This window comes from Taurulus bubalis (assembly GCF_910589615.1).
Source record: "Taurulus bubalis genome assembly, chromosome: 17".
NCBI classification, from domain to species: domain Eukaryota; kingdom Metazoa; phylum Chordata; class Actinopteri; order Perciformes; family Cottidae; genus Taurulus; species Taurulus bubalis.
In genome coordinates, this window is record NC_136605.1 from 13,222,971 (window position 1) to 13,367,149 (window position 144,179).

Here is a 144,179-nt window from a genome sequence, read left to right on the forward strand (position 1 = left end):
ATCACCACGGCAACTGCTCTTTTTTGTTTTTCATTTCCATCAAGCACGTGATGTGACGCAGCCTGACACCATCACATGAGCATGTGAAACTTGTGACAAGTTCATTTGCAAACTTGTTGTCTTCCATCACATATCATCACTGTTGCCTCTGAAGGTATTTCCATGTGCGGCCCAGAGAATGCGTTGCATACATGTGTGGGTTTAGTAGGTGGGTGTATACTCCAGAGACCGCTTGTCCTAATCTGTATTTATGTACTCATGGTCAAATTAATACAGCACAGATTACTATAATCATATCTGGCTGTGAAATGACATTTCCGGCCAGCTCTCTTTCATATATCTCGGCCAACCCATTCCTCTTCAACTTCCTTTTAAATCTGGTCCAGATTGTTCCGGGCCTATCCAGGGAGGGAGCACACCTTGATTCAGGAGACTTTACCCCGGAGGGGAGAATCAGCCTTTAATAAGTATGTAAGGGAAAAGACTCACCCTGCCAAAATGGCAGCCCCCCTTATACTGTTCAGCTGGCAAACCAACCGCCAGAGAAGGAGGGATGGGATTGGAATCCAAGCAAAAGTAAGAGTGATTTTTCTCCCAGACCTCCTGTTGCAGAGAGACAGCATGTAAGAATGTGAGGAGAGGAGTGTGAAGAGGCTCCGCTCAACCATCACTTCTTTCTCATCGGTATCCTCCTCTGATGCATTGTACTTTGCGATTTCAAAATAATTATTTCTCTTCATTTATATTGGAAAGAAGCCAGCTAGAGACAGTTTAAATCCTCTATACTAGTGGTTCTCAAATGGGGGTACTTGAAGGCACCCCAGAAGGTACTTGAAATTTAAATATATATAAATATATATATTTAAAACTAGCATAAATTAAAAAATATTTACTAAATATTCAATAATATAAGTGTAAGTTCTTAAACTGAATTGTATATATTATATATTAAATCAGACATTGATGGCACAGTGCTGTATATTACATTGTTTTTTCAACCAAAAATGCTTTGCGCTGGTTAGAGGGTACTTCCATAAAATTCCACTAAAAAAAGATTATATATATAGACTTATTTCTCACTACGCCGGCCTTGTCCTCGAAGCGCTTTACACGGTGTGAGCAGTTGTATGTTTTGCTGTAAGCTGAGTCTTGAGTCTGAGCAGAGCGAAGCTTGGAAGGGAGGAGGCTCCCAGCATGTTGGAAACCACAGCACCACCGGCGCCAACTCCAACGAGACATGAGTTATAGCTCTGGCTTCCCCGAAATCAAATAAATAATCTCCCCCGTATTTATTTACTTAGCTCTCATTATGATTTGCAGCCTCCCAATTATTCTATCAAGGGAAAAGGACTAGCTTGCTCTCTTGTCACACACATGTCACTGCTGATTTTCAGACACACACCTGTCACCTGTTTTTCCATTTCGGTAGGAATCATAGCAGGGCTATAATCGTGTAAAGTCATTGTCAGAACATTTATGCTGCGGCAGGGTCCGCCATTCCTGCTCACTAGCACAGACAGAAGCAAAAACATTCAACTAGGCTCCCTATAAACACACACACACACACGCTTGAAATGAGCCCTTGGTAGCAACAGTGTTACAGCTATCAGAGCCTCTTGGCCGAGTGTTGAGAGCAATAATGGTAACGGCAACGACAGGCTCAGCCCATACTCTCAATTAGGGTCCCAGAGTGCTCGGTGTGGAAAGGTGTCTGGCAGCGCGCCTGACCACAGTAGTCAAAGAGCACTTTGTCTGCGCACCTCACACCCACCGTACCTGCTCATGTTGTGGAAACAACCCTACGTTGTCACACAGTTGATTTAATAAAATTGGATCCCCAAAATGAGACTTCTTGCGTTTCAAGGGTGCAACAGTCGTAATGGAAATGCATGTACTCCGCTTCCCGAGCCTTCCCTTTGGCTTTACAGGCATCCATCCAGAGTCAGAATGAGTGGAGGAGACCAGGGGTAAACGGATCCTTCCCCACTGTGAGCCCAGTCGTCTGGGTACGGCGAGAGTAACCCCACGTCCATCAGACGCTCATATCTAGCCACAAGCCTGGCTGTTGCTGCAGCTTACCGACTTGTTAAATGATGATTGAGAAAACAGAAAAAGTTTAAAAGGAAAATAAAGGTAGCGCCGGTGTTGCTGCGGTTTGTACGTTGGTTTTATTCTCCTGTAGCTCAGACTAGTGCGTGATTTATCAAGACACGTGTTTATAGGAGTGACATTTAATAATCAGCTCAATAACAAGCTGGACGTTCTGGACTTTCATGGATGCAAGGGAGTTAATTGAGGGGGCTCAGTTATTACAGTGTTGGTTGGTCAACCAGTGATTATTAGGAATGCAGAAGGATGATCATATTGCCAGGGTTGGCAGTATTGGAGGGCTTGGAAACCATGGAGGTGGTAGCACAGCTTAAAAACAAATGGGCATTGATGACGTGTTCTTAAAGGCCCAAAAGTGTGAAGCATGAAGCATGAAGTTAGAAATGGCAGCTAAAGTCCCTGCAGCCGCAGAGCATCTTCATTCACCGCCCCTAGAGATGCTTCCTGGTTGTGCTTTTTGAGCACAGAGCCACATCATACATTATTTTTATTCAAACAACTTTGAGGGTGAAGTCACATTTGGCTGAATGTTCAAACTTTAACCAAACAAATCCAGAACTTTGAATCACTGCCCACACCTCCAATCTGAGCAGACCATGCAGTCACATTATTCATGATTACCATCCTACATTCATCTGTGCAATCTCTGAACGTGAATAATAATAATTATAATATACTGTAGCAATATTGTGAACGTGTGCGTCTGTGCATTCTGTCTTTTTATAGCTTTGGTCTATAACTCACAACACGTTATGTCTTCGTGCATTATGCCATTTGCAGACTCGGTGTATATACAATAGTATATTAACTCATATACTGGTAGGTATTATTGTTTATTCTGCATATATATATATATATATATATATATATATATATATATATATATATATATATATATATATATATATATATATATATTAATAATATTTTCATTCATCCACTCTGTTTTAATTCATTTTTACTATTTGAATATATTATTATGCTTTTTTTTCTTTTTCAAAATGACTAATTTCAGTATAGAGATGGAAAAAGCTTTCAGCTGTGAAGCAATGAACTCAGATAGCTCTCATGGGACGGGTGTAAGGTACTGACAGTGGGTAAACTGCTAAACGCCCTAGTGTCACGTGCGTTTGTTGACACACCAGTGTATGTTGACGCATTGATATTACCAGGGGACATACAGGAAGGTGCTAAGGCCCCTTCAAGAGTACACATTGTGGTGAGCAACTGGGTGTGACGGAGGCTATTAATATGAAGAAAATGACCCTTAACTGCTGGCAAAGCTTTCATTGATAACTACAGGAGATTTAGGAGAGATTGCATCATGTTTTTATCTTTACGTCCCAAAAACAACATAATTTCTAGATCAGTTAAATTAAAACGGTTGTGTTACTCAGATGATATTCACAGATCCATTCCAGATACTGAAATTAGAGGCGGATGAAGACTTTGATCACATGAATGAGATGAGAAAGATCAGCATGAGTTGGAACGTCCATTTACGCAAACATGATTATAATGTGATTGCGAGGTTCAGGTATGCTTGTTCCATAAATGGCTTTAGGCTCGCAGCACAATTTTAAAACGCTATCTTTAACATGTACTCTTTATGCACTCAGTTTTGGCTAGTGTGTGTACGTGCACTCATGTCCATACATCAGTCAGCTATCTCCAGTCTCTTCTCCAAAAGGATTTAGACAGGTTCGCGAGGTTAAATCTCGCGCCTGCGACATGGAGATTTGCTTCCATAATTACGCTCTGCAGGGTTATTCGTGTACTTTATGAGTCTGAACTTGTGACCTTAGATGCATCGTGGAACAATTTATGATTTCTTTTTTCTTCCCTCTTGTACATGATAAACATCTGCAAACCTCCCCGGAGCCGACACGCTGACAACTTACAGCGGAGGAGTCTCAAAAAATGAAACAGCAGAAATCTCCCCTTTCCTCTCTTCCTCCCTCAACCCTTCCCTGTCCTCTTATCCCTCTCTTCTTCTTCTTCACTCCCATATGTTTCTCTAGTCCTTGGAGGTAGAGAGGAGAGACAAAGAGGGGGGAGAGAGATCCTGCTGCACATCTGAGGTTTATTTGGCCTCTCCCCGGGGAGTGTGGTGAAGCGCTGCATCTCAAGGAAATTGCCAGCGCTCTCTGGTCGGCTTGGCACACTCTCAAACACACTCGTACATTTACAAACACACACACACACACACACACACACACACACACACACACACACACACACACACACACACACACACACAAATGCATTCTCCTCAGCTGGCTCAAGTCTTCCTTCTCCTTGTCAAAGTGGCAAAGTTTGTCCACTTTTCTAGCCCTCAGTGCCACAATCCCTTGTCGCATGTGTCCATATAGTGCACATTATTTCGATGTAGTCCCTTTGTCTCGGCGTCAACAAATGCACTCCCACTCTGGAAACCCCCGTAATGCATCCTGAGGCATTATTGAATGATAATTGCATTACTGAGCAGGCCTTAACTTGTTGAGGAAAACATTTCTTCCATGGAGTCTATGCTAGAAAACGCTGTCAACTTTCAAAAATCCAACTTTGAAGAAGTCTGAAGACTGCATGAGATCTAAATCTCATTAAAAAAGAGCAGATGGATGCCACCGAAATGCCAAGCTGTTTATACTCTAATATACAAATACTGTACAGCCACATATTAGCACACACACACACACACACACACACACACACACACACACACACACACACACACACACACACACACACACACACACACACACACACACAAATTGCAGAAGGACTGATTTGTCTTTGTTTAAATGAGCAGCATGATGAGTTAAGATACCGTTTTTCCCTTTTTGTCAGATGGAGAAGTTATATTGTTGCCAGTCTTTGTACCTTACCCCAGACTCATTCGTCTACTTCAGATTCAGGACTCCCAGCTGGTGAAGGAAGGAGAGAGAATGATGCCACCTCACCCCTCAGGCCTTGACTCGCTCCTGCTGCTGCTCCCATCCCCCTCTCCCTGCATCTATTCCCCACCTGGCTGCCATTGAGTTTAACGTTGGGGGGGGGGTTAAACGCAGGATCACAGACAGGTGGCTCTTCTTGTGACCCGGATGTACTTATCCTCTGATCCCCAGCAGCCCTGACAGGAAGTGAATCGCTGGCCAAGTGACCTCCCCTGGTGGGCCTTCCTGTCCCCATGTTGCCTCTCAGGAGGAAGGAAGGATGCGGTCTGTTGTCCTCAGGCGCCGCTCATTCACTCTCCCCTCCTCAGCCTGACTAGAAAATACAGATTATTGATTCCAGGCTCGTCTCGACTCATGCTTTCTTTCTTTTTTATTCTCCTTTTTGTCTCTCTCATTTCCCTTGTTCAGCACCAACTCTTCCTCATGTTGACCCCGTTCCTTTCGTCTTTCATTGTCTTTTCCCGTGTCCTTAAGTAAACACTGCGGACATTGGCAAACCGCAACTTCCCCAATTACACTCTGGGGGCCAACAACATTCTTGATTTATAATCTTAATTTCATTTATTTCTGGGGCTGACTTGTTTATTTGTGTTATTGTTGTTTTATTGGCCATTTATTTACATTAAACGTCATTCATTTTATGTGGCAGAGAAATCCCAATGTCAAGCTTCTGGGTTAAGTCTGCTCTCAAATGATGTGCATGCACATTGTGAATTACAGGACACCATTTGGTGGTAGTTAGGAAAAGAGAGAAGGGGACTTCCAGACAGACAAAGAAAGAAACCTCTCTAACAACATCAAACGCTGTTTGTGTTCTGGCTGCAGATTAAGAACAGGAACTCAAAGCAAAAAAGGTGAGAAGGTCATGGAGAACCTTAACTGCTCAGCCGCACTGATAGCAGCGGCGTGCATGAGCAAAGAGACTTTACCTCCTGTGAGGCTTCAGTGCTTATCCATGTTTTCTGTCTTGGTAAATAATGCATACAGCATCATGAACACATGGTCACACTATTCATTGGATCTGATGATGAAGGCTGAGCAGGTGGCTCAGCGGTCCGTGTCAATGTTGCAGCCACATAATGATGACATTATCAGCCACATTTTGATCTGTTTTCTCTGTATTTGTGTCACTCACCTTCAGGTGCTAGACAGCGCCGCCATGTTTACATAATGCAGCATAATGCAATGATAGCAATTTAAAGACACATATGTAAAACTAAAATATCTTCATATTCCTGTTCTTTTGTAAACATGCTGATGAAATTCATATGAGATGAAAATATGAATCTTTTAAGTTTACATACACACCATAAATAACATCCAAAACAAAGCAAACGGGATGTGAGCACTCCTCTATCAGGTTAAGTTCTGTAATTGTATTAGGCCATATGTCTACACATTGATTTTTTTCTTATAAATAATAATAATAATAAAATAATAAATAAACAATCCTTTGAGAGGACTTGGCCTAATTGTGTATTTTAAATTAAATGAAAGAGATCAGACTCAGAAAAAGCATTTGAATAGGATTCAAATTAGAGTAGTCTGTGATATCCTCTCTATTTATAACAATTAGTTATTCATTTTAAAAGATTCACATATATAGATAAACTCCAATGCAGCAGTTCAATGGGAACTAGTTGTCCTCGAAAATCATCAAATAAAACAAAATGTTAACATAATGACAAAGGATTTGTGATCTCTTAAACAGCAGAATACAATAATTGTTTTTATTTTACCTACAGGTTTTGCAAATTAAATCAACAAATAAAATTTCAAGTTTGTATTTGTAATAATTCCCCCGGAGTCTTCAACAGAGAAATCAAATGGTTTCTCCTTATTAAAAGTGAATCCTATTCATTGTTTAGGAAATGGAAATATAACACGTTCCAAGAGACTTGGGACACACGAGAGAACAGCAGGGAGAGAGCGTGAAGTGAGATGTTGTGATCCCACAGGTGTTTCTCTCCCTCTGTGGAGGGAGTCTGCAACTGCATTGCCACCTAGTGGAAGAGGAGGATTACTCTCCTCCGACTGGTGCGAATTAAATGAGTGTTTATTCAGTAAACAGAGGTAATGTGCACTTGAGAAGCTCCGGCAGCGTATCTGAGAAAAAGGAATACATAACTGAAAGGCGTCTGCCACCATCATCCCTTTGTTCATCGGTTATTTCAGGTCAAGTTTTCCAGCTGAGTGAATCCATCCATTCCTCCTAAAAAACATCAGAACCAAACATCGAGCCAATGAGTTCACATCTGGAGCTTATGTGGGAGATAGACATCAATATGTCAGCCCTGAAAGCCGTAACAGAGCATCCATACAGTTGTGAGGAATCAAGAACGCTCATAATATATAAATCACTTATCGCTAGAGGCCAATGACACTGAAAAACGTTGTCTCTGTCAGCCACAAAAGGAGAGAGAGAAGAAGGAAGGATGGAGGGAGGGAGGGTAAAAAGAGAGAGCACGTTGTAAAGGCAAGCGGTGGGTTTGTTTGGCCACGTTTTGCTAATTGGTCTCAATGGTGCAGCTAATGGTTTTAAGTTTACGTCTAAACTCCTGTGAAAAATATGTGGGAACCAATGAAATGCTAGCTGCTGTGTTTTATGCATTTTCTTCAATTTGCAAGCTAAGGAGGGGAATTTAAAGTGCAGAAAATTGAAAATGGAGACTGAAATCACCTAATTAAGAGCCACACATAGCACATCCTGTTAGTCCTTCATGTTTTAAACAGATGTTGGGCGAAGTGAATTTGGAACTGGTTCATCCATTACAAGCTATTTTAGGTTTTCACACCCCAAATGTCCAGCTCACATTCGAAGATCATGGAAAAACGTCCATCCACTTTGATATCTTCCATGTCTGTCCGTGTCCTTCAACGCTATCAGGTTGTGAGTGGTTCTTCTCCTGATCCTCTCCAGTACAGTTTGTCCATCTCTCATCGACTGTAGCTCAGGCATGTGGCAACAAAGCTCTGCTGTGGTCAGATGGCATCTGTCCCTTCAATAATCCTGGCGTTATCGCTACACATCAAAGAGTTAAAGGCTTGCATAATTGAGTTAACGAGTGTGTTCGGTGCGTAATCTGATCCTTTATTCCCCGTGAGGAGTGCGGTCACAGTGTGTGACCACAGACAGGGGCGAGGAGAGAGCGGGACGGAGTAAGAGGGCCTTAAAGCCCTGCAACAACTGTGGGTTCACGCTGTGGGCCTGGCCAAACGCACCCTGGGCCAGTACCAAGCTAATGAAAAAACAACAGAGGGGTAATACTGGTGCTGAGCTGGGACCGTAGCACCGTGCCCACTGCACAACTGCCCCAGTGAGCACTCGCACTGGCCGCAGAGCCAGTTGTCACGGCCTTAATCCTGCCTGCTGAATGACCTCATCATTCTCCGCTCGCCTCCCTGCAGCTGCTGCCATGGCTCGTTACTGCAGAAGCACCGGGGTGACCTCACCTACACAACACGCACAATGCCATGCAAAGCGAGCAGATACACTGGTGCAGTGCCCAAAACATGCAAAACCGAAAAGAATACAATCACCTAAATTGCAAGAAGACATTTGTCTACTGATGGCATCTGGCCCTGCAGAAATACAAACCTTATATTCTTTAACGGCAATGAGTTTTTCCAGTCCCGTTTACCCTGGAAAATTCACAGTCCTGGCTGTGGGCAGTTTTGATTGGAAATAATTTAAATTAAATAAATTGCCCCAGAGAAAACTGTCCACAGAGAGGCCTGTGGATTGTCCAGATTAACCAGGGCATTGTTTCAGGGGAGACACGTTGCTATTGAATTTTTAAATGCTTTGATGATCAAAATGACATTAACCTCCATTGTATTTGTGGGCCTAGGGGTAGTTGCAGAGGTGGATATCTCAAAAACAGCACAGTGTCCTATAATTCTACATCCAAAGCCAGTGTTCAGTCCCGAAGCAGTACTCAATATGTAGAGAACTGAAAAGGGGTTGTGAAGGATGCGGTGGTGGTGGATGTGCGTCTGATTTGTTCATGACAGACCTGCAAATAATAACCCAAACCGTGATCTTTACCAAACACAGTTCAATTTTTGTCTTTTTCTTTTTTTCTTTGTTGCCTATTCCTAACCATACCTTCGTCATAATGCATTTGCTGGAACCATAATCTTTCCATCCAACTCACTGTAGTTGAAATATGCAGATATTGTATTTTAAAAGTGCTGGCATGTAATCTGACTGTTGACCCTTTAACTGCACAAGCCACGGCAATTAAAACAAAACATGGAAGTATCCTGTGAACATGAGGCTAATTTACATACTGTATGCATTTGTATGACGGTTCCATATTGCACTCATATCAAACAAGATCAGACCGTTCTGTACATACAGCCCAAGTTAACAGTCACAAACACAGATGTACATAGTGTTCATGAACATATATCCACACACAGACACACACACTTGTGTGTGATGAAAATAAAGAGACACTTGCTCTGTTGGCACCTCCTCCAATCACACGCGCCGCCTCCACTCCTTCATCCCAGCTGTCACAACTGCAAAAACTCTACAAATACACACGCACGCTCTCGCATATTCACACACACCCACACACACCACTTTTCCTGCTCACACCTTTTCCCGCTCACCATGGCTCTCTCCAGTTGGTGCTTGTGTGCCCACTCTCTGCCGCATCTTGCATGTAATGTGTGTGTGTTTGTGTGTGTCTGTGTGTGTATGTGCGTGTGTCATCGCCCTTTTATTGCCGTGGTTCCAGCTGAGCTCAGACATGTAGAGGCCACCTCTGGTCCTGCATTATGAGAGGCAAAGTGGACAGTGAGTCATGTTTTATTTTGGCCTCCTCTAAACTGTGAAGAAAAAAAATTACGGACACCTAAAACTCAATCTGTTCTGCGTCTGAGTGCGGAGAGAGGATTGAAGTGGCAGTGGGAAATTTAGGCACGCATTTTAGTGAAGCTCTGCTTTTTCTCAGCTTTACGCCCCTTTACTCTTTGCCTATAGCTCGATCCAACTTAATGTTCGGCCATTGAATTTCATGATCAGTGTGTGAAATCACTCCTGTGCTTACTCTGCATGTTTTGATGCCGGTGCACTTAACGCCAAATGTTTCCTGTTTGACAGCAACGCCATGTGTGAGGTCATAAATCTGATCACCACAGAAACAGAATACAGGGACACTCACGCTTGCAGGAAGCACCCTGGATTAGCAAAGATTTATGGTTGGGCTTTTGGGTAACGCGCCCATCCCTTGTGAATGCATCCAGTACCTTCTTTCTCAAAGTGACAGGCATCTTTGCAAGTGAAAACAAAAGGTTCTTGCACCTTAAATCAATCCGTAGGAACGCAGAGCAGATTCAAATTAGATTTCATTTAAAGGGCTTGTATCCAAATAAATAAGGGGACTGCAATAAGGAGCAGATATTGGGGGAAATTGGGCCTCTGGTAGCGATTATTATGCTTATAGAGTTTTTCCACTCTGGTACCCTGGCTCAGACTCTTATGTCTGGATCTTTTAAAGGGTCCGGGGAGGGTTGGGCAGGTATTATTTTCAACACTTCAGATAAAACCCTGCAATGGCTCTCTGAGGCCTTACTAATACAGACCCCCTGCTGGGTTACAGCGAAATTAAAAAAAATGGAGAAAAAAAGAGCAGTGACTGTGAAAACAGTATTAAACAGAGGTGGAAATTGCAAATGTGACACTGAGATGCTGTGATGACGTCTTTGGAAAGGTAATAATTAACGCAGTCACCTTTTTTACGACGTAGAGGAAAGAGAATTAAAGAAATTTGTAGGATGACCAATTTGAAGTGAGGGCTTGGCTTCATTGGTTTAGCACATTAAAATATGGCAAGTTAGAGCGAAATGATCATGCCAAGGCAATTTCAAGCCACCAGAACACATTGTTGTTGTTGCAAAGGCTCATTTCTCTCCATTTTCTCCCATACTCGTGTAAGTTACAGTATAAAGTACATACAGTGAGGGCATTAGAAATCTTACTTTGATAATCAATGTATTAACGTTTGTCTCTCAAGATGGGATTCAGAAGTAGAAAAAGTAAACAAATTATTGAATCAAATAAAAATTAAAACCTGAGGTCAATGAGACAAATAAATATTTAATGTATAGGCGCGGGGTTACAAGAAAAAAAGGTTGTGAACCTTGCTGCAATAAACCACATTCATTGTTTAATGTAATTAATGGTCCAATGAGAATTATTCTGATTTGTTTTGCATAGTCAACATTTAATTATGTGTCCCTCATTAAGAGACTTGATATGCATCATATTGTTCATTACTATGTGATAATGGTGGTGTCAGAAGTTTTGAATCATCAAGATTATGGGATGAACGTGGAAGTTTACAGATACATCAAATTGGATAACTATAGTTATATAGTTATTGTATATATATTGTTATTGTATAGTGCTATCAACTTTAAACTTTAATTTTAATCAACAAGTTGTTTAGTACTACCAAGAAGCCATTTTAAGTTTGACAAACCTAAATCCTAGTTGAGACAACAAAGAATGACTAGTATAAAAGATCAGTACTTTAGGTCAAGATAAAGACATTGCAAGTTATATTCTAAAAATACACTTGAAGATTTTTTTATCAATTAAAACAAGCAGCACTAATGCTTCTCCTTTTCCTCTCCCTCACGCACACACTTTGTCTCTCCCATTAAAGATGCCTCGGGGAGCGAATAAGTGCCAGGCAGTACCAGTCCACTGGTGGCTGCACTCGCCAAGGCCTGATAAACACGGACGCCGGCTGGCAGGATGCCCCCTGCCCCTCCTCACGGCACTCGGCCCGCAGGCAGCTGAGAGAAAGAGCAGCCAACGGATCAACAGTTGCCGTGACTTTGGTTGAGCGACTGGCCGGGCTGCTGCACGCCACCCAGCCCACATTCAGGGCACCTGACCCTGGGTAAACTGACAAATGCCTGGCCTTCGGGTCGCCTGCAGATTGATGTGACCCTGAAGTTGTTTATGACCTCGCTGCACCGGGAACACACACATCCACACACTCATGCATGTTCCCAGTCGCAATGTTTTTTCAAGCACCTGACGAAGTGCACTCGCTCTTTTCGGACTGTTTGACTTATTGTCATGGAGATGGAGCCGCTCTAAGGAGGCTTGCACCCAGTAAAGAGGGCTGCAATTTGGTCCTAATTAAACAGTTGAAATGATATAATTTAATGTATCCTTCACAGTTGAACCACACAGTTGATTTACAGTGCATGTCGAAGGAAAAAAAAACAAGCTTTAATTAGATCGCTGCCTTGTTAGCTTAAGCAAACAGCTTGATTAGATCTACAAACCGCCTCCACAATCATAAATGGTACACATTATAGTCTCGCAATGTGCCGTATGCATGAGGCGTATTTAACTCATCTTGACAAGGCTGTTAATTTCTCTGAAACCAGGAGAGGATTCCAACGGCTCTCTCTATCCACGTCCCCTCTTCCCTCCAAAATGCCCAGCTGTTGTCACAGTAGACAGCTGCTTTAGTGGTGGAACAAATCTCAGCTGTTGAGGGGAGTTGCAGGAGGGGGTGTCAGTGGATTTTGGGGGTTTGTATTCCCTCAAGCCAATGACACTCCACTCCCTACTCTGAGCCGAGTTGGAAAAATGCTGACAGATAGCAGATTTAGGGACATAAACCAGAGGCTATACGGCTGTCTATGTGTTTACAACCAGAACTGCTCAGAAACTCTGAACCTGGGAGCTCTGGGGTCAAATAAGTGACGTCCCCAAAAAGTAATTACTTTGGCAGTTTTAAAATAAAAGAGGAAGAGCATGTGCTTGTTGCTTTGATGTTAGATGAAGCTTAAATATTATTAAATCAAAAGTGTAATATGAATATTTACCACATAAGGCCAAATCCAGTAAAAGGAACATAATGTCAAATCTCATTCCATAAACTCCCATAAACATGACTCAAAAGCTATTGATTGTTTCTTTCTGGATTAGCTTTCAATCTGTTTAATTTATACAATGAATGGAGCTGCCTCTTCAAGCCTGGTATTATTCACGCCACACATTGTAAAGGTCAGAGGCACAAGCTCACTAAACTCTTCCGTTGTGAGGAGCACACATGGGTCTCCGGGCTCTGATCTTCGAGCATAGTCTAATGGTCCCGGACAGCATGGCATTTGATCAGAAAGGCAGTTGAATTATACTAAAAAGTCATATTGCATAACAAACAAATGTTAAATGGGGGTGGGGGGACAACAGCATTGTGTTACTCTCCACAGAGGATCGGGATCTAACCAGAATATGCTGCTGTTCTTTGTTGCAAATGTAAACAATGTGTGGACCATGCTAAAGAGTGACATCCTCCCATAGAGAGACGTTTGAATTGTGTTGTGAATTATTGCGGGTGTGGGTACGAGTCACTGGGAGGCCAGTGGCTGTCGTCTTGGCTGTTCTGCTCTGATCACAACCAGCTTGTTGATTGAGGCTGAATGAAGCTGCCTGTGTAGATGCTTGTAAAACAGCGGTTCTCAAATGGGGGTACCTGAAGGCACTCCAGGGGGTACGTCAGAGTTTTATATATTTTTCAAAATTAGCATCCTTTCAAAAATCCTTTATAAATCGTTAGTTAATAAATATTCAATACAATATAAGTGCAATTTCTTAAACAGAAATGTATATATTCTATATTGAATCAGACACTGATGGCACAGCGCTGTGTATTACATATTTTTACATCAAGATAAAGACTGACTGATATATAAATAAAATCAATTAAATTGTGTGATTTGCTACAGATACATGTGAAATGGTTTCCCTCAGGACTTCATCTATCCTCCACCATACTCGGCATAGTTTCTTTTATGTCTAAAACAATGACTTAATTTCTGATTTAGCTTTATTAATTTGACAATAATCTGTGTTATCAATGTAAGGGACGCAGATGTTCAACACCGAGACGAACTTGAACTTTAGCCTGGAGATCTGCCGTGTTTGATCTGTGGCTTTCTATCTTATATTCCTATATCGCCCTCTTGTGGTGTATTATTGAAATCACATCTCCAGCACGTTCCACAGGTTGTTTCCATTTCCACACATTTTTCTCCACATTATATAAACAAAGTTCATGCTATTAGAAACATATTACTTTGATGGCTTAAATTAACCACGTATTTGGCATAAACGTAAGTGGAAGGTACCACATATCATATATAAAGTTTACTTTCTGATTATTAATAAGTGAAAGCCATTAAATGAGTTGGAGAAAGTAAATAGTTTGTGTAATGAATGTGCAAATGTAGCGATTATTAGTGATAATTATATAAAATGTAAATACCAATGTGGATTTAAATATCCACATTGCCACTCTAACATAATATAGCTACATTAGAAAGTAGGAAATCGGTCGAAATATATCATAAGTGCCTTATTTTGAATATTTAGAACACACTGGTTTACTTCCATAAGCCAACTTATTGCAAGAAAATATCCATGGAAAAAAATTTGAGAAACAAATTAACTTGACCAGTGTCAGATATGGATATTATAATGCATCTGTTTTGCAGCACCACGAACATTGTCCATAGTCCCGCAGTGTATGCTAGCATACATATATACTGTAGGTCATACATGTTCCTTGTCACAGATAACGTTAAGGCATGTGGTGAAAGTTGCCACAGTCTCTACAATTGACCCGGATATTCGTCATTGAGGACTACAGTGAGTTTCTAATGTGAGGATGACGCACAGGGAGACGTTTGCCTTCAGGGCTTTCTCCCAGAAAGGGTTAATTTGAACCCAAATCATGATATTTGCCTTAACCTAAATATCTAAGTAGGTTTGTTGCCGCAACCTAATTCCAAGGCAAACTTGTCCCATGTGCGAAGATGGAGAGCCGAAGCACTTCCTCCTCTCCAGCGCCCCTGCGGTCTGATTGCTGTGCGCTCAAGGTGGAGTTCTCTGTTCTCTGCTTCATCACATCTAATTGGTGTCGCCTCAACGCGCACTGATCGAAGCTGTTGTTCTGCAAGGAGCAAGCTGCCAACCGCAGGAACCGGCTGAAACAAACCGAAGCGAGCGCGGAGTTTTTATTTTTTGGGGGGGTGTTCCATTTCGGGACAATTTCCCTCTGACTTTGAGTAGAGAAGGTGTCGGTCATGCGTTCAACGCGCAGGTGAAACCAGATCTCCTATTTCAAGTTCTTCGCCGCAGCAACTTTTACGCCCTCTGAATATTTTCTTTAGTTTGCTTTAGTTAAGATTGCTACATTTAGTTTTGAAATATTGAGAAATGTCCCGCAAGAAGGCTGGCAAAGGCAAAGCCGCGTCCAGCAGCCCGTCTGCAGGCGGCAGCCCCTCCGGGAAAGGGACCGGGAGAGCTGCGAGGAGCAGCCCGGCCATCGTGCAGATGAACGGCGTGGTCCATCCCAGCAGACCCTCCGTCAGCAGCAGCAGCGAGTTCTATGACATCGCTTTCAAGGTAGGACCTTCATTTCTAGAATTGTACCCCCCAAATATCTGAGAAATAACGAAGGCAAGGTACACATTGATATAAATGATATGTCACAGAGGTCACTCAAATTATTAGCAGAGTGGTACTAACGTTACATTATCAGATGGACAGTTTTTGGGGCTTTTGTTTACCTTTTTTAGGAGGAGAGGATGGAATAAATACACATAGGCTAAATTAATCTGTTGGTGGTCTTATTCTCTGCAAGTGGTGCAATCTGCTCGGCTTTCACTGGCTTTCGCTTTACGACCACCTTTGTATTCATTATTAATCAGCAGCGAGCTCCTGACACCAGCCGTGTCCGTAACGATCGATCCTCGAAAGCGCGCACACATACGGCCGCGCGCCGTGCAACTGGTTGAATGCGCGTGCGTCCCTGCAGCACGTGCACATCACTGGGTTTTGCGTTAACGGTGCTTCGCCTATAACCAGAGCACAGGGAACCGTCACATCAACACAACACGAACACACATTCACACCCGCTGAGTGTCTGTGTGTTCTCCAGCTTCAAGGGACTCGTGCCACCTCCTACGTGTTTTTGAAGCAGCTGTTTGATGTCTTTGCGATGCTCCTTTTGTGAACTGTAGATATTCTTATTTGATAGATATTTGTGAGGTGCACCTACCATGTCGACAGTACACAACATCTTTGCAGTCAATAGTCACTTCCTTCAGTTTGAGCCTGGACTGAAGCCACATTATTACATTTGGTTATGTGATCTACATCGACATCTGATAATAATCCAATCACATTATTTGCAGATCTAGTTGTTATGTTTAGTTTGCATGACTAGATGAAAGATATCTGCAGCTTGTAGGGTACCTTAGGTCCATCCCTCTTTCTGGTTTCATTGTGCCATTGTTTACTGTTCCCAATGAGTGCTACTCCACTTTGATTCAGTGAGACAATTTATTGCAGTTTATTTATAAAACCCAAGTGCAGGGAGAGAGCAGGTGCCTCCTCTTGCACATAGCAGACATTTAGCCTATGTAGAGCTGTTTCATGAAGAAGGCATGAGAGAAAAGAAGAAAAACAGACAGATTATAAAAAACAAAGTTGAAACAGGGAGCATAAGGAAACAGAGGGTGAGATCTTCATACATACGACCTATTTCTACATGTTATATCTGACCCAGTCACAACCCTTCAGTCTTCTTCCTCCGTCTTTCTTCTCCTCTCTGCTTCATCTGTGTAATCACATCTAACCTTTAACTTCATCGCAGCTCGCATTAAGAAGAGAAGCAGCAAAGATCAAGTATGCCCTATACTCGCCCTAATGTGCAGTCACATACTCATTCACATACACCCTCTTCACTGCCCATGTATCGATATACCAGGACACATTTAGCTGAATGATTCATATGTCCTGTTTTTTATTTCCAGAGGACAAACAATTAGACACTGATACCAAACTGAACATACGAGCAAAAGCTCTTGGTGCTCCACATGTTTTATTTGCTAGTTATTTCAGTTGTGTCTGACTTTCGCCTTATCGACCATAGCAGACAGTCCCAAGTTTGTTTTGCCCTCACAGCTCTGATTTTTTGTGCTTCTAAGTTTAGCCCTCCAGTCATTCCTGTCTGATGTGTTCTCTCTTGTGTTCCTGTGCAGGTAATGCTGGTTGGAGATTCTGGTGTGGGGAAAACATGCCTACTGGTTCGTTTTAAAGATGGAGCTTTCCTGGCTGGCAGCTTCATCTCCACTGTGGGCATTGACTTCAGGGTGAGTTCAAATCAATGCAACTAAAAACAAACAAATCATTCACATGCATGCAAACACACTGTCAGGTTTAGTACCTTTTGTGAAACAAGGCCATATAGGATATTGATTTCTTAAATTAGTTTGACATGCTTTAGTTTTCTAGTCTTCCTGGATGATCATCGAGTCTCTCGTGTACCAGTTTGTGTGCTCCCATGTGGGTCGACAGGAAATAACGTGTCCATCTTCTCTAATGATCACACTCAGGTGTCCAATAGACAGTTAAACTCACGGGGCAGGGGTCTGATCCGGGCAGCAAAAAATAGACAGTTGCCTCCCTCCGGCTCGATAGTGACCTCTTTCACAGGGTCATGTCAGCTACAGGAACTTCTCCTTTCCATCAATCACTTGGCTTTTTCTGTGCAATTTTCTGTTGGAGCTAATTTATTTTTCTCTTTCATTGTCTTTTCTAACAGATCTAAATAAGTTAAAGGCCTTACACTGACTGGCCTGCAGAAAACCTTACTTTTATAATATGTATTATATTCTTTATTTTGTTGGCAGGGTGTCGGAGAGGTGTTCAAAGCACTACTGATTTAGCTTTGTACTCCTATATCATTGTGATTCTCTTAACGGACAGTTTGTAAATCGAAATCGATGCAGCAGAACCAGAGATATTGTTGTAAAATCCTTCCCATTGCCTCAAATGACATCACTTGAGGCAATGCTACAGACAGGCTACTACCTTATAGGAGCCACACAAGGCTTTATACAACTTGTTTCACTCATGCAGCAGTGCTCCCCAATACCTGTAACATACTTTGGTGTGGAAAAGCAAAACAATTACTCTTTAATTAACCTCTCTTGTAATTATTTAGTGCCACATTTTTGTGGAGTAGTTGGTGTTAAACTAACATGAGCATTTAACTGCACCTCCTGACCTGGTTAGTACTCTTACCTCAACCCATCTCCTCCACCTTTGATGGTAAAGTAACGTATTTTGAAATGCTATTTAAAGGTTCCAAAGTTAACACCATTTACATAAAGTGCAACATTAGATCCTTTATACTCTTGGGAGGCATATGAGTGTGTTTGTGTGTGTGTGCTAAAGTAACCAACCATTATATAGCTCTGTGAGTGGGTTGGATGAGCTTGTGGGTGGATGAGCAGTTGATTTATTTACTTATGTAACGTCTCTTATAACACTGTCTGTGGTCCCGATGTACATTTGGGTCCATCTCAGCAAAGCAGAAGCGTTCATCAGCTATCTTTGCCGGCTGCATTTCCTGCTAATGGAGGACGAAGTACGAAACTCATAAGGTTTGGTGCTTAGTCGGCTCTTTTGTCATACTGACTTATTATTTAATTGCAGTGTGGCGCAGAGCTGCATGACATAAATAATTTCATTATCGTCTCGTTCTCTTCTGCATGGCTTCTTGTTCAATGGTTCAGTTTTTCAGTGCAAGTGAAGTCCTCGACTCAAGAGGCTCCTTTCTGAGACAAACAAGGGGATATTTGTATTTAACATACATCCACAATGTTCATAAGTCATGATTACACATATTTACACATGTAATCAATGCAAACATGTTAATTTTTTGCACAAATCCTCTAAACAATTGAGTAAAGCATGAAGATCCTCTGTGTTTGTCTTATACATGGAGACAGGAAGTGCTTGTTTTGATCCCTTCAGTTGGTGGGAAAGACAGGCAATTTGCTTCATTTGGGGATTTGATCCAGTTCCCACTTCAAAGCAGCAAGATGCTGTTTCCCTCCCCTCCTTCCTTGTTTATTGTAGTCTCATCTCGTTTAAGCCTCAGCATGTTCTCAGGATTACAGAGCTGCACTTGTGCCTTGCGAGGCTTAAAATACAGTCATAAGAAGAAAAAATAAATCCACAAAAATTGCATTTATTAATTATGAATGCCATAAATTCATAGACAAAGAGTGAAAAACAAGACATTACCTAATCATATTAATTCCATTCAGATCTCCCCTGTTTGATGGTGTCATTCTGATTTATAATTATTGCTGAACACTAATGGGAAAGACGACTGCTTCTATATGGCCCTGCGGCACATTTACGGCAATGACCTATCGACTAAATCAGGTTTACTGGATGTAATTTCACCTCTATAGCTCCCTCAAGAAGCGTCGCTTATACTACAATTATTTTTATCACACAGATTGTGTGGTCTTAACATTATATTGAATCCCACTCTGTTGTATGTGTAAAGGATTATTGGAACCTGCAGGTAAAATGTAAACCTTTTATATAAGTTTAGGTCATTTTTCACAGAGATTTTTCTTTTCTTTTTTGAAACTGCTCAATAACAAAGAAATGCCTGATTTGGAGTGGTGATGGAGTAGTAAAAGTCCTCATGTTCAGGTTTTTGCTCAGAGCACATTTTGCAGAATACACACTTGCAACCTACATTGCTGCATGTCCAGGTCATCAGTTGCCATGGTAATAACCGATGGGCAGGGTAAAGGGCAGAGCTCATCTCTGCTTCATTGTGTGGTTTCTTTTCTTCTTCAATCAGGAGGTCTTAATCGGGCTGTGGAAGCTGTCAGGTGACTATAAAGGACTTAACATGTTGTTCCTAATGCTCTAGCTTGCTGATTTATAAAACATCAAAATCACACTTCAACGTCCTGAGGACTTTTCAAAATGTATTTTTGCATTATAACACATGTAATTACCATAGCCACTTTTAGGCTCAATCTCTGAAGTCTCTTTTATGAATTTGATCAAAAGCAGCAGGACTTTATAACCAATTATCTATTAAAAGTCTCCTTGTCTGGCTCTGCAGGGCTGCGATGAACAGAATAATCTTTCTGGCAAGGATGAAAAGACACCACTTAGAAACAAACTGCACATGTATTGGTTGACAGGATTTGTGTGTTTGTTATTACACTTAGTTATTACATTTATTTTAGTAGCTAATTAGATATTAGAGATGTTTGAACTCATTGAATTACAAAAAAGAAGAACTGCATTTTACATTTATATGTACAAAGTTATCAAAATAAGGGAAGTGAAACTTTCCAATCTGAAAGATAAAGAGAGAGAGAGAGAGAGAGAGAGAGAAACACTAAACAGCTGGCTAGTGATGACATGAGTTTTCTCATCCAATTGTTGTACATAATATTAGGCCTAAACATTTTGTTGGCATCTCACAGTATTTAAAAACAGTCATTTTAAATCCATAGTACTGTTTTTTTTTTTCTTTTGAAAAGAAGAATCATTATAAAGACGTTCATCAATATTAAATATTTCCTACTTAAAAAATTCCTGTGAAAAGACTAAAACAAACAATGTATCAATCATTTTCTGAATACTTTCCAACTTCCACCTGCCTTTGCCTGTATCACTCAGCTCTATTTATATATTTCTTCTCTAGTACAGAAAAGAAAGATTTGGCTACATAGAGAACTATTCTTAATTGGATCAATTCATTGCTGGGTTTGATTATTTTATGGGATTTGTTGACAACATTAGAACCAGACCCACTCCTTACCATGTACTGTGTGTACTACTCATTTCTATAGTTTTTTTTTTTAGGGTAATGCATTTCCATAAAAACTAATAGGCAAGGAACTACAGTCTACGGGTGGAACTGTCAGACTGGAGTTCTCTCTCTATATATATATATATATATATATATATATATATATATATATATATATATATATATATATATATATATATATATATATATATATATAATAGCGTCTGTGACCAAACACTTGACATATTTTATGTCAGCCAGCCATCTTAAACTGAGCAATATGATTTTCACACACTGAGGGAAGAATATAAACGTTCCAAGTTGTAAATGTACATCCATCATACGTTCAGTTTCCTTTATCTTTCTCCCCAGCACACTATATTTGGTATTTTGCTAAAAACAAACAAACATGTCCAATGTGTTGTTTATTCATTTAAAAGTTATAGCCTGAAGCCTTTTTTTCTTCTTCTAAATCTCACAGTTAAAAAGAGCGGTAGGGCAGTCAATTAATTTGTCTAAGCTGTAAACACAATGAGTCCCAAATGTTATTTACTGAAAAGCATTATTGGTAACTTCCCAGAGGATTCTTTCTCCATTAAAGTAGTTCAAATGTATAAACAAAGCTACAAGAGAAATTTCTTTAAAGAGTCAAACAGAGGACCATTAAGAGAAAAAAATGCAAAATAAGGAAATTATAGCAGAAATGAACGATGTTCAGAGGGTTAATATTAACAGTATTGCTCCAACCAGCCATGCTCTCATTTCCGATGAGGTGGAAAAACAACCTTTCTTTCTCTCTTCATCTTCAAAACCTATCTTGCCTCATAACACCCGAGAGAAGTAATCTTTCAATCCCTCAGCTAATGTGAATGCAATGGTGGGGAGAAGAGCAGCACTTCTCACCTCTACTGAGAGACCCGGGAGCTGCTGTCAGTTACGTCTACTGCTCCCCGAGTGACTGACCTCTTATGCAACCACAGATTCACCACTCTGCGCCTTCTACAAAAACATGGCTGGTTTGACTCGGGAAGTCAGTTTGAATGATGCCTGAAGATAGATCATCACACTTTGGGCTTTTCAGCCTCTTTGGGGGGACAATTTCAGTCTGTTGGTTTGGTCCAATCCTTTGTGCTCCAGATTGAAATATTTCAACAACTATAAGTTGGAACACCATCATTTTTTACTCAGACATTTATGGCCCCAGAAGATGAATCTTTGGACTCCCGCTCTAGTACCACCAGCAAGGCTCTGTTGTCGCTTATCCTGGGAAATATTTCCACATCTACAATATGGATTGGCAAAACGTTCACAGATGATGCTTCGTGATGACTTTGGTGACTTTTCCTCGAGGGACATCGTAATGCCTCAGTTATATTTTTTCAGTGGTAAGTTTCAGAGCTGAGTTGGAATCATGACAAGGAAACGTTTGGATCTTCTATATGCACAGAAAACATTCTCAAAGCTCATTAAAGTTCTCCATTTCCTCCACCCAGCCGACTAGTTCGAAAAGAAATGTATGTGTCCGGCAGGAGAGAACCTGCTGCACGGAACCCCACAAAGGACCGCGGTTGATGGTGCTGCATCACTCATGTGGACACGTCCGGACTTATGCGGACACGTTGGCAGCATGAATTGGATATTTGTGGTTTTGAGCGAGTTGTCTCTTTGGTAAACTAATTTCAAGCATCAAAACAGTTCATCCACATGAGTAAAGGTATGTTTTCGCAAGAGATTTGAAGAATTTCAAAAATCAAGCTTAAATTTTTCAGTTTTAGGGCCATATTTTCTCTTTACACTTGTGCCTTAAGACAAAGGTGCCTCATTATATAGAGAGCTGAGATTGTTCTGCACATTTTGATAAAAGTGCCTTTTTAAAAGGTGAATTTAAGAAATGATATAAAGTCGAGAAAATGACCTTAGACCTCAGGGAGTTAAAAAGGCTCTCATCTTCTGCCCTTGTTTGCATCTTGTTTGGTTCATTTGTGTAACACTCTGGTTCATCTTCAAAATAGTTTCCATCCTCTCAGCTACGACCCAAGGTTTTCATAAGTCCTTAATTGTACCTGTGTCTCAGGTAATATATATTATTCAGCCTTCTTAGTATTGTCAGTTCAAGCAGAAAAACAGCTTTTCTTTTCTCTCTCTTCATCGTTCTGGAGCTTAAGTGCTTGGACCGTGTTTGTGAATGTATGACACGCTCTCTGAATAAGATGCATGAGCACCGTTGACCTCAGTGACAGTCCCCTCCCTGGTCCAGCATTATTTGTAAACAAAACGTGCAATAACTCAAATTGGCATGTGATGCGCACCACAATATTCAAATGTCTCCAACAAATTAATCACATATATTTTTTTATATATCTGACGTTCTGGAAATGTAGTCGGGTATCACAGACCACACTCTGCAGCACAAGAAATATAAAACAGCACAACCCTCTCTTCTTCAATGATTTAGATCATGCACTCTATCTAGGACCTCTTCATAAAATGTCCCTGACGGGTTTAAGAGACATGGATCCCATCTGGCATACTAATTCATTCCACCCTGTTTGTAGTCTGTATTTCCCACAAGACCTTTTATGAGTGATCTGAGAGCAAATGTGCTTCACATGTCAAATTATGGCTGTGGTGAGGATTGTTGTTTTTAGCCATGCTAGTGGCTCGAGGGATGACGATGTCAGACGATCAGTCGGTGCGTTCCATTGGTTCAGACTCGAATATCTCAAGAACTGAGAGATGGATTGCCATCAGATTTTCCACAGACAATCGTGTTCTCCAGAGGAGAATCTGTACTGATTTTGGTGATCCTTTGACTTTTCCTCTAGCGACACCATGAGGTTGGCATTTGTGATCTTCCTTTTCTTTTCTCATCTTACTCGTCAATCGACAACCTGTATACATAAACATATCAATACGTGTAATATCTTGAAAAACCTATTCCCTCTCTGCTTCCCCAAAGGTCGCCTCTCAGGTTCACATTTACACTCACGACACACTCTGACCGCTGTGTGCCACAAGTCGGACCAGACGTTTCACACCTTGGAGTTGAAGCCTGTAGAATCAAGTTTCCCTTTTTAAGCACAGCAGGAGAGTTTCACACGTAACTGACAGCCCCATTGATTCAGATTTTCACTTTCCTGTGATGTTATTTTTGGGTGTAATTAGTATGTATGTGGGGGTGGGGGCTATGAATCAGGCAACTGCAAAATGTTCTTAGAAAGCTTGAAGTGAGGATACATTTGGGAACTAAAAGAGGCATTTAAAATACATTTAGAAATATTTGACCTTGAGCCTCCGATACCCTGAGCATGACAACATGCCCGCTCTCATCCTAATTAACCAGGATCAAAGCCAAGTCACTCTGATAGAAGGATTTGTTTTCTTAAAGAGGGCGCTTGGTCTGAATTCACTTGTTCTGTATTTTTCTACATGAATGAAGCATAAAGCTGATACAGCAGCTTCTGAAGCTTTGTAGTGGCTCATTTGTCCAGTGACCTTCATTGTCTTTGGTGAACTGACCAGTCTGGTTTGTTGCCATCAGCAATGACTAATTTATTAGTTAACTATTTATTAACAGAATGGATTGTTGAATAATTTAAATATGTCTTGTCTTATTATCGAGGCAATGCTCACGATTATGTGTGCATGTCTACAGCAGTGAGGATGTGTGTGTGTTCCAGCGCAGACAGAAAGGAGATGAGACGGTGCACATATCGTCCTATAATGATGAACTCAGTCACCTTTTAAAAGATATGTTGATATACATAGAAGATGGTAGCAGGATTTTTCTATGTATCTCATTTACATGATATTTTAATTTAGCCTTTAGTTTGCTTGGATCCATCGAGATGGGAGGGATATATACTTAGACTAGTGAATTCTCTACACTCTCCATGAATTTCTCATATTTTAGCTCATTGGTGACAGACTGTTCTAATTAAGAAATTGCATTTAATGTTCATAATACAGACTTACCAACACCTCCCACTTCTAAGTTCCTGTTTCATATAGCTCTGAATTTTACTTTTTTAAAGGCTGCACATTTCTTTTAGACTAAACATGCCAATATAGCGCAGGGAATTGCCAGGTTGGCAAAGCTCATTCCAAAACGAGTGAATCTGGGGTTGGTTAAACGCATGTTCAATTTAAAAGCAACAAATCAACTAATTTTGCCTTGAATTAAGCAATATTGTAGGGGGTGTTTGTGATGTTGTTGATAGAAATGTCCCCCTCAATATGTTTCTCGTTCACAAGTCTTTAATAACAACATTTAGGGAATCTTTTTTAAAAAAGTATTTGTATTTTGTGTTTAAATGTTTTAGTGTTGTGATAACAGTACAGATGTTGTGTGTATGGTACGGCTTTGACACAGTCCATGAACACTAAGACAGTTTCCTTTCCCTCTGTTCTTCTAACAATAAAATCTATAAAGGATGGGATAAATTTATTATAGAAGAAGGCAACAAATGTCTGTGTTTGAAAGCTGTAACTTCACGGTGCACCAAGATTACTGAAGTTCCTTTTTAAACCACCTGAAATTGAACCTGTAAACATTGATTTCTTGCCAGACCGCTGACCCCATAATGCTTAGCCAATCATCCCATCTAGACATGCGATTCATCACAGAGGTTGTTTTACCTTTGGTTCGGTCAGCCTCTGGTGAACAGGGGGTCGTGGTTGCGCTGGAAGACCTTGTTGTGTGGACAATAGCATTGATAACAGCTTAGTGGCTAAACAGGCTGAAAAGGTGTTAGAAAGTCGATTCACTGATCACAGCTGAGCTGGGAAGATTATCTCATTTTGATTACCGCCAGCGAGATTACAAAGTAATTGACTGCGGCCCCACATACTGTGTGAGTATGAAAGTATATTTGCTCGGTAAAGACTATCAATAGATTATTGATGGCAAATGGCCATCTGTCTCACAGTCACTTCAGGAAGTGAGACACTGGTGTGGTTTCCGTTTAATTCCATTCAGTCACAAGCATAGCGGCACATTATGTGGCTGTCAATGACACAAACAGACATATGCACACACAATATACAAACCCACAATGATAACAATGCTCAACGGATATGGCAACTGTTAATGAACCAGTGGAGATCCAAGCTGGTACATCTGTCTCTCTCTTCTTCTAGCCAGATATTGTCAGTGGCCTCTCTTACATTACTGCCAATAATGTTTGTAAAAACTGGCACGGTCTGCTGAATAGTCACCATGTTTTGGGATGCAGGCGACCTGTTCGAATGCCGGCAGTTTCTGTGGAAAGCTCAAATATTATGTGCTCCAATGCGTGCAGTGTTAAAAAAAAAAAGGCTTCAAAGATAAGCTGGCAAGGAGAAACAGGCAGATAACGAGCACCTATGGTGGTGTGTTCATGTGTGGAATGGAACTGCAACTATTGTCGACTAAGGATTAATGGTTTAGCCATTCTTTGAGCAAAAATTTTGCAATTGGTTATAGGCTTTCAAATGTGAGGATTTGCATATATTATTTGTCTTGCATTATAGTAAATTACATTGGTGGAAACTAACTAAGTACATAAGTAAGTGCATTAGTACACTTCCCCGCCGCAGTTCCATTTTATTATTGTACTTTCACTCCCATCACATTTATCTGTTTTTCACCGAAATTAAATGTTTAAAAACAATTGGCCGTTGTAACATAGAAGTCAAACACCCACATGCACATACAGGCACACACTCACGCAGGCTGAGTGAGCCGTCATCCTTTGCACCATTGACTCATGAGCATGAGAATCTGAAATAGATTAAATTAGGACGAGCGTGATATGAATCACATTCTCTTTACTTTCATTTCTGACTGGAAAAGAGAGTGTGTGTGTGTGTGTGCGTGTGTGTGTGTGTGTGCGTGTGCGTGTGTGTTGCTTTTTGCATCGTAGCTGACGTGTTGTTGAGATTTTTTAGAATACATTAATATACAATGCATTTTGAAGTGTTTGTTTAGTGGCTGAAAGTGTCTTTGTTCAGATAAACACAAGGTCATCATTTCCAAACAGCTTGTTTTGAGAGAGTTACTCATGCAAAAAGTGGATGTTAGTCATCGCATAAGTACTGCTCCTCAGTTGGAAAAATTAGATGCACTTTGTCAAAAGTGTATTTACATACTTTTTTATTTTAATCACCCAGTCGTTGATTTTCTACCTGTACAAATATAAAGTTGATTTTGCAGGTCAGGTTGAGGTTGCTGCTTTGATAAGTTGAAGGATGCTGATGGAGTTGTGTGTAATCGTCCCTTCAACAATTGACAAAAGGCTGATTTATATTATAGATGAGTATTTCTGACACGAAAGAGTGTGATGGAACGTTTCTGTGTTTGCCTCCAGATATTGTGCCTGTAGTCTTTCTGTAAATTGTGTGACTTCAAAGAACTGTAAGTCTTAAATACCACAAGTTATCCACGACTTACATGCATGTTGAGTCTTTAAATGTGGTTCTAGAGAGAAGTTACGGATGCCACCATATGAGTCTGAAAGTGTCTTTGACGCACATTTTAGAGAGCGAGTATTGAAAAGAGAAGGAAAATAAGACAGCAGGGAGAGAGGCAGCTCTGGCATGTGAGGGGACGATAAAGGACCCATTATAGAAATCAGGCTCTGACTCGATGATTGCCTCTTCTTCTTCTGAAAGCTACCGCTCCTCTTTGAAACTTCCTCTTTCATTGTGCATGTCACTGACAGAGCATCGCCACTCGTTCTCAGCGTCTATACATTTCATATATTATAAATAGTTATAGTCTGTGGAGTAAATGGTTGACTGAGTTCTCCATTATCCACTCTCTCCCACCTGCCAGCCTGCTTTCTCTGAGTGGGTGCAATTAAAGTGCCAAGCTTCATCATGCCATCAAGTGGCAGTTATGTTTTTTTCCTGCTTAAAAATCAAATTGAATTAAGAGGAAGTTGGAGCTACAATGTGAGCCTGAGGCACAGTTGGACACACACAAAAACAGGCAATACTTGTGTGTGTATAAGTCACCTTAACTTTGAGCCATTTTGCTGGATTGTAAGTATAATTGCTGTTGTGTGTTTAATTATATAATGGCTTAATTCTATGAGGCTTTTCTGCCTCAGCCATTACTAAAAGTTGTCAAGCATTCAGTTCCGTCCAAGTGAGTGTAAATGTGTGTACATGCATGTGTAAAATTGTGAGTGTTTGTATGTATTGGATGGGGTTCACTTCTTCTGCCTAGGGAGATGCTTGTAATTAATGAAAAGCAGCTTTGCCACCTGCTGCCATAATGTCACTGAGACCTATGGAGGCGAGCCCTGAGGAGCTCCATGAATATTTAACCACGGCATGAAAGGGAAGTGACTAGTTCTACTAGTAGTAGAATGTGGAGCGTGGCTGGATGAAGCTCATGAAAGGTAGAAATGGTAAAATATGTTGATCAACAGACATACCTTTACTGAGAAAGATGGGGAGTATAACAGGGTGAAAAAGTAAACAATTTGGACACACGACACGATCCTGTTAGTTGATCTTTTGAAACGGCTAATGACTGCAATTTACAATTTGCTGCAGTGAATTTCATTTTGGATCTATGTCATCTAATATGTCGTCTCACAAACTCATTTTACAGCTGAAACTGTGAAAGGAAATTATAATAATAATATTAAATAAATTATAAACAATACTAATGGTGCATAATTAACAAGCAGATGTAAACAAGGAAGTTAAGGAACCATTATAATGCATTTTATAATGTATAAAGAAAAACTCTCAAATCATTTATTCAGCTAATAAAAAGACACATTTCCTTAAACCACCACAGTTACATACATAAATACAGCATAATGACAATAATTACTTCATCATTACTTACAGTGACATCTATCCAGGGATGTATTGGCTTGCTGCCAGAACTAATGTCACATGTGATACTTAATATTTGAGTTATTTATGTTATTCTGAATAGATAAATACAGATTATACTAATTCCAGATTTTTTGTGTTCGATCAATGTTACCATTATTAGTGTCTGGTCTGTGTATTTTATGTTTTTTGTGTGCCATCTAAAAACATTTGATTTAGATGAAAGGAAATATGCTTTTGGATGGAGTGTATGCTATTGCCAAGTATGTTTTTTCTCTTCTTTTGATTTGTTCTGATTTGCTTTATAATTCGGGGTCACGATTTCAAGAAACGTGTCTCAGCAGTTGAGAAACATCATAATAAATCTGAGTAACACATGCATGCCAGATATTCTTTAGAGAAGTCTGCGATTATTCTGGACCAACGTAAACAAATAAAAGTGCTCCGCAGAAAGAGAATGAGGCTCTCCTGCTCTCCCAGTGCTGGGGTATCATAGAAATAATGAGAACGTCTGTGTCTGTGGCACCCTGCAATTGTCGCTTTAAAAGGACCCTAAGGCCCTCTGCTACTACAAATAGTCTCTTTTTTTTTCCAACTTCACCAAGTCACCCAAGTGAAAAAGTCAATAACAGGAAGGTTCCAGCTATTGCACACACAGCACAGTCTGAGGTGTTTTGGGGAAACAGACTTTGCTTTTTAAGTCAAAGTTGTGACTGATGAACACAAAACCTTCCTTCTTAACCCAGCATTTATCAATTTATATTTAAATATAGTAGTAGTATAATGTACAAACAAATCAAAGTAACAATACAAGTAAAAACATGACACCAAAAAGTATTTTCCTGAATTTATTTTGATCATTTCCAACAAATTGAGCGTACAGGCAATTATCCCCATTTGAAACCATTGTTGCCACATAGCCCAGACTGAATGAATCCCTTAGCGTCTACAGATGGCAATATGTATCTTGTGTAATGGGACTTATTGTGCTGCCTCTGTCCCCAGGAGGAATACCCAGAGCATCTTAATTGAAAGTATTTGAGAAGAAAAAGTGTGTTATGTTTTTAAAATGCTGACTATGCTATCGCCTGGACCAAGAGAGGAGAGAAGAGGAAGAGAGGAGAGGAGAGGAAGACAGGAGAGGAGAGGAAGAGAAGAGAGGAGAGGAGAGGAGAGGAGGCGGGGGAGGCCATATTTAAACAATGATGTATCACAGGAGGTCTAAGTAACAATTACTATAGAAAAGGAAATGTCTCTAATCAACCTAAATTACAGACGTGAAAGTGTCCTTTACTTACCTGCTTTCATCAAATCAAAAATATTCTATTTCTCACATTGTGTCTGACTGTACTAATAATAACTTCATATTACAACATAAGGATGGCCATACGCTTCATAAATGCAGGCCATGTGAGCTACTGTTGGTTCAGTAAATACGGTGATAGGATCTTTTAGGCCTCATTTAATTTTCCTGACATTAAATGATATTTCCACCGTATACAGTTGAAGGCTAATTATGATCTGAATCTGGGCTAAAGATCCCGTATGGCTCTGTGTTTGGAAAGACATGCTCGTTTCTTTGAAGAAAACGGCAAAATAATTGCACAAGATTATAAGATTGTGTGGAAGGAAAAAGGAAGCTGGAGAACAAGGGAATGAAAAGAGATGAGGAGGATTGGCAATGCTTTATAATTGGTGTGAAATATGTTTGACCATGAATACTGTGAGTCAGCAGGATGTGGGCTTTACAGGATTGTTGTAGATGTGAAGACGGATCTTAATTTATAGGTTTTTAATAAAAAAATGTAACATATAAAATGGCATAGACCATAAAGTTTGTCTGATAAGATCAGCGCCCTCATGCAGAAAGAGGTTGAATGTCTTAGTGGATACAGAAGTGTATGTATACGTCTGTGTCAGCGTTCGACAGCTGGGAGTTGGGTTGACTGCAGAGTCGAGCCCTCAGTTCCTAACTTAGTTCCCCCATTGCTTTGATTTCTGACGTGTGTTGAGGCCAGGCATCCTTCTGCTGCATTGAGCTCTCGGAATGAAATAAAAGACCTCGAGGAACGGCGACATATAGCCTCTCGCTCCCTCTCTCTCCTTCTCATTCTTTTTTATCAGGACAGTGAATTTGTCTCATACCGTTTTGAGCCATCATGCTCTTCTTCTTTGCCTCACACTGCTGCCATTAATGTTTTACTGGCTCACACTTCACGGACCCTCTGGAAGCTCCTTGTGCATTTGTAATTTATGATCCCTGTGAAGGGCTGTTAGAGTCATTCTGTCGGCCTATTGACGATACCTTCTCCCTCATGTTCCTTTTAGGGGGAAAGATTACAAAGCTTAAAATCCAGTGTCTCGCTGCTAAGTAGAGCAGTTTGTGTTTGAAGATGTGTTCTGTTTGAAGGGTGCTTGGCGATTTTGCTCGGGAAATGAAATTGACCTGAACGCGGTGCGAGCTTCTCGGCTGTGAATTGTAACTACGCAGAGCCGAGTGTCGGCTTGTAAGATGTTGAAGCTTGAAGAAGTTATAAAAGTAAAGGGGAGACGGCGTTGCTGGAAGTGTGATTGACGGTTTGTAATCTACAACACCTTAATTCCCCGTCTTTCCACAGTAGACTTAGACATATAAGCTGCTCGGATACTTTTTTTTATCCTGCTCAGTCCACACTCTCGGTGAAATCCGTCTTATTATGTCCCAGTTCTGGCTGATTTCAAGTAATTCCTCTTAAATTCAACATAATTATCAGTGTAATCAAGTCAGACTAACCACCCACAATTCTCACGGTGCTATCATGAGGCTCTTTTCCTGGATCGCTAAATATTTATGAAGCCTCCGAGCACATTGTGAGGGTTGTTTTTAGCGACAACAACAACAACTGGGAGGAAGTCTTTTGAGACTCTGATTCCTATCAGAGCACACGTACAAACTGCAGCTTGACTTGTTCGTGAATATGTATGAGATTCCTCCTTTGGAGGTAAATCCACCAAACACGTCAACAAAGACCGTATCTATTTAGAAGTGCTCCGCTGGCAGATTAGCAGCATGTTGCCGGGGGTTGAATATCTTTTCTTTCTCCTCGGGGCTTGACGAATTAGAAGGTCTGCAGCGGCTCTCAGGACCAACTTGAAGTGGATGATGATGGTCGGGGAATACCAGGTGCCGTTATCCGCATCGCCGTGTCTGAAGGCCTATATGTGGGTCACTGAAGAACATCTTGACCTCCTTACTTTCTACAGCAGTCACCTGCTCATGGAAAATGGGAATGCATTTATTTGAGGATTTTATGAGCATTTCCTCTCGAACTCAAACGATTAGTTAATTCGTCCTTTAACAGAAATGACCATAAGTGGTCGTATGATAGTGAAATGAACATATTTGGGATTTGGACCCACGTTTGGATAAAAGGAGGGAATTTGAAGACACCACATTAGGCTCAGGGACATTTTAATCTCTGATATTCTAAAAACAAATTAATGAAATGATCTGCATTTCAATTGATGAAAATAATCAATAATCGCATCGTTAATGTCCTCCACACACAGAAAGCTGTGGAAGTGTTGCAATGGCCTGACAGTGTAGATTAGCCGGATGTAGTGTCCTCTGGTGGTTTGACCAGCAGTGACGTTGCTCAATGAGGTGAAGGGCACAGAGCACAGGGCAGGTTCAGACCTCAGAGCGGATTCAATCCTTTGAGTCGCTTCTTTTTTTAGGCCAGGTAGACTACAGGGACACGTACTGCAATATTTGGTGCAAAGCAATGATTTTAATTCAGACTGAATTTAATTTGATGGCAGGTTGTTTAACCTTTTATGCATCTTGCTCTCTGACCCGGGGAAATGCACGTCCATTTGGCTGAGCCTCACTCTGCTGTGTGGTAGAGCAGCTTGAAGCCGAGATCAGAGGAATGTCTTCCAGAGGGCTTAATCCTCTGGAGGAAAGAGGCGAGGCCTCATCAAAAGGGGCCAAAGTCATGTGGAGACATGCAATATTAATAGAGAGAGGAGAGTATGTCTAGTTGATGAGGAAGAGCGGGTTCATCCAGGTGTCTGACCACAAATTGATGCAGACCCACACCTGTGGTTGTTTTTTTTCTACACCCTGAAGGACTTGTTTCTCGTTGGAAGACGTGTTTAAATTTAGGCACTGTCACTTATGATTTATTGCTTTCATTTCCAGAATAAAGTCCTGAATATTGATGGAGTCAAGGTGAAGCTCCAGGTAAGAACTTCATCTTCATTTATCGTGGCAATCATCAACAATGCTCCTTTACTGTTTCTATAAGAGAAAGGTGTTTGCCAAATAAGAATCAGGCTTTAACCCATGTGGCATTGTAGCCACCTGTCAGATCCTGTTTGTCCCTGAGATAAAACCCATTTTAGCGTTTGGCTTTTGTTTCTTGAGGAAATCAATGATCTTGATGCAAAAAGCCTCTAAAAGCACATTAGGATTCATTAATGTATTCATAGAACAACTCAGCATTGTTTTGTTTTATTTTTTTCTCACAGAGCCAGTAATTGTGTGAATCATCCCTAATGATCTGAATTAGGGGTTGATGGAGGCTGGTGGAGCAGGCCTTTGCTCTGTAATGTATTCATTTGGGTTTAATTGGCTCAAAGTCAGTTTGCAGAACACCAGGCAGCCTACAAATAGATATTTCTCTTCCAGTAATTGGCGTCCTTCATTAGTGCAACTTGGATCCAGGGGGTGGTTGCCCTGGGGGGTAATCTGGAGGCAGAACCAGCATGAAAGCTGACACGTCTCAGAGAGAGAAAGATGAAGAGAAGGTCCAGAAAGAGAATGCAGCAAAAACAAGTAATATCTGCAGTCAACCTGCACAGGTCTGCTAGGGAGTAAAGAACATGTAATTTACTATAGGAGCCAAATTTTGAAGAGCGACTGTTCTGCCTGATGAAAAAGACGGATTTATTAGCCTTTGAGAGGAATGGCACCAACCACAGCTGATTACTATTCAATATAATGAGATTAGGTATATTGGGAAAAAATAAATACCAATATGTGCTAACCTTAAATTTGAACTAATGAATGTGTTATACTGTATTACCAATTAATCACATTACTGTGCGCTATGTAAAAAGGATTGTTTATAGGAATAAATCACCTGTTCTTGGAGAGTATTTGAGCATCTCTTAGCTGATTGTTTTGAGTTTACAGCCTTTGACTTTAGTCTTTGTGTTCACTCTAATTTACCTTGTTTTCAGCCACAAAAAAGAGTTGATGAACCTAATGTATGCTACCTTTCCAGCACCAAATGGAAGTAACATTTTCGACTTGCATTAACCAGGTGGATGTAAACATGACTCCTATTTAATGCTAATTTTGGTCACAATTTGCTATTATTTATGGTTACCTTTTTTTTTACGGTTGATGTCAATGTTGTGTTTACAGCTTACTGCGCTGCCCTGAAGTGGCCAGAAAAAGTACAGCTCTTTTTCAATGCTGAATTCATAAAACAATGGACTATTCAATAGTCCTGCATATCTCATTTCCATATTCCAGAGTGTAATCGAATAGAGGGTTTCACAATGAGCTCCAGCGAGATGGCTGAGCAAACAGAAGGCTTATTAAAAAGATAAGAAACTTCTTCCTCTTTTCAGTGATTACCTTTCCTCTCTTATTCTCTGCAGATTTGGGACACAGCTGGACAGGAGCGGTTCCGCAGTGTCACTCATGCCTACTACCGTGACGCCCACGGTGAGACGCTCACACACATATACACACTTATATACGTTTTATTATTTCTTTACAATAGAGGATTTACTTTTGAGTTATCAAAATGTTCTGTTACACTTCAGATGCTTGACATGCACCCTAATGTGCAGTTTCACATGCGACATTTTGAGTGCACATATGCACATATACTAACACAATACATACACTCGTATACATTGTATACTCTTCCTGTGCACATCGAGGTACAATAAAAGTGAGTTTTTGGAGAATTCTGGTTTAGACTTGCTGTATTGCCATGATGATATATTTTATATACCAGTTACAATTCCCGGCCGTGGAAGTGTTCTCCTTCCACTGTGCAGTATTATCAAGCGCTGAGGTTTTATAACTCTTCTCCTGGTCGAAGAACAACACATTCCAGATGCGTGGGATTGTTTGATGATCTGTAATCAGTAATCACAGATGAGCGTGCGTCTTCATGTGTCTATGAGTACTTTTTATTCATCATGATGTTATTGTTATTCGCCATGTAAGTTCATTTAGAAAGCTCTTAGTGGAGACACTCCATTGGTTTCTCACAAAGCTGGAAATCAAGGCAGAGCTGCTTTTAGTAAATTGGGCATAAACCGGAAGTGTTTCATTGAATAACAGCTTGAAATTAGATGACATGTTCCTGGAAGAACTAAATGATTTCACATTTACACAGAGAATAGCTGCAGGACTGGCTTTTCTCTTAGGGGGACTCTGCTCCTTTTTTTGCTACTTGATATTCACACAATTTTGTATGCGTTTGTCATTTTATGTATGGAGAATGGTTTGGTATTTTAATCTCCGGGCAGTTTGGGTTCTCTATGTGATCAAAAGGACGTTCTCTGCATCTGTGTGTCCGTATAATCTATTTAGGTTTATGTGTGTACATGATTTATAAATCAGACTCAGCCCTTCACGGGAGTGAAAACCTTTTTGCCTGCCTGTCCACATCCAACGTAATTAACTTTGTTCCATAACACTGTAAAGAGTACTCCTCATTATTTAAACACACATGGAGATATTACAACTTTATCTAACCTGAACAAACTCCTGTTTCAGCACCCGACTGTCGGTGACGTTTGGAAGTCTCTGAAGTGCTTTATGCTACTTTGGTTTCCCCAGCCTTCAATACTTTGTTCAAACAAAAGCACTGCAGTGTGATCTGCCTTCTTACCTTCACAACGTGTGTAAAGTCGACTGCCAGTCTCTCTGTGCTTCCCAAAAACTCTGAAAACAAACTCAAGTTTCTTTCTGCAAAGTCTACTTTTGTCCTTCATTCTATCCCCACTGGAAACTATTCATGTAACAAAAACAGTTGTTGCAGGTTGAGGGGAAGCCACAATAACTTTTGACTTTTTATAAACTAATGACATTGGCATTATGACACACTGAAGGATTTACAGATTGCACAGTTTAAAGAAGCCTGGCGGGAATTCTTTTGTGACCTTAAACCCATTTTAACATCAAATGTATGACATGCAAACACGCACACCATTAAGTCAAGGAGAGATATTCTGAATGGAGCTGATAAAGCTCTAATGGTGAACATGTTAACAGCTGAACAGATAATACAATTGGCAATGGTGTAATGGGTCATTCTAAATGGTTTATTTGATAAGGGAACAGTGCACATTTAATACAAATATTTCTGTCTGAGTTAGCCAAGAAGCTATTTTAGGCAGATCTTACAAAACAAACCTAAAAACAGAAATAAGATTAAATATACAAGGTTATTAAATGACGCTTTTACAATGTGTGCACAAACAATGTAGGAGGGAGAATATTAAAATACATACTATCCTCATTCAGGAGACATTGTCAAGTACTAGCAAGACAACACAGAGGCTCACCAATTCAACACACACAAAGCAAATAAAATGAGGGATAACTATGTTAAAATAGAATGGACTAAAGACAAGATAGACACAAAAAACATCCAACAATTAACTGTTTAATGTTTTACATGGAACGAAATGATTGTTTTTAATTTACTAAATAGCACTTTTGTATTTAATTAAGGCTGACTTACAAGAAAAACTATTGCTTGCGTTTCCGGAAACCTTTTCTTAATTTCAATGTGATGTTTGGTGATGTGCTGATCCTGTAGTTACATTCTGCTTCATAACTTTAATTTAATAAACAGCAATGAAGCGCAAACTGAACATTTTAAAAGATTCATATAACCCACGATGCACCAGGGAAAATGAAAATATGAACAAATTAAAGCTTTTCAAATGATGTCAATGAAATCACACGTAGTGTGATTGAAAATGAAGTGTGAATGTGAAAAAGAGACGCACACGCTCATCATAAGGTCTTTAATTCCCATTGCTGTTCTTCCATCATCGTTTTCACATGTAAAGTGTCTCACCAATTAAGCTTTATTCATTCCAGCTTCTGTTTCTCCTCTTCTCATCAAATATTTCTCTATTGTGTCTTCACAATATATGTTCATTCTGTCCTTCAAACTTCAATGTCACTGTTCCATTTGCCAGTAAATCTTACGGAAGAGACATCTTGATTAAATCTGTTGTGTCCAGCACTCGAAGGAAAACAGAAGTTCGGTATATTTTGCACAACATATACAGAAAGGATCCGATTTGGTTAACACATTTTTTTACAAATAACATTTGTGGCTGACCTTTACAGTTAAAGGAGATTTGATAATAGAAAACACCTTTAGGGAACTAATGTTTAATACAGCTGGCAGAAAGGCACACATGAAAACACACACACACACACACACACACACACACACACACACACACACACACACACACACGCCTTATGATTTTCAGTGTCCTGGCTTCAACTATGAAGTTATAGCTGAAAGCAAAACGGTGAGAAACAGCTCCAGGGCAAGAACTCTGCTTTATTACTTAGCTGTCAGTCTTCATCGTGTCCGTCTCTCCTGGATTGCCTCCTTTCCAAGATGCAGTCCCTCGCTGCCTCCCAAATACCTGCACACCCTGGGCGCACTGCTCCGTAGACAGATGAGGAGACATGTACCGAGGCATCTTTCCAGTATAAAAGTTCTCTTTTACACTCATATTTTCTCATTTGTGTCATTCGTGTGAAGTTGAATGCTTGTAAAAGTTACATATAAACTATTAGATATATGTATTTGTTTTTAAAAGATCTTTACATCGAGGGCATGCGGAATAACTGTCACAAAAATGCTAAATACTCACCTGCGAATATTTCGCATCAAAACTAAATGTAAAACAAATGCAAAAACAGTTTAAGGTTTGTATAGATTTGGTCAGGCAGACATTTGAGTTCCCTCTGGTTAACGATTATGCAGTGTTTATGTTGAGGGCTTTTATTGTGAACAGGAGTGGATCTGGTATGCGCTTCCTTTGTCCCGTTGCAAAATCAACCGTGTTGCAAAAATAAATGCAACACATGTTTGCCTCATAATATCCACATTTTGTGTGAAATTATATATTGATGTGATGAGTTAATAAGGCCTTAAACATGTTCAAATAAGATAATGTGTAAGTAACTCAATTTGTTTTTGGACGTTAGAGACATTTGTCAATCAATTTTATTGTTTTGTTGCATGTTTTTTGTCTGTCTTAAGCAACATTTATCTGGTTTCCTGTTTTGAGATGCGGTGCTTTTATTTTGAAGGGGGCAAACGGCATTAAAAAGGAAGCCGCAGTGTGCGCAGTTTAATGGCTAATGCTACGGTCTTTACGGTCAATTTTTAATGGAGAAAGAAACGATATTAGCACTCCCCCAAAGAGGCACAAGCTCTAACGTTGATTTGGGAATTTATAAATAAACTTGAAATCATCAGTCTAAGTGCAGGACCATTATTCGGAGGGGTACGCGACACAACGTCAAACTGTGTAATTCTCAAAGCAAACCTAGGTTAAATGATGTTGCAGTCATTTTTCACCACCGAAAGGCTTAACTCTGGTCTGTCTGATTGTGATGCAGGACTTGGTCAGGGCCAAGAAAAATAGCTCAATTGAATCGGCCTAGGGCACAAAGAAAATTAACTTTTTCATAATTCAATTTTATAGGAAGTTCAGACATCAAGGAATATGAAATGGAATATTGAATTAATCACTTTATTTTACTTAACAATATGAAATGATTTGCAGTCAATTCATTTTGAAACGATACACTGAAACCTTTCTCTCTTTTTTTTAGCTTTGCTTCTGCTGTATGACGTCACGAACAAAACATCCTTTGACAACATACAGGTAGGTAACATTTATTGATCTTAGTTTTTTCTATTAAATAATTGTAATATTGTTATAACTACTTTGAAATATCCTAAATGTTTGTGTCAGATCCAGAAACCTGTCAATTGTATTCTTACCTACAAGAACAGATATTGATATTTTTTCGGGCAGGTGGTTCTGGACCAAGGGGGAGAAACAAATATCCGAACAAATGAGAACAAGAGGAATGAGTGTGTCCTTATGGACCACAGGGACTAATCAATGGTCCTCCAGCATTTATATCCCTCTCCATCTCTATCATACTATCTAGTAGACCAGTACATTTTATTTCAAATGCAATGTGCCAAAAATACCACAATGTCCTCCTGCTTCCAGTCACATTTGATGCACTGCAGCTGATATATGAGCAAGAGATTCAAAGTTCATGGTGCGATGTTATGTCCCAATTAAATGCATACTGTACTCTTACTTTGTAACCATAACTGCAGTATGAACTGAAAGGAAAAGATACAAAAAATGGTGCCTTCATATGGTGAACATAAATGAACATGGCTGCTCTTCCTCTTAGAATCAAAAACTGGAAGTCAGAGCCATGTTTGATTTTGTAGTGTTCAGTTTTAGCATGAATCTAGAAATCCAAGACGGTGACCAAAGAGAGGTGATGTGTTATGTCTGCCCTCTCTGTAACTGTACCTCCTCTGCTCTTGTTTTTCCTAATTTATCTAGCCTCCAAGTGTATTAGAGAGGAATGGCTTTTATTAAGCACTTGAGTTTAGTTGTATTTTATTAGTCACTGCTGGGTCATTTGTCGTCTGCATTTTGAAGCATCCAACTATTATGGAACAGTGTGGAGCCACACTGCAGCTAGAAGAGACCAGCTCCGGTCCTGAGGAAGGTGTCCCGGTCTATATCAGTAAGATGAGTGAGGGAGGAAACCATCATGCATACTAGCACAGAAAGGTTCCAGTCAGACCAGTGGGGTCCACTCTGAGCTGACCTGTCCTGCTGGTTGGCTCAGACTATTACATGTTGTGGCTTCATTCACTCCGACAACAGGAACACTGACAACAGAGTTGATGATGAAGGATGAAACTGATGAGAATCATGCAAAGGAAATTTTCATTCAATTCATGACCACACAGGATAGGATTGCATTTCCTTCATGACCAGATACACAGCTTCAGTTTACTAAAAGTCAACGTGCTTGTATAAAAATTGTGCCTTATGAGCATAAAGCTTTATTTATTAAAGTTGATTGATGCCGTCTGTCCTGCAAAACACAGCAGCTTACCTATCAAATCACAATATAGTCTCAGCCACCCAGACATACTCCATTTATTGATTCAGCTAATTAAAAGAAATTAAAATGCAATACAAGAGGGCAGATGGCCAAATTGACACAATAAATGTCATCCATTGTATGTGGGTCATATAGTACCGTAGTTATGTGCATGTAGAGAGCAAAACGGCATTACAGTTTGCTGCTAAAATAATATATAATACTGGCAAGAAAGGATATTTACAATGCTGTTGTATTGAAAGGAAAGGAATCATCTTTTTATTTGGGGGGGTGGGGAACTAAACGAGTATACTGTAAAAACATCACCAATTTTCCACCTGTAAAAGTCGATAGCAGCGAGGACACAAAATGACAGCTTCCCAGAAGCATCGCCTCCATTACCTTCATGGTGTCACTATGTCATCACACCTGCTGGTTCCCGCTGTGTAGTGATGCACCGTGCAACAGGAGGGGTGGCAGTTTAACCGCTTTTAATTGTCACTCGCCATCAGAAATAAAATCATCGTTCTCTCATAGCAGCAAAGGGCTGTGAAGGGACGTGTACATGATGAGCTCTAGAGGGAGGACCGAAAGGACACTGATATGTTGGGCAGGCAGTAACGGAAGAGAAGCACGAGTCAAAAATGTTTCATCAGTGTGTGTATAATCTGTTGAATACAATCCAGTGAAGAGCTGCAACTAACAGTTATTGTCATTGTTAATTATTATATAAGCATGATATCTATGCAATCTATATATTGTAAAAAAAATGGCAAAATGTCACCACTTTTTCTCAGAGCCTAAGATGACATATTTTGTTATGCCAGACCAAAGATTTCCAATTAGTAATTATACACAGCAGAGAAAAGTGTCTGTGTTTTTGTTGGTATCAAATTAGTTGGTTGCTGGAATAACTGAGTAATCAACGTTATTATGACAGCACTAATCCTCTTCCTCGAATCTGTTTTAGTCCTGAGATTCTTTATAGTTTATGTTTACATGTTATAAGTGTTGGACTGTGTTTGAAATGTTTCTGCACTAGTCAATCTTCCAGCTAACATACCCAAAAGTTGAGACCCTGGCCCTTTGTATTGCAAGTTTCTCTGGAGGATATTCCTCTTTATCCTTCGTGAGTTTGTTCGCTTTTCAACTCTACACCCTAATATAAAAAGACATATAATTTATTCTAACTTACAATCTTCTTTATTGGCTGTAACTTACTTTTTATTGCTGTATTTAACTGTAGTGTTGCCTCAGACTGAAGTTTGGTTATTTGAAACCGTTTCTAGTAGGGCTGCCACCCTCTTAGTTGTTTTGGTATAAATTGACTGAGATTTCTTAAGATGTCTTTTTTTTTATTTCCCAGAAACTAATGAGCACATCTGGGAAACACCAGATGTGTTGCTTTTGTGCAATTCTTTGTGTAGAGACTCAGTTATACAGATCTGACGATTAAATCAACTGATTCTTGAACGTTAGTTGACTGAGTGTTTTGTCTAAGGACAGCCCTTGTTTTAAGTCTCCCAGAGAAATCTCTCTTCACACGCCATGTTCAACTCCCCCTAACCCTGCTTAGCCTTCCCTGCTCTTTTTCTTTTTCAACTCCACACTCAGTCGATGTGTCTTACAGCGAGGAGAAATGCTGGTGGCGAGCTACAGATGCCTGCCGGCACGCCGCTGCCTAACGGGCACTAACTCGTGTTAATGAACGCTAATGGTGATGAATGCCGCTGATGAAGGAGAGGGAGAAGCAAGAAGGGGCAAATAATTCACTCAGAGCGGCTTCCCTCTGCAGTGCATTATTGTTTCACTTGCTAGGAGACATTTAGATTAATGTCATAGGAGCTGTCCGTCATTACCGTGAGAAAGACTCGACACTTAAAGTGACAAAATGATGCATCTTATGCTCTGACTTGCTACATCTGAATTATAAACTGCTGTCATTATGGATAGTTTAATTGTGGTGGTTTAAAGATTACAATGTAATTTCCTTGACTCTGCAGATCAGTGTGAGTTTTCTTTCATTTGTGAGCATTCATTTCAAGCTTCATCTTACATCAGAGGCTGTTGGTAACCCTCATATGAATCACTTTGTAAAGTTGTTTTTAAAGGCGGTGACAAACAACATATTTTGCTGCTTACTTGTATAGAACTTGCTGAACTGCTGACGTGTCTTTGAGCCAAGAAACCAGCGCCCGCCGTGCTGTTTTTGTAGCTCAGCCTTTTGAAATCCCCACAGCGATTTTCATAACATTTCAATTTATCAGCATTAAGTCGCCGATCCAAGTGAAGCAGTCTTGTAAGACCCAAACTCTCTGTTTCACATTGACTGTTAACAGATCAATAGCTCTGACCTGAATACATTCTCTATGAATACAATGATATGATTCCGATTGAACAGTCTGGCTTTGATGCTGATTGTTAAATTATCTATTACTTTACAGCTGCAGTTGCTCTTACATCTGTGTGTGTCTGTGTGTCTGCCCGTGCTGATGCCTGAATGCTTGATCATGCGTGTGTAATAAAGCACTTAAGATAAATTTCCACCACAAAGAGAAAAATAAATCTACTCCTTTTTTTCATCCTTGTTGCACTTTTCTATGGCCTCTTTGTTGTAGGGGGTATAGAAAAAGGAAGGTCATCATCTTGCCGCTCTTTGTTACACAACACATAATTTCTGCCTGCTCACCAAAAAAAGTGCCTTTTTCTGTGTGTTGCAACTATGTAGAAGGAAGCTCTTTACAGAGTTCAGACAAAGGTCAAAGCCATTCGACGTCTCTCAGAAAGACACTGTTGGCAAATCATCTTTCCGTTCTATCTTTTCTTTCACCGTCAAAAAGCACCTTGAACTATTTAGAGAAAAAAAAGATAGCTTTTCAGAAAATGAAGGTACCCAACCGACTGTATACTACTTTAATAGTGTCATGAAAATGTATTTGCACCTTCCTAGATATTTTTTATTTATAATCCTTAATTAATCTCAAAGTGGGGATTTTATTTAAATTGTTTTATTTTGTCTTGCTCAAGGAACTATGGGGAGACCAGGGATCAAACCGCCTACCTTGTGGTTTCAGGACGACCACTCTCCCCATGAGCGACAGTTATATTATAGATTTGGAGTTAATTGTTTTATACCTTCAAAATAATGAATATAAGACAAAGACAACCTGAGTAAAGATACAATACAGTAACGCCAACTGGCACTTTGGTAAAAGTAATAGTTACTCATTCAACCAATGAACCAAATTGAATTCATAATTAGTTTCAATTTGACGATACACAGCTGCCAGATTCCTGCTAGCCCTGTTGAATCTAAACATAAGAGCAAGTCCACCTTGTATAACCTTTTTCCCTTCTATACATTAAATAATCATTTTAAAACTGTATTTTGTATTTTTTCAGGTTGTCTTTGACTTGTATTTAATTTAATTTGAAGATCTGAAAGAACTACCTGGGACAAATATGCAAAAATAAAAGAAATCACAAAGAGGCCAAATACTTTTTCACAGCACCGTATTTCAAAGATTGTCCAAGAGGGAAAGGCATCTGGTAGTTATTGTTATACACACTTTACTGAACTGATGGTGTTAGTGGTGTCTGAAAAGAAGAAATATTCAGGGCTAGACAATTTGGAATTTTTTTGTTTTGGGATTGCCTTGGGGACAGAGTTCTGGATCTATAAAGGAATATTCTGCAGAAAGAGAGTATTTTCTGCTACAGGAAAAAAAACATTTGCAATGCAAGTTTAAACTTTTTTCCCCCATAACTGTATATACAAAGTAAATTTTACATTGTCATTTTCCCCAAAACCCTTTTTAATGTGAACCAGATTTGTCAGATAATCTGGGAGCCAGAGGTCCTGCACTGTGTCTTCATCCAACCATCGTGTTGTTTGTTTTTCTTTCATCTTTCCAGTTCATCGCAGCAACTATTGAAACTGCAGTTTCAGGGGAAATATGGGATCCCTTTAAAGCCGAGTTCTGTAAACCTTCTTGCTTCCTTTTTTCCCCGTTGTACTGAGATATGTTTGTTTTCTTCTCTTTGACAAAAAATATTAATAGTTACACTTTCACTGAAATACAACATCCAGCACGATTACAAAAGCTCAATGTTTTTTTCCTGTCACTCTATCTCGTGTCTTTGCAGAGTGTTTTATCTCTAACTGGCATTAACAAATGCAGAGGCGTCATCATGTTTGTCTTGTGGTTACTCTGCTTTTTATCACATTCCTTCAATCCTGTCATCATGCAGATAGACAGATCTTATAGCTTTTGTTTGAAATGAAAGGGGTGTGAAAATGGACCTTTTTATGTTCTCTTAAATACTAAATGCCATTGAATGCACTTGATATGAACATAATGTTTTTATCCGCTATGCAGTGAAGCTTCTTTCAACCAAAAAAGCATATTTTAAAGAGGGTTTGTGTACAAGGACTGATGAGATCTGGGTTTGATTGACAGAAGCCCCACACCAACCTCTGACACTCAATGTCTCTGGAAACGATTGGGGCAGATGCCACCGATCATATCATGATAATGAGGAGTGTGTATGTGCACACACACTCAGAAACTGGCACACGCCTAACACACTAGCACATTCCTGCCTTGAGGTGAGATGGTTTGTGGATCTATTTATTTTCATGAAAATGTGGCAAAGTGACATATTTGCAGGTTAATGACTTCTGTTGTTTTTAGCTGCAGCTTTGAGACCTTTAAGCCCGCTCACACTGAATCTCCATTTTGCTAGCACTTGACATTTTACCCACTCCATTCTTTTCCCTCTGCAAAATACTGAAAAACTTAAATTATTGATTTATGTTTTATATTCCAAAATCAATAGTTTAAAGAAATATAAATCCATTCATAAGGTTAAGTGCTTGCTGGCACTGACAGGGTTTGTGAACTGATTTTGCAATTTGCAATTGACTTGCCACAAATGAAACACACAATTGGTCTTCCACCTCTGCTTTTCTCAGTGTCATCCATGTTGTTTAGACACACAAGAGGTCCACGGAAATGTCGCAAAGTAGGTAAAGATTTTCAAAATCAAAGGCAAATCATGCTAAATGTACATATGTAATGAAGTAAGCACATTGCAGAACACAATCGAAGTTTCAGTCGTTTTTTTTATATCCCACAGACACAGTGACAAAGTAGACTCCTCAACAGCTATACTAACAGAAATAGAAAATGCAGCTGTGCAGCACAGAAAATCTGTTAAATTTGTGCACAAATACTGTCACTAAAAGGAAAGAAAACCAATATTTTCTAAAATACCAAGTATATTCGTACCAGTCTTCATAGGAATAAATGCTTACATGAGTGTATTGCTATGAAATACTTAAACTTTATCTTAAAGAAATAAGAAACTGGAGGGGGAAAAATATTTTTTGCATGAAAAATATTCTCTTTTTCCATGCATTTCCAAAAACCTGTAATATACACCTGAATATAATATAATGTATTCAGCGAAAGCTAAATCACTCATGGACTATACATGTTAAGCAAAATGACAGAAACATGGTGGTGTAGCTGCTAAAACTATGAAAACACAATTAGGGTATTCTCCACAAAGCTATTCCTTCTTACAGTATATTATTTGAATAAAACAAAAATATTTGTCATGTATGCACATGGAGATCCCTATAGCCTTAACCTTTTCACCTGAACCAGCATGTTCATATGCTTACATGTGCTGTAGTTTTAGAACTTGGAAACCCAGAAATTTTGGTGAAAATACTAACATTTGACATTGAGTTCATGTTTAGAAATGTAGTCTTTACTACAAGCATGTAGCAAAGATGCTTTAAACTGAAATCGCTCTTAATGGAAAATGAACGTAGGTAATGTCTCGGATTAGACGCCATCAGAAAGAGTCAACGGTGTGTCTCCTTTGCCTCGTCCGATCTTATGAAACTGCAATTTAAAAGGTTTCTAATTGAATTTTGAATGAGGAAAAAAGTTGACCTTAATACTTCAGTATACTTCAAACTAAGAGTAGAATTTAAAAAAAAACTTCTATACAATTACAATCCTACGGATTATGATGGGAAGGGGAGACCAGAGCAATATGTTATGACATGTTCAGCCATTATTACTCTGTCTGGAAATGATTACATTATTAAAGGTTTATTTTCTCAGGACGGTGTAAACTGCTCGCTGACTGCAAAAGGCACAGGTTTAAGGTCAGTGCTCGTGTTTAGCTTACAGCACAAAACCAAACTGCAGCGCATCGAGAGACGAGAGGCTCTGTACCGTCTCACTCTCACCCGATCAAAGGCACATCAGTCATCCAGACATGTCTCACTCCCATGTTTTCTCTGCAGATAGACGCGTCAGCTGCTCTGTTATCAACATAAAAGCCCTCCTCTTCCCTGTCACAGAAACAGCTTTCAGGATGTTTTTTTGTATAATTATATATTTATAATTATAACGCAAGAGGGACTTCATGTCTGATGTGTTTTATTTAGAGATATTGTGTCTCCCTGTAAAATAAGCAGGAAAAAAAACACTCAAAGTACTTCCACAAATGTCAAAAAGCTGATTTGAAAATGCCAACATCATAAACCCGTTTGGAATAAATAAAATATTGATTTGTTTGTGTATCTGCATTAATGTGGAGACACGCAGCCCAGAGGGTGACAGGATGTCTCTGTGTCTTCCCCGTGTGTCAGGCGGTGACACTGTATCACTCCGTTTAGCTCAGCTGCCTCCTTGAGCTTATACCTCCTCTCAGGGGATAAGTCCTACTTTCTCCCCATGCGCCTCTCGGTTGGCGCAGTCTGACTCTGCCAGTTATTGGGAGCAGACTTGACTGTCGGTGTAATACTCTGATCAAAGCTGGACAAGAATAGCATTGTCACCCACAGCAAATCTGCACTGACTAAAGTGCAATGGAGGGAAAGTTGGGTCATGTGGAAAGACACTCCGAGGCTCCCTGAGGATTTTTAGTATCATTCATGATTATCCTCAGCAAAGTATGACCTGAGTTTTAATAGGATGCAAATATATTGATACTGTAAACTGTGTATTCTGGTAATGTTTGAGATATTTGTAATTGTTTTGAGGGATATACGGCAAAAAAAGTGCCGTTATCACTGGATATCATTAACCCTAGAACACTAACGTGAGGTGATTTTTACCCGACGTTAGTGATAGAGGGTGAAACAATTTCGGTTGACATTACCATTAAAGGGAGACTGTTTCTTCACCGGACAAGGCTCACATGTCCCAGGAACGAGTGGACCAAAAAACAAATTTGTAATCATGTTTTATTGACGATTCCCTAATTTTTCACCCAATTTTTTTAGCCATTTTTCATGATACCTGTTTTTCGTTTTAGAAGAAGAAGAGTACTTCAATTTGCCTCGTATTGTTGAATTTTAATATATTCTTAATGAGAAGTCTTTTTTATCAGGTAAAGTATACCCGACGTTAGGGATGGTGTTACTATTTGTAACGTTGGTGTTCAAGGGGTTAATACAAGTAAACAATAACTCCTAACAAGGCTAGACAATACAACTCAGGCTCGGTATTTTTTTTATTTCAGTTGTATTTAGTTACCGATACCTTACTTTGCGAAACAGAAATGTATTTTGATACAACACTAGAAGCCAAGAGAAGCCAAAGTTACTATCTGTTCATTGACGAATGCAACATTTAGGTTCAAACGTATCCAATCAAAGAGTAATAAATAAGCGAGACTACAGATTTAAGAGCACATGGTTTGTTATAGTAACAAGAGTAAATATAACTCGTAAGTCCACCTCTGCCTGTTATACAATTCAAAACAGTCTTTGGAGGAAGAAAATATGTAAATGTAGAACACAGCTCTGCTTTTTCATCTCAGTGACAACACAAGGAAAACAGACACCTCCAGAAGAAAGTCACATCGGTCTCTGCCGGTGACAACTTGTCTCACCAATATCACATCGCAGCTGCCGGCAGGTGTCTGCCTGGGCTTTTATCTTCCTTCCTCTCAGATACAGATCTTTTGCTCTTTGTCTTGTCTCTCGCCGTCACTGTCTGTCTCTCCATCTTGCTGCCTTTTGGCACCCTCTCTGTCTCTTTGTCACATCTCTGGCTTTGTCTCTCGCTCGGTCACGTCGTTGCTATCATCTCTTGCTTCTACAGTTGGGCGGGCAGCTCGAGTTTCAGTCCAACCTTTTGCATTTTGACTTTGTGAAATATCATATTTTAGAGCAAATGGGTACTAATTCCTTCTCTCTTTTTGTTAATATTGACTAGGTTACGTGGGTACTTTGTAAAAACGTTCAAATTGACATTATAATGCATCCGAGTGCGAGACCATTGAGAACAGAAACCACAGGTGGATCATAAAAAAGTGTTTTATGCCCTGACAAACAAACTTCCAGCTGCATCATATTAGCCACACTATTTGGGGACCTGCCATTGCCAGGGCAATGAGCAGAGAAATGGACCTGCTCTTCCATCGTCCCACATTGTCACCATTTGTTCAGCCTTTCACAGAGATGTACAGTAATAGCTCTCTAATGGGCTGTTCATCATGGTATCTTTATGTGTGTGATGTCAATTATCGCTTTCTCAAAAGAGGAGTTTCTAATTGTTTCGTTTCCAGTTGCACTCGTTTTGTGGAGGGGTGTGCTGGAGGAGACATGGCCATTACGAGTCCCCCTCCAATTACAAACCGTATCAATGCGCTAATATATCCTTTCATTCAAAAAAGAATATGTAAATTACATTTACTGCACTGATCTCAGAGGCAAGCTGTCAAACTTTATTTGGGAGCATAAAAGTGAACAATATTACAAAGGCCAAACATACATACATATTTGAATAATACCTCCATGTAAATGATGGGAAACCTTGACAAAAAGTTTAATTATTCATAAAGCAGGTAATTATTCACATGCACAATGATGAAAAGCACTGGTGATGCAGATTCAAAACAAACCAACCTAATCTTGCATCAGCTATCTCATAAAAGCAGAGGGCTTGGCCTCTTGACATCTTAAAATGTCGGCCCTCCTCTCCTCACTGGTGACGCCCTTTTTAAAGAACCTCAGGGCGACCGCCCGGTCTCCCAATCCACCAAACCTCTCCAACCTCATTAAATCTGAAGAGCATTCAATTGCAAAGGTGGTTCAGCAATGAGCAACACACGATAAACTAGATGATTGGTTAGAGGACAAAATGCAGAATAGTATGAAAATTACTCTATTATTAATATAATTAGAATTAGTTAAAAAGGTATGCTCAGTTTATATAACCTAGATTAAAGGCCAGAATTAAGAAACAAAACTATCAAGTCTTATTTAGTTTTTTCCCTTATGACCCTTTTTGAAGGTGAGTGACTTATTACCAGATTTCAATGACCTTTCATCTAAAAGTCTGTGTGAGCGATGGCAATGCTCATCATGTGACCTGTAGAGGACTATGCATCATTCTGTTGGATTTTGAGTTGACTGGTAGACAGCTTGGAGCGCCAGAGTTTGGCTGTGGGACGGTTTGACTAGATGAAAACTAGAATAAGGGAGAATGTTTGAAAGATGGCATGGATAAGAGGGAGGGAGAGAGAGATAGATAGATAGATACTTTATTTATCCCCAGGGGAAATGTGTTTGTGGCAGAAGCATGCAAAGTTAGATAGGAGACATACAAATATTAAGTATTGAAAATACTCAATATATAAAATAAAATGGCAGAGCAGAACATATTAAATTTAAGAAATTAATTAATAAAGAAAACGGCAATTATATACAGTGTATATAAAGTATATACAGTGAAGTAGAAGTATATACAGTGACTAACTAAACGACAAAAGCGGTGCTAAGGTTATTGATGATTCAATTGAAGGAGGATCTGGTCAGAGGTGATTTATTATAAAGTCTAATTTATTATTTATTCTATTAATTCTGAATCGCTTTGTGAGAAATGCTGCAGACAGCAGACTGAGAGCACATGTATATACATTTTGAAGCACTACCCTCTGTTTATGATAAATATTCCAATTGACTCATGCATAGTCTTCCTTAACCACTCTGATAGTCACAGGCAGCAGTGACAACACAATCCCTGTCTCATCTCCTGTTCTTTAACATGACATTTGGCTTTGACGTGATCCCGGTGAAGTGTCTTTGCACACAGCTACCAGAATTACGGAGAAGAATACGGAGGAGGATAAACGGCTTTGGAGGAGGACGACTGAAGGAAAAGCGGATTGATCACCTGCCAGTTAGAAATGCAATGTGGAGTAGTTAACTGTCGGAACAATTAAGCTCTGTGCTGAGATGAGGGATATTATTTCAGCAGGAGAGGTTAGCAGGTGTCTGTCTGAGCTGATTAAATGCTCACTAACTGTGAATAAACGGTTCAGGTGCTGTCGTAGCTCATACAGTCAAGTGTGTGTTTGCCTGTAAAGCTATATCTTTCTCCTGTGTGCTTACTGTAGTTAAGGCAGGATGGAGCAGACGGTGTTGATTTATACTGATACATTTTTTACACTTACTCTTCCTCTCTCAGTATTTCTCTTTCTCACATACTTTTGTCCCTCTATCTCTTCGTCCTTGCCTCAGTTTCTCTGTCTCAGTTCTTATTATATGTTGTGTCCTTGACAAGTCCCAGATGAGATGTTCTCTTCTCGAAGCCCTTTTTTTGTGTACTACATATGTATTGTCTCTTTTCTAAGGTTGTTCCTTTTTTTTGGTGTTCCCACTCATAATGTCCTTCTACTTGTCTAACAGCTACACTTCTCTTTTCTCTTTGTCCCGTGTTGTTACCAGGCATGGCTGACTGAGATCCATGAGTACGCCCAACAGGATGTGGTGCTCATGCTGCTTGGAAACAAGGCAAGGCATTGTGTGAAATAAACACAAAATATACTTAAGCTTAGAGGTCGAGCGATAGTGGGGTTTTAAAGGCCCATATAACGGCGGTAGAGTGGAGCAAGAAAAAGCCAATAGCCGATTAATTAGCTGGCGTGACATGCTTTTCTTCTGTTGACTACTTTTGCAGACGCCATTTTTAATTTCACAATTTTTCACTCCGAATTAAATAAGTTCAATTAACAGTTGCATTATGTATTGTCCTCATATACTATTGAAGTTTAGCTTCCTGTATTATCTTTTAAAAATTCAAATGTTCTAGCTCTAACAAACTAACACTATACAGCTCTAATGCACACATGCACAACACCAAGTGCTGTATATGTTCAAGCACAACTTATAATTTACCAAACCAACTTGAAGCTCAGTCAGTTAATTATTGGTCACTTTCTGCCTGATAATGTTTAATTTAAGGACAATTATTCCTGTTGTTCTTTAAGCCCACAAACATCTGACAATTTCTCAACCTGCTAATTTGCAAATATCAATGTTACACATTCACATCCCTCCTTCTGAACAGAGAACAGATGTCTCTGCCTTGGAGCTCTGTCTTGTTTCAGTCCCTCACACTCCCTATCAGCGCTTAATTAGCATCCTGAGAGTCAATCTTGACTCATTAGCTGCCATCGGACCTGAACACCAGGGAAGGCTTGTTTGAAACTGTGGACAAATAGCAAGCAGATCTGCAAACCGCATTGGTGGATGTTTTGGTTTAAGCAGCGATGTGCGTGTGTGACCTTGTTGTTCCTGTCTCGCCAGGCTGATGCCACTCATGAGAGGGTGGTGAAGAGAGAAGATGGGGAGAGGCTCGCAAAGGTGATTTATTGAAAATTTACAAAAATAAGGGCACGACTTTCAATGTCCAGATGCTAGAGCTGCGAACCTACATCGTGCATGACCAACACGTTTTCAACGCATCTTTTAATTCTTGTGTGATCAAGGCAGTGATTTTTTTCCTTTCATATTATTATATAGTATTTGTATGGCTAAGTGAATTTCTTGGACAGATGAGTATTACTGAAAGGTGGGATTATCTTAAGATTTATTTCTGCAATGTACAATGTATCACCTGCAAACCAAAAAGACAGATAAGACACAGAAAGGCCAGACAGCTCAGATGTGCATCCCTCCTGAATCAATTCACATTATACAATGAAGATGTATTGCATAGATTCCTGCCTTCCGTGTCATCATGTATACAAGTTGTATGACCTTCTGCAGAACATTTATTCAGTTTCATAGTCCTAAAGGCTACAAATACAACCACAAAGCACTGAAACCAGGAGCGGAAGTGTCTCTTTATCCATTTCCCTGACAGTTGTTTCTTTTCAGCATTGCACGTCAAACAAATGTCAGACAGCCAAATGGTTCTCCTCAGAAGTGGGAGCACTAAACTGCCACTAAGTAACTTAAGACTAAAATAGCACATAATTTATCATCACTGGGGCTGAGACAAATTCCCCTCCAGAGGAAAAGCTGGGAGGCAATTTCATCACATCTGTGCTGGATTTAGCCAAAATAAACTAGCTCACTATTGTGCTATAAAGTTCCTTTGTAAATGTCTATAACACTAGTCAACTGCCTTCATTTCTTTCAGTTTTTGTTGCATATCTGGGAGGAAAGTGTTAATGTGTGTTCGACGCATGTCCTCTGGGCGAAAGATAATCTCCAATAACTATCATAACTTTGACTCTGCAGGAGTATGGAGTTCCCTTCATGGAGACCAGCGCCAGGTCCGGTCTCAATGTAGAACTGGCTTTCACCGCTGTGGCTAAGTGAGTATTGCTCTCTCTGCAAGTGTTGTGGATCACTCTGATTTTTTTTCTAATAAATATTGGAATTATTTAACCATGAAAAAGATTATGTGACAGCACTTTACTGCCATTATGGAACAAATAATTTTTAAGATGTGAAAGTTTATTTTTGAACGTGTGGATAGTTTAACCAAAACATCCCAACTCAAGGTGAACTTGCTAGCTGTTCCCCACATACAAATACCAAGGAATAATAATGTGTCTTATAGATTGTTTTTCTATCTACTGCTTTTCTCTTTCTCCGTCATTGGAAAATCCAGAATCTATGATATTATTTTAATTTTAAAAGTGTTAGTATGAACACAAGATGTCTCTTACTTCAATGTAAAGTAAATTATCAGTTCACGTGTATGTACTTTCATCTAAAAAACAATACATGATAGAGATGTTTTGAGCATCTTAAGAAAAACGGATAATTTCTAGTGTTTATGGCGTTTAACCTCATCTTACCTTCGTCTCAGGGAGCTGAAGCACCGGTCAATGAAGGATCCCAGTGAGAAGTTTACGCTCCATGAGTACGTAAACAAGGAGATGAAGAGCATGAGCTGCTGCAGGTCTTAGAGCCTGCCCTTGTCATTGTCTGGATCTGACTGAGCGTGTGTATTTATGTGTGTGAGTGTGTGTGTGTGTGTGTGGGGATAACTCATGTTCATACCTGGCGAGATAAAAAATGAGGAGTCTGTTCCAGCGAGGTATAAATCTGTTTGCCCTTTTGTTTCTCCCCTCCCAAACCTCCCTGTCTCAGCCCACAGCCTCCATCAACTCATCTCACTGCCCCGCTCTATTTCATAAGTCCTGCTCGTCCTCATCCAACTCCTCCTGCAGCTGTGAATGTAGCCCCAGATTATGATTTGCAAAAGACAGCTAGACGCTCCACACCGAGTCATTAACCTATTAATGGATTAATTAATTCCTTCCATTACTGTATCTGCATGATATTTTAAACCCCAGCATTGAATCGTTATTGTGACGGGATGTTCTCACACCAGAATTTATGGTTTCACATCAATTTAAAATGTCAGTGACTGTCAACATTTTGGTTGAACGTTGTCCTCCTGGTCAGTGTGTGGATGGATGTTCATAATAGATGTAGTGTGTAGTAATGCTCGTTCTGTCCATGGTTCAGTGTTCATGTCAGTAATTCGACCAGCTCTTTGGAGCCAATTTAGCTCACCAGCATAAACTCAATCCAAGCATTTCCATTATTCAGATGTGGATATTTCGGGACATGTCTCACTTGGAATATGTCTTGCAATTGATGTTGCTATTTTGTATACAACCATATGAAGTACAGAATAGCATCATGAGCTACAATTATTCTTTCATTACATTTTAATTCATGCTAGATGATAAATCAAAGTAGACAGTAGTTTACACAAACCGTCAGGAACATGGCAGTGCATGTGTCATAGAACCTTAAACATGTTGGGGATTATTTCAATATTAGAGGATCGATGAATAGCAACCTCTCTTTCTTTTTTTATAGTCTTTAGTTTTAAAATGATTTGAAACACAATTTGACAAATGTAAAACAAGTTTTGATTGGGAAGATTAGCACTTTAGATGGTAAATAAGAGTGTGGATAAGGTTTTAGGGGTTTTTTGGGGGAATAAAGACCCACAGTATGTTGACAATGGTACCCAAAGTATTGTATACAACACACAGATGTGTATATCGTTTGATTTGTAGTCAAATGTGCAAACATCAGTAGGCTGCTTTAATTTTGTATTCATGAATATATAAATGGAGTATATAGTGCCATGTTTTCTTAAAAACATTTGGACCAGTGCATTTCTTATAATCTGTGAACAATATTTAACCTGTTCTTAATAAAAGAAGCACAGGCTTCTTTTCTATATGGCTGTTGCTTTGGTAGATTTAATGTCAATGTTAGCCATAGAAAATGTCCTTTTTCATGTTTTTCCTATCTCGATGTTCACAGTAATGTATTGATTTTAGGCTTTACTACTTTTCAATGTGCAACTCATTTCTTGTATCTGAAAGATAACTACAATAAAAAGAAAAAGAAATGTGGCTTTAACCCTTTTAATAGTGACGGCATTTCAGTTTCACAGTCATGTCGAGTTTAAATCCTCCTCTGTCTCCATCTGCTGGTTAAAGTATACCACATGAAAGTAAATGCTGAAGTGGATCACTGTTTTCCTACAGTTTTACAAAAACGAGAGACAAAGGAATGCAAGCCAATCCTTAAATGTGATTATAAACATTTCACAAACCAGTGAACATTCAGCAAAAAAAAAAAAAAACGTAATATACCCTCTTGGCAATCTAGCATCACAAGCTGCATATTAGCAAATTTGACAGTTAAAAAAATAAATACATTGAGATAAATACTATTGTTCTCATACATGGAATATGTGTGAGCATCTGCATACTGTATATTACTGAAAAGAGAGAAAAACATCTTTTGACATCTGAGCAGCAAACATTCAGGTCAGGAGGCCAGACCTCTTTACGTGAGTCAGGCCAACATTCATGAGTTTAGGAGTGATTCGGACTCCCTAAGTCACGGGTCTGTCATATGAGGAGGTTGAGCGGGTGGTAGATGGAGTAGAGAAGTCACTATGGGAATGGGAACTATCTCACCTGAAGGTATTCTCCTCTGACACACTTAAGTCTTCATAAAAACGTCCATTATGAGATGTCAAGTACGTATCTCAGGTCCTTCTCTTTGTCCAGCTTCGAGCACCAAGACCGTCATGGTTTGTGCTTAAAATAGGCCTCTACTGCAGAGAGAATGGAAACGACAAATATCAGACTCATAAATTGAGACGAACAGAGCTAAATAACGAAGAGCTTCGGTGTTCGGTTTACCTGCATACTCCTGAGGCAGCATCGGTCTGTCGATAACAGTCTGAAATGCTGCGATCCAGTCTTGCTGATCCTCGTCAGTCTCGCATGCAAATAGAAACTTCCGGTCTGGGGTCACGATGGTAATTCCAAACTGCCAATGGTAGCCTTGAGTGTTTGGGGGGAGGCCGGGAAGCACAGTGTAGCTGTTCTCCCTGCAGCCAATGAACACCTCGCCTCGTGCATAAGCATCCTGGCAGCAGAGGGAGAGACGCATAGTTTAAACATCTTGAATCAAACTGCAACGCAGTGTTGTTGAATGAAACATAAACACTGATGTATAGTTTTCATTTAAAGAAGCATCTAGAAATAAATAGAAGCATCTAGAATGGAATAACTATTTGTCTAAAAACTTATTTCACACTGAGTTTTTAAACGCACTGTCCCTCAAAGAATAGACGGAGATAATAAGTGTTAATACCAGTGGATCTTTGAAATACATGAGCCTCCTGTCATCCATTGTGAACCATCTCTTCTTGAAGCCCTCTGTGTGCTGTGGGACAGAAATGAAAAGTCAAAGTCAAAGTGAGTTTTATTGTCACTTCCTCCATTCGTGCAAACATACAGAGGACCTGAAATTATGTTTCTCTACTGTCTGACATAAAGTGAATAGTGCAAAAGCAACAGGAACATTCTTAATTATTGTGACAAATGTGGCAGGAATGATTAGTTAGTCCTCCATTTACCAAATGTCAAAGAAACAGCTTTGCTGTCATGCTCAGCCAGACACTGTTATATGCATTGCATAGCTCCCTAACAACATATCAATCACATTGTGGGAAAAGTAATACATCATTAAAATGTTGCAGAAAAACAAAATGCCTTACTTTTGGACCAGTCTTCTCCATGAAACCCTCCTTTATGTAGTTCCTGGTGAGCTTTGGCAACAACTGGACAAAAAAAGAGCAATATATTTAGTCATTGATGAACTGTGTGTGTGTATTATATTTGTTTCTCCTCCAACATGTAGCTCTTAATGATATTTCAAAGCCTCCACATTGGATATAATTCTGGTGTGTCTTTAAAACGTAAAAGCTAAGACATAAAGGTAATCAAGTTCAAATATACTGAATCAGACAGTTAAATAACCATAACTTGTGTTTTTTAAATTTGAGAAAGTAATGTCCCACAAAGACACATGTTTTTGTATGTGCATGCATGTGTGTGTTCATGTACTCACATCAGCGGTGGATGCTCCAGGAAAAGCCACCTGAAGGTAGTGGAACCTGGCTGCTCTGATGGCATTGAACCAGTCCACCATTTCCTTCAAGACAGGGCATCAGGGAGTTCAGTGACAGACTACTTTACTGAAATACCTTTTCCTCACACATCATCAGCCCTGATACTCCATAATAACCTCCAATGGCAAAGACAACATGTCTTTTCAAAGCTCTAAACCCAAAGGAGATGTGCTCCATCTTGAAGTAGCATATTCTTAAAATATTATTTTGTATGCTGTATGACTTTTATGAAGCTTTATTATGGATTATAAATGTAAACGTATCTGACTTGTAATAGCAGACTACGTCCACCAGAGGGACATGCATACCTTTTCCTGAATCCTTAGACACTTCCTACTCTTTTTTTTTTATTTCTCTACTTAAAGCATAGAACAGAAAGGCACTGCTCCTCACCTTTCCATCCTCGTGGTAAACAAAGATATTCCGAGTGCTGTTGTCCTTCAAATAGGTTATCTGCAGGCCCTGGGCAGTGCCGATTTTAGTTGGCTGGAAAGTGGCATTCACAGTATTGATCTTCATTATTGCTTTGGCCTCTCTGGCCTGCAGAAAAGAAGGATATTTTTTAGAAGATGGATAGTGAATGTTTTGTCTTGGCTCTCCTTCCATCTTCCTTAAAAATGCTCTACATAGAATAGAACATGATGCAGATGTTTACCATACATCTATTAACAGTGTGATGTGTTTCACTGTGATTTTAAAATGAGAGATAACCATGTTCTTGTACGTATAAGCACAGTACTTAGAAACATTTTGAAATCTGAGTTGAATGGGTACTCCCGATTCCACCAGAAAAACCAGGACATTTCTAGAGAGGGGGACTTTGTAGGTAGTTTGAACACATCAAATTCAGATTTAAAAAATAAAAAAGTTAGAAAAAAGTGGGAGGGAACACTCACATCGTGCTTGTTGAAGTACTTCAAAACACCTTCCCGTTCGGACAGAATAAAATTTCGGCTGAGGTACTGTCCGTTGTCCCTACCTCGTTTCCATAGAAACCCCTCTCTGTAGCCTGGAGGAGAGACAGGCATTTTTACAACATACACACAGAGGAGAGAAATTCACAACTGTCACGATAGGGAATATCAAGTTATGGTAAACTTAATTATTGTGAACACAAATTGTTTAAAGCTGATTTGGTTAACCTGTTAGCAAGTGCCCATTTACACATTCAGTAGACAGAACAACTTCAGCGTATTTGTGTTTCTGGCCACCCAAAGACTATACATCCAATAACCATTCGTCTTTCTTTAGTTGCTAAATAATCTGCTATGGTAGTTGATACCTTTGACTGTAATTTTCCGAGTTTGCTAGACTGCTAAAACTCTCCAATGCTCTATAGAGCTGCAAGGACACAAAGCCTTTAGATCCATTATGTAAAAATATCCATTACGGAAGCTTTAGGCTCGTAGTCATTCAATTCAATTACACTTGTTTTGGTTTTGGTTAGATGTCTTTAAGTATTGGTCGTCATAAAACCCATTAAAATTGTGCCTATTCATCCACCACATTGAGAGTGCACTAACACAGTAAGTTTGCATCACTTTATGCAACAGTGGTCATTCAAGAGTGAGACTGTTACACAGGACACTGATCCAGAAACAATGACCACTGAAAGTCGTATTAGTCTTATTAGAAGCAGCTGTAATTGTGTGTGTGTGTGTGTGTGTGTGTGTGTGTGTGTGTGTGTGTGTGTGTGTGTGTGTGTGTGTGTGTGTGTGTGTGTGTGTGTGTGTGCTTTTAGCCACTATACAGCAGTGATGGGAGGAAGCACTTTTTACTGCACATACATAATTCAGCTATAACTGATGGCTTCCTCTCCAGGCCTGTAGACACACAGAACTAACAATCAGATCAGTGTCAGTGTAGGAATCAGCCTATGTATGTATATATATATATATATATATATATATATATATATATATATATATATATATATATATATATATATATATATATATATATATGCATGTCATTGCCCTATGCACATCCAAACAACACACACACACACACACACACACACACACACACACACACACACACACACACACACACACACACACACACTTACTTAACTTGCACAAATCAGCAATATAACAATATTCAACAGAAAAAGAAAAAAAATCTCCAATGACCTAGGAACAGGTTTCATCCAATAATAAACATGATCTTTATTCAGTGTTGGCAAGTAAAAACATGTACTGGTACTGTTTTTATAAATATGTAATGTACCACAGCTGTAAGATGCTGTAAGATGTTTGTAAATGTACCTTGAACTTTCTTGAAAAGTGCTTGAATTTGGAAAAGGTTCAGGAACCCTAAATATAATAGCAATAATCCCCTGTGACGTCAAATCTCAGCCTCACATAAATAGCACATAACTGTTTTCTTCTGACTACATGGAAATCTCTAAATAGCAGACTGCATTAGAAAAAACAGATAAACCACTTCCCCTCCGAAGAACGGGACAAGAAAAGCATTTCCATTTAAAGTAAAGTGCTGATACGGTATGAGCTAAAGTGTAATGGAAAGGAAAATGTGCCAGAAAATGTCCACTTTCCTCAGGGAAATGAAGCTGGAATGAACACTTTAATGTTTCATCTGGTCCACTGGCACCACCCTATCTCTTTCATCCATTCCTTTGTCCCTCCGCTTGTTTCTTTTTACAGTAATAAAGTCGTCATCGACTGGTCTGGGCTGCAGTTAACTTCTGGTTGTGCAATAGCTTCATCAATTATTCATGATTCTGAAGTTTTTGTTAAATGTCAAATATTTGCAAACACTTGGGAGACCAAAGCAAGTTTTTGACCACAGTGTCTCGCTGCTAAATTCTCCTGGCATAAAATAGGAGCAATGTTACATGGAATGTTATATAGAGGATACAAAAGAGGCTATTCTTCCTCCGTGGCAGAGACACAGAGACACATGCTCCGAAACCTCTGCACAGCACAACACAAGAGGCCTTTGACCGAGAGGGAAAGACACAGAGGCACAGAGTGGAAGGGTTTGACAGTCATGAGACTCGGATAGTAGTGCTTTATCTTTATACCTTGAAGTGGAGATTAACCTTTCAGTGAGATTGTTCTACAAAATTATGTTTTAACTGCAAGCCTGCTCAATGTTTAACCCTGCTAGAACTTAGCATGGCGCTGTTTAAAGTGGAACTGTGTTGTGAACTTGAAACTTTTGTGTGAACTTGACACTGTGGTTCTAGAAATGACATCACTCTACGATAAGTTTGAAGAGAAAGTCCTGCCCATATCTTCTGCAGGGAAGTAACACAGTAATCGTCCTAAAGACAGCCACAAACCATGACTATTGTTGCACGACTTTCCGTTTCTGGCACAAAAGTCACAAAGGAAAAAACAGTCAATAGAACCTGTTAGAAAGTGTCTTGATCAGGAGAAGATAGAGAACGTACAGTCAGGGCCATGAGTATTTGTATCTGTGACACAATTTCTCAAAATGTTGCCTCTTTGAGCAACTCCAAATGATTTGAACTCCTACAACCATAGTCATCACCAACCGCTCAGTTTCCTCCTTTGAGATGCTTTGCCATGCCTTTACTGCAGCAGCCTCCTGTTGCTGCGTGTTTGTGGGTCTTTCTGCCTTCAGTTTTATCTGAAGTCAATGAAAAGCATATTCAATTGGGTTGAGATCAGGTGACTGACTTGGCCATTGCAGAACATTCCATGTATTTGCCTTTGAAAAGCTCTGTTTTCACAGTATGTTTTGGGTCATTATCCATCTGTACTGAGAAGCACCATCCAATCAGTTGTGTAGCATTAGGCTGAATCTGAGCAGATAATAAAGCCCTCTACACCTCAAAGCTCATCATTCTATCAGCTGTGACATCATCAATGAACACCAGTGACTCAGTTTCATTGGCAGCCATACAAGCCCATGCCCCAGCACTGCCTCCACCATGTTAACCAGAGGATGTGGTTTGCTTTGGAGACGTTCTTCTCTTTCTCTACACTTTTGTCTTCCCATCATTCTGGTAAAAGTAAACCTTGGTTTTATCTTCCAAAGAACCTTCATCTAAAACTGATCAGGCTGATTCAGATGTTTTCTGCCAAAGTCTAATCTGGCCTTCCTGTTCCTCAGTGTTACCAGTGGTTTGCACCTTGCTGTAAACCTTCTGTATTCAGATTCATGAAGGCATCTCTTGATTGTAGACTTGGACAAAGACACGCTCATCTCCTCCAGAGTATTCTTGACTTAGAGATGTTATGAAGGTGTTTTTCACCAAGGAAAGAATACTACTTTAGATATCTTCCGTGGTCTTCCGGGCCTTTTGGTGTTGGTGAGTTGCCAGTACGTTATTTCTTTTTAAGAATGTACCAAACTGCTGATTAAGCCAATTCTAATGTTTCTACTATCTGCTATCTATACGGTTGTAATATAAAAATACATATTCATAGGTTATTGTGGACATATACTGTACAATTATAAACACTTAAAATGTCCTAATATCTTGTTGTTTGTTATACACCATTTATTACATGTAAATGTATATGCTGCTTTTGAATAGGGGTGAAGTGAAGTGTTGCCAATTGTTCATAATGTTTAGTAGTCTATGGTATATCCTGTTTTAAACTGGTGGTCTAAATACTGGAGGGGGGAAAGAGTAAAAAAGACTGAAGGTGAAAGAGTAATTGTTTCTGTCAGCTGAGTAATATTTCAACTACTTTAACTTGCTTTACTTGGCTTGTAGTCAAAGGTCAATCTCTTGCCTTCACCACGGAAACAGTGCTAGGATTACAGAACATTAAAGATCGTAATGGCCCAATCTTAGCATCCGCACACCCGTTGCCAGTTACTTTGCGGGAGCCCCCATTATTGATTAGCTGAGTCTCATTAGCAGGTTGGTGCCACTCTTTCTCTTTTAATGAGGCGTCACCAGGCAATTAGCCAAGAGACATGTATCATTTGTGACTCACACAGTCACGTGATTCAGCCCAAGAGACAGAGATGAGGGTTATGCAATATACATTTAGTGGGGAACTGAGCTTAGGCCAATGACAACATTATTTGAACCATGAGAAAAGGGTGAAACATATTGTGGCGAGGGGGAAACAGAAGTGGGTGTGGATAAGAAATAAACAGGAAGGTAGAGTAGAGGGGAGAAAAAACGTAGTACACATGAGGAGCTGAAGTTGTCTTCCCCTGATGACCAACCCTCATTGTGTCTGCAACATAAGCCATGCTGACACAACATCTATCCATCAAACGAGCACTCAGTCTAACTGGCAAGCTAATTGGGCTGGGCCATGTAAAGGAGCAGTGGGTAATGGTGCCTACTGAGCCATGAGGTATTCATTATTACTCCCTTTGCCTGTGTAATGCCATAGCACTGCCACACACACCCCAACAGATAACGTTTCTCATAAGATCACCATCACAAGAGTGAGTGCTTTCCTTCGGATTTCTTCAGCGGTTTCACCCAAGAATGTTGGTAATGATAAAGGATGATGCTGTTTCCCTGCCGAGTATTCATCATTCAATGCTGAATAGTTGGTGCCGTGTGAGACACAGACAATTGTTTGTTTTTCCTGAGTAAGCAAGAAGTATAATATGTTTGTGTTTGTCATAACTGGGCAGAGGTGCATGTTATTCTTACCTGCTGAGTAAGGTTCCTGCCTCTCCTCATGCTGGAACTCCTTCCTCTCGTACTTGGCTCGGATCCATTGTTCTCGCAGGAGCCTGCAGACCAGTTAGCGTTAAACACTCAGCTCTGCCTGGGTTTGACGTTTACTTCATGCTGATGCTAATTTCTTGGAAACATCTCAATAACTTACATGGAGGTCGAGGCTCGGAACCCGATTGCCTTCAAACTCTGAACAAAAGCAGTGAAACATTACATGGCTCACTTGTGTCTACCTTGCCATTCATAGATGATATTGTCTCCCATATCCATCTTTATTACATTAATTTGGCTGAACTCTTTCTGTTCCCTTGATAATTATCTTTCACATTCTCAAAGCATCATGCATAAACAAACGCCTTGCATGTGTATGCATAATCAGTTTGCTTCTCAGCCAATCATTTCACCATGCTTAATCTGTAATGTAATATTCATCACAATATCTTATGTAATAGTTTTCTTTCATGAAGGCTCGAAGCACTTGGTGGATAATGGATTTGCCTTTTTCTCTCATCTGTGTTTAATTATCCCTTCCTTTGTTCAAAGAATCCTCATCCATAAACCCGTTGGAAGTCAACTCTAAAATAAACTTTACAGCTTTTTTATTTATTTTTAACACTGGACGGTAAAGAAGAAACCCTTGAACTGAACTGTTGCTTCCTGTTCACTGGAACTTGGCATTCTTATCACTGAGTTTCAGCAGTCAGCCTGGCTACCAAAACCACTTCTTCCCCTCAGTAACTGAATGCATCCATCTGAACAATAACTGCCGTCTTACTGATACAGTCAGTAATATGTTTCTGTCTCTTTGCTCAAAACAACCACAATATATATCAGCAAAGATGTGCAATGTTGTTGATAAGTTATCTCACCCACTCAGAAGGCCACTTTAGAGTGACAACAACCTTAACATTTGAACAAATCTGCTGAACTACCTTTCAATGAAGATTTGCCACATATTACGGATGTCCACATGTGGTAAATTGAAGCAATACATTCTTGCTTTGTTGAGCAAGAAAGCCGAGTTCTCTTGCCAGCGGAGCAGCGCCTACATGTATAATAATGCATTGTGTTTTTTTTTACTTTATTTACACAATGCAAATGTCCCCTTTAAGACATCTTCAATAGTTACAAATGGATGTGTATGATAACATTTACCACCATGGCTGTTCAAAATCCAGACAAAAAAGAAAAGTTTCTCCTGTATCCATCTGTGCTGTAGATGTGTACTAATCACCCTTTATGTATTGGTGAACTGGATCAGACGTTTAGGAGGGCAGAGGAAGACACGTCACTTACATGCAGTCTTTCTGTGTCGGGCAGTAGTAGAAGGCAGGAACTATCTGTTCATATTTGGCCTTGGCAGCATTGTTACCCACAGAGTCCATAAACTGCAAAGGGGAGGAAGAGAAACTGATGTTTGTAAGTGATATCTGTGTGTAATACTGTGTGCTCAGTGGCTTAATGCCTGTGAGTGCATGTGTATTTGGCTTCTGCTTGCAGGTCACACACACACACATATATTAGTTGTATCTGCCAGCTGCTTGCTCAAGTCTGAAGGCATATCTTTTTCTTCAAAGCAGGGATACAAGAGCTAGAATGGAAGGCAGAGAGTGATGCTCACAGTGGAGCATGGTTGGGTGAGGACGAGGCCAGAGAGTGCAGACGTCACCTTAAGCCAAGTTTATAATTATTGGCTAGCCTTCTCTTACAAAACATGGGAATTTCTTTTCTTTTCTTTTTCAGGCTTTGTGTGAATAAAATCACTTTTTACATATACGACAGACACAATGTCTTACCTCCACCTCAGAGGAGCTCCAGGGATCCAACAGGACAGATTTCACTTTGCTGATCTGAACAATATTTCTATGAAGGCCGGAGCAGCTGAGACACACAAACACTCCCAGAGTGTAGGACGCCCATTCCGGATCTGCAACGCAACATAAAGACAGATGTAAATGCACACAAAAATAACTGTTCACACTGAAACCTTTCTTAACTTCCTTCTGACAGATACTGATGGCTCAGCTATAATTGAAGCAGGTTGACCCTAGCGACCACCAAACAACCCAAATAACCAGTATATAGTAAACATTATTACAGGCAGAGAGAACTATTTTGACATGTGTTGAAGTTGTAGTTAATTGGTATTTGCCAGAGGCGCTGGCCCAGAAAGAGCCGGAACATTTATAGATAGAAAGGATAAAAACAGGGTAATGGTGAAGATAAAAGAACATGGCGGGACTATGGGGTTGTCTGTCTTTCAGACCATGAAGCAGCAAGCATGAAGCATGTCTTCATGCTTGCTGCATGAAGACAGCAAGCAGAAAATATAAATGTGTTTTTTGCTTGCTGTCTTCCTTTCTCTCCATCTCTCTGTCTTTAAATACATGACAAATCCTCCCTCAAGTAATTTGTCTTTGCATCTAAAAGAATACATTTTCATATTGTACTCACTTCAGCCTATACAGGAAGCAGTTCACCCAAAGAGATCTGAGAGCTTGTCTACATGACCTAGATCTAACAACCCAGTTCACATCCTAGAGTGATCAGAAAAACCTTCCCCAGTTTCACAAGTGATCAATATTTGGATGGATGTCAGTCGAGATCTGAATTGTATTTAGGTTTGTGTGAGACCAGACGGGTGTTCCCTTTCCATTTTTCAGTCTGGTGGCAGCAGTAAGAGAGTCATTTTTTATGAATATTATAAATTGACAGGCATGATTACTGTATAACAGTTGCAAGTGTGTGCAACACGTTATTCCCACCTACATAACATTCACACGTACATTTACACAACAATAAATGAGTCATTATACCTCCAACACCTCTGTGCCTCCTCCGACACAGGCACTGAAGACCTCTGACATAAACTGAAAAAAATACTTAGTTTTTTGTAACATGACGTCACAGTTATGTTAAGTAGTTCAGTGAAAGTTCTGAACTTTCTCACTCAGTTCAAACATTTCTTTGTGGAAAGAGTGTGCAGCGTGATAATTATGAATTTCACAATGAATTCACTGCATGCTTGTTTTTTTCCTTTTCTTTTTTATACCAAAGCAGATACGTTTGGTATGACAACATACAGTATGCTGATCCATTTAAATTCAGGTCCGAACAGACACAGAACAGGAAAGAGTTGCAGCAAAAGTCTGAGTGGCGACACCTCACACACACAGCACCAATATTTAATAGTCTTATCAATGCAAGGGGAGATTACAGCTGATGTGGAGGTTATTTTGTAACTGAGTCAGAGAACTGAGGGAGTGTCAAGTAGTCTGTATGAGTGTGCTGCAGCCCTTCAGCCATTGCTAATGAAAACTTAGTGAACTCATGCAGCAAAAATAGCACGAGAAAAAAAAATGACTTCCTTGTGCATAATCACAAAGCTGCACACATGCATCTGTACACAAGAGACAAGTATCTGGTGTGTAGCCAGTCCCATCATCTCTGCCTTATGTGGGCCTCTTGTAGTTGAGTTGTCAATCAGTCCAACTGAGAAGTCAGTCTCTGAGACAACAGGATGCATACAAAGTCAAATAGAGGATAAAAAAACATATTTGGCATGGAATAGAAATGTGTGGGAAAAAGCAGAGAAAGCAGAAATGCATAAAGCACATTAGACTAAGTGTACAGTAATTGATCCTACTGGAAGACATTTTAGTCTTCTTTTCTTTTCAAGAAAATAACATAAAATAATTGCTAAACTTTCTCTGGCTGCAGCTTCCCAAATAAGAGGCTTTGCTGCTTTTAATATGATTCACTGTGGGGTTATACATGGGTATAGATGGGCCTTTTGTCACAAGCCACACCTTGTCTGTGTATGATAAGTGCAAACCAACTAGGTGTGACCAGCAGGGTGTGTGACCACATGTGTACGCAAAAGGAAATCAACCTCCAGATGAATACATATTTTAACCCTCAACCAACAAATAACACATCTAATACATACCCCACATAGGAATAACAATAGATTTTATATATATATATATATATATATATATATATATATATATATATATATATATATTCTTTCTTTTTTTTAACTAATGCTGAGCTCTTTACATATATTCACTATTACAATACATAATTACTTTTCCTTTTGAGTCCTCCCCAAATGCATTACTCTTACATTTACACTCTTTCATTACGTCAACTTTTCACGGACCAGAGCTTTACCAACGAGAAAGAAGTGGAGACACGGTGTGAACTTGTGGTAGGGTTCGTTATTTCAAGCTCAAAGAAGTAGGATGGTCATACAATGTCTTTACAAACAGAAGTAAGTCACTGCGAGGTCAGTATAAGATGTCTTCCTCCAGCAGTCAGACAGAGCTCCCTCCGGCTTACCTGCAGCTCCGCAGTCGGCACAGTTTCCATTCCCAGGTTTCCCCAAAAGCTGTTTCACACGCTGACTGTTGGTTTCTTGATCCGAAGCCATAACGCGAATGTTTCTGCCTAGATGCCTGCTCAGCGGCTGGAAACCTCAAACTCTCATGCATCAAAAGTTAGATTGCCGCCGGGACGCGCTGGACTACACAACAAACGCGCCTACACGTCTAATGAGAAGGCTGTCATGTTTAGGTGGAGGGCTGACTAGCAGCGCGTGGCCAGGGGAGTGCATATGCTGTATCATTTAAGGCATGTGCAACAATACATTAAGGTCTTAGCTCTGTCTTTTTCTGGAGTGAGACCTCCAGCGGTCTATGTGGTGGTATGAAATGCGCTCACGGCACCGAGATGTTACCTCCTCCTTCACGAATTCAATGCGTGGAAATATCTGACCTCAAGGGTTTTCTTTTTCTCCGAAAATAGGTCACAAAAACGTAAAAGTAAAGTCGGACAAAAAAATAAATTATATGCATGAAAAAAGTGTACTCTATATATATATATATATATATATATATATATATATATATATATATATACACACACACACACACACACACAGGGGTGCTGTTTACTTCAATAATCAAGGAAGGTTTATTGAAGTGTGTGAAGGAAAATTATTTTTGCATGCCATTTCCCTGTATCTCAATTCTTTATCAAGTAAATTATGCTAATCATGCTGTTTCAGCTGCAGTAGGGTAACAATCTGCAGCTACCGACTGTACTCTGTACATAGAAGATGTGTTTGCATATTAGAAATCAAATGAGCCAAAGTGATTTCTAAACTGTGTATCTTTTTGTTCATATTCATTTGAAAGTATGAGGCACACAAACATGTTCTTGAAAGATTACGCGAAAGTATGTTAAGCAAATGAAGCTGGCAGGCCCCGAGCCAAGAAGCTCATCCACAAAGGCTTTCCCAATCTTGACCTGACAGATACACACTGAACTCACACTTTACATGTTTCAGCAATTTTATTTTTCAAAATGTCTAAAAATTCAGTACATGATAAAAAGAAGTCACAGTTTAAAAGAATTATTTGTAGATCTCAGTGGAGCCCGACCTCAGCTTGAAACAACATAAATGCGAGACAGCTTTCGGGGTCAACCAAACAAAATATGAAAAGAAAATACTCATATTTGCACACAAAAAATAGAAAAACATTGAGGCTTTCTACATGCAGGCAGATGTTTGTGTTTGCTACAATGCAGATGGTTGTATTTCTTGTGAGTCCATGAGATCTGAGAAAACAGGAGGGAAAGCAGGAACTCTAACTGATCTGGAGTCAGAATATAAGCGATCACTTGGTGTCAGGAGGAAGGAAACTCGTCTATCTGGAGGAGTTAGAGCTGGAACGAGAACGGTGGCGCCTACGACCAGGAGATCTGGAGCGAGAACGGCGACGTACTGGGGACCGCCTCCTCGGGGAGCGGGACCTGCAAGGATAGAAAAATAAACGAGAATTACTACCCTGCGGTTGTATGCCTCTGCAAAAAATAAGTAAATTGAATCTATTTGACGTGACTTTGTTAAGCTTTGTTTTCCTTGTTCCGATGTATGTCTATTAGTGTGCAAGTTCATTGAGAACTGTGAAACATGCTTTGCTAATAAAGACGATTCTGGTGGAACACACCGTTGTAGCCGGACAGTGAACAATGCCTCAAAATTGGATGATGCTGCAAAGAAGCTACAAATTTGAAGACGTGGATGTTTCACAAACATCTTCTACCCCACAGCACTGACGATCTTAACAATCACCACATTTTTAAAAGGCAGACAACCAAACTTTTGTTTCACCAATTCAATATCTGACCAAATGTAAAATATAGTCTCAATGTCTTTTTCTGAGTTATGGCATTGAATAATGGCACGGAAAGCGTTTTTTGCAGAGCATGATGATATCACAGTTAAATTGACCTTGTGGATATAAAACGTCATCACTTCATTGTTTCTTCCTACAAGAATGTTGTGTCAAGTTTGTGTGAAGTCACAGTGACCTTGACCTATGACCACCAAAATCTAATCTGTTCATTTTAAAGATATTCCCTCAAGATGTTCCCGATAATGGGATGGACAAGCTAAAAACAGTAGGCCTCCAGCAATGGCTGTCGCCAGTGCAGAGACATTAAAACAATAGTGATGTAAGACAAGAAGAATGAACGGCTTAATGGTCTCAAACAAACATGAACATATGTTCACATGATTATTGTGAAAATCAAATGTAGGTAGCTACTGATTGGAAATCCTCAATGTACCTTCTCCTCATGCGTGGTGGGCTGCGACGCCACATCGGTGGTGGCGGGGGCATTCTGCGAGGGGGAGAAGGTCTACGAGGTGGAGGACGAACTCGTTGAGCCAGCACGGCAGATGCACTGATTTCCTGTCCATCGATCTGACCTATCAATAACAAAGTTGAAACGGAAAGTTATTCAACACGTTTGCTTAGTAGAGTAATTGTGTGAGACAGAGGCACTGATAGAAACCCGCTGACCTACCTCCATCCATGTGTTTGAGTGCCTTCTGAGCATCATCAGGAGTCTCAAACTCCACATAAGCGTAGCCCCTGGACAGGTGTGGGTGGATCCTGTCCATTGGCATATCTACCATTTTGATTTGACCATAAGTGGAAAAGATCTCCTGGATGTGGTCCTGTGGAATAAAAAAGACAGTACGTTTGTCAGAACCATGTTAACAAAAGATGTTTGTTATCTTTGGAGGAATAGTGTTATTGTTTATGTACAACATGACTAAGGAAATGAAAAGCCTATATACATGTTTTGTTGTAAAAAGAGTTTTTCAGCTGACCTTGGTGACATTCCTGGTCAGTCGCCCTAAGTGAACTTTAGTTGGTTTGGGGCTTGGGCTTCTTTTCCTTCGCTCCTTGTCATCACCCCGCTTCTGTGTTTTAGACCTGTTGGTTCACAAACAAACAAAAACAAATGTCATCAGGTCTCTAACAAGTGTGAAAACAAGACATTAGAGTCTATAAATAATGGGTAGCTAGCTGCTTTAGATTAAGTGACTCACGCTGAGCGGGATCGGCGGCGGTTGTCATGGCGTCTGCGGGCGAGGCTGGGGGATCCCGAGGTGCTGGAAGATGAGGAACGAGAGCTTGAAGAACCAGAGCGGCTGGATCCAGATGAGCTGGATCCACTTGAGGAACCTGAGCTCGAACCAGAGCTGCTGCTTGAAGAGCTAGATCTTTGGCAAAAAAAAAAAAAAAAAAAAAAAACAGACAAAGAAAAACATGTTAGGTATAAAAAATATATACATATTTAAGCCACTTCCCTTAACTGAGAATAGCACAAACACTAATAATCGCATAAAGACCGTAGAAAACCAACCTGCTGCTGCTACCAGTAGAGGCACTGCGATGTTTCCTAGCCTTCTCCCGTCCTCTCTCCTTATCTCCTTCCTTGGTACTAGTCTTTTCTTTGCCTCGGTCTTTGTTTTTTTCCTCCTCCTTCCGCTTTGTTGGTGACGGTGCCCTAAAGTCAGAGCTGCTGTTACTTTGAGATCAGATACATTGTGACTGATAATTCATTGTATTAGTTTAGTCTAGTAATGAACATTGCATGTCACTCTACTCAGAGCCAAGATTATGTCTTTAAATTGCCATTTTGTCTGACCAACAGATGCAAAAGGCATTCAAACTACTATTAAACCTTAATACTACTATTAACACTGCTTAATCAAAATGGCCTGCGGAAATGAACAGTTGTATTCCTCTTGAAAAGGTTACATATAGTCTCAGAAAGAAATATAATTAATTTTCGAAAATCTGGCAGCCCTATTTGGAGTACATGGGTACAACACTAACAGTACCATAGGACTGTAACTATTTGGAGCTCTGAATACATTATGCGGTATCTCTCGGTGCTTTGTCACCCTGTGCACCAACCTTTTTTTCTATATTTTTTCTTGGGGTGGGGGGAATTATCTAATAACTTTATTTATTTACTTAATTTTCTTTCATCTACTTGTGTATTTTTTTCCTTTCTTAACTTGTTATGTAATTTTTTTCTAATGTAGTGTGCTCTGTATGCTCTATAATGTTCTCTCGCATGGTTAAAATATTTGGAAAAATAAAATATTCCAAAAAAAAAAAAAAACGATTATTCCGTTTTCAAAATTGTTGGTTAAATTTGTTTTCTCAACCGAAATATAGTTTCATAGTTCATGTAAGGGTAATACTCTCTTCAACACTCGAACAGTATTAATGATATGAAAGACTTAGAACCAAAAAGTGAGTAAGTACCAAAAGAAACGTCTCAGTGGGGTTAAACACAGGCCGTAAATCGTAACTAACCGTCGCAATGTTGCGGGGCCTTACTGGCATAATTGGCATATTACAAACTTCGTCGGTTGTAATGTAATTGTATTCCAAATGCATGTTTAATCTCATATTAATAATATTATAACTGAAACCTCTCAGACTAGTCAACTGTACTGCCAACAAAAGGTACTGTCTGAAAAAAAATCCGCCGCCATTGATTTTCATTTAACTGACTCCTCAAAACACACAGCCACGGGGACTGCTTGTTTGATCGATTTATACGCTATTCATACGTGCACACACGGTTTAAACACGGGCCACAATATTCCGCATATACTACTATTTGTACTGGGATTGAAACTAGCTCGATTGTAATCAAATATAAAGCTAAACTTACATATTGTTTCAGTCGAGGTGAATCCGATTCAACCACTTGCGGCCGCAGAAAACTAGTCGCTCAGGGATGACGAAACAGCGGACGTGACGTAGCCACGTAAGCGCAATTTACAATTCATTTGTTTATTTACCTTCTTGTCGATAATAAAACAAAACGTTAGTTCATGTGGACGTGACTACGTGGTAGCTAGTCTAAAATTAAATACTTCACATTGGTGCGTGACATGAATTAATCACCAATCGACCATCGCGTGAACAGGTGAGCGCTTCCCTCTGTAACGGCCCCGTGTTCGCTGCTGTCGCGAGCTAACTAGCGTTACTTCACTAGCCCGGCTAACGTTCTCGTCTGTTGGGCACATACTAATTTACGATACGGCATCGTAACCTGTCTTTATGCGTACACGTAGTTTTACACAAATCATGAGTCACTATTTTGAATCTGGACGACAGTAGATGTCTGATAACCAGTGACGTCGGCACATCGTATTTGTTAGTTTAACCAAAGCAAATAAGGGCAACATATGCGGTGACCGAAACATTAAGATATATTTATTTCATATGTGGATCCGTATTTATAGATAAGATGAAGATGCCAAAAGTACATTTGCATGTATATTAAAGTTACTGTGAGGTATTTTTAAGTGGTTATGAAACAATCTCAATAATGATACTGAAGCCTCCATATGACTATACATAAGAAAACGAGGCCATCAGCGAGTAGATTGTCTATTTCTATATCGTCATTCTTAATGCTTGACATGTTTGACAAGGAAATTCCTTAAGAAATCAATAACTGCTCACACACTCAACACAACTAACTACACTGCAATAGTAGTCTGTAACGTTGTCTCTATGGTTACAAAGCGACGTAGTTCTTTTCAGGAAACTTTCTAGGAGATTTATGAGACTTATAAAATAAAGTGTTGCATGTTTCATTATACGTTTTTTGTTTTGTTTTACTGGGATACGTTACTGCTGGATAATAACACAATGTAGTGAATGTATTGTTATAACGGAACAATTCGAAAACAAATCTTGTTATAACTTAATAAGGATCCCGAGGAGCTTAGCAAAAGTGCTGCGTAATGTTGGAAGCAATAAACCTCTGTTTTACAGGTGTGTGCATACACTTGAAGAAGCACCTATTGTTTATTTCCCAGTATTAATCAGACACCAAACGTTACGTACCGTTTTATTTTTTTTACTACATATTATTTGTGAATCTTCTAGAAATCAACTCCCAGAGTCCCTCCAGAGTGAGAGACCATGGGCCGTCTGGATGATGCTGCCAAACACAAAGTGGTGGAGCTGCGGAGAGCTGGTCTGAGTTTCCGCAAGATCAAAGCTGTGCTGGAGCTGGAGAACATCAAGGTGTCGGCCCAGGCAATCTACCTGTTCCTGAGGGAGTTTCAAGGGCGGCCGCCAGGGAGGGTGAGACCTATGGAGGCTGGAAGCAGCACAGCACCCTCACAGGTGCAGCCTCGAGCCGGGGCAATGCAAGAGAGCTGGAATAACATTCAAATCCAAAATCTTATGCGGGACGTGTCTCACCATGCCAGCTTTACAGCAGCTGCCAATTTTGCCAAGCATACTTCCACAAATCCAGATACTGGAGTAAAGCCACCTGGCTCCAGGGAGACTAGTGGAGGCAGTCAGCCAGAACAGCAACACGAGGAAGATAAGGAAGAAAATGACATCCAGATTGTAAGTGTCACCTCCCTTGCACATGGCAGCCAACCAAGAGTTCCCCCCGCGGTCACAAGAGCAGAGGCCAGTGCTTTGTCTTCCACACTAACAGTCTCTGGAGTCATGAGGAGGAGGGCTACACCTTCTCCAGCCACCAATTCGATGCTGGCAGCTCGAAAGAGGCTTTTGGATAAGGCGCTGTCACACAGGATGAAGGTACCTACTTATGCATTATTTCTCCCATTTGACACAATTTCAATTGGCACATTTTTTCTTCTTCTTGTTTTGTATAGTACAATACCTGTATAATGCGTGAAATACCAAAAGCTTCAAACCATTTGTCAATCTTGACTTGCACACATTGTTTTTCAAGTCATTCCACCAGGTGGCGCCCTTGTTAAGAAGAGATCAGTCAAGTGTCCAAGGTGCTGATCTGAGAGGCTCAATGCCACAACCACCTGAAACTTATGATCTGACCACTGAAAAGGTGAGCAAACCTGGTCTCTGCCTTTTATTCACGTTAACTCAGTAGTTCTCAAACTTTTTCTGTCTGGCCCCACTTTGGAGGAAGAAAAATGTTCAGGCCCTACCGCCCCAACAATATTGTAACAAAATAGTCCAACTTTTTGAAACTCCTCCAACCGTGCTTTTTCAAATAATAGAATAAAGAACATTGCAATCTCTTTCAAGTAAACCAGATTGCTCCATCAGACAAAAAACTAATAACATGTGCAATCACTTTGTTAGAACATTGCAAATAAAGTTAAATCTGTGCAAAAAATAACTAGTATTTGGCAAAAAAATAACTTATTGTGGTTGCAAATAACCTGTTGTGCACTGAATATATTTTCAAGATAATAACAATAACGTTCAACCTGTGCAAAACAAAATGAGTGCAGATGTGTGAACATCACGTTGTATCAGTATTAGTGGCTACAGTGAGCTGCTTTCCTATACAAATATTTAAAGAGGGTTGTAGATTTGATACAGCCGCTCTCAATTCATGCTCAATGTTGAGTTTAGATCTATATTCTGTTTTGAGAGACGCAACAGCAGAAAAGCCGACCTCACGGAGATCTCGCGGAGGGCTTTTAGCAAAATGCCAAGAATCGTCGAGTCGCTAACGTAAACATTTCCACGAAAGTACAGGCATTTTGCCATGTATTTATCAATGACGTTTTATGTCCGTGTACTTTGTACTTTTGGACTATGTAAAGTTATCATGTTCATGGGGAGAGTGGTCGTCCTGAAATCACAAGGTAGCCGGTTCATCCCTGTTCTCCATAGTTTCATGTTGAAGTGTCCTTGAGCAAGACACTGAAGCCCCAGAGCTTCACAGCAGCACACTGCTCCTTAATTACTAAGGATGGGTAAAATGCAGAGAATAATTTCCGCCACTGTGGGATTAAGGTTTGGATAAATAATCCTTTACTCCCGTTGCTGGCACCGGGTAGTATTCCAGCATATGTCATCTCCTGATTCTGGGAGGCTGAATTATTTAAGATGTATTGTAATGTTATTAAGATTGCATTATAACTTAACAAATCTTTCTACTGTTTTCATGGTATTTTTGTAATGTTGCACAGACTGCTATGGAAGGTCAATCTGGTAGTGTCGGCCCCCCAAGGCGTTTCCTTACACAAAGACCATGTCTGCCTGTCCGTTCCCTTCAACCGATTCCTCGGGTTGGCATCCGTCTTCCTAACCGTTTACCGGCACCTTTACCATCTTCGGCTCCCGGGGTTGCCCTCATCCGCATACAAACCCCTGGAGGCCAGGGCGCCACTCGTAGTGAGGGGAACCCGAGCCCCCAGCAGGCAGTCCAGGACACCGGGGGTAGAGGTGGTCTACAGGATCAGATTCAAACCCTGGGATCTGAGATGCGCAGCTTGGGTCTGGCAGTGAAGATGCTGGTGGAGCAGCAGTGCTGCCTGGAGAGGGAGCAGGTGCAGCAGACACACATTCAGAAGCAGATCCTCAGCACTCTACAGACCCTCGCCTCCAAGCTGGGACGTTGTAGCGTCGTTCAACAGCAGCACAACAAAACTCCATCGCCATCCGGTTTGCCATCAGCTTCTGCATCTACCTCCTTCAGCCAGGACACCTTCAACTTCAGTCAAGGCTCGTACACCCAGTGTAGCCAAACAGAGCCAAGCTTCAACTCTTTAGAGAGTTTAGAAAATGTCGAGGCCTTTAAACTGCCAGGACTGAGCCCTTCAATTATGAATGGGTTTCCACCTTGTAGCAATGCTGAGAACCTCCCACTTACTCCCACTCCCCCTCGCACACAACCATATGTGGCTGCATACCCACAGCAAAACAGTCAAACACTCATGCAACCCTACACACAACCCTATGTCTCTCTATACAGCCAGTCACATTGTCAGACTTTCAGGGGACCAGAGAGTAAAACATCTGATTTCCCACGCAGCTGTTCAAGGACTCTCCAGGACTGCAGTGTGTCTACCCAGCCAGGGATGGACTCTAACCACTCTTCACAGGATCAACAGATCAATATAGTCAAAGTGGAAGGACCTTAGAGGCCGTCCGATACCACAGAGTGTTCTGGGACCATAAGGGCTTGGATATGCTTTTTTTAGAGTCATTTTAGAAAACTTAAGACACATGTGTTTACAATACACATATGCTGTAGCATTTCATAAATTAATGTTATTTTTAAGTACATTTTATGGTAATACAAACAGCAATAGAATGCAACGCTTTTGTAATAATGTTTATGATTTGTCTTTACTATAGGCAATGATTACAAAGTTAGAGCAAATGATTATGTGCAGGCACTTTGTCATATTTGTCACAATTCTTGTTTATTTCTTATCTTTTAATTTTGTATCACTAGGACAAACTGTTCAATTTTCATACCTCTATTCTAACTGCTAAAAAAAATAGATTGTTATGACTCAAAGCATTTCAATTTGGAAGGCAGTGTGTGAGAAGAATGTTGGATGTGTGTCCAGCTGAAGCTTATGAAAGGGTCAATTATTCTCTAGACCTACACTGGAATTATGTAAGAGCTGTAGTTTAATCTATAACATGTTTTCCTCAATTTAGCCCCCTATGACCCACTTTACCTCCTGATACAGCCAGTATGGCACATAACTTCTTTTGTTGAGACAAATTAATCATTTTATGAAGTATTTTGCTTTGCTGTCTGTATTTATACGTTAACCTAAATTAACCAACACTGGGCCGGGCCCCCGCCACACGTAAAGCCCATGAACACTAAATAGGAGGACTAAGTGTCACCCTGTAAACTGATGCTAAAAACTACAAATGCTATGCTGAAGAAGTTCCCAGGAGTGGTATAATGGACCACTGTAAACATGCTTTAGAAGCATTTAGATATATGCAGGTTTACTATTAGTGTTTTTGATACCAAGTACACTTTAATGTGAACTACATGAGATTAAAGCAGATTGTAGACTGAAGTAACATACAAGGAAGGCTGCACATTGCATCCCGGGCCTCCTTATACCAAATATGTGAAATTATTTTACATCTTTGTGTTTCTTTCTGTTAAATGCTATGTCAGACAGGTTTTCAAAGTGCACCTGTATGTCAAATATCTCTTGGTAATCCTTCCTGATTAATGTTCCACTCATCCAGTCATTCTGTCTGGTTTTCCATGTCAATAACAGACCCAGGGAAGTTCTACCTGCCTTCTATGTTCCACCACCTGTTCTGCTCTACCCACTCACTCACCTGCTCCACATTTACTGATTATCTCAGCAGTATACAGACCCACTTGTACTTATATTTTGCCAGATTGTCTTTTGCATTGAGTAAAGCATAGTGTTCGTGTCATTTACTGTCTGATAAAAAAAAAAATTAAACACAGTTTGCCTTCTGTGTTTACCTGACGGGTTTTGACCTCTACCTGGTTTCGGATTAAAAATCTTTGGACTTTGTATACCTGTCATGAGTTGTGATTATGTTTTTTTCCTGTTCTATGCCAGCCAGCAATACAATAATTAACTCAAAGGAAAACATTGTCAACGGCGTAATGCCCGCCATGCTAGATGAACTGCACAAAGCTCTACTCCAAACGGCTTCTGAATTCTATGAGCACCTTTGGCAAGGCAAGGCAAGTTTATTTGTATAGCACATTTCAACAACAAGGTGATTCAAAGTGCTTCACATAAAACCATTAAAACATAATGCAGAAGAAAACAAGATTTAAAAACAATTCAGAAGATTCATTCAAACATAAAAAAACAGCCAAAAAGCAAAAGATAGAATAAAAGTTGGCAGTGGCGTGCTGTCAGGGCCTGCTAAGCCTTCTCTGCTGGCCTAAACAGAATCACAAAGTTTAAATTTAAATGTTTTATTATATTTTTTTTTTCTTCCCGCAGGCATTAGACTGAAGGCAGCGCAACAGAGCGCATGCGCGGCTGCTTGTTAATCGTCTGCTCACAGGGTGCGGGTGCGCCGCGCGCCATCAGCTGTTATAGCAGGCATAGGTGCACAATCCACGGCCGCCACTGGGTGATAGTAGGCTAATTTTGTAATTGTCTTGATATGGCTGTTCAGGTTGAGGTATGAATCCATACACTTAGATTTCTGGCTTGGTTTGTCAGTAATTGAAGCTGAGCGCTGACTTTCAATCGTTCGTCCTTGGGACAAAAAAAATAAACTTCTGTTTTATCTTTGTTTAATTGAAGAAAATTCTGGCACATCCAGTTATTGATTTCTTTATTGCATTTAGCCAGCCCTTTTATGGGATTATAGTCCTCTGGTGATATAGTTATGTTGATTTGTGTGTCGTCTGCATAGTTATGATAACACACTTTGTTGTTTTTCATAATCTGAGACAGTGGAAGCATGTAGATGTTGAACAGGAGAGGCCCCAGTATTGAACCTTGGGGAACGCCACATGTCCTCCTAGTCAGCTCTGATGTGTAATTAGCTACCGACACAAAGTACTGTCGGTCCTTCAATGATTCAAACCAGTTAAGTGATGTGCCAGAGAGTCCTACCCAGACTTTCAGTCTGTCTAGTTAGTATGTCATGATTGACCGTGTCGAATGCATGGTATGTATTATCCCCAGTATTTCACAGACTAACAATAGAAATACAAAGTACGTCACAAATTTCCTCGCACATGAATATATTTGTTATATTAGTTATACTTAAACCAAATAAAGATCCAACTCATTCTTCTAGCTACCACCCTGTGTCATTAATAAACACAGACTTAAATATCATTACAAAAGCTCTAGCCATCAGACTTTCTACAACTCAATAACTCAAAATCAGAAGTCATACTATTCAACTCCCCAAACAGTGAACTTGTATATAAAACCTGTTGCAAGAAACTTGGGAGTAATGTTCGACATTCAATTAAACTTCGAAACACAGATTAAAAAAAACGTCCAGTCCTGCTTCTTTCAATTCTCCAGAATCAAACCTATACTTTCACAGTCATTCATGCACTCATTTTCTCTAGACTAAATTACTGCAACTCACTCCTCTCAGGCATAAACCAAAAATCTATCTCTTGCCTCTAATTAGTCCAGGATGCAGCAGCTAAGCTTCTTACTGGTTTTAACAGACATCACATTACTCCAGTTCTGGCTTCTCTCCACTGGCTCCCGATTGGTTTTAGAATTGATTTTAAGATTTTGTTGATCACTTTTACGGACCGCCTGGGTCTGGCCCTAAGCTACATTATTGAAATGTTAACACCATATGAGTCAACTCGCAGCCTTAGATCCTCCGGTGGGGCCTTCCTGGCCGTTCCGAAGACGAGGCTTAAATCAAAGGGTGACCATGCTTTTGCCATCAGGACCCCTTGACTTTGGAACGACGTACCGGAGGAGATAAGGTTTGCAGAATCAATAACTTCTTTTCAATCACTTCTTAAAACCCATTTAATTTATTATGAAGTTCTTTTGTTCCCATTTTTGTTTGTATATTTTATTATTTTTGTTTGTTTGTTTTCTATTCCATTTGCTCTTTTTGGTTATTTGTTTGGTTTTGTTGTATTCATTGCCTTCATGGTATGGTCGTTTTTGTTTACCGGTATTTAAGTTATGTTTGACTATGCTTTGCTTCTCTATAGAGCACTTTGTAAACTTTGTTTTAAAGGTGCTATAAGAATAAAGTTATTGTTATTATTATTATATTATTATAAACTGTTAATTCCACCTGAATACACCTCGATCCGACTGGGTTCACGAAAAAAGACATTCTTCAGATAATGTAAGGAGACTATTTATTCTCATTAACTTCTTACAACAAACTCAAATCAAGACAATACTTGTATAATTAGACTTTTTTATTAAGCACGTATTTGACTTTGGGAGTCGTTGATCCAATCACCTCACCCAGAGTCCCAGAAAATCAAAGCGTACAATACCAACAACAGCACTGTTTTCACAAATTATTTATTCATATTTCTTACCAAGAGTTTGTTGTACGTTATTCAATTATTTTATATATATTTCAATCCCCCCTGCCTTTTTAATAAAAACATAATACATATATTTGTTATTATTATTACCCACTCTTTCATTGATGTTTTCTGCTCTTTATTTTTCTTTCTTACCTTTTACACATATACATACCACTATTAACTTAAATGTTTTTACTTTCTCTGCACTTTCAAACATAAGTTTAGTTATCCCACCACCCAATTTGGAATTTAGCCCCTTTTTAAATGTTTTGGCCAATCAAAAGTGTCTTATACAGGTCATCTAGCAGTTTAATTGGTGCAGCTGTAAATTAGTGCATAATAATATAGATTGATAATTAGTACTGGAGATAAGAGGAAAAATACGTTTGATTTTTGTGGGATCTGTCACTTTAATGTCAAGATAAAATGTGATAAATTAGCTGGTTTCAAAGTTTTCAGTATTGCAATCTCAAAAGCTTTCCACAATGCAAAAGTATTTGATAATAGCTGCTGTATTTTTAGATTTTTAACTTTTTAAACCCCTCGACTGACGGCACAAAGCTCATGCGGTGAAGGGCTGAGGGTGAAACCCACAACTGGAGTCAGATCCAGTTCCTCCTCTTTAACTCCAGGTGGAGGAGTGAAACGAAAGCGCTGGAGGAGGGAGGTGAAGAAGATGAACAGCTCCATTCTGGCCAGACTCTCCCCTAGACACGCCCTGCGACCTACAAGAACGAAGAGATTTGCAAAAAGTGGATCAACTGGATCATACTGTAAAAAATATCTGTAATCCCTAAAATACAAAATCCTGACAAAGTTGTTGTACCTGCAGAAAAGGGCATGAAGGCCTCTCTCTTGATAAATGTACCCTCCTTATCCAGGAAGTGGGAGGGATTAAAGGAGTTTGGGCTCTCCCATTCGCTCTCATCATGAAGGACAGAAGTAAGAAGAGGAAACACAGTCGTCCCCTGGAGGCGAAAGGAGAGAGAGCAAGGTGTGTAAAGTCTCAGAATGAACGCACTGAAAATTATATTTTTATTGTTTGTTCGCAATCTATCATTTTTTTTATAGTGTTTCATCTATTGTACTGTTTTATCAGTTTTTACATTTGACCTTAGTTGGTCTTCTTTCGTTGGACTTTCTTTTATATTGCTTTTGCGGGCTTTGTCTGTCAAATCACCTTTGTAAAAAGGTTCTATATAAATAAAGTTGTTATTTTCAATAAAAAATTATGAATGTGAGCAACCTTTTTGATGAAGAAGCCCTGGAAGGTGACGTCTCGTCTGGCTTTGTGAGGAATGGCCATGGGGACAATGTTGGCCAGTCTCTGTATCTCATGGATTACAGCATCAGTGTATGGCATGTTCTTCCGGTCCTCTACCTGGATCTCACGGCTTCCTACCATCCTGCTCAGCTCCTCCTGGACCTGGTCTGGACTCATAATAACACATTAATATCCTCTGACTGCATTCGATCAAGACTAGTCCACAGCCATGCAACCTCTGAAGCTGTGGCCTACTCTGTGTTAATCCTCTTCTTTTGAACTTGTCTATGTCAAGTAGGCTATTTAAGGGCATCTACAGGTGGAAAAATAAATGCACACCAAGAGTCTCATCCCTCTCTTTACCTTGTATATGTGGATATTTAGCCATAAGCAGCAAACCCCATCTCAGTGTAGACGCTGTAGTATCAGTACCAGCTGAAAACAGGTTGGTCACTGTGAATATCAAGTTCTTCTCATTGTAGTGAGTGTCCTTAACACACGACTCCTAATAGAAAGAACACCACACATCATTAAATATGCATAACATTAGCTCTTTTTGATGGATGAAAACTGCTAAAACGTTGTCTTACTTCCTCCTTCTGCTTCCGGATCAGAAAACAGTCGACAAGCCCCCTGCAGAGGTGAGGGTCCAGTGTAGCTTTCAGATGCATGATTAATTCTTTGGCATCTCCAATAGCCATCGCAACATTTTTTAATAACAGCTGTCGTTCTTGTACCCATCTGACCAGCCTGGGATACATGTTGTAAAGCTGTGCCGTGACAGTGAAAACAGCAAAGATCAGTGAAGACAATGGACTACCCAAGTAGAATTCATAGAACAATACAACTCATGGTTTGTTTAACACATTGGTTCTCAAACTGTGGAGCGCAGAGGTAGCCTGGGGGGAATGCAGTTTTTTGTGTGGGTATAATCCTTTATTAAGGAAATTATTACCCATGGGTGGGCAGCCTCGTGAAGCGCCCGGGGAGCAAGTGGGGGTTCAGTGTCTTGCTCAAGGACACTTCGATGCAAACCATGTGGAGAACAGGAATTGAACCGGCTACCTCTCCATGAGCTACATGAGAACTTCACATTGTACTTTTGTACCAAGTACACGGACATACAACGTCCTTAATAAATACATGGCGAAATGCCTGTACTTTCATGGAAATGTTTATGTTGCGCCTTTAACAGGTTATGCTTGCGCATGCGCGACGGCCAAGATTCTTGGCAGTTTGCCAAAAGCCGATCTCCATGGGATCTTCGTGAGATCGGCTTTTCTGCTGTTGCGTCTCTCAAAACAGAATACAGATCAAAGCTCAACATGGAGCATGAATTGAGAGTGGTCGTATGAAGCCTGCAACCCCATTTTAAAAAGATTCTTAGGAAAGCAGGCCACTAATACTAATACTTATAAAACTTGATGGCTCACATATCTGCACTTGTTTTGAATAGGTTCCACGTCATTATCTTGAAAACAGGTCCATTGCAGTCACAATAAACAATTTATTTTGGCAAATATTAGTTTTTTTTGCACAGATAGAACTTTATTTGCATTGTTCTAACAAAGTGATTGCACATTTTATTTGTTTTTGTCTGATGGAGCAATCCGGTTTATTTAAAGGTGATTGCAATTTTCTTCATTCTATTATTTGAAAAAGCACGGATGGAGTCACAAAAAGTTATTTCAATAAAAAGTGAGCATTCGACCATTTAGTTAAAATGTTGTTGGGGCTGTGGGGCATGAACATTTTTCTTCCTCTAAAGAGGGGCGTGATAAAAAAGGTTTGAGAACCAGTGGTTAACCACATTAGACAGCAAGATGTGTTCTATGTGCCCCATTACCAGTATGTGTATTCATTCATAAATGAAGCTCACCTTGATTGATGCAGAGCCCGCAATGCTTATGATTTCGTTGGCTCTGCTCACCATGTTTTTAAATCGGGGGTCGTTGTATTCAAACCTGCTGCCGTACACAATAGCGGAGATGATATTGGATGTTGCATGATTTACCGGGCATGCTGGATTAAATGGTTTCCCTGGGAAATGGCAGTGATGAATAAGGAAATTATGAAGACGCAAGAGCAACAGGAAAAGTGCCGTCTCGTACTGTTAAAGCAAACCTCACCATGACTAACACTGGCCACAAAAAAAGTAAAATATGGGGCATGATTTGAGCACAGCGTACAACAAGAGGTGTCCTGGTATGCAAAATAGCAAACCCTGTGGAGGAAGTGTCACTCAGCATTGAGATGTGACTTTTGTTATGTGTAGTGTGTAGAACGACTTGTCCCCCTTGTATGTTTTAACACCATACCTTTGTAACTTTCAAACACTTTGATCAGATGGTGGGATTCCTCCAAGATTTTATGCTCTGAGAGTCTTTTGCCCATTCCAAAGTCTCTGAGGGTGCTGAGGGCGAAGCGTCGCATCTCTTTCCACGATTCTCCATTTGCAAACAGAATTCCTATCAAGCATGACATGCACATTGCATTTAATCTCTACTAGTCATGTGGATATCATGAGAAACAACACTCATTAGTGATCAAACACAATGTGTTTTGTTCTGTGCTTAAATTTTTTTAAAAAAAAACATATATAAGATATATAATATATGTATATTAAAGAGTATGTAAAGGTATATCTTACCATGACCTTGATTCAAATCATAAAAGATAGGGGAGATGTCTCTGTCTCCAAACTCTTCTGCATAGCTGACCAGAGCCTCTTTGACTGCCTTGTAGCCAGCCAGGACCACTACTTTATTGGTTCCAAAGTACACCGTAAACACCGACCCATGCTTCTTTGAAAGCTGTAAAAAGAAACAAGAAGAAAAACAGATGTATATACATACACACACTTTGCATTTTTTTGATTATTTAATTTTCTTAAATGTAATATCTACCATTTTATTTGATTGTATATATTGAGTATTTTTCATACTATATTTCCCATTTCATAATTTCGACTTTCTATCTCATAATTATTTTTCTTTTACTGGTGAAAATATTATTCCATAGAATTCACAATCTGTGTAAATACATTTATTATGACAAAAACACCTTAAAATATATGACAACATTTATTTGGTTTTAAGATCTCACCTCCCACAAGGAAATGTCGAGCTTCTTGAGATCAAGCTGCAACAGGTTGCCAATCAGGGGAAGAGGCCTCGGACCAGGAGGCGCCTTCCCGACCTCCTGTGAGGTGAATCTTTTGGAGACGAGATGGAAGACGAGCAGGAGAGCAACAGCCCCTAACAAAGCGGTGGGACTAAAGCAAAGGTAGACAACAAAATCCTCCAAAAGAGACATTTGTTCTGCTGTTCAGGTTCACCTCCGACTAAGCCTTGCAGTTAACGCACAAGTTTGACCGACCGAAACAAGCCCTGTAATGTATTTACAATGTCAAGGTTCATCTCCACACCCTCCTCACTCTGTTTGTCAGTCACTCCCTCCTCTTCAGTCTAACTTCCCTGTTCACTACCCTGTCTCTGCTCACTAATCAAGGCCCTATATAGACTCCTGCCTCCCAGATGCACCTTGCCAGATTGTTTTTCAAGAGTTCAGGGTGAAACATAAGAGAAGTTATGAATTTGTTTGTGTTTTGCTTGGACTTAATGGCTGAAAGAGGAGGAGAAACAGACTTTACCGGATTCACTGACAACGCCTTTCTCACGGAGGGTTACAGGCATGTTTGGCAGTGACGACCCTAATATCGACTGCCACTGTCGACCGGACATTTTCAGCCCTAAAATGGGTGGCTTTACTGTCCTCACTGGTGTGAGAACAACACGTGCATGGCCATCGAGAAGGACCTGGTACTGCAACTGAAGCGCACTAATAAACTGTACAACCGCGCAGAATGGACTTTGTCTTTAACCCTTCAGGGTCTTAGGCCTTTTTCTCGATTTTACATAATTTTACATAAATTTTACATAAATTCACCTTTTAAAAAGGCACTCGCATATGAGATATATACCCATGTGTTAATTAAAAAATTGCAGAACAATCTCAGCTCTCTATATAATGAGGCACAATTGTCCTAAGGCACAAGTGTAAAGAGATAATATGGTCCTCAAGCTGAAAAATTCAATTAAAAATTCTTCATATCTCTTGTGAAAACATACCTTTACTCATGTGGATGAACTGTTTCGGTGCGTGCAATTGGTTTACCAAAGGTCTTGGGTTCACAAAAGCAGTGAAATATATGAATAAAATGGTAGATACATGTAAAAATGTTGTATTATCGTTTTTTTGTAGAAATGTGGTCTGTTACACCTTTCAACAAAAAGATAAAAATGGGACTGAGAAATGACATACTGCAGATAAAGCTTCATGGGGTGTGAGCAAATGAAAAATGACCATTACAACATTTTCAAATAAAATATGTATTATATATAAAAAATAAAAAATATTTACACAATATACATGTTCAGAAAAAGAAAATAAATGACTACTAGTCAGTACTAAGCAGTGATGGGCCGTGGATTTTCGAACTGGGCCTGCAGTGGATCAGCTGTCCTCTTTCCTCTTCGCCGCAGGAATCGAAGCCTTCAGGCTCTGAAGCTCCTCTGTCCTCGTCCCCGTCGCTTTTCGCCAAAATCGCGGCCACTGTTTCCTCGTTGTAAACTGCATCGTCACCATTCTCTAGCTTCTCGAGGGCGTTTCTCGATATGTGTTCTTCTCTGTACTTGTGTTCTCGTGGACTCGTGAAACGTCATCAGTCTCGGCCCAAGTACCGTTCCAATTCAAAAGTCTGCTTCTCGCTAAGCACGGTGAAAATGCCCGGATGTGACTTGATCCTCCCATTTTACCGGGGATGCATCAGAGCAGACTTGAGCGTACTTGAGAGAGCCAATATCGCAGAATGCATTTCGGACCAGCAAACAGGGAACAATGGCGGATGAGAAAACTCACAACTGAAAGATGACATTCTATGAACACTACCGTTGTTGAGTCACAAAATGTAATTTTAGGATGTTTTCAGGCGAGAAGTTAAGCATCAAATCTGTGGTCGGTTTGTCAAGAATCAGCCTACTTAAAAAGATACGCCGACAATTTGAGGTCCTACTCGCGGAACCGCTGAGCCCCGTCAGCGTTCTGCTGCCCACCAAGAGCAGCTTGATCTCGGCTGTACTTTTTGATGTCTCCGTAACGATTAAACATGAGATATAATTTGGTTTTGAGGATCTAACAAGCAATCTTTATTATTTTATTAATTATTCACAGTCACATTAAATCAGTTTGACTGAGGGAAAGTTAAGATTTATAACTTAAGATTTTAATTTAACTTAATTTAACTTTTGACCGAATTGTTTGCAATTATATGTGTATCTATATAAATATACATATATATATATATATATATATATATATATATATATATATGTATATATATATATATATGTATATATATATATATATACATATATATATATATATATATATATATATATATGCACACACATATGTATATATATACACACACATATATACACACACACACACATATATATATATATATATATATATATATATATATATATATATACACACATATACATATATACATATATACATACATATATATATACATACATACATACATACATACATACATACATACATATGTGTATATATATATATATACTCGTAGTTATGTAAGGGGAATTTTTTCCATTAAGGACAAACTCTTAAGCCGCGTCTCAGGGGCCTATAGTGCACTACCCCACCTCCCCCCAAAACAATAATTTTTCTAAAGGCCATATTGACTATAATGTTTTAAAATGTTATGTTGAAAAATGTGGGATGCACTAGGCTACCCGTTTCAGCTGCATATATGCCCATTTAAAATGATCACATTTTATTACAATGCAAATACATTAAAGTACCATATGTGTACTGAGCATTAACATGCCTTTTAATGGACTCCGACACAAACACTTAAAGCTGTGGTTCTCAAACTTTTTCTGTAAATAACATAATTGTGTGACTCATCTGTGCTTTTATAAATAACAGAATAAAGACAATTGCAATCATTTTTAAGTAAATCAAATTGCCCCATCAGACAATGTTTTGTGTAAGTTCTATCTGTGCAAAAAAATAACTCATATTTAGTTACTACTAAATAGCTCATTGTGGAAAACAATAAGCTTTTAATTTTTTTTGCCAAACAAAACAGAATGAGTGCAGATATGTGAGCCATCAGGTTGTATCAGTATTAGTGGCTGCAGTTAACTGCTTTCCTCTACACACATGTTATAAACGGGGTTGTAGATTTGATACGGCCTCTCTCAATTTATGCTCAATATTGAGCTTAGATCTGTTTTTTTATTTTCAGAAACGCAACAGCAGGAAAAGACGAGCTCACGGAGTCGCGTCAAATCGCGCATGCACAAGCGTAACCTGTTAACGGCGTACCGTAACCATTTACCCGAAAGTACAGGTATTTATCCATGTATTTATTAATGACTTAGTTTTATATCGGTGTACTTTGTACTTTTGTAATATGTGAAGCCAGCAGCTCATTGTTGGTAGAAGACACGAGCACTTTGGCTCGTTTCACCCGGAGCAGGAGAGCTGCTCCGGGTTCAGAGAGCTGCGCCGGTGCGAGGAGAACTCCGGTTGCTACTCACATGAGAGCTGTTGTTGCATCTTCACCCTGGGAGCGTTTAAAACGCAGATATAGCGGTCTACTTTTCACGCGACATATTTTTCGACGCTCTCTGTCCGCTGGTGTGTGCTCAGTGCTCACCTGTGTGCGCGCACGTATCTGTGGGGAACGGGGCGGAGAGGTTTTTTGTGTGTGTGTTTTTGAACGATGACAAGCCGGAGTGAAATCAAACCAAAATGAAATAGTAACGAGGCTATTTTTAAATGTAGGGAGTAGAAAGTACAGATATTTGCGTGAAAATGCAAGGAGTAGAAGTAAAAAGTCGTCTGAAAAATAAATACTCCAGTAAAGTATAGATACCCAAAATGTCTACTTAAGTAAGGTAACAAAGTATTTGTACTTCGTTACTTGACACCTCTGTGTCACGGTGTTGGGTTATTGATTCTTCATTCCGTTCACCTGTCCTTAGCCACTCCCCTGCCTCCCGTGTGTGGGTCGTGATTGTTTATGCCCTACACCTGTGTTTCCCTTTTCTTCTATATACTCCCCTGCTTTCCCTTGTCCCCTGCCAGATTGTCGTTGTAACTGTGTTACTTGGTGTGTTCCCTGTTTGTTGCCGTACCCTTTTTGAGCCCTGTTTTGATGTCTGTTCCTGCACTTGAGCCATTGTTTTTGGAAGCCTCTCTTGTTTTTGTTAACTTATAATACGGGTAGATCAAATCAAGCATTCTGATTGGTTGAGAGTGAGTCACGAGGTGTAGTTTATTCAGCCATAAAGTACTGTTACAGCCTGTTTACATTTAGAGCGTTCCATATCAGTGCGCACTTAAAATAACAGGTAGATTTAAATTGCGCGACCGTTAGTTGTCATTTCAAGCTTGACAGTTACCAAACATGTTCGTGTAAACTTAGGATATTGTAACGTCCGCAGTAACGACTCAATACGTTGGTTTCCTTAACTTGCAGGTGTATTGCTTGAGTGTTCACAGTATTGCAACGGCGCTCTTCGCTAACAGTAACGTTAGCTCAAACGGAACAGCTAACAAGCTCACGTAGCATCCCCCACACTAGCATAACGAACGACAACACACACGTCACTTCCTCCCTAAAATGAGATGAGGAATGAAAAGGGTTTGACCACAAAATCATGATAATTTCTAGTGAGAGATAATTACGTCGGTAATTTCCCGACGCGAGGCAAGTTCTCTAAACATCATGGAGGAGAAAAATGACGGAGAAAAGACGGACAGAAGCAGCAGGAGCGCTTCTTTACATCAGTGGCTGTGTGTCATCCTCCACCCTGCTTTTAACCGGCAGTCAGTTTTATAGTCCCATATGTGCGTCCCGGGACTATTTTCTCTGTCGCTGAAATGCGATACACAACGTTTGGTGGCTACAACTATTTTGTGCTGAAAGGGAGCTTACTATTACTATTTATAAAGTTCAAATGAAGGTCAAAAAGCCCAGAAAATAATCTTTAAAAAAACTAATACTTCAACTATGTTAAGTACCCAGTTGGGAACTGCATCTGAATGCAACAGGTTTAAGCATATTACTTACCTTGTATTTGAGGATATTTGGCCATGAGCAACAGAGCCAATCTCAGTGTAGTTCCTGTCGTATCAGTACCAGCCGAAAAGAGGTTGCCAACAGTTGACACAAGGGTCTCAATGGTGTAGTATGTCTCTGTCATCCCAAAATCCTGAAGCATCAATGAAGTAATAAAAAAAAAAAGAAATTATAAATTATATCACCTCACAGCAAGAGGGGCTCGAACCCGGGCGGCCTCTGTGTGGCATTTGCACGTTCTCTCCGTGGCTGCGTGGGTTCCCTCACGGTTCTCCGGCTTCCTCACACAGTCCGAAGACATGCAGCTTAGGTTAATGGGAGACTCTAAAGTTGCCCGTAGGTGACTGAGCGTGACTGATGGTCTATATCTATATGTGCCCTGAGATAAACTGGCAACCTGTCCAGGGGGAACCCTGCCTTCACCCAATGTCATCTGGGATCGGCTCTAGTGACCCCGCGACCCTAATGGAATTAATCATTATAGATTTGAACCTTATATTATGATTTCACACTTGATTGCATTACCTCTATCTTCTGTTTGTGTGCCAGAAATGAGTCTACAAATCCTCTGCACGTCTGAGTATTCAAAGTTTCTTGTAAACGTCCGATCAGCTGCTTCAATTGTTTTCTGTTTTCAGCAACATTCTGCCTGAGACGCATCCTGTTGCTCGCCCATTGAAATATCCAGGGGTAAAGGTTGTACAACTGTTGTAATTGAATAGAGAATGACACGTTCAAAATGTTATTATCTGTGTAACACCAAGGCCCAATAAAAAGGTCAATATGCATGCACATGGCTCCATGAGTCTATAATTATTGCTATAACCCACAAAACGCAGATCTTTATAGTTTATTTAATGAAAGACAAAATGGTACCTGTAGTGAAGGAGAGCCTGCAAGTCAAATGCTGTCATTGGCTCGGTCTACCATACATGTAAACTCTGCATCACTGTTACCTGAAGAGTTACCTTCATGTCTTTCGAACATTTTGATCAGGTACTGAATCTCCTCAATGATTTTCTCCTCTGCTGCTTTTTTGCCCATCCCATAATCTCTCAGGTTATGGCATTTCTTTCCATAACTCCCCATTGACAAATAGGATTCCTTTACCTAATGTTATTTGAACTGTTTGAAATCAGATTACAATATTAAAAAATAATGACTAAACAAAAACCTTTATTCTCTCAGGGGACTTGCCTATGCACAAAGAGCATACGAGAATATCAAAAGAACGTCAACAACCATACATGACAGCCCATAATAACATAAACACATCATAAAAAGCATCTTCAAAGGCATCAGTTGGGAAATCAATAAAGGTTATCAGATGCAGGTTTTAAGAAGTGCAGAGTCTCGACAACGTGATCAAAGCCTGTTGAATTTCATTTTCATCTTGGGCATTATATACCCTCACTAATATTGCACCTTGGTTCCCCTGTTATTTTGCCACCCAGTTTAACAACCCTGTCCAGTCTGTTCTTGTTTTATGCAGACAGCCCTTGCTAGTGTCATGGCTGTAGCAATAAAATATAAGTCAGTTGGTTTACTACTTTTGTCCATGAAATGTTACATATACAATACATTCATCCTCCCCAGAGGATAAATCCCCCAAATCCCTGACTTCTGTGAGGATGAAGTGCTGAACGAGGAATAGCATCAAGAGGGACGACCTGGCCTGAAGACCATCAGATATGACCTCATACAACCTCAATTCCCCCAACAAGAGAACCTCCTCGCTGCAGGCTAATCACACACACCTATGTATGTATATATACAACAGTGTCAACTCATTGTGCATTCTAAACTACCCAACATTTGCATTGCGGAGCATTTGAATGACGAACCCCATGGAATAAGCTTTTAGCTCAAAGCATAACTGTGCCTCCAGTAGCTATTGCGACTGTAAACTGTGAGCTCTGTGATGTTAACATTTGACAGAGTCAAAATACAGGTTTAGCAAGGCGGAGAGAGATGCTAAACAACTGTACTGAAACTGCAACATCAGCGCTCTCTCTGCCTGGAGAGGTCTCAGGCAGATCACCAACTACAAGCCTAAAACCCCCCACTCCATGAATGACCGCCGCCTGGCAGACGAGCTGAACGAGTTCTACTGTAGATTTGAAAGACAATGGAGCAGTCCTGACACCATCCCCCACAGGTCCATCAACCAAGGCGGGCAAGAAAGATTGTAGCCGACCCCTCTCACCCTGGACATAACATCAGCACTAATTGAAAATCCTCATAAAGGTTGGCACATTTCCCCTTGATGGGATTAGGGGCAGCTGGCCACTGTCTCCAGGTTGCTTAAAACCTGGTTGTCTTTTGTCACCAAATCTTGTTATTTTGAAGTTCTGTTACGTTCTGTATTCTTTTTCACCTGGCTAGATATTTTTTTAATGGCATTCTTCATTTGGTTTGAACTGTTGTTCAACACATTTGTTAAAATGTACTTTTGTTGAATATAATTCCTTTCTTTAGGTTTATTCCTCACGAGTTCTTCCCTTATTTGTTTTGATCTCAGAGCTGGGCCAAAACAGGAGTAAGTTCCAGTCTGCTGGGTTGCATTAGTATTCACTCCTGCATGTCAGCCAGGGCACATTAACCCACCAGGGTTATTGATTTATCCACAAATGTTTGCTTTTAGATATTCGGGGCAAAGAATACAAATATGGTCTGGAAGAATACAGAGAAAGACACATGAAATCTCTTTCTAAAGCAGGTCCAACAAATTAAAATTTACAAATGACATAAATAACGTGAAATTAGAGAACATCTTTGAACAGGATCTCACCAGCCGCACTGCCTGACTATTTTTCGGACTATTTTTGTCATTCTTTTCTTTCCTCTTCTTTTCTTTCTTCTTACCAGTCACTCCCCTGCACACTTCATATTTAAACACTCATGACACTTAACATACACTTTAACTTAAACACACGTCACTTTAACATACACTTACATTAACGTTATCTCTTTGTCTGAGCACTTTATCTTATACTTGAATTAATATCATTGCACTGTTGTTGTTGTTGTTGTTTGTTGTTTGTCTCATCTAACGTCTCGTGTCTAATGTATGCACCTTCTGCCTAGAAAAAATCCCCGTTTGTGTAAACATTCCTGGCAAATAAACAGTTTCTGATTCTGATTCTGATTACCTACGTGTTAGTAAATTGTATTGTTTTCTAATTTGTTCTCTTTGTATTGACTTATTGATTGCACTTTTATGAAAATGTATAGAATGACTTCACTAATATGAATGGATTGAAGAATAACAGTAAATGTGAGATCAACTCCGGACCAATGGTGACATGGAGTAAATGTAAGTGTTCACAAAGCTGAATGAACTGTGTAATTTTTTACACAAAAAACTTCAACTATTATGTAAAGCACCCCAGTTAGGAATGACAGTTGAATGCAACAGGTCTAAGCATATTACTTACCTTGTATTTGAGGATATTTGGCCATGAGCAACAGACCCCATCTCAGTGTAGTTCCTGTCGTATCAGTACCAGCCGAAAAGAGGTTGCTAATAGTTGACACAAGGTTCTCTATGGCGTAGTCTGACTCTGTAATCCCAAAATCCTTATTAAGAGGTAAAAAGTGATATATGTTTATATTCAATTTAAAAGGCGCTCTTGCTATTTTTAATCATCCAGCTATTGATAGTTATCAAAGCAATATCATATTTTATGTATTCATGTTAAACATCAATTAAGTAATTACAATTTCAAAAATGAATAATTATGATTACATTGTATTAAACTACTGTATGCTTCAATACCTCTAGCTTCTGTTTGTGTGCCAGAAATGAGTCCACAAATCCTCTGCACATCTGAGCATTAAAAGTTTCTTGTAAACGTCCGATCAGCTGCTTTATTTGTTTTCTATTTTCAGCAATATTCTGCCTGAGACGCATCCTGTTGCTCGCCTATTGAAATATCCAGGGGTAAAGGTTGTACAACTGTTAAATGGAAAATAACTCATGCTCAACCTGTTTGTATTGTTTACTATAAAACGTTTTGATTGAACAAAAAATACAACACAATAGCCATTATGGAAAAACAATAAAAGGTCTATATCCATGCTTGAGTCTGTAATTCTACCTATAAAACACAAACATACATATCTAAAATGGTACCTGTAGTGAAGGAGAGCCTGAAAGTCTAAAGTTGTCATTGGCTCGGTCTACCATACATGTAAACTCTGCATCACTGTAATCAAATCTGCTGCCGTAGACAATTGAACAGATGATGTTGGAAACTGCATAGTTTATTGACTTGGTAACGCTGAAGGGTTTACCTAAAACAAACAAAATAAATGAATGAGCAAAACAACAAACAATATACAATCCTTACAAAGACATGGTATAATACAGGAGAAGAGTTACCTTCATGTCTTTCGAACACTTTGATCAGGTAATGAATCTCCTCAAGGATTTTCTCCTCTATTCTTTTTTTGCCCATCCCAAAGTCTCTCAGTCTCTCTCTTAGTCAGAGAAAAACGCCTCATTTCTTTCCATGATTCCCCATTTGCAAATATTATTCCATGACCTAAAGTAAAATCAAATAGACACATTATGTTCTATTGAAATATTATTTGAACAGTTTGAAATCTGATAACAATATTTCCTGGATTTTCCTCTCGCACAACTATTGGTTAAAAATCCTTTGAATCCCCAAATCCCTGAAAAAAGTGAGTCAATCCCTGTATGTCCCATTTAAATGCCCAACCTTTTAAGCCCCGCGGGACCTATATAGGTCCTTTTTTATAAAATTTTAATTAAACTGTGTAAAACATTACAATAATCATGAACAAATATATTGATGCTACACATCAAATTAAACAAGAGAACCTGGGCTACAATAATTAGTCAGCCATTTCAACACAACTCAAACACCAACTAAAATAATTATTAAAATAAAATAGTTATAATTTTGTCACGAGTCAGCCCACTCTGCATGTTTGTGAACTAGCAGCCCGTAGCTTGGTGCTAACAGAAAAAGACAAATAGCAAAAAGCAAGACAATTCCACACAGATTCCAAATCTATTTACCAAATCCCTCTGCTGCAAAGTATCACTGAAATATGAACCAAAGAACACAGCAACATAAATCGCTGAGTCAGCAAATTTTGAAAAAAATTTAGAAAATAGCAAATATAAGAAAAAATGCAGTTCCCTCAGTAAATCCCCACTAATACAAGTTTATTGAACATCATAAGTCATATACAAGTGAAATATAAGGTTTGCTACATGAAAAAATTCAAATGTCACAGATGCGCGAAAACATGCGCAAATGTGCCGAAATGCTAATTTTGCATTCTCGCCTGAATTCTCTCTGTACTATACCCAATCTGACTTTGTTCTGCTTCACTTTTTCAAGTGAAAACAGTGCAGAGACACTGTTCACATATTGTGCTATGATTTGGGAGAGCCTCAGGGCTTAGTGAAGCATCATTTCAAGGAGATAATCATCCTGGAAGTGCTTTTTTCTATAGGCGGACCTGGAACTTCTATTTGTTCTGTGTTTCAATCTTTATTTACTCTTAGCCAGCAACATATATACTAATATGTACACATCTGACAAAAAGCTCACAAGGGTAGCCTTTATTATAACACCAAAATTATTCAAATAGCCCTTGTGGTTGCAGAGATACACCCTTTTTAGTTTGGGTATGCTATTTCGAGCTAAATCCTAAAAAATGCCTTGGTGCTTAACGGGGCTTAAAAGGTTAAAACAGAACCAAATACATGTACAGCCTGGAACAAAAACGGTATTGATATTTATGGCAAATATCAACATTCATGGTGTTTAAATCATATTAAGGTTTATAGTTTGGCATAATTAAAGGTGTGACAGCTTTGAGTGAAAGGATGAGGCTATCTCAGGTCGCTAGCTGCTAGGTGTTCTTGCTGCTGTGTCACCAGGGCCTCAACCAGACAACTGAAAGTGCAGAAAGAGACAAAGATCCCTTTGGGAATCCGGAATAAGAAATGCAAATGAAATCAACAGTCATTAGTAATTGAATTTAGCAACGAAGTCATACTTTAAATCATATTATCGTACTATAAGAGTATTTTGGTGGGGCAAAGCAGAAATGGAAATCTAAATCATGTATTTGTATTTTGGGAGGTAAAACTATTCCAAATATAAATAATACTATAATTAATTATAATATAATAAATTATATAATTTGTATCTACATTAAAATAACAGATCATTCCACCCTTTTGAAAAATACCATATATAGACAATTTAGTTTTCATTATCACCTTCTTACCTGAGACAATTTTCTTTTATGCTTTATGTTGTGTGAGTATTGGAATGAATCCCTGCCCCAATACGACTTGACACTGTGAGATGCACTCTGCACCCTGAGACAGTACATGTCCAAATAAGGGATGCACTGATATATATTATTTTTTTAAAAAGTGGCAAGAGTTTTTTAATAAGTTTTTAGTTTACTTGAAAAAGAGCGTAGGTGACAGTAGGGGTGGTAATAGTTAAGTGTTTAACTGTGCTTTAGTTAAACATTTGAAAGGGATATAATTTTTTTAAAAGCTAAGCACAATTCAGAGGGCAGTCACCTTTTGAAAACCAAGCCCTATTTTTCAAAAATGAAAAGGTGGTCAGAATGAGAACCATTTATTGCCATGTATGTTTTCACATACAAGGAATTTGTCCTGGTGGGAGGTGCACACATTTAACAATAACAATGACCATTTAACGATACAAAAAATAAATTGACAATTAAATCTACTATTCTACAGTAGAATATAAAATTAGAATAAAGTGCACAAACAACAGATGACAGTACTTAACCCTTCAGACTCTGAGGTCATTTTCTTGATTTTACATCATTTCTTAAATTCACCTTTTAAAGGCACTTGCATATCAGATACATACAACAGTTTGTGTACCAGACGGTGATGGAGGAGCAGAGGATGGACTCAATGATGGCAGTGTAGAAGTGCACCATCATTGTCTTTGGCAGCTTGAATTTCTTCAGCTGCCTCAGGAAGAACATCATCTGCTGAGCCTTCTATGTGATGGAGCTGATGTTCAGCTCCCACTTGAGGTCCTGGGTAATGATGGAGCCCAGGAAGCGGAAGGACTCCACAGTTTTGACGGGCGAGTCACACAGGGTGAGAGGGGCGGATGGGGCTGCCGTTCTTTCTGAAATCCACAACTATTTTCACTGTCTTCAGAGCGTTGAGCTCCAGGTTATTTTGGCTGCGCCAGGTCACCAGATGGTCAGACTCCCACCTGTAGGCGGACTCGTCCCCACCAGAGATGAGTCCAATGAGGGTGCTATCATCCCCAAACTTCAGGAGCTTGACGGACTGGTGACTGGAGGTGCAGCTGTTGGTGTACAGGGAGAGGAGCAGAGGGGAAAGAACGCAGCCTTTGGGGGAACCAGTGCTGATGGACCAAGAGGCTGAGACGTGTTTTCCCAGTTTCACATGCTGCTTCCTGTCAGACAGGAAGTCTGTGCTCCACTTTCAGGTGGAGTCGGGCACGTGCAGCTGAGAGAGCTTGTCATGCAGCAGAGACGGGATGATAGTACTTCATATGTGACTTATCTTCTGGGGTCTTACACAACATAGACCATAAATAACATTTCTGGTCTGAGGGCCTTGCTGTAGGACACCAGGAAGTATTCCTCTCCAAACACAGAAAAGACCACAGAATATTTTAACTCATCTGCTTCTCTGGAGTGCTGGACAAGGAAGGAGCCCGCACAGAAAGACAATCGAGATGCGTTTTCAAGGAAGAACCGGAGGGAGCTGGGTCGGATCGGGTCAACTCTCCACCACCCCCTACTGTCATGAAGTGTTTGTCACAATGAATAAAGGACAGAAGCAGAGATAATCCCTCGAGGAGCAACTTGAAAACACAACATGGATGTGATTTCAACTTTGCTCCTTCTTCCAAGAATTACCTGATTATTTATTTCACACTCTGTGTCGAGTAGAATTGTTCTAAACATAACTATAATTTAGTTAAAATCGTCTTTAAATCAATATCAAATGTTTCACAAACAAATGAGAGGCCATGTATACTGTCGCTCACAGCTGATGGCTTTAGTTATAAGGGAGTGTGTAACTTACTTCTTGCAGCCTTCAGAGTTGCCAACCTGTGGTGCTCAGAAGATGAGGCACCCAAGTGTTGTAATTATATATTAAAAATGTGTTTTTTAGCCAGTGTATTAATTCAGAATGGGGAACAGACAGTTTCACGGCAACTACTTGGTTTCCGTTATCAGGAATTAATGGGGACCCTGCTACCAATCAGAATGGAGTATTCTTCCAGACAATGGAATACAAGTATTTATTACATTTGTCAAATATGGCAATAATAATACAATACAATATATGATAAATCAATAACAATCTCTTCCTCAGGGTGGCAGTGTTTCATCAATGTGATGTTTTGTTTAATGAATCAAAAAAATAATATAGCTTTTCTAGCAGTTTGATTGTTGCAGCTGTAAATTAGCCTATTGTGACAGAGTAGTCATTTCACAGGTCAAATAAATGGTATCCCATTTTCTTATAAAGATTTTAATCTACATCTGTTTAAATGCCCCACACAGTGAACTATATTACAATTTCAAAAGCTTTCCACTGTGCAAAAGTGTTTGACATTGCTTGAGTACTAATTTTGTAATCCCTCATGACTGACGGCACACAGCTCATGAGGTGATGGGCCGAGGGTGAAGCCCACAACTGGAGTCAGATCCAGTTCCTCCTCTTTAACTCCAGGTGGAGGAGTGAAACGGAAGCGCTGGAGGAGGTAGGTGAAGAAGAGGAACAGCTCCATCCTAGCCAGACTCTCTCCCAGACACGCCCTGCGTCCTGTGAGCAAACAAGGTTCAGATCATCTGAAAAACTTCAATTGGTATTGAAAATAAGTGTCAGCTGAGTTTGCTAACCTGCAGAGAAGGGCATGAAGGCATCTCTCTTGACAAACTTTCCATCCTTGTCCAAGAAATGGGCAGGATTAAATGTGCGTGGGCTCTCCCACTCACTTTCATCCCACAGAACAGATGTCAAAAGAGGAATCACAGGGGTCCCCTTGAGAAAGACAGTTTATTAATACGTACAATGTTTTAAAGGCCAATATTAACTCCTATCTTTAAACAGCTTTCCAGACACAAGCATGCAGTTGCATCATGTTTCATTACTCTGCGTGAACTCTACTTGTTTGTATCAGTCAGATGTTTACCTTTCTTATAAAATAGCCCTGAAAAGTCACATCTGTGCTGGTGACATGAGGAATGGAGATTGGAAGGATATTAGCGAGTCTCTGTGTCTCATGGATGACAGCGTCAGTGAAGGGCAGGTTCATCCTGTCCTCTGCCTTCACCTGACGGCTGCCAACCACCCTGCTCATCTCTGCCTGGACCTGCTCTGGAATGAGAAAAGAAAAGAAAGCAGCAGTAGAGCATGCTACTCTCGTTAATTATGTGGGAAAGACTAACATGATTGCTTTTTACCAAAGTCTCACAGAAACAAGTAATTGGAGTGAACACAATACACAAGATGTTGCAATTGCTATATCACAGAATTTTGCACAAGCTATCAAATCCATCTCAATGTCGTTAGTGTAAGTTTCAGACTAGTTGATAGAACATTACACTCATAGTATTCGAACCCGAGGTAATTAAGTAATTTTTCTCATTTATATCTGAAGTATTGGTGCATACAGTTATAATGAGGTTCTTTTTCCAGGTTTATTTTACATTTACATGAGGATTACACCGTGGACAGAACAAATTGAACTTTACAATATGTATAACAGTCACAGATACCAGATCTTTTTTTGTCAGAGCATTTGATTCATTGATTACTGCCGGGATGTCATGAGCAAAATTACAACTGCACACGTGTTGCAGACACTCTGGTATATTGTAGAGAGGTAACACTGCCCCCTGTTGGGCAGGTATTTTACTGCAAGGTAACAATATTTATTTAGAACAAAAAGAACAAATACAACATGAACATTGTATTTACTAGTCATAGGCCCCCTATGGCCCCAAAAAAGTGGATTAATTGGAAATCCAAACGCCACATGTTTTAATCCAACCCATGGACCTGCTTGCTGCATATTTTTCAGTATTTTCTCTCCCGCTTTCCTGTTTATCTTTGACTACACCAAATGAAGGTAAAAAAGCCCAGAAAATAATCTTTAAAAAAACTAATATTTCAACTTCAACTATGTTAAGTACCCAGTTGGGAACTGCATCTGAATGCAACAGTTTTAAGCATATTACTTACCTTGTATTTGAGGATATTTGGCCATGAGCAACAGAGCCCATCTCAGTGTAGTTCCTGTCGTATCAGTACCAGCCGCAAAGAGGTTGCCAACAGTTGACACAAGGGTCTCTATGGTGTAGTATGACTCTGTCATCCCTAAATCCTGAAGCATCAATGAAGTAATACAAAAAAGAAAAGAAATTATTAATTATATGGGCTGCATGGTGGTGTAGTGGCTTGCACTGTCACCTCACAGCAAGAGGGGCTCGAACCCGGGCGGCCTCTGTGTTGCATTTGCACGTTCTCTCCGTGGCTGCATGGGTTCCCTCCCGGTTCTCCGGCTTCTTCACACAGTCCGAAGACATGCAGCTTAGGTTAATGGGAGACTCTAAAGTTGGCCGTAGGTGTGACTGTGAGCGTGACTGGTGGTCTTTCTCTATATGTGCCCTGAGATAAACTGGCAACCTGTCCAGGGGGAACCCTGCCTTCACCCAATGTCATCTGGGATCAGCTCCAGTGACCCTGCGACCCTAATGGAATGAATGATTATAGATTTTAACCTTATATTATGATTTCACACTTGATTGTATTACCTCTAGCTTCTGTTTGTGTGCCAGAAAAGAGTCCACAAATCCTCTGCACGCCTGAGCATTCAAAGTTTCTTGTAAATGTCCGATCAGCTGCTTCAATTGTTTTCTGTTTTCAGCAACATTCTGCCTGAGATGCATCCTGTTGCTCGCCCATTGAAATATCCAGGGGTAAAGGTTGTACAACTGTTGTAATTGAATAGAGAATGGCACGTTCAAAATGTTATTATCTGTGTAACACCAAGGCCCAATAAGAAGGTCAATATGCATGCCCATGGCTCCATGAGTCTATAATTATTGCTATAACCCACAAAACACACATCTTATAGTTTATTTGATGAAAGACAAAATGGTACCTGTAGTGAAGGAGAGCCTGCAAGTCGAATGCTGTCATTGGCTCGGTCTACCATACATTTAAACTCTGCATCACTGTAATCAAATCTGTTGCCGAAGATAATTGAAGAGATGATGTTGGAAACTGCATAGTTTATTGACTTGGTAACGCTGAAGGGTTTACCTAAAACAAACAAATAAAGGAATGAGCAAAACAACAAACAATATAAAATCCTTATGAAGGCATAATACAATACAGGAGAAGAGTTACCTTCATGTCTTTCGAACATTTTGATCAGGTAATGAATCTCCTCAATGATTTTCTCCTCTGCTCCTTTTTTGCCCATCCCAAAATCTCTCAGGTTAGTCAGAGAAAAACGCCTCATTTCTTTCCATAACTCCCCATTGGCAAATAGGATTCCTTTACCTTATGTGAAATCAAGTATACATGTTGAGTTAAATGTTATTTGAACTGTTTGAAATCAGATTACAATATTTTCAGAAATAATAATAATAATGACTAAACAAAACCTTTATTCTCTCAGGGGACTTGCCTATGCACAAAAAGCTTACGAGAATATCAAAAGAACGTCAACAACCATACATGACAGCCCATAATAACATAAACACATCATAAAAAGCATCTTCAAAGGCATCAGTTGGGAAATCAATAAAGGTTATCAGATGCAGGTTTTAAGAAGTGCAGAGTCTCGACAATGTGATCAAAGCCTGTTGAATTTCATTTTCATCTTGGGCATTATATACCCTCACTAATATTGCACCTTGGTTCCCCTGTTATTTTGCCACCCAGTTTAACAACCCTGTCCAGTCTGTTCTTGTTTTATGCAGACAGCCCTTGCTAATGTAATGGCTGTAGCAATAAAATATAAGTCAGTTGGTTTACTACTTTTGTCCATGAAATGTTACATATACAATACATTCATCCTCCCCAGAGGATAAATCCCCCAAATCCCTGACTTCTGTGAGGATGAAGTGCTGAACGAGGAATAGCATCAAGAGGGACGACCTGGCCTGAAGACCATCAGATATGACCTCATACGACCTCAATTCCCACAACAAGAGAACCTCCTCGCTGCAGGCTAATCACACACACCTATGTATGTATATATACAACAGTGTCAACTCATTGTGCATTCTAAACTACCCAACATTTGCATTGCGGAGCATTAGAATGACGAACCCCATGGAATAAGCTTTTAGCTCAAAGCATAACTGTGCCTCCAGTAGCTATTGCGACTGTAAACTGTGAGCTCTGTGATGTTAACATTGTCACTGAATCAAATATAAATGTCATAGATAAACTTATACTGTGAGTGGTTATCACTCAAGTCTGCTGCTTTATACTTACTATGTGAACCACTTAGGTCATTGCCTACTGGAAATACTTGTCTCTCTCCAAACTCCACAGCATAGTTGACCAGTGCCTGCTTCACAGTCTTGTATCCTGCCAGGATTACCACTTGTTGGGGTCCCAAATACACTGTGAACACCGATCCATATTTCTTGGACAGCTATGAGAAAAACAACTGTAATGATTACAATTTTGGAAAGAGACAGGATATTGTTTGGTAATTACGTTTTTCAGCCTTAGTTGTATTGACATCATCACATTGCTCCTAATTCCAAACACAGACAAACAAAGTAAAAAAGAAACGCATCACTAGATCAATTTCACATGAATTTAGTTAACTGTTTGCTCCTTCTCCGGAGTCTTTGTGCTTTCTCGCCTCACCGGTTTACATGGGTCGTGGTTTTATCTGGACCCCGGTCTTACCCGACACCTACTGCCATTATCGGTATTAGTATTTTCAGTTGCATTGCTATTAGTATTGCCAATGCCATTGTTGCTTTTATTGTCATTATTATTATAGGCAAATTTGTAATTTGTGATTTTGGGCTATACAAAATTAATTGAATTGAATTGTGGACGGATAAAAAAATGTCATACACACACTAAAATCTGGAATGAAATCCCATATCAAATTAAAGCAATACAATTTTTGTTATATAAATACCATTTGATGTAAATACTGCAACCACTGATTAAAACCTCATATCATCTTGCTCACTCCACCAGAAGACCTCTCACATAAAGCTTAAGCGGATGTTCAATCAGGAAGACTCTTTACACTCCTTTTCATTCATAATCTCTCAGACTCTCTCTCTCCCTGTAACTACATCAGCTGATTGTGCGCATTCACTTTAAAGCTAACCAACCTGATTCGTTGCTGTCAAATTAAACAAATATTCTCCTCTATGCTGCTGTCAATTGTCATTTCAGCACTATCGGAAGGCAGATAACAGGCATACCTACCGTTAGTCCAGGCCTGGCCAACCCGCGGCTCCCGAGCCACATGCGGCTCTCTGCCTGGTTTCATGCGGCTCTTAAGTTCATATCGAAGTTTGTGTTTGTTTTTTCTTTTTATTGATTTTGCAAATACTTTAGACCACTGGTGTCAAGCTCAAGGCGCGACGGCTTGAAAGCCATGTAATCACGGACCCGTTTTCAGTCTTTCGCGGACCCGTTTAAAAAATAAATAAATCCTGTGCTTTTATTTTGAAGGGATTCAAAGTGCATATGTATATATATATATATATATATATATATATATATATATATATATATATATATATATATATATATATATATATATACACATATATACACACACATATATACATACATATACACATACACATACATACACACACAATATGTATGTCTGTGAAACCAGTACAAAAAAAGCAGGGTTGTCATATTTTGTTTAACTGTAAAAATACTTTACAGTGAAGAATCAGAGTTACTCATGACAACAACAGCTGAGGTGGTGACGTCATCAAGTCAGCTGCTGTTCCAACTGCAGAAAGACCGTCCTGCGTCCTCCTGTCCTTGAGAGTCTGAACTCCCAAGTCCAGACTCCAAGTCCAGACTCTAAAAGTTCACAAGTCCGTACTTGTGTACTTGGGTATTGAGAAACGACCAATGACTGAAGGAGGAGAAACGGACTTGGTGGCGGATTTACTTGCCTTATGCCTTTCTCACGGAGGGTTATGGACATGTTTGGCAGTGACGATCCTCACGGCCATGAAGCGCACCAATAAACTTAACAGCCATGTCAATGACCTGTTTGTTAACAAAGAGAGGCGGATGGACTTTGTCTTTATTATGTGAACAGCATCTGGTGAGTGAACTGCTTTTTGTGTTTGTTTTTTTCACCCCGCTTGGCTCTACGTCGGCACCCACCGCTAGGCTAGCTCGCGAGAAGGCTGATAGGATTGAAATGGCTGATAGGACTAAGCTATATGTTTGAATGGTATTTCATGCACCAATCTAACTTTTTCAGTCCGGACACCAATAGTGATTCCTGCGCTTTGGGTATTGGCTGATACCGAGTACTGATAGTACCGATAGTGTATGCCTCACTGTGTGGAAGAGACTAGGATTATTCTTTAGTAAGGAAACATCAAGCTCGACTTAATAACTGCACGTTTTTTATCTAATAAATAAATATATATTTATGATATAAATGTGCAGAATATGAATTTATTAAAAGAATGGTATCCGATACCTGATCAAGTATCGGACCAATATCAGTTTCGGTACATCTTTACTTTTAGTTTGATGAAAGTCCTATTTACAAATGTTATAATTAATCAACAGTTAATTATTATTTATTTGCTATGTCATGTGTTTTCATTTATGTATTGTATGTACACAAGAACTGTGAGCATAGGGACCCCCCCCCCACAGGGCTGTGTACTGAGTCCCCTGCTGTACACCCTCTTCACATACGACTGTGTGGCCTCCCAGGAAAACACCAGCATCATCAAGTTTGTGGATGATACGACGGTCATTGGAATGACCTCTGGTGGGGCTGAGACGGCGTACAGAAGAGAGGTGGAGGAACTTGTGGCCTGGTGTCGGGATAATAATCTCTCCCTGAACGCAGACAAGGCCAAGGAGATGATTATCGACCCAAGGAGGAAGAGGGTGCAGCACGCACCACTTCACATAGGTGGGACAGAGGTGGAAAGGTGAAAACTTTCAAATTCCTCGGAACGCACATCAGCGAGGACAACACCTGGTCTCACAACGCACTGCAGAACATCAAAAAGACCCAACAGCGACTGTATTTCCTAAAAAGGCTGAGGAAATTGGTCATGCCACCGAAGATTCTCAGCAACTTCTATAGATGTACGGTGGAGAGCGTCCTTACCAGCTCAATCACAGTGTGGCATGGAAGCTGCACTGCACAGGAAGGCACTCCAGCGTGTAATAAAAAACGTACAGTACATCTCAGGAGCAGCCTTCCCCTCTCTTAAAGGCATTTACTCCACCAGAGTAACCAGGAGAGCACACCACATCATCAGGGACACAACACACCCCCAGCACAGACTCTTCTCGCTTTTGCCATCAGGCAGACGCTACAGGAGTCTGAATTCCAGAACCACGAGACTGACGAACAGTTTCTACAGGCAGGCAGGCAGGCACACACACACACACACACACACACACACACACACACACACGCTGCTGCTGCTGTGACTTCATGTCACGACCATATTTGTATATTTGTAGCAATGCATAGTGCAAAAAAATGCTGAGCAATACTTTATACACTGACTGTGCAATACCGTCATCACATTTTTGTGCAATACTATTACTATATTCTGTGCCTTCTTTTTATTTGTCTTTTACCTTTTTATTGTAATTTCTGTGTTTTAGGAGGACCCAGCAAAATAAGCTCAATAAGTGACTGTCTGTTATCTGTGCATATGACATTAAAAATATCTTGAATCTTAACATCTGTTTTACTCAAATAGGAAATTCGGTCTGAGTTTTTATTATGAGTTTTTATATTGTTTTTATTTATGTTAAAATGGTATCAAAAAAACTAAAACAGGTAATGCCACACTTTGAACAGCAGTATATACAGTATATAGACAATTTAGTATCACTTACTTACCTCATACAGCGTACTGTGGAGGGACTTTTGATCCAGCTGCAGCAAATTGCCAAACACAGGCAGTGCTCTGGGTCCTGGAGGCCCTTTTCTTTGAACGTCAAAGTTAGGGAAAAAAAACATACAAGACAAGTAAGATCCCAACAGTTCCCAGTAGAGTGGTTGTACTGGGGGACTGTAAAAAAAGGTTTTCCATGACAGTCAGTCAGCCAAACCTTTATCCAAATCAGAGACAGTATATTTTTGTTCTATATTGTGTGAGTAGCTTCCTTCCAAACACTTATATTGTCCTTTGGTTAATGAACAACATTTACATTTTTTTGCAACACAGAGTGCAAAGGTTTGTTAGCAGAATCGGATTAGGTATAAGAAATGTACCTACAGCGGTCAAGCCTCCTCCTCTGAGTCCAGATGGTGGTCCAAAACAGTAATACCTATTGATTTAAACATGATTTCTTTTTTTAATTCTCCCTCCCTCCTTTCTTCTTTGGTCCCATGTTGTTGAACCTTTAAGTCACCCTTGTCCTGTTTTATTTTGGTTGTAAAGCCCCTAGTCCGAGGCCTTAACGCATTCAATTCAATTCAGTTTATTTTGTATAGCCCAAATTAGCCTCAGTGGGCTTTACCATCTTTACACATACGACATCCTCTGTCCCGGGACCTCACATCTGATCAGGTAAAACGCAAATGTGAGGAGGTTAATAAAGATCTTGAGGAAGGTGAAGGAGGCAGACGTGTATTGAGAAGTGAATGTAGGTGTTGAGATCTGTCAGTCAAAGTAAATAATCTTTCACCGTACTTTGGGTCAAGCACTTTGATAGCTCATAAATGACCAACTATCCGAGCCTTATACCGTACTAAATAAACCCTGCAGGTATAATAAAGTTAATTAATTTTGTCCGTGAGCACCAACCAGCAAAATAACTGTATTAGTATTATTAACTATTAGTTTTTTTGTGAAACACTCAAATTAAACAAGGTTTCTCTCAGCGGAGATCCCTTCGAGGCTTTTGGGGTGACACTGCTCGGAGAATTACAGTATGTTGGTGCCATTGCGCACGGAAATAGAGGTGTTTTTCTTCCTGTATTCCTTTCACTCAATGCTCTCCATGTACCGGTCATCTATCAGGCCAGGTGTGTGAATCATAGAGAGTTCTGAGCACACACACACACTTCTGTTGAACTCGTTCCTGAAACTCCACAGGGAGACCAAAAGCCTCTTTAAAACTTAATAAAATAAATGTTTAATAACATCTCCCAACCTCAGCAAATGCAATTGTCAGGTGGTGGTTTAAGGAGTGGACCCAAATGCCGATGCAACAGTTCAAAAAGTAAATTTATTAAAACAAAATAAAGCTGTAAAAAACACCAACTTAAAACAGAGAGGTTGACAGTTACTAACAGGTACAGAGGAACAGATAGAGGAACACACAGGACACACGAGACAAGGACTACAAAATAAAGCAGGAAAGACAAGACAAACTCACATGACAGCAATAGTGAAATGCAGAAATTTATTAATATCCTTGAATCTGGTTCAATTAAAGGCATCAGCAAACAGAAAAGTCTTCGATCTGGATTTAAAGGAGCTGAGGGTCTCAGCAGATCTGCAAGCTTTCAGGGACCTTGTTCCAGATATATGGAGCAGAAAAGCTGAACTCTGCTTCTCCGTGTATAGTTCTGACTCCTGGAACAGAAAGTAGACCAGTTCCAGACGACCTGAGGGGTCGGGATGGTTCATACGGTAGCAGCAGATCACAAATGTATTTAGGCCCTAAACCATTCAGTGCTTTATAAACCAGCAGCAGGATTTTAAAGTCAATTCTTGTGTTATACACTATGTGACCTGTGATGCCTTTATTATGGTTGCAGCATTCTTCTTTCTTAAGCTTTGTTTAATCTAGAATTGTAAAACGAGGACCCTCAGAAGTGTGCTCAAACCGGGGGTCTCTCGCCCAGGGGGATCACGGAGCATCAGGACACGCCTAAAAGGCCTTCCCAGTCCTGATGCCTGTTCAACACCTGTGGGCACCCCCGCACAACCTTTACCCAGGCTCACCTTATCCTGTCCCTGACTTAAGGAATCTGGTGAGCCCTCTCTTTTCTGATCAGCCCACTTGGTCTGATAGCAGGTCCCGTGGAGAAGATCTTGATTTTTAAAACTATTAGATCAGCTTACGTTTTTTGAATACCGCTTACTAACAGTATTATTATCCTTCTCATTAGATTTAGTTGAAATATATTAATGAAGTTAAATATGCATGCTCCCATTTATAGCACTCTGTTTATTGTTAAATGTAATGCACCTCCCGCCAGGACAAATTCCTTGTATGTGAACACATCACATACAGTATATGGCATTACATGGTTCTGATTCTGATTAGAATTGACATTTGTATGCCTCAGCTTTAGTTTAATATCACATTGTTATGCTCAGATGGTTTACATTTAAATGTAGATGTCTTTCTTGCCACTTCTTCCCTTCCCCCCCGTGTTCAAGTAGTCATATGAACCCCAAATGAGTTCTAATACTATTTTCAATAATTTTTTTTTCATATTTTTGCAATTTTTTTTATATTTTCAAAACAATCCCATGTATATCATATTCTGATCATAACTATGAACATCCAGCATATGATATGAGCCTGATTCCCCAAAAAGAGCCTCCTCGAGCAGTCCCCGAGTTTTTCAACCTGTATGGTTCAGGGCCTTCACAACAGCCCACATACGAATAAAGACAACACAAAAATCACAATAAAACAAAGAATTGGCATGTTAGGAAAGAGTTTCAGTCAAAAAACTGTGTCGTTCAGTTCAAAAATGGAAAGATTACTTTTTTATGGCAAAACATTGGACGATTTGGGCATGCAGGGTACCGAAATGTTCATCCGCTTCCGCACTTGCTTGAAAAGTTTGAAAGTTTTAGAAATGTGGCGGACCAGGAAACCTTCAGGAGTCATAAATGTCTGCCGGCAAAAGAAAAATAAAGCTCCGGCCGTTTTGTGACTTTACAGGTACTATTAGGGGGTTTATAAGGATTTGTATAGTTTTAAACTCCCACAAGCCAAGGATTATGGAGATGTGTCTTTTATTGAAATTTGAAGTTGTAAGGGGTACCTATTAACATTTTAGTGAAACGTTACCATCGTCGCGACAAATTTCCGGAGTTTTCGTAAGTACTTAACCTTAACGGTTACTTTATATATATTTTTAAACCATAGGTCTCTTCTCACAAGGGTGATTCTGTTTAGGACAGCAGAGAAGGCTTAGCTGGCCCTGACGGCCCACCACTGAGTTACAGTATAACACCGTGCTTCAGCTCTCTTCCTCATTGCCGACTGACGGCACACAGCTCATGAGGTGAAGGGGTGAGGATGAAACCCACAACTGGAGTCAGATCCAGTTCCTCCTCTTTAACTCCAGGTGGAGGAGTGAAACGAAAGCGCTGGAGGAGGGAGGTGAAGAAGATGAACAGCTCCATTCTAGCCAGACTCTCTCCGAGACACGCCCTGCGACCTGCAAGAACAAAAAGTTGCAGCGAGTTAAGCTGATTCACATTTTAAGAATTGTAATCTGTAATCCTTCAAATACAAAATCCTAACAAACGGGCTGTACCTGCAGAAAAAGGCATGAAGGCCTCTCTCCTGATACATTTGCCCTTCTCATCCAGGAAGTGGGAGGGATAAAAGGAGTTTGGGCTCTCCCATTCACTCTCATCATGCAGGACAGAAGTAAGAAGAGGAAACACAGTCGTCCCCTGGAGGCAAAAGGAGAGCGAGCAAGGTGTGTCATTTGGAACCAAAGCACTGTTTTCAGAGAAGTGTGTGGACTTTTGTGGACGACTGACCTCTTTGATGAAGAAGCCCTGGAAGGTGACGTCTCGGCTGGTTTTGTGAGGAATGGCCATGGGGACAATGTTGGCCAGTCTCTGTGTCTCATGGATTACAGCATCAGTGTACGGCATGTTCTTCCTGTCCTCTAATCTGACCTCACGGCTTCCTACCACCCTGCTCAGCTCCTCCTGGACCTGGTCTGGACTCACAGAAAATTGAGATTATATGGGATGACTTTAATTCCACTTTAAATTCCATTTTAGTGTGAACACCGTCAACTAAATTTCACCAGAGACGAGCATGTGGTATAGTTTTGCACCTTGAAAATGAGGGTACTTGGCCATGAAGAGTAAACACCACTGAAGTGTATTTCCTGTTGTAGTAGTCCCAGCTGCAAACAGATTCATCACACTGTAGACAAGGTTGTCATCATGATAGTGTGAATCCTGTGTTTCAGACTCCTATGACAAACAGAAAAGAGGGATTAACCAATATGAGTAATTCATCATTATTAACAGAGAGGATTCACTGGAGTTAGACGCCTCACCTCCAGATTTAGTTTACGAGTCAGGAATGCATCAACAAAGCATCTGCACATCTCAGGGTTCAGGGTTTCCTTCAGGTCCGCTATTATACTTTTTAATTCTTCCCTGTTGGCTTCCACATTCTTCATCAATATCCTCCAGTTTTGAAGATAAGGGCCCAGCCAAGGGAACACGTTGTATATCTGTGAGGGAGCAGAATAGAAAATCTAAAGTCGGAGGATGTTGCTGGTTTCATTCAAGCAATGTTTTCAGGTGGTTTTACATCTGTTTTTTTCTTCATTTAAAAATCTGAAAGATATTTGGAAAGATTACAACATAAATATATAATGGTGTAGGGGCGTCGTGAGCAGAGAAAAAAGTCACTCTCCTGAATTTAGCAGCTTTAAGGACATTCCTAGTTTCCTTATAGTACAAAACAACAGTTATTTCAGGAAATGATTCATTAGGACATTTTACCCTCAAAAAAGTTAAAACCTGTAAAATACATTTTGATCACATATAAACATCTTAAACACAAATCAATTCATCCCTTAAGCCTTAGGATAAGTAAATCTGAAATATACACAGCAATGAAATGTTTTGTAATAATCAGAAGTCACTCTGTCGTACCAGGATAGAAGCTGTTCCAGACAGTCGGATGGACTCGTGGTCTTTTTCCATCATAGCTTGGAAGACAGGGTCTTTGTATTGAAACCTCTTTCCAAACATGATAGCTGATATAACATTTGAAGTTGCATAATTCATTGTCAGGGCGTTATTGAAGGGTTTACCTGGAAAGATATAGAGTTAGATAGTCAGTGTAACTTATTCAAAGGAGTGCTGTATAAACCCAAGAGTGGTGTTTTAGAGGTAGGAATGTTACCTTCATGCTGGTCAAATTCTTCAATCAGGTAGTGACATTCCTCTATGGTTCTCCCTTCACTAATCTTGTTGCCCATTCCAAAATCTCTCAGTGTAGTTAGAGCAAAACGCTTCATTTCTTTCCACACGTCACCGTTGGAAAATAGTATGCCTGGAAGCACAAATGTGGTTTGCTCGTTAAGACATGATCAAAAATATGCCAGTAAAAACAAGCAAACGTGTCTTTACCGTGTCCTTTGTTGAAATCATAGAATATGGGCGCGATCTCTCGGTCCCCAAACTCTTCAGCATGGTTGACCAGAGCCCGTTTGACCGTCCTGTATCCTGCCAGGACCACCATCTTCTTCAGTCCAAAGTAGACCGTGAACACTGGTCCATATATTTTGGACAGCTAAAAGATTGAGGCGGGTAAAAGTGAGTCACATACATAAGGAATGAAATGTACTGTAATTCATAGTCCAATACTGAACACATAGAAAAACATACAACTTTCTTATATTCTAGCAAAACCTTGATAAGAACACATTTCTCACATCAACAAGACAGCTGTCCAGTCTGTTGAGATCCAGCTGAAGCAAATTACCAAGCAGGGGAAGAGGTTTAGGTCCAGGAGGTTCCCTCTTCTCGTCTTGGAAGGTAAAGGTGGAGTGAAAAAGATGGAAGACCAGAAGGCACACAATGGCCACCAACAGGCATACTGACGTGGAGGACTGGAAAAGCCCTTCCAACATAATCATATTGTCACTTGGACTGCAGCCCTTTAAAAAAAAAAAAAAATTTTAAACACCGTGCTTCAGCTCTCTTCCTCATTGGCGACTGATGGCACACAGCTCATGAGGTGAAGGGGTGAGGGTGAAACCCACAACTGGAGTCAGATCCAGTTCCTCCTCTTTAACTCCAGGTGGAGGAGTGAAAGAAAGTGCTGGCGGAGGGAGGTGAAGAAGATGAACATGGCGAAACCACCGGCCCACTTGCCACCACCCACTTGCCACCCAGGTTGTCAGAAGTGTCTCCTATAATATACTATACATTTATTGAATGGTATTATATGTTTGCTACTTAAGCTGTTGATCTCTTTGGTAACCTCTAAAGCTAAAATCTTTAAGTTCCCCCTCCCCTGTAAAATGGTTGAGTCCATGAGTCCGCTTTGCTCGCTTGTCAATCTCCCGAAGAGGGAGAGAAGCCAAAAACAAACTGGAGACAAGCCTACTGTAGGCTTGCAGTGATGAAAGAAGGTACAGTACTGCTGAATTGTGAATCAAGAAAATGTGATGGATGGTCATATGTGATAGACAGTTCCGTTGTAATTTCAATCGTTTATTTAATTGCTAGCTTGCAAAAGTCGGTAGCATACAGTAGCTAGCTCGCTATACAGCTTGCTAGCCTTGAAGTTGCCACTGTTAGCTTAGCTAACCAACGTCTTACTAACGTCTTTAGTACAGTATGGTGGACTGACAGAAAGTTATAGCAGTTTTCTCAGTTTTTATTTTTCCTTACGTATGTAACCTAACTGTTAAGCTATTCCCGAAATCAGATTTTAGATACCACGAACCGTTTTCTCACAAAAAGCCTTTTTCTGGCTGTTTTTAAAAAGGTACTCCGTCATGTAGCCTACAGTAAACTCAGTAACTGTAAAAAGTGTGCGTTCTTTTATCCACCCTATCTTTCGCTAACTAATTAGTCTAGCTTTGGTATGCATTATTTTGTATGTGATAACCTAATACATACAGAACAAGCCATTGAATCTAATCTAATTAGAAATTCAATTGGCCATTTAGAAAAGTATTTGTCATTATGAAGGGAAATAGGTCATGAACATTTTGTGCTGTGGACTCTGAATGCAGTTTTCTTTTATTTTTTAGAGAAATCAAAGTTGGACTTGGAAAACAACTAAATGTAAGTGTTAACACACATCTAATGGACTCCATTAGACCATAGCCTATTTAACTTGCCATCCAAATGCAAGCACTAAATTAATTATTAATCAAACTGATGGCACTATTCAGATATCAGATCCTCTTTAAAACTAAACCACTAGTAATATTGCAGTTTCAGGGCCCATAAATGAAGAGAAAAGGTCAGGACATCAGGACTTTTTTCAAGAAAAGGTCAGTCAACCAGAGGGAGACAGAAGAGGTGGAGCCACAGAAAGACAGTCAGAATGTGGAGGTGGAGTCACAGAAAGACAGTCAGAGTGTGGAGGTGGAGCCACAGAAAGACAGTCAGAGTGTGGAGGTGGAGCCACAGAAAGACAGTCAGAGTGTGGAGGTGGAGCCACAGAAAGACAGCCCAGAACCCCCAGAGGACACAACCAGTCCAACAGGTCCACATGGTATGTCTCAGATGAGATAAAACAGTAATTTATATGGTTGCATTTACTATTTGTTATAAACAAACCACTTAGGTATTTACCCTGCCCATAGTATACCTAAACAAAGTAATCAGTATGATTTCTGTAGAGGAATTACGTCAACTTATTTTCACTGTAAAATTGTTCTAACCTGTTTTCTCTTGTTCCAGATATATCTAAGCATCGAAGTGACAGCCCAAGTCAACCAAGCAGGCAGGGATTCTCCAGAACTCTCCAGGGTAGAGCTTGGAGAAGTTTCCACGTAGAGTGGTACCAAGAACATCAATGGTTTGAGTACTCGCATTCTAAAAGATGCAGCATATTGCTATCCTTGTAGGCATTTTTCTCTACCTAATGTCCTCAAGAGCGTTTTTACGTCAGTGGATGGTTACTCTAATTGGAAAAAAAGCAACATTTAAGGATAGTGGATTTTGTCGTCATGCTAAATCTGAGCACCATGTCAATGCAATGCTTGCATGGGAAGAAAATAAAAGGAGGAAGGACAAAAACACATCGATGGTAGTATTGATGGAAGCAGAAAATAAGACAAAAGATAATTGACAATCAAAAATACATCAAAACAATAGGTGAAATACTCTGTCTTACAGCAACCCAGAATATTGCCCAGCACGGTCATAGGGAGTCTTCTGACTCAGAAAACAGGGGCAATTTCCTTGAGATTTTAGAACTCGTAAGCAAACATGACGAGATTAGAAGATCAAGCCAAGAATGCCAAATACACCAGCAGCCTCATTCAAAATGAAATGATAAGCATTTTAGCAGGGATGGTCAGGGGACATGGTCATGAGATTATTAAAGAGGTCAAAGAAAGTGAACAATTTTCTGTCATAGTAGATGAAACCAAAAGGTGTAAAAAAAAAAAAAAAGAACAAATGTCTTTTGTTCTTAGGTACTTTTATAACGGCATGGTGCACGAGAGCTTTTTAGAGTTTCAGGAAGCAGAAAGGCTGGATGCTGCAGGTTTAACAGAATAAATCATAGACTGTCTAGAGAGGCATGACTTGAATTACAAAGATAACTTAGTCGGGCAAGGCTATGATGGAGCAGCCGTTATGAGCGGGAAGCACTCAGGTGTACAGGCTAGAATAAGGGATGTAGCCAGTCATGCTTTTTATGTACACTGCAGTGCACACTGTTTAAACCAAGTGATAGTGGACAGTGTGAATTCTGTATCTGAGGCAGGAAAGTTTTTTTCTTTATTGGAACGTCTGTATGTATTTATGTCAGGCTCGTATGTTCATGATAAATGGCTGAAGGTGCAACAAGAGATGTTTAAAGGTGCTGGACCAAGGGAGCTTCAGCGTCTTAGTGATACAAGATGGGCGTGCCGGTATGTAGCTTGTCGGAATGTGATGGATAGGTTGCCTGCTATTGTGTGTGTCCTTGAATACATTTCACATGAAGACAACCCAGATAGAGCTGTGGAGGCCAGAGGAATTCTGCATCAGATAGATCTTCAATTTTATTGGATGTCTTGTAGTGTTCAGAAAGATTTTAAGTGAATCTACATTTTTGTCAGACATGCTCCAGTCAACAAAAGTTGACCTAACAAAAGCCGTTGAGTTGGCAGAAACACGCCAACAGACTCTCAGAGAATATCGTAGTGAGCCCTCTTTTGAGGCTGTCTGGGATGAAATACTCAACATATGTGAAAGTAACAGCATCCCTACATCACAGCACACCTGTAAACGAGCAAGACAGGTAGCAAGTAAACTACAGAGTAGTGTTGTTACATCCACTCTAGGACAGCACACAGAACCAGATAGAAAAGTGTCTTTCAGAGTTACAGTCTATTACTCCATAATAGATTGCATGATTGGAGAGATGGAAAGGCATTTTTCCCAAATGAACTGTCAAATCATGAAAGGCATACAGGCCTTTAATCCATCAAGTCCTAGCTTTCTCAGTGAGGAGGCTGTTCTGATGTTGGCAAATTCCTATGGGACAAATTTAGAAGATGTTAAGCTTGAACTGCGTCAGATTAAGAGACTGTTTGATAGAACAGCAAAAAAGGAGAGACCGACTAGTCTCATGGAACTATTACTTTTTTTGGATCCCATTAAGACTGTTTTCTTTGAACTACATCGTTTGTGTAAAATAGCTGTAGTTTTACCCGTTAGCAGTGCTTCGTGTGAACGGAGTTTCTCAACTCTAAAGCTTGTCAAGAATCACTTACGTTCTACCATGGCTGAGAATAGATTGTCAAGTCTAGCTATACTTAGTATAGAGTCAGCACGTGCTAAGTGTCTTGATCTGGATGAGTTTGTGAGACGATTTGCTGTCGAACATGGCAATCGCCGTATTGTTCTTTTTTAGCTCTATAGAATTGAATATACATCAATTGTTTGTGAAATTAAATTAAACTGGATTGTTTTGCTGCTGAATATGTAAATATATGTAATATCTGACAGTGTTTTAAGTCTATGTTTTTGGCTTTTTGTAACAATATTTAGACTCTTGGCATGACATTGCTGTTGTCTGTTTTCACTATGTGGATTTGTATAAATATACACACAGCGAGAGAGAGAGAGAGAGAGAGAGCGAGCGAGCGAGAGCGAGAGAGAGAGCCCTTGAATTTCAACTTGCCACCCCGCCTTCAGCCACCCCATGTAAAATGTTCTAGAATCGTCACTGAACAGCTCCATTCTGGCCAGACTCTCTCCAAGACACGCTCTGCGAGTTAAACTGATTCACATGTTAAGAATTGTAATCTGCAATCCTTAAAATACAAAATCCTAACAAAGGGGCTGTACCTGCAGAAAAGGGCATGAAGGCCTCTCTCCTGATAAATGTGCCCTTCTCATCCAGGAAGTGGGAGGGATAAAAGGAGTTTGGGCTCTCCCATTCACTCTCATCATGCAGGACAGAAGTAAGAAGAGGAAACACAGTCGTCCCCTGGAGGCAAAAGGAGAGCGAGCAAGGTGTGTCATTTGGAACCAAAGCACTGTTTTCAGAGAAGTGTGTGGACTTTTGTGGACGACTGACCTCTTTGATGAAGAAGCCCTGGAAGGTGACGTCTCAGCTGGTTTTGTGAGGAATGGCCATGGGGACAATGTTGGCCAGTCTCTGTGTCTCATGGATTACAGCATCAGTGTACGGCATGTTCTTCCTGTCCTCTAATCTGACCTCACGGCTTCCTACCACCCTGCTCAGCTCCTCCTGGACCTGGTCTGGACTCACAGAAAATTGATATGATATCTGATGAATGCGAGTCCACTTTAAATTCCATTTTTATGTAAATAGCATCAACTAAATTTCACCAGAGACGAGCATGTGGTATAGTTTTGCACCTTGAAAATGAGGGTACTTGGCCATGAAGAGTAAACACCACTGAAGTGTATTTCCTGTTGTATCAGTCCCAGCTGCAAACAGATTCATCACACTGTAGACAAGGTTGTCATCATGATAGTGTGAATCCTGTGTTTCAGACTCCTATGACAAACAGAAAAGAGGGATTAACCAATATGAGTAATTCATCATTATTATTAACAGAGAGGATTCACTGGAGTTAGACGCCTCACCTCCAGATTTAGTTTACGAGTCAGGAATGCATCAACAAAGCATCTGCACATCTCAGGGTTCAGGGTTTCCTTCAGGAACGCTATTATACTTTTTAATTCCTTCCTGATGGCTTCCACATTCTTCATCAATATCCTCCAGTTTTTTAAGACAAGGGCCCAGCCAAGGGAACACGTTGTATATCTGTGATGGAGCAGAATAGAAAATCTAAAGTCGGAGGATGTTGCTGGTTTCATTCAAGCAGTGTAAAATATTTTGTTTACACAAACACAAATCAATTCATTCCTTAAACCTTAGGTTAAGTAAATCTGAAATATACACAGCAATGAAATGTTTTGTAATAATCAGAAGTCACTCTGTCGTACCAGGATAGAAGCTGTTCCAGACAGTCGGATGGACTCGTGGTCTTTTTCCATCATAGCTTGGAAGACAGGGTCTTTGTATTGAAACCTCTTTTTAAACATGATAGCTGATGTAACATTTGAAGCTGCATAATTCATTGTCAGGGCGTTATTGAAGGGTTTACCTGGAAAGATATAGAGTTAGATAGTCAGTGTAACTTATTCAAAGGAGTGCTGTATAAGCCCGAGGGTGGTGTTTTACAGGTAGGAATGTTACCTTCATGCTGGTCAAATTCTTCAATCACACACACAGAAATGCAAAAAAAAAAAAAACAACTACATGCCGTTGCACAAACTAAACAAGGCTAAAAATACAGGTTATTAAAAAAAAAAAAAAAAATATGTACATTTCCAAAAGACAATAAGCGTCTAAACATTCGTCTATGGTTCTCCCTTCACTAATCTTGTTGCCCATTCCAAAATCTCTCAGTGTAGTTAGAGCAAAACGCTTCATTTCTTTCCACACGTCACCGTTGGAAAATAGTATGCCTGGAAGCACAAATGTGGTTTGCTTGTTAAGACATGATCAAAAATATGCCAGTAAAAACAAGCAAACGTGTCTTTACCGTGTCCTTTGTTGAAATCATAGAATATGGGCGTGATCTCTCGGTCCCCAAACTCTTCAGCATGGTTGACCAGAGCCCGTTTGACCGTCCTGTATCCTGCCAGGACCACCATCTTCTTCAGTCCAAAGTAGACCGTGAACACTGGTCCATATATTTTGGACAGCGAAAAGATTGAGGCGTGGAAAAGTGAGTCACATACCTAAGGAATGAAATGTACTGTAATCCATAGTCCAATACTGAACACATAGAAAGACATACAACTTTCTTATATTCTAGCAAAACCTTGATAAGAACACATTTCTCACATCAACAAGACAGCTGTCCAGTCTGTTGAGATCCAGCTGAAGCAAATTACCAAGCAGGGGAAGAGGTTTAGGTCCAGGAGGTTCCCTCTTCTCGTCTTGGGAGGTAAAGGTGGAGTGAAAAAGATGGAAGACCAGAAGGCACACAATGGCCACCAACAGGCATACTGACGTGGAGGACTGGAAAAGCCCTTCCAACATAATCATTTTGTCACTTGGACCGCAGCCCTTTAAATAAAAAATCTGCTTGTCACAGGTAAGGCTTCTAGTTTCAGAAACTGAAGTTTCTGCAGAAAGGTCCCCGCCTCCTTTAACAACAACGGCTGTGCCATATGGAGGTGTGAATGGGCAGATCAGCCAATCACAAAAGTATAGGATATGCAAAGTGTGACCCGGTGATAAACCCTGCACAACGCCCAGAGTAAACTGGAGCCAGAGACTACGTACCAAACATAAGACTTTATTGACAAATTGGGTAAACTATAACTAAATCAAAAGTGCACAAATAATAAAGTCTGTCATGTGGGACTAAAACTGCACAGTCAGGGAGGCCAGTGTAGAGCTAAATAAAAACAGTAAATAATCACACAAACCAAAAAAAACTCAATAAAATGCCCATGCAAAACTATAACCTAGGTCTCCCTCTCTTCAGCACAAAACCCCACAAGCTAAAATCAAACATAAAAGGCACATGTAATTGATGACTTTAAAAAGGACATGTAAATGTAAAAGGCCTGGAAAAAACAGTGGTCGCTCCGGCAAGGACTCTTTAAAAAGAAAAGGAACAAAAGATTATGTGACATTGCTAAAAATAATGCTTTTAAAACCTGCATGTCAAGGAAGGAGAGCTCACCAGATTATTCCCTCAACTTGGCTGGCCTCAGCTACTCTCAGGTGTGTGTGTGTCGTTAGGCAGAAAGGTGCAGGCAAGCTTCCCACCCTCGTTTTAAAGGCTCTGCCCCTTTTCCTGGGTCCTTAATTGCAGGCTGCCTGTGACCTGCCTTGCCACATCTACCCCCATTTTGAAAGGTCATTGTCCCGGTGACAAAAATATTTGACTACATGGGTTTTAGACCCATGGTCTGGACACTGCCTAGACCGGTTTACTGGATGTGTTAAGGCTATTTTCACGGTTACCTATTTTCAACTGGCCTGCATACAGATTGTGGTAGATTAAAGGGATTGGTGTGGTTGCCTGCTGTAGTCCTACGGGACCGTCTTGCTGGAACAGGGGGAGGTAGTGGAAGACTCAGGTAATGTGTCGGCTGGGAAGCTTAGTTGGGGATCTGGGTGTATCGTAGCTGGTGGACTATCAGGTAACACATTATGCGATACAGCTGGCAATTGGAAGTTCCCCGAAGTTAGAGGCTGCATGTTGACCATTATTACACTGCCCATTTCACTTTCTTCTTCAGGCATATCATTGTCAGTTTCCTCTTCTTCTTGAGACAGACCGTGCAGTTCAGGTGGAGGAGAGTCAGGAGTGTCAACAGTTGCAGTCCAAGGAAGGACTTTAAGCTCCGTCCTGTTGATATTTTTCTCCAGCCCAGCTCCGTCCCTGGTTCTGATTTTGTAAACCCTTCCCATGTCATCCAAACAGCGCACAATCTCATAGATTATATGATCCCAGACATCCTGGATTTTGTTGCGTCCAAGTGGCTGATTCTTTCGGAAGACGAGGGTGCCTGGTGCCAGCATTCCTGTTACATTTGGGGTCAGTTGCTCGTTGCTACGTTCAGCTGCCAATCTGAGCTGATCCGTAGTATGGTGGGACGCAGTCTTCAGCCTTTTTTGATGCTCAACTACCCAGTCATGGGTGGAGCCTGGAGCCAAGTTATTGTCTGTGGTGGCCAGCAAAAAAATCAACAGGTAGCTTGGCTTTTTGCCCAAACATTAACTCATATGGAGAGTAGCTGGTAGAAGCATGTTCTGTTGTATGCAAAAAGGATCTGCGGCAGGTACTGTGGCCATTTCCTTTTCTTTTCAGGTGGAAGGCTACGGAGTAAGTCATACAAGGTGCGGTTGAATCTCTCGCACTGCCCAATACCCTCAGGGTGGTAGGGTGTGGTGCGGCTCTTTTCAATGCCATATATTTTGCACAACTGTTTTAACAGTTCAACTTCAAAATTCCTGCCTTGGTCACTGTGGATACGCTTGGGGATGCCATAAATGTGGCCAGAACTGCTGCCAATCAGTTTGTGGATATGATTGTGTGATATGATGATGTTTGATGTGCAGAGTGAAGCAGGTGTGTTTACATTCAGATGTACCAGAGATACGTGTGTTTAGGTGCGTGTATGTGTGCTGACATCTGGCTTGGTGAAATGAGGTGACCTCTTTTTATTTATTTTGATGTATTTATTTTCCTATACTCTAGGCTGGCGTACCAGTGGGAGGGGTGGGTGGGGTGGGTATGTTGTATGTTTGTATATGTCAAGAAAAAGATGAAAGTGTCAGTTGAAATGCATGTTTGCCATGTTATGTGTCTACCGACATTTCCAAATAAAAAAAAAAAAAGGAACAAAAGATTATATGACATTGCTAAAATCATGCTTTTAAAACCTGCATGATAAGGAAGGAGAGCTCACCAGATTAGTCCCTCAACTTGGCTGGCCTCAGCTGCTCTCAGGTGTGTGTGTGTGTGTCATTAGGCAGAAAGGCGCAGGTGAGCTTCCCACCCTCTCTTTAAAGGCTCTGCCCCTTTACCTGGGTCCTTAATTGCAGGCTGCCTGTGACCTGCCTTGCCACAAAAGTAAATTAAAGTTTGTTTGTCCATGATTGTCGACAGTGTGTTGTGGAAGCAGCTGCTGTTGGTAAGTGCACAACAAATGAAGTCCGTGATTGTAGATGATACACCTGCAGTCAGGCACGTGCACAGATAGACCCCTGGTAGTGCTCAAGCACCTGCCCTTTTGCCATGGATGAGAAAAGTCCCCCTTCTGCTGGAGCCCATTGTTTTCTTCATTCATCAGTATTTAAGAAGAAAAATGACTCTTTCTGTCATCAATTCCTCCCAAATGTGTTTTGATATCTGACGGGGCATTTATTTGAGTTCTTGTGAGAATTTCCCCCCGACATGCTCCGCGGCGCTCACGAGCCCCCGCCGCGCCCCTCCTCCTCTTCCACTTAGTGCTCATGCAGTGCTGAGCGCCAAACGGGTCCTTCTTCTCCTCTGACCCGCATCATCAGACAAACAGATAATAGGCTCGTTCGAGATGAGCCAGTTCTGCGCAGAATCGATCGGCGGCGATCGGCGCGCAATGCATGCTGGTTAGATTTGTGTCCGACTTGCTCCCGACTTGCTCTGACGTCATGCACACGTGGCAACGATACTCTCACGAGACCAAGCCGGCTGTCGATTTCAGAGTCAGTCGCCGCAGTTGCTCTCAAACGACTGCTTGGCCCAGTGCATGATGGGAAACGCCTGGCTCTCGCCACATCAGAGAGCTGATTGGCTCTTAGATCTGACAGCAAACACCACGTGTTGTAGAAAATCCTCATTTTATGTGTAGTTGTAATACTTAACCCTCGATTATTGACTATTCGTCTCATGTTTAATCTAAAAACACATCTTGTGTGGTTGATAATACAAAATTGTATTTTCATAACACATATCTAAACCAGTAGTAATGTAATTCACAGGCAGACATAAAAATACCAAAGGATGCAGCTACACAGTCATTTCTACATAAATATATATATTTATAAACACATATAATAAATCCAAACGTGATCTGTAAACTACAAGTAAACAAAAGTTCGGAACTAACAGGAAGTACTTTTTTCCGTGACTTCCTGTGTCTACTTTGAAGGCAGCTGATAACTGTCCAACTTGATTGCAGTTTTTGTCAACGCCTCCTGCTGCGGCCGCCTGCTCTCGTCTGGATTCCAGGCGAGGCGCAGCTCCAACGAACAAGCCTAATGACGGTGTTTGTGCATTCCTCCTACGTTGTTTGGTGATACATTAACCACAACATTAGTGCCGTTGAAAACATTACGTGGCAACTGGTCCGACGTTTCCTAAAAAGATTTACAAACAAATAACTCCCGAAATCCATGATTTCAAAGCCTTGTCCAGCTGCTTACTGACGTTTGTCATGTTTAATGAAGAGAGAGGGAGAGATATACAGGCAGGCATCTTCTTTGTGTTGTTGTATAAATGTCGTTTAGACAATTTCGAAAGTATGTTGAATTTATGTTTATAAATGTCACAATTTTTTTTACAAAAATGCAATTAACTTCGCATTCATCCCCTGCATGGAAATCAGCACCCAGCATGTGAAGTCACTGCTCTTGCATCAAACGCTCTGCAAGAAGAAAGCCTGGACCAATCCGCAGCCTACAAGCTAATTGATGGTGTAATTCACACAATACGGCAATGAGGCCTGAGGAGAAGTTTGCCGAGATACTTCAAGGTGCGCCAGAGAAGGCAGAGGCTCTCAACATTCCTTTATTGTTGTGCCTGGTCAGGAGAGGACACGGAAAGTTGCCTGTTATTCATTTATTTATTCAATTTGATCATTTGAGTTAGTTTGTTAACACAAATAAATATATAAGTTAAAAATATACTACTGTGTTTTTTATTTATTATTATTATTTTTAATTTCATAAATAATTTTGCCGATGGGTGCCCTTTTTTTTGGTTTGAGCACCTGCCCCCCAAAATGTCTGTGCACGTGCTTGCCTGCAGTAGTGCATTCTGGGGCAATAGCATTTAGTCAAGAGGAGAGGTCGTGAGAAGAATGTGTTTTCTCTTAGTGCCGGTTTTTACTCTCCGACGACGAGCAGCACAATAAGCTATGAGCAGAGCAATGACGTAATGCACAGCAGACTACAGTGCAGGTTGATTTTTCTTTAAATAAAATGAGTTAATTCACATTCAATTAAGACTTTTCAGAGAACACATTTGTGTTTTGAATATCCAAGAAAGCGTGCAAACAAGTAGTAAGTTCATGGATATTGGATTGTGTAACATATACTGATAGTGTGCTCCTAGACCTGTAAATCAGCTTGAAGATTTTTCACAAACTAAAAGTTTCACACTGAACTCAATCTCACAGGTTTTTAGTTCCAAAAAACAACTTTTAGTCAAAGAGCCATCTTTAGATATTCACAACCCTTTCAACAGCAGAACAAAAACAGGAATTGAATTACCTTCTTGGGTGCTTTTAGGTAAACCGATATCAAATGGTCTCCGCTGTTTGTCCATCAGCCCAACCTGTTTAACTTGAATATTCTACCCCACAGACAAGTGCTCACGCACAGAGTTGTAGTTCCCCTATTTGACTAAATAAACTGAGCTGCTGATCGCCAACCTGAAGACTGTACCAAGGAACCATGTGCTAAATAAAAGTTAGCTAGAGGAAGCATTTGGGTTGACGATCAACTGACTAAATCATAGTTTAAAACCAGTTTTAATGTATTTTTCCATTCATCAAGTTCTTAGAATGATTACTTTTTCATCCAAAAATATTTAAGAAAACAGTAGGTCCAGTATTTCCACGTACTAAAGAGGCAAGTCTTCATTTATTTATAGTGGGCTAATGCATGTGATTTCTGCAATTGTATGCAATATAAAAAAGTAAACCCTTGACAAATTACTGGCTGTTCAGTATGTTCTGCTGCATGTGAGGGAGTTGGGCACATACAGTTACAGTATAACGCCGTGCTTCAGCTCTCTTCCTCATCAGAATCAGAAACCGTTTATTGCCAGGAATGTTTGCACAAACGAGGAATTTAGTTAGGCGGAAGGTGCAGACATTAGACGAGACAAACAACAATCAACGACAGCAACAGTGCAATGATGTCTAAATCAGATAAGGATGAAGTGCTCAGACAACAGATAACATTAATGTAAGTGTATGTTTAAGTGACGTGTGTGTTTCATTGCCGACTGACGGCACACAGCTCATGAGGTGAAGGGCTGAGGGTGAAACCCACAACAGGAGTCAGATCCAGTTCCTCCTCTTTAACTCCAGGTGGAGGAGTGAAATGAAAGCGCTGGAGGAGGGAGGTGAAGAAGATGAACAGCTCCATTCTGGCCAGACTCTCCCCGAGACACGCCCTGCGACCTGCAAGAACGAAAAGATTTGCAAAAAGTAAAACTGGATCATACTGTAAAAAAATTCTGTAATCCCTAAAATACAAAATCCTGACAAAGTTGCTGTACCTGCAGAAAAGGGCATGAAAGCCTCTCTCCTGATAAATTTACCCTCCCTATCCAGGAAGTGGGAGGGATTGAAAGAGTTTGGGCTCTCCCATTCGCTCTCATCATGAAGGACAGAAGTAAGAAGAGGAAACACAGTCGTCCCCTGGAGGCGAAAGGAGAGAGAGCAAGGTGTGTAAAGTCTCAGAATGAAAGCACTTTTTTAGCAGTTGATTAACATTATTTTATGTTATAATGTTATTATTATTGTTTGTTCGCAATCTATCGAGTGATTTTATTGTTTCATCTATTGTACTGTTTTATCAGTGTTTACATTTGACCTTAGTTCGTCTTCTTTCGTTGGACTTTTATATTGCTTTTGTGGGCTTTGTCTGTCAAATCACTTTTGTAAAAAGGTTCTATATAAATAAAGTTGTTATTTTCAATAAAAAAATATTATACCTCTTTGATGAAGAATCCCTTGAAGGTGACGTCTCGGCTGGTTTTGTGAGGAATGGCCATGGGGACAATGTTGGCCAGTCTCTGTATCTCATGGATTACAGCATCAGTGTATGGCATGTTCTTCCGGTCCTCTACCTGGATCTCACGGCTTCCTACCACCCTGCTCAGCTCCTCCTGGACCTGGTCTGGACTCATAATAACACATTAATATCCTCTGACTGCATTCGATCAAGACTAGTCCACAGCCATGCAACCTCTGAAGCTGTGGCCTACTCTGTGTTAATCCTCTTCTTTTGAACTTGTCTATGTCAAGTAGGCTATTTAAGGGCATCTACAGGTGGAAAAATAAATGCACACCAAGAGTCTCATCCCTCTCTTTACCTTGTATATGTGGATATTTAGCCATAAGCAGCAAAGCCCATCTCAGTGTAGACGCTGTAGTATCAGTACCAGCTGAAAACAGGTTGGTCACTGTGAATATCAAGTTCTTCTCATTGTAGTGAGTGTCCTTAACACACGACTCCTAATAGAAAGAACACCACATATCATTAAATATGCATAACATTAGCTCTTTTTGATGGATGAAAACTGCTATAACGTCGCCTTACTTCCTCCTTCTGCTTCCGGATCAGAAAACAGTCGACAAGCCCCCTGCAGAGGTGAGGGTCCAGTGTAGCTTTCAGATGCATGATTAATTCTTTGACATCTCCAATAGCCATCGCAACATTTTTAAATAACAGCTGTCGTTCTTGTACCCATCTGACCAGCCTGGGAAACATGTTGTAAAGCTGTGCCGTGACAGTGAAAACAGCAAAGATCAGTGAAGACAATGGACACCAAACAACTACCCAAGTAGAATTCATAGAACAATACAACTCATGGTTTGTTTAACACATTAGACAGCGAGATGTTTTCTATGTGCCCCACTACGTACAGTATATGTAATCCTAAACTGTATATTAAGCATTTAGACACACTTTTGATCAGTTATTTGACAAGTTAAATAATCAGAGAAATACCTCCATTTTACGTCCATTTTTACGTTAATTTAACACTTTCTTGTATTGTTTGGACGCTTAAAGTTGGTCCCACTGCACACTATGTAAAGATATAATTGATGTTTACCCAAGCCTTAATAAAAAAATGTAAAGTACGAGGCTAAATCTTGTGAAAAAGTCTGCAGACAACACTCAGCCTTCTGTTGGACCATAGACATGTATAGGAATCTACCGCTAGAAAATGCGGCTGCTCCATTCTACACAACCTTTCCCAGCTTCGTCAGCTGCCATTGCTTGTGGGCAATCCCGCAAAATCTAAAGCAAATATGAAGCTAAAAATATTTGTCAAAAAAAAAATGAAGCTCACCTGGATTGGTGCAGAGCCCACAATGCGTATGTTTTCGTTGGCTCTTCTCACCATGTTTTTAAATCGGGGGTCGTTGTATTCAAACCTGCTGCCGTACACAATAGTGGAGATGATATTGGATGTTGCATGATTTACCGGGCATGCTGGATTAAATGGTTTCCCTGGGAAATGGCAGTGATGAATAAGGAAATTATGAAGACGCAAGAGCAAAAGGAAAAGTGCCATCTTATACCGTTAAAGCAAACCTCACCATGACTAACACTGGCCACAAAAAAAGTAAAATATGGGGCATGATTTGAGCACAGCGTACAACAAGAGGTGTCCTGGTATGCAAAATAGCAAACCCTGTGGAGGAAGTGTCACTCAGCATTGAGATGTGACTTTTGTTATGTGTAGTGTGTAGAACGACTTGTTCCCCTTGTATGTTTTAACACCATACCTTTGTAACTTTCAAACACTTTGATCAGATGGTGGCATTCCTCCAAGATTTTATGCTCTGAGAGTCTTTTGCCCATTCCAAAGTCTCTGAGGGTGCTGAGGGCGAAGCGTCGCATCTCTTTCCACGATTCTCCATTTGCAAACACAATTCCTATCAAGCATGACATGCACATTGCATTTAATCTCTACTAGTCATGTGGATATCATGAGAAACAACACTCATTGGTGATCAAACACAATGTGTTTTGTTCTGTGCTAAAAAAATAAATTAAAAAAAACTGTATATTAAAGAGTATGTAAAGGTATATCATACCATGACCTTGATTCATATCATAAAAGATAGGGGAGATGTCTCTGTCTCCAAACTCTTCTGCATAGCTGACCAGAGCCTCTTTGACTGCTTTGTATCCTGCCAGGACCACCACTTTATTGGTTCCAAAGTACACCGTAAACACCGACCCATGCTTCTTTGAAAGCTGTAAAAAGAAAAAAAGAAGAAAAACAGATGTATATACATACACACACTTTGCATTTTTTTTGATTATTTAATTTTCTTAAATGTAATATGTTGTAATATCTACCATTTTATTTGATTGTATATATTGAGTATTTTTCATACTTTATATTCTTATGTTTACTCTGTAACTTTGCTTGCTGCTGCTACAAACACATTTCCCCCTGGGGGTGAATAAATATCTATCTATCTATATTCCTATGGAAGCCCATTTCATAATTTCGACTTTCTATCTCATGATTTCGATTTTCTTATCTCATAATTTCGACTTTCTATCTCATAAATTTCGACTTTCTTTCTCATGATTATGACTTTCTATCTCATAATTATGACTTTCTTATCTCATAAGTTTGACTTTCTATCTCATAATTTCGACTTTCTATCTCATAATTATGACTTTTTGTCTCATAATTATTTTTCTTTTACTGATGAAAATATTATTCCATAGAATTCACAATCTGTGTAAATACATTTATTATGACAAAAACACCTTCAAATATATGACAAAATTAATTCGTTTTAAGATCTCACCTCCCACAAGGAAATGTCGAGCTTCTTGAGATCAAGCTGCAACAGGTTGCCAATCAGGGGAAGAGGCCTCGGGCCAGGAGGCGCCTTTCCGACCTCCTGTGAGGTGAATCTTTTGGAGACGAGATGGAAGACGAGCAGGAGAGCAACAGCCCCTAACAAAGCGGTGGGACTAAAGCAAAGGTAGACAACAAAATCCTCCAAAAGAGACATTTGTTCTGCTGTTCAGGTTCACCTCCGACTAAGCCTTGCAGTTAACGCACAAGCTTGACCGACAGAGCCCTGCAATGTCTTTGCAGGATGTATGGGTTACTAATGTTAATCATCTCCCCGCCCACCTGGGCCCTGCTGCCTCTCGTAAACAACACATCTCAAAGGAGTGGAAAGCAGAGCAGAAGAACCAGTTTGGCTAAACCTGCCAGTTTCACACTGGTTTCAAGTGTTTGTGGTTTTGCAGTACGGGTGCTTGGATAAGCCAAAAAGTACGGAGATAGGCCTATATTGAAGCAATATTTGTTAATAAAACAAGTTAAAAACAACATTATTTTGGACATTATATGAAATCAAATTATAATAAATCTAAAGTTGGACTACTGCACTATTCTTTTAATTGAAACAGGGTTCGAACATTATAATATTACCAAGTAATTTCATCTGTAATAAAAGCATGTGCTTCATTGGTTAGCTTAAAGGTTTCATGTAATTTTACTGTACAGTTTTTGAGGAAATTAAAGGCAAAGTCAGCTCAAAATAAATGTGGATATTCATGATTTCATATTTGAAAGGTCATAAAAACAGATCCTTAAAAGTTTATATTAAACTTTCACTGGATTTATGTTCATGAGGAACCCTACTATGTCTATTTTCATGAGATATTACTACACAGTTAAAGGCAAAGTCAGCTCAAAAGAAATTACGATATTCTTAATTTCCTAATATTTGAACTTTGATTACAGGAATTCCTTATAAGTAAAAGCTATTTGTCACCAGCTGTGTCACTCTCCAGTAAGCCCGGGGTGGGTAATCGGGAGAATCGGGAGTTTTCCCGGTGGGCCGCTTCACTTCTGGGCTCACTTCTTCTTTTCCAAAAAGTTTTCTCAGATAGGCTACCGATAGCTGGGCCAGCCCGACCGCAACGATACGCGTCAGGGAGGATGGACGGGAGGAAGAGGGCAGGAGGGGCTGAAAAAGCCAAGTTGAAAAAAAGAAAGGCGTTGGAGGAGGATGCTGCCAAATGTGCCAAGCTTACCGATTTATTTTCAAGAGGACAAACACAAGAGATACAAAGGCCTAATGATTAGCAACGTAACTATTCGGCTAACGTTGTAGCCTTGATTAATATCGTTGTAGCGTTGTCAACCTATTCCCAAGCAAAATATTAAATTGAATTTAAATATTATTATATAATATTGATATTGATATTGAAGTATGCAGTAATATGACTAAATTTTTCTTTGTTGCTTTGGAGCAGCAGGTAAGACAGTCTCCTGCTGAAAATGATGAGCCCGACATTTGCAGTGAGGAGGCCATGACAACAGGGACAGGTAGAGAGGATAACAGAGGAAACAATATGAATTAAAGTTATATATTGTAAGAAAGAGCAGTATATGACAGTACTTGATGAACCAATATGCATTGTTTGCTCAGAAGTGGGTTATTTGTTGGAGCATGGTATTAATAAAAACAAAAACTACAGGATAGTAAGAGCTGAACTGTTGCTTCATTTGTCCAATTTCCACTACCATGGAAAAAGTGGGCCGGTCTTGAGCCTGAAATTCCCGGGCTGAAAATTGGCCCCACTCCGGCCCTGCTCTCCAGACGCATGGAGGTACTGTGCAGCATACTTATACCATTCACTATAAGATAACAGATTGACTCCATAAATGTATTGTAGTACTTAGTCTTAGATTTTTGTTAAATTAAGGTAGCCTCTCAAAAGGCCAAATGTGATGCTTTTGAAAGGTGAAAGATATTCTTGTGGTATCAAGTCATCAGCTCTTATAACGTCTTTTAAGTACAATTAAGGCTTAGAGACTGTGATAAATTGTGCACGCTCTGAAATGAGGCTCATAGTGGCACATCCAAATGAAAGAGGAACAAACATTGCGCTGATCATTCTTCCTCAGAACAAGGCATCTATTTTATGTATTTTACTATCTATATACACAGTTGTTTTTTTGTTGTGTTTTTATTGGGGTTTTTTTGCGTTCCCTGAAGGAGCAGCTCTCCAATAAAGATGACACCGCAGTAGTTAGTCCACTGCGCAATAACAATTTCTTAGTTATAATATGTAAGGACTATCATAGCACTGTTTCAGTGTAATCTGGATGAAATTGGGACTTATGTGTTGCCATACTCTCTGTACCGCGTGCGCGCGCACACACACGCACACACAGCGAGAAAAATTACAAAAACCCTTTTAAGGTTATTGCGGTCTTGCAATTGTTAGGCCCAGATCAATCACATGCAGTCGGATACAACTTGACTTCTTGAAGTCACAACCTCCAGTTTTACAGCAACATTTGAACATAATCTTCTGCGTCACACAATCGTTATTTACTTCCTTTAAAGCTTCCGCGTAAACTGTGATGGCTGGATATCCACTTGGAAACCCACTGTTGCTGTAACTTGTTTGGCAGGAAAAAAGAAACCTGGACAATGGAGGTGTATTAAATGTACCCAGACCAGACTAAATCTGAGGATTAATGGTCTTCTAGCAATCGTTTTCAGCTCTCTGCTCCTCTAGTACCATGCACTCTGTAAATCGTATTGTATACTGTTATGGAAATTTAACTTGTCAATCTCCTTCAGTGGAAAACAAATGCCATGTGAAACACTTAAATGTCGTTAAGTATTTATTAAACAGAAACTTGGAAATAATTCAATTGAATGGGCAGAGCTCTTCCCCACAAATGGTTCGGAGGTCTGAGCCGGAAAAAATAGTTCACAAGAGTTTTATACATCAACAATTATTCTTTGAAATGGTTGCCCTCTCCCGTTTCCCCTCCCCCCACACTGCCATCCGTGTGCAGACAGGGGGCAGTCCATGTCACCCAGCTGGCGCCTGCCGCTTGGTCGCGACCCTGAGAAAGGAAAAGTGATAGCCCAGAGAAAGAAAACAAGAAAACAGAAGAATCCAAACAATAGAAAGATACCATAAAGATACCCCTGCTATCATTCCAAGATGGCCCGGTTCAGTCTGGGCGAACTGACCCACACGTTTAAGAATAATGCCTTCTAAATAAAATGTCCACCACATATACATGCGTTCATTAATGTGCCCAAAACAGTCTTTAAATTAGTAAATGTTCTGCTCCGGCCTGAATGAGCAAGTGTTGTTTAGTACCATGAACATGTCACAATATGTACATTACATCTGCCAACTTCATTAAGAGGCTCATAATGATTACCAGGCATTTTGTGCAACAATTTCATACACGTATCAAATGGAGTGGTTCATTCTCTTGTGATTATCACAGAAAGAAAAAGACACAAATTCTTGGAAACATAAATAAAATAAAATCATAAATAACAAAGAAAAGACAAACTGTACACACAAGTGCACACACAAACCCAGTCACACACAATTCAGAGTCTTTGTAGTATCTGAGGAGTGGGGTCATTGTCTTTAACGTCACTGGAAAGGTGCAGCACTCTGTGTTCATTCATTGGTATAATCCTGATTCCACACGCGTCATAGTCCCAATTCTTCTACTTCCTTCATCACACAGCAACAATAACAACATCATGAATGACCCAACAAAGACACACAGACGTGATACAGTAGTAGAAATGCTGAAGTTGATGCAACTGGCCCAGTGTGTGTGTGTGTGTGTTTTGGTGGTCAAGGTAAAGATGGAGCTGGAGGTAAAACCGGCACCGGCCTGTGTACACACCTGCTGTGTAACCGAGGCAGGTCCATGTACACAGGTCCTACACACACACACACACACACACACACACACACACACACACACACAAAGCACTGTCGAAATGGAACACACAAAAGGAACACCTGCTCCAGTGATATCTGGCTCACGCAGTAGTCTTCAATCTGGTATTTCTCCTTGGCTGCCTCCAAAGTGCCAAACACCTGGGAGGTAGTGGACAATAGCAAGGGAGAAAACACAAACACATCTCCTGTGTTATCCAAGACTTTGTGACAGCATCACAATTTAAAGCTACAGTCTGTAACTTTTGAACATTGAAAAAACTAATAAATACATGTTGACTTTATTTATTTGATGTGGACATCACAATGGCATTATAATTTCTAGCACACATATATGCACAAAGGAAAAAACAAATGCACTGCGTTAAGTGTATATAGTGAATGCTAATTTCCAACACCTGTCCACAGGAGGCTTCTTTTTTTTTAAAAGAGAATAAAAAAGACAATACATCCACAGATACATACACAAAGTAAAAGTAAGAGGGTGTTAAACGTGTGAACAATGTTGTTTTTCTCTTAACCGTGATTTAAGACTGTAACGACTCTGCGTTACCCCGTGAGGTCTGGGCGGCACACACGACAACACACTCGGGATGGGTTAGGAACACGCTTTATTGACGGACTCGGGTACGCTCTCGGCCTCGCCCCTGAGCGCACCTGCCTGCTGGTTTCGGGTCCTGTCGCGCCGTCGCCTCGGCTCACTGCTCTCCAGTCAGCTGCGTCGCACCCCTCCTCCTTCGCTACTGCTGGTTTTTAAACCGGGAGAGACACAGACACCAATTGCACCCAGCTGAGCCTGATTATCCCTCATCCCGGCACCTGTTCTCTGAATCGCTCCCCCCTCTCTCCCTCTGCACCTGCGCATAACCCCGCCCCGCCACCACAAAGACCTTTATTAAAAACCTTAAAATCGTGTTGCACTTTCAGTTCTGTTGGGAGACGGTTCCATTGCTCTGCTACTCCAACAGAAAAGCTGACTGACCAAATGAGGTTCTGCGCATTGCAACCCGGCAGTTCCCGTTCACTGAGGCCTGTGTGTTAACTGTAGTGGTGTGCTGGTGTCTTTTAATACATTCATTCAGGAGGGAAGGAGCGTTACCATGTAGGCATTTGAAATGAATAGTTTATAAAGCTTTCAAAGCTGAACATGTTGTGTTTTTTCAAGATCTGACAGGGGTGCCACCTCGTTGTTTTTTTGTCCATTACTTTTAATTTCTGGTTATACAGTGATATGATGGGTTGTATGGTTGTTTGAGAGGCTTGTGACCAGGTAGTGATGCAGTACGATAGGTGTGAGAATATCATGGCATGCATGTAAAGCTGAGCTGTGCTGAATGGCAGATACTGTCTAATGAATCTTAAGCAGTTGAGATTTGATTCAACTTTTTTACTGATGTTACGTACTTAGAATCTTAGATGTGAGTCTAAGATGATTCCTAAGTACTTGACATTGTCGACCTCACTGATGACCTCATTCTTTATTTTTACCATAAATCTAGCATTTTCATGTTATTTCTGCTGTGCACACAGCTACTTACATATTTTTCAAAGCAAGGTTTTCAGCGTTGTTTTGGAGTGTATACCATGACCATGCTACCATACCCGTGCTACTTCTGCCACCCACGTGTTTTACATATGTGATCAAACATTGTGTTTAAGCTAGAAAGCGTTTGAGCATTACTGTGTCCCATTATGACCAAGTGGTTGAGCGTAGGCTTCCTAGAACCTCTACAACACGGTGGAACTTCCAGAGTCACGCTGTAAACACTGTGTACGAGCACAAGAGACCTCCTAAAGTGTTTCCAGACCATCAGAGACTCTGGGGACTTTGATTCCCCAACTGTCAGAGAGGCAGGGGGCTTTGTGAGGATGCTTGAAGACGAGACTTTCTGTTTTTTCCTGGGACTGTGACTAACATTGTGACATGACTAAGCGATGATAACGTTTCACTAAAACACTCGTAAGGAACCAAGTCACAGTCCTTCCCTGTAACCGTACGGGTTGTGGGAGTCTAACTTGCTTGTGGTGCAAGTAGGTAATTTTTCAATTTCTGAACCGAAAAACACGATTTTTTGACTGAACATGCTTCCTAACATGTCAATGCTTGTGTTTATTGTGATTATTATTGCAGCATTGTGTATATGCTTTAGGTCGTAATATTTCTAAAGAAGTGCAGTATTACTCTGGGGGTTGATGGGAAGGCACCGAACAATACAATTTAAAAAAACTCGGGGAGCAATCAAGGAGTCATTTTGGGGGGAATCTTGCTCAGACTCTTGATCATATTTATGCTGAAAATGAATTAAAACATTTATTTTTATTTTATTCTAATGGTGTGCGAATTTGACGCGCGACCAGATTACATGCAAATTCAATGCCGCGCCGCCCCGCGAAAAAAAAAAAAAAGGAGTGAAATTCACCGAGCTGTGTGCGGCTACGGATGGTGTTATGAACCCAGACACGAGGGCGATTCATGTTCCGACATGTTTGGGACTTCCACAACAAGTATAAAGCAGCAACTAGTGGTTATTTATTTCATGGTCGATACCGGAAAAGAAAGCTCTTTTAATGGAGAGAAGCAACGGAGATAAGCCTTCGTTGTGAACACCCTTTTATTGTCGAGCGAGTAAACTGCTGCGGTTTGGTGTGAACACAGCATAAGGCAAGGAGTTGCGGATTCATTAGAGATCAAGGACAATAGCGTCTTGTATTCATATCAAGGTCATATGAGCTGTGGAACAGGTTAATTATATCAAAAACTGCAGTAATATTTCATGAAAAAAGACATGGACATAGCATGAACATAAATCCAGTGAACGTTTAATATAAACCTTTAAGGATCTGTTTTTATGACCTTTCAAATATAAGATTAAGAATATCATAATTTCTTTTCAGTTGACTTTGCCTTTAATTATTTCAAAAACTGTAAAGTAATTATGAAAAGTAGACATGTACATAGCAGGGTTCCTCATGAACATGAATCCAGTGAAAGTTTAATATACTGTAACGGACTGAGGGAAATGTTGTGTTATAAATGTTATGTTCAGGATGTAAGTGAACGTCTCATGAGCTGGTAGCTGTGAAGCGTGTCTGTGATTGGAGAGCGAGGATGTTGTTGTGTGGTGTGGTGTGGTGTTGTGTTACGAGCCGTTCGGAGCAGAGTCTATGACCCGGAGCAGAGCTGGTTGAGAGGCTTTCACGGGGTTTTGCTGTTGTTTTGGAACAGTAGCCTGTTCTATGTTCCCTGAATAAACACCCTATAAGCCATCTACGTCTCGTAGCTTTCCTGACCCAGGGTCGCTACAATGCACTTTTAAGGAATTCCTGTAATCAAAGTACAAATAGTGGGAATATCATAATTTATTTTGAACTGAGTGTCTTTAATTTTCTCAAACTGTACAGTAGCCTTACATGAAACTTGACATGGACATGTATGGGGTCATCATGAACAAAATTTGCTAACCAATGAAGGACATGTTTTTATTAAAGATGAAAGATTATTATTTGGTAATATTATAATGTTCAAACCCTTTTTCAATTAAAAGCAGTACGGTAGTGTAACTTCAGATTGCATTATAATTTTATTTCATATAATATCCAAAATAATGTTGTTTTTAACTTGTTATATCAACAAATATTGCTTAAATATAGGCCTATCTCCAAGAACACTTGAAACCAGTGTGAAACTGGCAGGTTTAGCCAAACTAGTTCTTCCGCTCTGCTTTTGCCTGTGGGCGGGGAGATGATTAACATTAGTAACCCATACATCCTGCAATGACATGTAAGGCTCGTTTTGGTAAGGGAAGCTTGTGCGTTAACTGCAAGGCTTAGTCGGAGGTGAACTTGAACAGCAGAACAAATGTCTCTTTTGGAGGATTTTGTTGTCTACCTTTGCTTTAGTCCCACCGCTTTGTTAGGGGCTGTTGCTCTCCTGCTCGTCTTCCATCTCGTCTCCAAAAGATTCACCTCACAGGAGGTCGGGAAGGCGCCTCCTGGCCCGAGGCCTCTTCCCCTGATTGGCAACCTGTTGCAGCTTGATCTCAAGAAGCTCGACATTTCCCTGTGGGAGGTGAGATCTTAAAACAAATTAATTTTGTCATATATTTGAAGGTGCTTTGGTGATAATAAATGTATTAACACAGATTGTGAATACTATGGAATACTATTTCCACCAGTAAAATAAAAATAATTACGAAATTCTGAAATAGAAAGTTGAAAGTATGAGATACAAAAATCGAAATTATGAGATACAAAGTTGAAATTATGAGATAGAAAGTCATAATAATGAGATAGAAAGTCTAAATTATGAAATAGGCTTCCATAGGAATACAGATAGATAGATATTTATTCATCCCCAGGGGGAAATGTGTTTGTAGCAGCAGCAAGCAAAGTTACAGAGTAAACATAACAATATGTTTGAAAAAGACTTAATATATAGAATCAAATAAAATGGCAGAGCAAAACATATTATATTTAAGAAAATTAAATAATCAAGAAAATGCAAAAATGCAAAGTATGTATGTAGTGTATATCTTTTTTTTTTTTTTTTTTTTTTACAGCTTTCAAAGAAGTATGGGTCCGTGTTTACAGTCTACTTTGGAACCAATAAAGTAGTGGTCCTGGCAGGATACAAAACGGTCAAACAGGCTCTGGTCAACTATGCTGAGGAGTTTGGGAACCGAGAGATCACGCCCATATTCTATGATTTCAACAAAGGACACGGTAAAGACACGTTTGCTTGTTTTTTTCGGGGTTGTTTATGATCATGTCTTAACAAGTAAACCACGTTTTTGCTTCCAGGCATACTATTTTCCAACGGTGATTCATGGAAAGAAATGAGACGTTTTGCTCTAACTACACTGAGAGATTTTGGAATGGGCAACAAGATTAGTGAAGGGAGAACCATAGAGGAATGTCACTACCTGATTGAAGAATTTGACCAGCATGAAGGTAACATTCCCACCTCTAAAACACCACCCTTGGGTTTATACAGCACTCCTTTGAATACGTTACACTGACTATCTAACTCTATATCTTTCCAGGTAAACCCTTCAATAACGCCCTGACAATTAATTATGCAGCTTCAAATGTTATATCAGCTATCATGTTTGGAAAGAGGTTTCAATACAAAGACCCTGTCTTCCAAGCTATGGTGGAAAAAGACAACGAGTCCATCCGACTGTCTGGAACAGCTTCTATCCTGGTACGACAGAGTGACTTCACATGAGTGACTTCTAATTATTACAAAACATTTAATTGCTGTGTATATTTCAGATGTACTTAACCTAAGGTTTAAGGGATGAATTGTATTGTGTTGGAGATGTTTGTATGTGGTAAACATTTATTTTACACTGCTTGAATGAAACCAGCAACATCCTCCGACTTTAGATTTTCTATTCTGCTCCCTCACAGATATACAACGTGTTCCCTTGGCTGGGCCCTTGTCTTCAAAACTGGAGGATATTGATGAAGAATGTGGAAGCCAACAGGGAAGAATTAAAAAGTATAATAGCGTTCCTGAAGGAAACCCTGAACCCTGGGATGTGCAGATGCTTTGTTGATGCATTCCTGACTCGTAAACTAAATCTGGAGGTGAGGCGTCTAACTCCAGTGAATCCTCTCTGTTAATAATAATGAATTACTCATATTGGTTAATCCCTCTTTTCTGTTTGTCATAGGAGTCTGAAACACAGGATTCACACTATCATGATGACAACCTTGTCTGCAGTGTGATGAATCTGTTTGCAGCTGGGACTGATACAACAGGAAATACACTTCAGTGGTGTTTACTCTTCATGGCCAAGTACCCTCATTTTCAAGGTGCAAAACTATACCACATGCTCGTCTCTGGTGAAATTTAGTTGACGGTGTTCACACGAAAAGGAATTTAAAGTGGACTCCCATTCATCCCATATAATCTCAATTTTCTGTGAGTCCAGACCAGGTCCAGGAGGAGCTGAGCAGGGTGGTAGGAAGCCGTGAGGTCAGATTAGAGGACAGGAAGAACATGCCGTACACTGATGCTGTAATCCATGAGACACAGAGACTGGCCAACATTGTCCCCATGGCCATTCCTCACAAAACCAGCCGAGACGTCACCTTCCAGGGATTCTTCATCAAAGAGGTCAGTCTCCCACAAAAGTCCACACACTTCTCTGAAAACAGTGCTTTGGTTCCAAATGACACACCTTGCTCGCTCTCCTTTTGCCTCCAGGGGACGACTGTGTTTCCTCTTCTTACTTCTGTCCTGCATGATGAGAGCGAATGGGAGAGCCCAAACTCCTTTAATCCCTCCCACTTCTTGGATGAGAAGGGCACATTTATTCGGAGAGAGGCCTTCATGCCTTTTTCTGCAGGTACAGCCCCTTTGTTAGGATTTTGTATTTGAAGGATTACAGATTACAATTCTTAAAATGTGAATCAGCTTAACTCGCTGCAACTTTTTGTTCTTGCAGGTCGCAGGGCGTGTCTCGGAGAGAGTCTGGCTAGAATGGAGCTGTTCATCTTCTTCACCTCCCTCCTCCAGCGCTTTCGTTTCACTCCTCCACCTGGAGTTAAAGAGGAGGAACTGGATCTGACTCCAGTTGTGGGTTTCACCCTCAGCCCTTCACCTCATGAGCTGTGTGCCATCAGTCGGCAATGAGGAAGAGAGCTGAAGCACGGTGTTATACTGTAACTGTGTGTGCCCAAAACACGAATATAGATCGATAGATAGATAGATAGATAGATAGATAGATAGATAGATACTTTATTAATCCCCAAGGGGAAATTTCTTGTCATAGTGGCGCCGGAAACTTGAAGATACAAATAAACACACAAGATAAAAGATAAAATATATAAAGAAGCAACAGGGATGAAAGATATATACAAATAAAATGAAGTAAAATACAAACGTGTATATATATATATATATATATATATATATATATATATATATATATATATATATATATATATATATATATATATATATACATACACAAAAGAATAGAATACAATTAACTGGAATGAAATATATTTACAGCCGCAGAGTGTTTTCATTAATTAAGCAAATTAAATGTAAACAATACATAGTGTAAAATGCAAAGTATGTATGTGAAGTGTAATAGCATACACGTATACAGTGATGAATTAATCCACAGAGGATCTAGCAAGCGGTGACTTGTTGTAAAGTCTTATTGCCGTCGGCAGGAATGTTCTCCTGTAGCGGTCCTTGTTGCAGCGGAGCGTGAGGAATCTCTTGGAGAAAGTGCTCTGCCCTCACATGCACCAGAACATACTGAACAGCCAGTAATTTGTCAAGGGTTTACTGTTTATATTGCATACAATTGCAGAAATCACAAGTATTAGACCACTATGAATAAATGAAGACTTGCCTCTTTCCTTTGCCTGTAGTACGTGGAAATACTGGACCTACTGTTTTCTTCAATGTTTTTAGATGGAAAAGTAATAATTCTAAGGACTTGATGAAGGGAAAAATATATTAAAACTGCTTGTAAACAATGATTTAGTCAGTTGATCGTCAATCCAAATGCTTCCTCTGGCTAACTTTATTTAGTACATGGTTCCTTGGTAAAGGCTGCAGTTTATTCCCAACAGTCTTCAGGTTGGCGATCAGCAGCATATTATTATAGAAATAGTATTTCTCTCTCTTTATTTGAGAAAAGTTCATATTTGTGTTGTCAAATTTCACTATGACCCTGAAATTCTGTCTCTTGTGTTAGCATATACTGAATGCAAGCACAACTACAGAGCAAAATCACACTCTTTCCTATTGAACCAATCTCTGAACTGAAACAATGGATATCCGCGGACCCAGATGGGCCCCCAAAAAAATAGCTGCACACTAAATGCGCAAACATGCCACTGCCGTTGGGGCTAAACCAATCCAAGGGTGTTTCTAGGATTTCTAGGATAGCCACAGAGATCTTGGGGCATGAGAGGTCAAACCGTATCTAATTCATATTCATGGTTTGAACAGGATGTCACAGAGTGGTCTTGGTGCATAAGAGGTATCGTGTCAATGAGAGGTCATACCAAGCGATGTATGGTTTGAACATAAAATACATAATTGTTTTGGGTGTGTATGTATTGTTGCATATACGTAGGTCTGGCCCAGGGAAGATTAGGGGAAAAGGGGGGAGAAGCAGGAGAGGCAGGACCGCACACCTCTGTCGGCTATTATTCGAGTGATACCGGAGGAAATAATAATCCTCAGTCAATTACAAGTGGTAAGGCCTAGTTTTATTAAAGTTTGTCTCATGTTATCACATGCAACAATTTTAATTCAATGAAGTTTCAGTGTCACATGCAACTAAAAATAAATGGTTAGTTCCTATCCAGATTATGACCAGGTAAAAACACACACATCTGTTAGCAGAAGTTTCTAAGTGTTCTGGGGTTTTCTAAATAAGGCTGTCCCCAAGTCAAGCTTTAATCCTTGAAAATAAAAGGAGCTTGTTTAAGTCCAGTCTCTAAACCTGTGAGCCCTGTCCCAACCCCTGATTTTTCTCCTCTTTTGGTAAAGATGCTTATTAAGTCCAGTTTTTTTCAGAGATCTGGTGAAATCCCCATTCAGACATAGAGCTCTGGTGAAAGTCCTTCTGTCCTCTGCTCGTGCATCAGCTCTGTGCATCACAGACACACTTACCCCACCTCTTTTTCTTCACGGATCAATCCTAGATCCTGTTTCTAAGGTCAACCAAAGGGTTGATTACAACACAGGTTTGTTACCATAGGCCACAAACCTATGGCCTATGCTGCTGTATCCTATTACACAGGAGAGCTTTTTACAATATCCATTATATAGAAAAGATCATACATCATAGCAATTTACAGAGTCCTATGCATTTTATATGGTCTAATCACAAACTGTAATTGAATAAAAACAGTATATATGTTCAAAGGTTATACTAAAAAGATAAAAGGTTACATGTTATAATAGTTACACCTTTTTAACTTTCTTACTTTTCCACAATCTCTCAACATCCTCCAGTATTTAGACCCCCCAAATAGTCTCTGTCATTACGCACACCTGCGGTCAGTGACAATGTCTATAGACGTTGTCGGGTCAGAACATGTTGGAAAATGTATCAAGGCAAGGAACGACACCACATTCAACACAGCAACCAGTGTAAGAATTTACAATATCCTTAAATCAGTTGTTTTTTTGTTTTGGTCATGTCACGTTGTGTAGCACGCCTTGTCATAGAGACGGAATGTAGCTTGAAGCGAGAATTTCTCCCAAACTGTTTTATAAATCAATTATTGTTTTTCATAAAATGACAGATGAAAACTAAATCAGTAGAAACTGAGCGTAATAATCTTGAAAAATGAAAATTCCGTAGTGGAAAATAGCTGTAACAAAAAAAATTAGTTAAATCTAAGTTTTCTAAATTTTACTGAACATAAATCATTTAGTTTTGAAAATAACACTGATCCTGAGGTAAATTTGTATTATGATTATAAATCCAATTCTGAATATTATACTGAGTGATCAGTTTAATAATCTAAATGTGGATGGTTTCCCTATCATACATTTTAATAGTAGAAGTCTCTATTCAAATTTTTATGAAATCAAAGACTATTTAAAATCATTAAAACATACATTTCAAGTTATTACTATAAGTGAGACTTGGTTAACAAATGAAAAGGGTGTTGACTTTCTCCTACACGGGTACGATATGTTCATAGGAAACCGGATCAATAAAAAAAAAAGTATTTTATGGACAGAAAGACTTTCAATGTAAAGTAATCGATAGCACAGTTGTTGATGATATTATGAAGCATTTGAGGATTGAAATTAATTCTACTAAATTTAAGAGAGTATTTTTTGAGTTGCATTCATAGAACGCCTGGTTCCTGCATTGACCAATTTATGAAAACCTTAGTTGATATTTTTGATAAAGTTTCTAATAAGAAATCACTTTTTGCTTTTGGTGACTTTAATATTGACCGTTTAAAATGGAATGAACACAAATTAACAACAAATTGTTGTAATGCAATGTTTAGCTTTGGTCTCTGGCCTCTTATTGATAAACATAGTAGGTTAATTAACTAAGGAAAGTGCCACACTTATTGATACAATTTTTACAAATGTTCATGACCAAGTAACACGTGGTTTGTTTTTAACTGATAGCAGTAATAATGTTCCTATTTTTGTGATGCAAAAAGACACATTTACTTTACAATAAATATTTACAACTGAGAATCAATGAAAGTGAAACTTTCATAATAAACTGACTTCCATTATGAGATCACAGAAGAAGGAATACTATAATAAAATACTAGAGAATAGTAAAAATAATATCAAAGGACTTGGAAAGTAATCAATCAGATTATCCGAAATAAAGGCTACAAATCTGAAAGTCCATGTTATTTTCTAAACAGCTCTGATGCCACTGTGGACGATTTAAAAAGTATCGTTGATGATTTCAATGATTATTTTGTGGATGTTGGAACTACTCTAACTAAAAATAGTTGTGTCTGATAACAAAAAATAAAAGATTTGTTTGATAATCTTATAAGGATAATTTAAATGTCATGTTCCTTTGTGCGGTGAGTTAAATTGATTTAATTTAAATTGTAAAAAAACTTCAAAAACAAAAGATCTTCTGATATATATTCTATTGATATGGTATAGAAGTAATTTATTCTATTGTAGAACCTCTGACCTAGCGGCTGTAGCTCAGGGGGATGAGTAACCACAAGGTAGCCGGTTCTATCCCCAGTCTTGCTCAGGGACACTTCGACATGTCAACTATATCGAAGTGTCCCTGAGCAAGACGCTTTACCCCTAGCTGCTACCCGGGCGCCTCTCAGGGCAGCCCACTGCTCCTTAACCAGGGATGGGTCAAATGCAGAGAAGGTCATCTGTGGAGTACCACATGAATCAATGATTGGTCCAATATTATTTTGTACTTTATTTGTAATGTTACTAACTTATTAAAATTTGTAATTTTTGCTGACAAACTTATTTTGCTCAGGGAAACACTTGAAGGAACTTTTGTTTGCTATTGAAAAGAAGCTAGAAATTATCAAATCTTGGTTCGATGTTAATAAATGATCTCTTATTATAAAGAGATTTATACCCATAGCGGCTGTTGGAGAAGCCATTGGCACACAATGCCCTAACTGTTGTATATTACTGTTTAAGACATCCTCACAGTGGCGGCCGGCATCGTCACATATTTAACCGGCAGGTTCTCGATTCTAATGTGATTGTGAGCAGACACTTAACAAGCAGCCGCGCATACACTCTGTTGCACTGCCTTCAGCCAAATGAGAAAATAAGCTAATAGGGAAAAAAATATTATAATACATGTAGTGTATTTGTGAAAAACAATAACATTATAAAAAAGCTATAACTTTTAATTATAAAAAAAAAGCTGTTTAGGCCAGCAGAGAAGGCTTAGCAGGCCCTGACGGCCCACCACTGCATTACAGTGGATCGAGGACACAAGACCATTGAAGGCAATCATTTGTTTAGACTCTAGTTCATCATTAGACAGCTTACAGAACTGTCATTCAGACAGTAGACCAGACATCCTTATTGAAATACAGGAAACATACAGAATTCAAATGATGGATCTGACGGTGGTGTTCCTATGGGTTCCAGCACATGTTGGTGTCAGAGGGAATGAAATGGCAGATAAAGCTGCAAAAGAAGCCGCAACAAATAGTAGCACAAAAGTTGCAGTCAACTTCAGCAAAGCAGAAACTAAAAGCAATATTAAAAAGAGAATAAAGGAAAGGTGGCAGAAGCAATGGGAGGAGGACAGAAAAGGGCATCCAGAGAAATATTAAGGAGAACATTTATATTATTTATAAATATTATTATAATATGTATTTATTTATTTGTTTGTTTTGTTGAATTATATATATTTATATATACATAGTTGTTGCTGTTTTTTCAGTTATTATTTATTAGTATTAGTATTATTATTAATTAATAATGCAAGTACTAGACATCCTGATCCACACTCCATACCAGTTGGTGGCGGCAATGCACCAAACAGTTGCCAATAAACCGTAAAAGAAGAAGAAGAAGAAGAAGAAGAAGAAGAAGAAGAAGACCACCCAGATATTGCTCCCTTAGCAACCTGTCAGTACCAACATCAGCGTCTCGTTGTTGCTTTGATAAAGTGTCAGGTGGATCCTTCAGTACTGATCCAGCAGAGTCTCTGTATGTCTGGATAAACCTTCTGAATGGACTTCTAGATGTCCACCTTTGTTCCCGGATGGTGTTCCTCTGACTCATCTCCCGGTAGCCTACAAAGATATTGAAGTTAACTTAACATGCTGGAAACAGACCGACGGGGACGGAAGTCAGCAGCACAGCTCGTCCCAGTTTTATGGAGTGGAAACGGGGTTTGTGTGGAGTAAACGTCTAAAAATGTCCAAAGTCCAAATGCTGAGATCTTTAGTCAACCAGCGACTAACTGCGGCTGCTGACGAGATATTTGGGCTGTTTGAAAGAACGATAGCAGAGTACGAGGAGGAACTTTCTAGATCAAAAGAAGAGAACGAGCGACAACGACAACTACTGGACGCTGATTTTAAACCGGAAGTCCGGATGCAAAGAGCAGGTTGGTTCTGTTTGTTTCTTTATCACTTTAAACTGATGTAACCAGTTCTGGAGGAAGTATTCACATCATGTACTGAGGTAGAGTTACAGATACTGGACTGAAGTATTCACATCATGTACTGAGGTAGAGTTACAGGTACTATACTGAAGTATTCACATGTACTGAGGTATAGTTATAGGTACTGCACTGAAGTATTGAGGTAGAGTTACAGATACTATACTGCAGTATTTAAACACGTTAATTATTTTTACTGTACATCTCAGAGGTAAATATTGTACTTTTTACTATATTACACCTCAGAGGTACTATTGTATTTTTACTGTACTACTCAGAATTACAAATTGTACTTTTTACTGTACTCCATCTCTGAGGTACATCTTGCACTTTTTACTGTACTACATCTCAGAGGTACATATTGTACTTTTTACTGTACATCTTAGAGGTACATGTTGTACTTTTTAATTGTACTACCCCTCAGAGGCACTATTGTACTTTTTACTGTACTACTACCCCTCAGAGGAACATATTGTACTTTTTACTGTACATCATAGATGTACATATTGTACTTTTTTACTGTACTACATCTCAGAGGTGAATATTTTACTTTTTATTACGATACATCTCAGAGGTAAATATTTTACTTGTTACTATACTACATCTCAGATTTACATATTGTGTTCTTTACATTAAAGAGGAACAGGAGGACCCAGAGCCCACCCACATTAAAGAGGAACAGGAGGACCCAGAGCCCACCCACATTAAAGAGGAACAGGAGGACCCAGAGCCCACCCACATTAAAGAG

General features: G+C 39.9%; 7 protein-coding genes across 7 annotated transcripts in view; 2 read left to right on the top strand and 5 right to left on the bottom strand.

The window, feature by feature from the left end:
• Positions 1-15,324: 15,324 nt before the first annotated feature.
• LOC306750053 (ras-related protein Rab-26-like) lies at positions 15,325-53,027 on the top strand (the record flags this gene model as incomplete). The annotated part of the gene is made up of 9 exons (XM_079233438.1): positions 15,325-15,513; positions 17,154-17,264; positions 32,769-32,810; positions 34,238-34,304; positions 38,475-38,527; positions 50,551-50,616; positions 51,412-51,468; positions 52,351-52,427; positions 52,928-53,027. The coding sequence occupies 9 exons, from the start codon at positions 15,325-15,327 to the stop codon at positions 53,025-53,027; spliced, it is 762 nt and encodes a 253-aa protein (XP_079089564.1).
• Positions 53,028-55,184: 2,157 nt separating this feature from the next.
• Positions 55,185-66,685, bottom strand: LOC306750409 (arf-GAP with dual PH domain-containing protein 1-like; the record flags this gene model as incomplete). Its single annotated transcript, XM_079233825.1, has 11 exons — positions 66,570-66,685; positions 64,022-64,152; positions 63,522-63,613; positions 62,199-62,281; positions 57,475-57,587; positions 56,972-57,118; positions 56,518-56,601; positions 56,165-56,227; positions 55,759-55,830; positions 55,302-55,530; positions 55,185-55,213 (listed from the first exon to the last, which is right to left on the bottom strand). The coding sequence occupies exons 1-11, from the start codon at positions 66,658-66,660 to the stop codon at positions 55,185-55,187; spliced, it is 1,134 nt and encodes a 377-aa protein (XP_079089951.1). The 5' UTR covers positions 66,661-66,685.
• An 889-nt stretch (positions 66,686-67,574) lies between these two features.
• On the bottom strand, positions 67,575-71,328 carry rnps1 (RNA binding protein S1, serine-rich domain). Its single transcript, XM_079232718.1, has 7 exons — positions 71,283-71,328; positions 69,954-70,097; positions 69,637-69,810; positions 69,415-69,520; positions 69,105-69,258; positions 68,865-69,006; positions 67,575-68,045 (listed from the first exon to the last, which is right to left on the bottom strand). Coding segments are annotated over exons 1-7 (828 nt in total). The 5' UTR covers positions 71,285-71,328; the 3' UTR covers positions 67,575-67,939.
• Positions 71,329-79,913: 8,585 nt separating this feature from the next.
• Positions 79,914-93,400, bottom strand: LOC306750223 (cytochrome P450 2K1-like; the record flags this gene model as incomplete). The annotated part of the gene is given in 16 exon segments (XM_079233618.1): positions 79,914-80,104; positions 80,206-80,347; positions 80,626-80,810; positions 81,007-81,148; positions 81,234-81,413; positions 82,523-82,683; positions 82,962-83,111; positions 83,294-83,456; positions 83,749-83,917; positions 89,014-89,152; positions 92,266-92,407; positions 92,607-92,753; positions 92,757-92,786; positions 92,964-93,124; positions 93,213-93,315; positions 93,317-93,400. Coding segments are annotated over 16 exon segments (2,289 nt in total).
• A 2,560-nt stretch (positions 93,401-95,960) lies between these two features.
• On the bottom strand, positions 95,961-117,593 carry LOC306750224 (uncharacterized protein; the record flags this gene model as incomplete). The annotated part of the gene is made up of 26 exons (XM_079233619.1): positions 95,961-96,090; positions 96,423-96,544; positions 97,510-97,682; positions 97,760-97,901; positions 98,053-98,237; positions 99,105-99,246; positions 99,677-99,856; positions 100,027-100,187; positions 100,275-100,430; positions 101,373-101,535; positions 103,818-103,964; positions 104,992-105,079; positions 108,324-108,504; positions 108,604-108,745; positions 108,836-109,020; positions 109,141-109,282; positions 109,369-109,548; positions 109,976-110,136; positions 110,229-110,378; positions 110,456-110,618; positions 110,761-110,855; positions 115,584-115,670; positions 115,889-116,030; positions 116,483-116,643; positions 117,085-117,283; positions 117,390-117,593. The coding sequence occupies 26 exons, from the start codon at positions 117,591-117,593 to the stop codon at positions 95,961-95,963; spliced, it is 3,981 nt and encodes a 1,326-aa protein (XP_079089745.1).
• A 4,860-nt stretch (positions 117,594-122,453) lies between these two features.
• Positions 122,454-144,179, bottom strand: part of abca3b (ATP-binding cassette, sub-family A (ABC1), member 3b) — a gene marked incomplete at its 5' end in the record, with an annotated part of 52,064 nt that continues 30,338 nt past the window's right edge. Inside the window, 10 exons of the mRNA XM_079233183.1 lie at positions 122,454-123,457; positions 123,556-123,697; positions 123,994-124,178; positions 124,375-124,516; positions 124,602-124,781; positions 125,359-125,519; positions 125,798-125,947; positions 126,110-126,272; positions 126,842-126,950; positions 130,804-130,931. Coding sequence (XP_079089309.1) covers positions 123,270-123,457; positions 123,556-123,697; positions 123,994-124,178; positions 124,375-124,516; positions 124,602-124,781; positions 125,359-125,519; positions 125,798-125,947; positions 126,110-126,272; positions 126,842-126,950; positions 130,804-130,931 — 1,548 coding nt within the window. The 3' untranslated portion in view covers positions 122,454-123,269. The remainder of the gene's footprint in view (positions 123,458-123,555; positions 123,698-123,993; positions 124,179-124,374; positions 124,517-124,601; positions 124,782-125,358; positions 125,520-125,797; positions 125,948-126,109; positions 126,273-126,841; positions 126,951-130,803; positions 130,932-144,179) is intronic.
• On the top strand, positions 134,650-137,738 carry LOC306750071 (cytochrome P450 2K1-like; the record flags this gene model as incomplete). Its single annotated transcript, XM_079233461.1, has 9 exons — positions 134,650-134,859; positions 135,350-135,512; positions 135,591-135,740; positions 135,833-135,993; positions 136,203-136,382; positions 136,469-136,610; positions 136,730-136,914; positions 137,005-137,146; positions 137,246-137,738. The coding sequence occupies 9 exons, from the start codon at positions 134,650-134,652 to the stop codon at positions 137,431-137,433; spliced, it is 1,521 nt and encodes a 506-aa protein (XP_079089587.1). The 3' UTR covers positions 137,434-137,738.

Coding starts and splice junctions, on each gene's coding strand:
- rnps1 (XM_079232718.1), bottom strand. Junction 69,811..69,953: donor TCTACTGGTAGCAGCAGCAG/GTTGGTTTTCTA, acceptor TTTTTGCCAAAG/ATCTAGCTCTTCAAGCAGCA. Junction 69,259..69,414: donor TGACCAGGAATGTCACCAAG/GTCAGCTGAAAA, acceptor TTTATTCCACAG/GACCACATCCAGGAGATCTT.